This window comes from Giraffa tippelskirchi, chromosome 4 (genome assembly GCF_054371585.1).
Source record: "Giraffa tippelskirchi isolate mGirTip1 chromosome 4, T2T-mGirTip1v1.2.pri, whole genome shotgun sequence".
Taxonomy (NCBI): Eukaryota; Metazoa; Chordata; class Mammalia; order Artiodactyla; family Giraffidae; genus Giraffa; species Giraffa tippelskirchi.
This window is the reverse complement of record NC_137278.1, coordinates 166,539,894-166,684,072: the sequence shown is the minus strand read 5'-3', so window position 1 is coordinate 166,684,072 and position 144,179 is coordinate 166,539,894. Positions and strand designations below refer to the sequence as shown.

The 144,179-nt window shown below is 43.2% G+C and overlaps 2 long non-coding RNA genes across 2 annotated transcripts; one reads left to right on the top strand and one right to left on the bottom strand.

Moving 5' to 3' along the window:
* Positions 1–48,239: 48,239 nt before the first annotated feature.
* LOC145544877 (uncharacterized) lies at positions 48,240–78,377 on the bottom strand. Its single transcript, XR_014081683.1, has 7 exons — positions 78,322–78,377; positions 73,272–73,464; positions 58,826–58,969; positions 56,130–56,264; positions 55,102–55,261; positions 51,728–53,012; positions 48,240–50,528 (listed from the first exon to the last, which is right to left on the bottom strand). It is a non-coding gene; the product is annotated as an uncharacterized LOC145544877 (long non-coding RNA).
* A 140-nt stretch (positions 78,378–78,517) lies between these two features.
* Positions 78,518–105,923, top strand: LOC145544876 (uncharacterized). The gene is made up of 2 exons (XR_014081682.1): positions 78,518–78,600; positions 105,677–105,923. It is a non-coding gene; the product is annotated as an uncharacterized LOC145544876 (long non-coding RNA).
* Positions 105,924–144,179: the final 38,256 nt, after the last annotated feature.

Sequence of the window (144,179 nt, the reverse complement as noted above, 5' to 3'; positions counted from 1 at the left end):
CTGTTTACCCAGACACTATTCCATGAATCCACAGCTCACCCTTGTTTATTTTTCTTTCTTTTCCAATACTGCTCTGATTGGCATCTGAGGCACCTTACCACCTGGTTTCTCCTGTATCACCTCCCATCTTCGCCTTTTCACAGATCCTGCTGCTTCTATTCACGTCCTTGCAATTCGCCTCCATCACTGCTTTGTCTTGGCTACTGATTCTTTAAGGCTTAACTCACATGACTTTTCCTTTCTGAAGGCTTTTTCTGAGCTTTTCAGTCAACTTTTAATCATTTTTAAAAATTTTATTTATTTATTTTTGGCTGTTCTGGGTCTTGATTGGGCTCCCCTGGCCGCTCAGCGATAAAGAAACCACCTGCAATGCAGGAGATGTGGATTTGATCCCTGGGTGGGGACGATCTCCTGCAGAAGGGAATGGCAACCCATTCCAGTCTTCTTGCCAGGAAAATCGCATGGACAGAGGAGCCTGGCGGGCTGCAGTCCATGGGGTTGCAAGAGTCAGACACGACTGCGTGACTGAGCGCTGCACTGGGTCTTTGTGGTTGGATGTAGGCGTACTTTAGTTGCAGCGAACAGAGGCTACTCTTCCTTGCGGTGTGCGGGATTCTTGTGGTGGTGGCTTCCCTTGTTGAGGAGCACAGGCTCTAGAGCTCATGAGCTTCAGTATTTGTGGCTCATGGGCTTAGTTGCCCTGTAGCTTGTGGAATCTTCCTGGACTAGAGATCAAACTCATGTCCCCTGCATTGGCAGGTGGATTCTCAACCACTTTACCACCGGTTAAGTCCCTGATCATTATTTTTTTTTTTAATATATTTACTGAGGGCCTACTGTGTGCCAAGGGCTGTGATGGATACTGGAGAAAAAGTAGAGAGTAGGACAGATATGATCCCCGCTTGTGACCTAGTGCTGGGACTAGAAAAAGATAACATCTTCATATTTGTTAGATGAGAGCAGGGTAGAGTGGAAGTCCTTCCCCATTTTTGATGTTTCTTTCCATGGGGGAGAAATTCTTCTATAATTCCTGGCCCTTTGAATTTTTAAATTGGGGATAAGGAACTGGGAATGAGTATCTCCATCTCTTTTTCCTTATTTCTCGTGTATAATTCACTTTGTAGGGACACACATTCTGCCTGGATTCTCCAAACACTTGAGTTTGATGTGACCAGGCCCAGTGTGGGTCCAGGCGGGTTGAAGGTACTGAAAACCTAATGTGACTGGTAACTGATCAGATATGTAAATTGATCTCTTTCTGAGGTTTACTAAGAAAATGTCTACTTGCTCATAGCCTTAAAGTCACATTCTTTAATATCAGTACTAGTACTAGGCTGTTAAAAGTACTCAACAGTAGTATTAAAAGTAAGATTTTGAATAGAACACCTAGTTAATGCTCCTGAAGTGCCTTTCTCAAATCTTTTATGATATTAATTACATTGCTGCAATGATCCACTTATATACATCATCTCCTCCTCTGTTTTGGGTAAGCAGTTTGTACACTGGACAAAGAAGGTATCTGGCCTGAGGGATGAATGGGAGCTAAATCTGGCCAGTGCTTTGCTGGTCAGTAAATATGTCTTTACCTGGGGTCATATCAGTTCAGAAGATGAGGCGCCTTTTGGGAATTTGCACAAAACCTTGTCATGTGCCAGCAAAGCCTTATATCCTTGTATTTGATGAATGCACAAATGCATTCTCTTTAGATAGGCAACACCATTACCTCATCTGAATGTACTCATCCTTTTTTTTTTTTTTTTTTTATAAATTTATTTATTTTACTTGGGGGCTAATTACTTTACAATATTGTAATAGTTTTTGCCATACATTGACAAGAATCAGCCATGGGTTTACATGTGTTCCCCTTCCCGAACCCCCCACCCACCTCCCTCCCCCTCCCATCCCTCTGGATCATCCCACTGCCCCGGCCCCGAGCCCTTGTCACATGCATCGAACATGGAATGGTGCTCTGTTTCACATATGACAATACACATGTCTCAATGCCATTCTCCCAGAACGACCCACCCTCACCTTCTCCCTCAGAGTCCATAAAATTGTTCCATGCATCTGTGTCTCTCATTCTGTCCCGCATATAGGGTTATCGTTACCATCTTTCAGATTCCATATATATGCATTAGTATACTGTATTGTTGTTTTTCTTTCTGGCTTACTTCACTCTGTATAATGGGCTCCAGTTTCATCCATCTCAGTAGAACCGGATCAAATGTATTTTTTTTAATGGCTGAGTAATATTCCATTGTGTATATGTACCACAGCTTCCTTATCCATTCATCTGCTGATGGACATCTAGGTTGCTTCCATGTCCTGGCTATTGTAAACAGTGCTGCGATGAACATTGGGGTACACGCGTCTCTTTCAATTCTGGTTTCCTCGGTGTATATGCCCAGCAGTGGGATTGCTGGGTCATATGGCAGTTCTATTCCCAGTTTTTTAAGGAATCTCCACACTGTTCTCCATAGTGGCTGTACTAGTTTGCATTCCCACCAACAGTGTAAGAGGGTTCCCTTTTCTCCACACCCTCTCCAGCATTTATTGCTTGTAGACTTTTGGATAGCAGCCATTCTGACTGGTGTGAAATGATACCTCATTGTGGTTTTGATTTGCATTTCTCTAATAATGAGTGATGTTGAGCATCTTTTCATGTGTTTGTTAGCCATCTGTATGTCTTCTTTGGAGAAATGTCTGTTTAGTTCTTTGGCCCATTTTTTGATTGGGTCATTTATTTTTCGGGAATTCAGCTGCAGAAGTTGCTTGTATATTTTTGAGATTAATTGTTTGTCTGTTGCTTCATTTGCTATTATTTTCTCCCATTCTGAAGGCTGTCTTTTCACCTTGTTTATAGTTTCCTTTGTTGTGCAAAAGCTTTTAATTTTAATTAGGTCCCATTTGTTTATTTTTGCTTTTATTTCCAATATTCTGGGAGGTGGGTCATGGAGGATCCTGCTGTGATTTATGTCGGAGAGTGTTTTGCCTATGTTTTCCTCTAGGAGTTTTATTGTTTCTGGTCTTACGTTTAGATCTTTAATCCATTTTGAGTTTATTTTTGTGTACGGTGTTAGGAAGTGTTCTAGTTTCATTCTTTTACAAGTGGTTGACCAGTTTTCCCAGCACCACTTGTTAAAGAGGTTGTCTTTTCTCCATTGTATATTCTTGCCTCCTTTGTCGAAGATAAGGTGTCCATAAGTGCGTGGGTTTATCTCTGGGCTTTCTATTTTGTTCCATTGATCTATATTTCTATCTTTGTGCCAGTACCATACTGTCTTGATGACTGTGGCTTTGTAGTAGAGTCTGAAGTCAGGCAGGTTGATTCCTCCAGTTCCATTCTTCTTCCTCAAGATTGCTTTGGCTATTCGAGGTTTCTTATATTTCCATACAAATTGTGAGATGATTTGTTCTAGTTCTGTGAAAAATACCATTGGTAGCTTGATAGGGATTGCATTGAATCTGTAGATTGCTTTGGGTAGAATACTCATTTTCACTATATTAATAGTTTTGGAAGTTTTGGCCACAGCAATCAGAGCTGAAAAAGAAATAAAAGGAATACAGATAGGAAAAGAAGAAGTAAAACTCTCACTGTTTGCAGATGACATGATCCTCTACATAGAAAACCCTAAAGACTCTACTAGAAAATTACTAGAGTTGATCAATGAATATAGTAAAGTTGCAGGATATAAAATTAACACACAGAAATCCCTTGCATTCCTATACTCCAATAATGAGAAAACAGAAAGAGAAATTAAGGAAACAATACCATTCACCATTGCATCAAAAAGAATAAAATACTTAGGAATATATCTACCTAAAGAAACAAAAGACTTATATATAGAAAACTATAAAACACTGATGAAAGAAATCAAAGAGGACACAAACAGATGGAGAAATATACCGTGTTCATGGATTGGAAGAATTAATATAGTGTACTCATCCTTTAGGGAAGAATCACATCCATTTTTAACTCTTACAAAATACAAGAAGCCAACATATCACACAAGGCCCAGGCAGAATTGTGAAAGGTGAATATGTCTGCTTTACCAGGCTATTCCCTTAATTTTCATCATTATTATTATACGTATTATTACTGTTACATTTAAGAGTAATGGAAAAATCAATGCCTTTTAATTCAGGAAACCTAAAATCTCAACATTCATCTCCTTAATTCTGAATGAAAATCCTGTAGGTCTCAGTGGTTTGTGGTAAGGACAAAGCAATATGGTATATGTGAAAAGCAACATGCACCATAAATTCATATGGATGTTAAGAGTTATTCTCATCACTCCCTGAGTGCCTAAATTAGACTCAGAAGCATTTGCCAGCTTAATGAATGTGTAAGACTTGCTCTGACAATGTTGATTCTAATGATAACAACGTAACATGCTTATTTCTGGAAAACACCTAGAGCCATCTCTTTAAATTATTCATTTTCCAACAGGTTTTTATAGGTTTCGCAATGTTATTTGAAGGGGTCTAATCCTACCTGCTAAAGGGCATTCCGCTTAGCACCTGCATTTCTTACTCTGCACATGTGTTTCCTTCTCTTGCTGTTGCTTAGGAGTTGGTTAAAGGAATGATTTCAAACAGATTCTCCTTGTGGAAGCCATTCTGCTCATGAACGAGATCTCATACTTTTTCTCCCCATCTCACACTTTTTCTAACCAAATGTATTCTAGCAGAGAAGAAGCACCTTTCCAATTTCCATCTGTTTTAAAGTCCTATAAGAGTGTAAGCCTGATGAATTTGTAGAAAAAGGAAGAAAACCAGGGTTATCCCTGACTGGTCCAGTAGAAGGTAGAGTCATCGATGTCTTTGTACATCTCTGTAATCTCCCTGACTTTAATTCCCAAGAAATATATAGCAAAAGACAGAGTAGATGAGGTATGTAGTACAACCTCCAAGGCAAAAGTCAAAATAGAAAGACCAGAAAGCTTGATGGTTAAGGACATGGATACCAGGAGTGGTTGGAGGTATCCAACTGTTGGAATTACCCAGGCCTGGTTCAGATCTCAGCTCTATCACTCACTTCTTTGCATTAGCTTCAGTTTTCTTGTCAGTAAAATGTGGCTAATAGTCCTTGCTCCATAGCATTGGTGAAGGAGCAGATAAGAAATACACTCTTAGAATAATGTGTAAGAGTAAGCACACACTACCTGATTATAATGATTCCATAGTCGTAATTATTATATCAATAGTAATGTCTTGACATAGAGAACAGACTTGTGGTTGCCAAAGGGGAGGAGCTGTGGGGGAGGGAAGGAATAGCAATTTGGGATTAGCAGAGGCAAATTATTATAGAGGATGGATAAACAACAAGGTCCTACTGTATAGTACAGGGAACTATATTCAACATCCTCTGATAACTGTAATGGAAAAGAATATGAAAAAGAATATACATATATATACATAACTGAGTCACCTTGTTATACAGCAGAAATTAACACAACATTTCTTCAATAAAATAAAGTAGTAACATCTTGACTGTAAAATAAGTTAAATAAGCAGGGTGACAATATACAGCCTTGACATACTCCTTTTCCTATTTGGAGCCAATCTGTTGTTCCATGTCCAGTTCTAACTGTTGCTTCCTGACCTACATACAGGTTTCTCAAGAGGCAGGTCAGGTGGTCTGGTATTCCCATCTCTTTCAGAATTTTCCATAGTTTATTGTGATCCACACAGTCAAAGGCTTTGGCATAGTCAATAAAGCAGAAATAGATGTTTTTCTGGAGCCTCTTGATGAAAGTGAAAGAGGAGAGTGAAAAAGTTGGTTTAAAGCTCAACATTCAGAAAACTAAGATCATGGCATCTGGTCCCATCACTTCATGGCAAATAGATGGGGAAACAGTGGAAACAGTGGCTGACTTTATTTTTCTGGGCTCCAAAATCACTGCAGATGGTGACTGCAGCCATGAAATTAAAAGACGCTTACTCCTTGGAAGGAAAGTTATGACCAACCTAGACAGCATATTAAAAAGCAGAGACATCACTTCGCCAACAAAGGTCTGTCTAGTCAAGGCTATGGTTTTTCCAGTGGTCATATATGGATGTGAGAGTTGGACTATAAAGAAAGCTGAGCACCAAAGAATTGATGCTTTTGAACTGTGGTGTTGGAGAAGACTCTTGAGAATCCCCTGGACTGCAAGGAGATCCAACCAGTCCATCCTAAAGGAGATCAGTCCTGGATGTTCATTGGTAGGACTGCTGCTGAAGCTGAAACTCCAATATTTTGGCCACCTGATGTGAAGAACTGACTCATTTGAAAAGACCATGATGCTGGGAATGATTGAAGGTGGGAGGAGAAGGGGATGACAGAGGATGAGATGGTTGGATGGCATCACCGGCTCAATGGACATGAGTTTGAGTAAGCTCCAGGAGTTGGTGATGGACAGGGAAACCTGGCGTACTGCAATCCATGGGGTCGCAAAGAGTCGGACACGATGAGCAACTGAGCTGAACCGACTGAGGGCCATTTTGACATCTCTGTCTTATCATTTCTTTCTTTCTTCGAAGGTCATCTATAGTTGAGTTCTTTTTTGTGATGTGCTCTATGGTTATATGAATTAATTAATTAATTAATTGGATAGAAATGTATTGTGTATCTGCTCTGGTCAGCTCATAGTACTGGGTACTGCTTGTAATATAATAGAGAAATAAGATAGAGTCCCTAACTCTGTGAAGTTCCAATTTAGTGATGGAGATTAGATACCATGAGAAGTTAAATAGTAATTGTATAATGTTTTGCTGGACACAATAAATTCTTGAATGAAATGATGACCTTGAGAAGCATATCATGGTTAAAAAGCATGGACTTTATAGGCAGATGGATCTGTCTCCTGTCTTGGCTCTGTTCTATTTTGCCAAGTCACTTAATCTCTCAGAGTTGTGTCATCTTTAAAGTTGGGCAAGACATTGTGAATACTCACTGACAGAACACTGGTACATGCTTAGCACGGTTCGTGGCATAGAGAGGCTTGACTTTTAGCTATTATTATCAGAATTAATATTATCATTATCATTACATATTCACACAAACCCTCCCAGTCCTGTGTGTGAGTGTACATGCACATTTGTGTCCGCTGTGTTTGTGTGGTTAGACATTTCACTTGTCATTCATAATCCAATCTGATCAGAGAGATTCAGTCAACCATCCATTCATTGAATAAATATTCACTGAACACCTACTAGGTTCCAGGAACTGTCCTGGGAACTAGGGATACAGTGAGCAATCAACCCTGAAAGTCAAGGTCTCCATCCTCATGGAGTTTATCTTTTAATGGAGGAGCCAGAAGATACATATAACACACACACTATCATGTCAGGCGGTGATAAAATGAAGTGTTATGAAGATAGGGGGTTGAGCATCTTCTACCTTCCTTCGACACAAAGACGATTTTATTCCTGGACTTATCCCCTTGCATCCAAAGCAATTCATCTGCATGAGTATCACCAGTCTCCTATGAAGCACATGGGCTGATATGACTAGGAAAAGAGAGGCTGGGAGATAAAAGGGGAAACCTGAGAGAGGACTTGGCGATAACACTAGAAAAAAATAATTATGTGTGCTCAGATTTGATCTGGGTTGGTCAAAATGCATGGTGTGAATGGCTAGTGGCCAGCAGGCAACAGCTGCTTTTGCTGTCACTGGCCCCTTCAGTTAAAGGGGTAGATGTCTGGTCAGACTGATGTATTAAATGATTTAACATCCACCAGTATTCTTTATTTTACCATTATTTATGACTTGCTGAGTCCTGGCATTAAACTTTGGAAGAAATAAGGTGCAGGTGGAAGGCATGGCCTGGGGCTGGGGAGGTTGCAACATCAGGAAGGGACAAATCAAAGTGTTCCCAGTTGTCACTAAGCACGTGGGCTGAGAAGGTGGTGACACCTCCCGAGTGTGAGCCTGACTTGTCCCTCATTCCCTGGATTCCTCACACCTCCGACTCACCCCTGCTTCCTCTTCTTCCCCTGCCTCTTTCCAGGGATGTGTTTCAACCTGGCAGCCAGGCCTTCATGGAACAAATGAACCACGAATGCCAGACCCACCCAGATACCTCCAGGATTTAGCTTGTGAGCCCAAGCATCACATACTATGTTTATAAAAGTTGGGAAGAAAGAGAGCTGGGAGAGCAGAGTCCTGAGGGGGAAGCAGAGACCCACACACAGAGGCCATTTTACTCCCGTGAAGAGGAGCAGACGTTTCTTCTGTTGTACTTTCCTCACCTGGATGGGGCTGAGACTTGGGGGGGCCATTGCTGACTTCTCCCAGGGTTCGAGGTGGGGGGTCTGACAGGAGCCTGAGGTGGGAGGTGGGCCAGGGCTCTTCCTTCCCCAGTTTTAGTCATGTATAGGGTCCTGAGGAGACCACGCGCGGTTTACATTCCCTTCCAGGGATCCAATGGGGAAGAAGCTCTCTGATTGCCAAACGGCCTCACATTGGCTCCAGAAACCTCCACCTGGAAGGCCTTCCACGTTGACCTCAGCCCATCCCATGCTTGACCCCAACTTGCAGGCTCAGGGCAGCCTTTTAAACCTTTCCCTCCTCACTGCTTTGGACAGCACGTCCCCTCAGCCTCAGTCATCCCAGACTCAGCCTCATTCCCAGACAGACTCCTACGAGCGGCCTTGGAAGCTCAGCAAGACCCCCCTGAGTCGTCCTATGCTCCCGAAATGCCACAGACTAAACACTGAGTCACCACTCACTCGCTACTCTCCCTGAAGCTCTAGTTTCAGAGGGAGGACCCAAGGGTTTGACTGAGGGAAAAAGTTTCCCCCTTTTCTCGCTGGGTGGTTTTAAGGTGCGGCAAGATTGCTGGGAAAGTTGTGGGTGGGCCGAGGGCCAAGTACAATGTAGGTATCCCTGGGTCAGCATTTCGTCTGAGCATCAGCCCTGGCCTCTCCCTCCACCCCACCCCTCCAACTTCCACAGACAGCAGCCAGAGACAGAGGCTTATCATATGCCCACCACTTCAGGCTTCTGGAAGGGAACTTGGCAATAGTGCCACCTGATTCTGTCCACAGCCCTACAGGGAAGCCCAGGGAGGCTTTTCCTATTTTGCAGATGAAGAAACTGTGCTTCAAGAGAACAGAGGATTTGCAGCCTAGCTATGGCTAAAGAGTGCTGGAGCCGGGTCTCGGAGCCAGGTCTCCAGCCCAGTGCTCTCACCCCGGCAGGCGGCTGCAGGAAACAGCTGGAATGTGTAATGAGAAGAGGGACTGGGAAACTCAATGTTGGATGCTTAGGGAAAAAGAAAACTGACCTCCCACGGTGAAATGAGCGAGGCGTGGCTCACGGGCCAACTGGGCATTTGTTCAGTGGCCTATTCAATGACCCAAAGGCTGCACTTTTCCATGGGTGGGGAAGAGTAGGCAGAATCTGTTGGCTCCTAGCATCCTAACCTTGGAGCTGGACTCTGGGAACTTGCTTAGCTTACTCCTCAGGGGCTGGTCCACCCTGAGCAACCTGGTGAACCCAAATGCTTGGCATGGCTGTCTGAAGGTTTGGGATGATCTGTTTGTGGATGGGAGGGAGATCTGGTCATTTGTATCTTAGCAGGACAGTTCCAGGGTAATGACCTGTCACTGTGAAGGCATTTTCAAGAGCAGCCTACCAGAGGAATCCACACTGAGGTTGATGAGCAGCAAATTCTTGTCCAAACCATGCATCACTATTGCACATCAGCCTGTGTGCTGTTTCCCTTTTTCCTGCTCCATATCAATGGACCTCTTCATGGGTAAAAGGAGGATGGGATAGAGAATGAAAAGAAGGTAACAGAAGGACTTGAAAACAGAAAAACTTGAAAACTGGCTGACATACATCACTGTACCTCTTTAAAACACAAAACCCCAGATACTGGAGGATTCTCTTCTATCCTCATTTCCAATCTTAGGAAAGCCTTCCGTTAATAGCATTGACTTCCATACTCACTCCCATAAAGCCATTCCTCAGGAGAAGTTCTGAAAAGGAGAGTCTGACTCAGACAATGTTCTGAAATACTTTTGACCATGACCCACACATCAGGTAAATGTGACTGAAACAACTTTCACAATGCAATCTTTACCCTTACTTCCTGCAATGACTTCTATGTTCTATTCTGCTGCCATTTATATCACTAAAAATAAATACACGTTGACTCATTACTACATGATTGGAAAAGCTCTGTTATGGAAATCTTTGTTAATGGTCTCAACAGCATCTCATAAAATTGCTTCACTTATTCCTCCCACTGCCTGAACCCTGTGCTGGGCTCAGTCGCTTCAGTTGTGTCTGACTCTGTGTGACCCTATGGACTGTAGCCCACCAGGCTCCTCTGTCCATGAGATTTTCCAGGCAAGAATGCTGGAATGGGTTGCCACACCCTCCCCCAGAGGATCTTCCCAACGCAGGGATCTAACCGCATCTCCTGGGTCTCCTGTATTGCAGGCAGATTCTTTACCACTGAGCCACCAGGGAAGCCCGCCTGAACCCTGTAGACAATGCCAATTATGGCCAGTTGCTCACTCTGCCCACCTATGAGAATCAGGAAGGTAATGGGGAGCAAGGTTTCAAATCCTCAAATAGATTATTACCCCAAAAATGACTTTGCAATAACAAACCATGCGGCAAACTGGGGGAATAGCCAAAGACAAATGAGAATGACCGATCTACAAATGATCATTTATCCTGCTTCCTGGCCTTTGTTCATGCTGTTCCCTTCTCCTGAAACGTCTCTGGTTCCTCTGCCTCCATTCAAAGTCAACGGATCTCAAGGATCACCTCTTCCAGGAAGTCTTCCCTGACTGTCTTTCCCTACTGTGAGCTTTTGGGTAGTATCTGACTCTAACATTTATTTGATGTGTTGTCTTGCCTTGCCAGCTGATCTAATATAACATTAGTTAGTCATATTATGCTATAATAGTATAATATAACTAATTATACTATTATAGTATAATATGACTAACTTATTAACATTTTAGTTATATTTTGTGGTTGATCCCTTTTGAAGAGTCTGCCTAGCTTCATGTACTACCTAGAAACCATGTCTGTGAGATGGTCTCCTGCCTTCTGATCCCAGTATAATGAACTGAGGATGGGAGTGGGGGGCGGGCGCTGGCACTTCACCAAAGCTGGGCCAGTTAGAGCCTTTCCCTTGGAAGTTGCAACTAGAAATGATGGAGAGTGAGAGAGGAAGAGAGAGAGAGAAACAGGGACATGAAACTGCCTTTTTCCTAGAGCTTTTTTATTATCAGTTCTAGAATGAACTGAGGTTCCCCTGTACCCTTGTTCTTGGGCTCCATGACAGTGTATCTGTGTCTACATCTATATGTGTCTTTATATAATCTATTCCTAGGGTTACCAATGTCCTGTTTGCTGGCAGTCCTGGTTTATGCCTATTGCCAAACTTAATTATTTCTAGCGCTCATTCACTCTTACAATGCCTTGGTCTTGATGATCTAGTCACCTCAGCTCACACTAGCTCGCATTGGCTTCTGTCCCTATTGCACATTTACAATGTTGAGGCTCACAAAGCAAGTTCACATGCATCTGCTCATTCTCTTTCCAAACTCATGATTTTCCCCTCAGAACCGCCGCTCCCTCTGTGTGCCACCACTGGTCCCCTGTCATGTCACCCAGAGACCCTGGAATTAGCCTAGACCCTTCCTTCTACTTCAGCTCATATATCCCTTTGTTCATTTCTTAAAAAATAAAATTGAGTGCCCACCAAGGATCTTGCACTGTGTTTGTTGCTGGATAAATAGTGTGGCGAATGAATCAGAGGCTTGAATTTATACTCAAGCTCAAAGGACACCCACAAATATATAGTTTCAAGTTGTGATAGGTGTGGCAGAGGAAAAGAACTGGCTCTGGGAGAGAGAAGAATGGGATGGGTATGGAGCCAGCCCATTCGGTATCAGGGTCCCAGGACGGCCTCTCTGAGGAAGCAACATTAGAGCTCAGATCTAAAGGCTCAGAAGGAGCCTGTTAATGAAAGGATTTCAGTAGCAGGAGTTTAATCAAGTCTGTACATGTTAGGTTGATCACTCCAAAAATTATGTGGAAAGTGGATCTTAAAGGGCAAAAATGGAAGTTGGATTTCCTTCCCATTTAGGTCACAACAGATCACTGAATAGAGTTCCCTGTGCTATACAGTAGGTTCTCACTAGTTATCTATTTTATACATAGTATCAATAATACATATATATGTCAATCCCAATCCATCCCACCCACACAACATCCCCCTTGGGATCCATATGTTTGTTCTCTATCTCTGTGTCTCTATTTCTGCTTTGCAAATAAGATCCTCGAAACCATTTCTCTAGATTCCATGTATATGTATTAATATACAATATTTGCTTTTCTCTTTCTGACTTACTTCACCCTGTAAGTTGGGAGGCCAAATAAAAGGCTGTTTTAGTTGTTAAGATGAGAGTTGATGGTGGCTTATATGCAGAGCAGTGGAGATGTGTAAAAGTGGACAGGCTGGGGAGAGACTTTGAAGGTGAAAATCCACAGGGTTTGGCAGTGGATTGGAGGTGGTGGAAAGGAGGAGCTGGTGGTGAGGGAGAGAGGTGTCCACCAGTATGTGATTTCCGCATGAACCATTTACCGAGATGGGGAGGAGAAGGTGTGGGGAATGTTTGATGGTGGAGTTGGTGGATAGTTGAAGACATCAGTTGGAGATGACTGTGAAAATTCCAAATGGCTGTTCCAGCTGCATGGGTGTGTTCCGGGTCCTGGGCTCAGAGGAAGGGCCCTGGACTTGGTTTAATTGCCATCTTGAAATGTTTAATAATTTGATCTATGAACTTGAGTTCTATATGGGAAATTTGACTGGCCAATGGAGCAAATGTGTGAGCAGGAGAGACATGTCTAACATACTTGTCTGCCACCCCTTCATGTATAGTAGTATTTGTGATGCCCGGAGTACAAATTCCAGTGGACTCATCATGTGGAGGGTTTCAGTGAGATTCCAAATAAGTGCGCTTGTGCTCCTTATATGCGGGGGATGCATTCCAAGACCTCCAATGGATGTTTGAAACTGCAGATAGTACCAAACCCTGTATAGTTTTTCTCTAAACATACCTACCTCTGATAAAGTTTAATTTATAAAATAGGCAGAGTAAGAGATTAACCATAATAACTATTAATAAATTAGGAAAATTATAGCAATACACTACAATAAAGGTTTATGTGGATGCGGTCTCTCTCTCAAAATATCTTATGGCACAAATTTAATGCCTTTTCATCTTAAGCACCTGTTATGTGCTGTGGTCCTAACTTTGAGGTGCAATAGCAAAACCAGCACGGATTTCTTTTTCCTTTTTCACAACTTTGCAATAGAAGATTCATTCTTACCATAGATCTTAGGAACCTAGGCTTATGATTTTTTTCTTTCCTTATTAAGTTGAGAACCTTAAGGGCACACTTTCATGACTTCTCTTTGGCAAATCTGAACTGCCAGCATCACCACTCTTGCCCTTTGGGGGGCCATTATTAAGTACAATAAGGGTTACCTGAACACAGGCACTGTGTTAACCTGGCAGTTGATCTGATAACCTCAATGGCTACCATCTGACTAACTGACTAACAGGCAGGATATGCTGGATGAAGGGACGGTTCACGTGGCGGGTGGGATGGAGCAGGATGGTGTGAGATTTCATCACCCAACTTAGAACTGCACACAATTGAAAACTTATGGGTTATTTATTTCTGGAATTTTCCACGTAGTATTTTCTGACCTCAGCTGACCACAGGTTACTGAAACTATGGAAAGAGAAACCACAGACAAGAGGGGACCAGTGTACAAGGTAAGTGTGTTACATCTATGGTTGGCTAAGTAGGGACACTGGCCATCCCAAGAAGCCACACTTTTCATTTTAAACAGAAAGTTCTTAGAGCACAGAAAGAGGACAGTGGTATTCTAAGAAACAAACAACCAAGGAACCCTATCATACCCGTGTGTGTGTGCGTGCGTGCTGAGTTGCTTCAGTCAGTTCCGAATCTTTGCGACCCTGTGGACTGCAGCCTGCCAGGCTCTTCTGTCCTTGGGATTCTCCAAGCAAGAATACTGGAGTGGGTTGCTGTGCTCTCTTCCAGGGTATCTTCCCAACCTAGGGATTGAAACTGCTTCTTTTATGACTTCTGCATTGGCAGGTGGGTTCTTTTCCACTAGTGTCACCTGAGAAGCCCGTCAAGCCCTTACTTAGGCTGAAAATTAAGGGACTTCCCAGGTGGTACTAGTGGTAAAAGAACCCACCTGCTAATGCAGGAGACACAAGAGATTGGGGTTCGATTCCTGGGTCTGGAAGATCCCCTGCAAGAGGGCACGGCAACTGACTCCAGTATTCTTGCCTGTGGCCCAATGGGATGTCAGCAGTCAAGATGCAAGCAGAGGACTGGTGCATACTTGTGCTTGTTTTCATGGAACACGGCCTTCTGAGGATCGCTGAGCACAGTTCACAGTCAAGTCAGCAGGTGACTGTGGCTGCATGAGTGAGCCCAACTGCAATCAGCAGAACCACCTGGCCAACCCACAGAACTGTGGGCAATAAAATTACTGTTGCTTTAAATCACTAAGCTCTGGGGCAGTAGATAAACAATACAGTATCTTATTCATATTTGTTTCCCTAGAATCTACTATGTTACTGTTGTTTAGTTGCTAAGTCATGTCTGACTCTTTGTGACCCCATGGAGTGTTGACCACCAGGCTCCTCTGTCCATGGAATTTCCCAGGCAAAAATACTGGAGTGGGTTGCCATTTCTTTCTCCAGGGATCAAACCCATGTGTACTGGTTGGCAGGCAGATTCTTTACCACTGAGCCACCTGGGAAGCCAGAATCTACTATACTGCTTGGCATGTCAGCTCTCAATACATTTTTACTGTTATAAACTTTATTCTCCCAACAATCTGGTCAGGTAAGTATTACTATCATTTTCTATTTATTTTTAATTATAAGACTCACAGGAACAATTACTCATCCCAACCCCGAATGTTGGGGAGAATGCTCTGATTAACTTGTAGAAGATGTAATCAAGGTCTGGGAATACAGAGGAATGCATTGGGTCACCCCAGAAGACTTTGATCACCTCTATTATATGCCCCTTCTCTTAATAAAGAATTGATAGTATTTAGCATTTATTGAGTGCTTGCTATGTGCCAACTGCTAAGTGCTTTATGTATATTGCAGCATGTTTATCCTTGCAAAAATCATGTGAAGTGGGTATTATTAGCATCTTATTTTAGAAAAGAAGAAACTGAGGATCAAGAAGGAAATATGATTGGTTATTACAGCTGGTAAATGGCACAGCTAAACTCTAGACCTGGGTCTGTCTGACTCCTCACTCTTGTTCTTTTTTTTAAATTGCAGTATAGTTGGTTTACAGTGTTGTGTTAGTTTCAGGTGTACAGCAAAGTAATTCAGTTATACATATATATATATATATTTTTTCAGATTCTTTTCCCTTATATGCTATTACAAAATATCAAGTATAGTTCCCTGTGCTGTACAGTAGGCCCTTGTTATCTATTTTATATATAGTAATGTATCTCTGTTAATATCAAACTCCTAATTTATCACTCTTGCTCTTTGCCCTTTCACACCATGTGGAGTCAGAGTTCACAAGGGGTTTAGGTTCCAAAGTCAGTGCATGGAGCAACAGTCACACAGTGAGAAGTACTCTTGAAAATGTCGAAAGTCCCTTTTGAGGTTAAAGTGTATAATACTTTATTTAGTAATAGAGATGAGGAAATGCATGCAATATTTCAGGGCTGTTTCATGTTTAAGATATAATTTGCAAGAATCATACTGTGTCAGGGTCTGGCTAGATGCTCACAAATTCCACTTATTTTCTTTTGAGGCTCACAGAAAGACTCCATTTTCTAACTCTGTGCAGTTAAACTGGGGCCATGTACTGAGGTCTGGCCAATGAAATATGGACAGGCGTGATCTAACTCATCGATAGGGTTGCCCCTTCATTACTTCTGTCATCCTCTAGTCCAGAAATCAGCCATCCATGGCCTGTGAGCCTGTTTTTGTAAATAAATAATAGAACATAGTTGCACTCATTTGTTTATGTATTGCTCCTAGCTGCTTTCATTCTACAATAGCAGAGACGAGCAGTTGTGACAGAGACCATACGGCCTCTAAAACCTGTTTATCAAAGACTTGCTGACCCCTACTCTAGTCCCCTCTTGGTAGATGCTGTGATGAGCCACCCAGATCTCCCTTTAGCAATGAAAATTTTAGTTCCTCAGCTGCTCAAAGTTCTCCTGGAAGATGGTCCACATCTACACCCAATGACTGATAAACACAGAGGCTGAACAGCATAACCACCTTGCCCCAACCCAGGACAGCTCTGAAAGGCCACCAGCCCCTGAGTTCTCCGTTGGGGTGATGGAGACCTTTGGGAGACTGCATTACATCTCAGCCTGACCTTACATCCTTCTCTCCCTTCCATATGTATCATCCTAAGAGTGCTCTCTATTAAACATCCTGCACTCCCATCTCCACCTCAGAGTCCAACCTGCAACAGCTTCCACCCCCTTCTGTAAGGTTTCATATGGCAGCATCACCATTGGAAGATGCTGGATCCTTGACTCACTGCTAAGAGGACAGTCACCGAGGAACACCTCCGGACCCACCTCACACTGTGACTGTAAGTAAGCAGTTAGCCTCTGAAACTGGGTATTGTTCGTTTGTTACAGCAGCTCACTCTACTTATTCTGACAAGTATACTCAGCAAGGCAAGAAGTTCATGCAATGAGAGACCTGCAGGAGCTGAGATGTACTGTGGGAACCACCTGCTCACATTCACGACAGGGCGTCCGCCCTGGGAGAGGGATGGAAGGGTCAAGTCACTCACACCTATTGTCTTGTTTGCTTTTAGTTTCTTTTTTCCCTTTCTCTATTTGGCACATTGAGCAAAATTTTTTTAGTTAAATGTGGGTGTGATGTGATTGCACCTCCACCCCAGTTCAGGGCTCTACCCTCAAAGCATCTCTGAGCAGCTTGCATTCTGCAATGGTTGAAGAATGTAGCATGTGGATGACTGAGAGGTGGGTAAGTGGGGAATCAGATGAAGCCCAGATGTCAGCTGGTCTCTCTGAACCCTAGCCATCGGTTGGGACAGAATTCAGAGGAAGAGCCCCCTGTGGGGGGTTTGGGGGGGTTGGGGGGGGTGGGGGGGGTGGGTCCCAGGAGCTGAACATAAACAACCCTACTGCTGACTGCCCACCAGGTATGGCTGTACTTGTGTCCGCACCCTGGCTAGAGTGTCTGTAGAGGCAGCTGGAGACCGACGTGGTCTTTTGTCTCCCCTCTCTCTGAAGTCACCCTGGGACACAGGTGTGCGTACCCCACAGCCAGCCAACAGAGAAGATGAATCAGCGCGCCCTGAAAGACATGCCCCAGAGCAGTCTGACAGCTGAAACTTGTCTGAAGGCGCACGGTTTCCCTTCTGACCACAGCTAATGAAAATGTGTGGCTTGCCGGGAGAAGAATCTGTGTTATTCTTTAAAGGAACAATGCTAACCACAGATGTTCAGCATCTGGCATGTGGTAGGGGTTTCCCTGAATGAGGAGAATGTAACTGGACCAGCCCGTTCATAAGTTACCTTTGAGTCTAGGCATGTATTTGCCTACTTTCAGCCCTGGATTTGGTTCTCCAAAGATGTCTTTTGATCACTTGGCATTTTTATAATATGCACCCTCCCCTCATTTATCTTCTATGTCTCTTGATGAATATTTTGAGACACCCAAAGGCCTATATCTGTGCCTTTAGGTCTTTGCTCATGCCATCTCCATGCCTGTTTTGTCATCCTTTTTTTTTTAATGAATATTTAATTCGTTAGACCTCTATTCACTGCAATTAAGAGAAGCCAAATCCAACTTGCCTTACACTAAAAGCTAAATGTATTGGGGAACGTAACTTAAAATCCAGGACCATTTGACTTTGAAGTCAGGTATAGTGGAATCCAAGGGTTCAAGCAATATTTCCAGGACCTGATGTTAGTCTGTTTCTCTGTGTCTAGACTATGTTTCCTTCTACACTGGCTCCAGGTTCAGATAACCACTAAATGGGCTGGCCTTGGCAGTTCCAGTCTTATGTTCTATAGGTTAGTTATTCTATAGAAAGAGATTGCGTCTTTTCCAATAAGCCTGGGGATGGGGCTGATTAGACTATCTTAAGATATACACATATTCACTCATAAATTAATCCTTGTTGTTGTTCAGCTGCTCAGTTGTGTCTGACTCTTGGTGACCTCATGGACTGCAACACCAGGCTCCCCTGTCCCTCACTACCTCCCAGTGTTTGCTCAAACTCATGTCTATTGAGTCAGTGAAGGGGATGGGGTTCCCTTTATTTCTCAGGTGTGGGTGCCTTGCTCATCCTTAAGGCCAAAGAGAAAAGTCTTTCTCCAAAGGAAATCAAGATCCCATTATGAAAGGAAGGTTGAATGGATACAGGCCAGGGAGAATCAACAGACACACAATCCATAGCCTGCTTCTCAAACTCAAGTTCATTCTCAGACCTTTCTGTAACTCTGAGTGCCCCATGGAGGCTTTCCTGGTGACCCCAGTCTGCATTCCCCTTTCTTGTCATTTTAACACTTTGCAGTTGGTGATGGGATTATATATACCCCCTATGCTCCTCCCACGGGGTTGGAGGGTCTTCTTAGGTAATACAGGACATGTAGTAGGGTGCTGGTAGGATCTGGAGGCTAGAAATCACATTGTATTTCCTTTTCTTATTTGAAATCCAGTGAAATAAGAAGGAAACAAGGCAGCTTTGAACTGAGAAAAAAGTTTACAATGCTTAAGAAGCAGTTTGAAACAGTGAAGAAACAGGCCTCAGTGCCAAGGATTGAAGGCTAACTCTATCTGTGTGTATGAGTGCCCCTCCATCTCATGCTCCATAGCATCTGCCTCCATGTTCAGGTAGGATGTCAAGATTTGCCATGCTTTTGGGGCTCGCTGAGCACTTGTTAACTCTACATGAATCACTGAGCTCTCAGAGGCCATTGCTCTATGCCTTAAACCATATGTGGTGAGCATTTTGCTAAGCTCCTAATAATTACTTAACAGCTTTTCGTTCGGCTAAATTGTGAGGTAGATGCCAGTACGCCAGCTTGAGAGTCAAGAGGACTGGGTTGTAATCAAGGCTCTTGACCTTGTCCAAGCTAAGTAGCCATACCAAGAGAGCAGTGAATAGGATAATAGCTATTTTTGTCCAGGGATTCTAGTTCACAAAGCTTTCATTTTCTGTTCACTCACAGTGACCCTGTGAGATAACCCAATGCTATGAGGTAAGCTTCTCAAGGTTAAGTCTAAGACAACAACAACAACAAAAAAGCTGGTTATAGTCTAAATCTCCCTGGAAACTCCTACAAATCTTCCATAAAGTAGAGCTTAACAGGTTTTGTGATTGCAACCAAATCCAGTCATCCTTGTGAATTATGTGGGATGGATATAATAACATACTGTGTATTATTTAGTGAGTATACATATTCCAAAGTTCAATATTAAATTATCAATAATGACTTATATATTCAGTACAGCAAGGTTCTTAAAATAGCAAAGGGAAGAAGAATAGTTCCACATCTTCGGTTTTAGCATCAGTCTGTCGCACATGTGCACTGAGTGGATTTATCAAGCAGAACTTAAGGCCTATTTAGGTTGTTTTTATTTCTCTGCTTTTCACTATTAAGTGCAAATGGGCAGATTTTTGTAAACTAAATGTATGATGCACTTCCCCAGTCTTACTCAATTGAAAATGTGAACTATGGCTTTAGAACATGTCAGATATTGCATTGGATGCAGGAATTCAGTAGTGAATGAAATAGGTATGATTTTTAGCCTAATGGAATTAACAGTCTTTTGATTGTTTTATAGGTAAAGAAACTGAAGCTTTGGGAGGTGATTGCCAAATATTGCCCAGCTAGTCAAGAGCAGGCCTGGGATTTGAACCCGGGGTCTTCTGACTTTAACCCTGAGCTTTTTCCAATGACTCCCCATTGGTTTCCATGGCAACTGAAGTCCCTTCTAAAGCCAAAATCAGAATCCTGGAGTTCATTACAGAAGAAACAGGCCACTGGAACTGGCCACTTGGCTTGGCAGTTTGGATCTGGAACTGAGTTCGTATTTGGTGTTGAATTGTTCCCTCCAGAAATGGGTTGGGTTGGAATGGAATGGTAATGAGGGATCTATTTGCTCCAGAAGGCCCATTCCCTATCCTGCCCACCAACCATAATGGTTGGCCACCATCCTTAAGCCCCCTATTGATTACATAGAGTTGATTTTTCTTGATATCAGTGGATGAGCCAAGAGCATTTAGCATTGAGCTGTGCCCCACCCCCCCAAATTACTGCCTTCCAGATGAAATATGTCAGGCAGCTTTCCCTCGAGCCCCTTTTAAGGACAAAGAGACTGGTTCTGTGCTTGCATTTCCTTTGTTTGGTATCCAGTATGTGTATGTTCCTTTCCCATGTGTACCCCAAATGGCCTGAAAACCAGGGTGCCCTTCTTCACAAGTCCCAGACCCTCCAAGAGCCTCTCAGACTCCATCCTAGGAGGAGCCTTGAGGATGCTGCCAGTAAGCCCCATCCAAAGGCTGTGGTTTGCCCTGGCACTCAGTGTGCTGACCCAGCCCACCCCGGGGGTGACGGCGCCAGACCTAGGGCTCCTCCTAAACCGGGTGCTGCCATTTGGGTGAATTAAATAGCAATTTTCATATTGAAAATAGTGGTGACTCCACTCCCGTTCCCTAAGCCAGGGCAAATCTTCCTTCATCTGCTTAGTGTCATTAAGTGGACAACTTTAGTGAGCAGACACTCAAGTTAGAATTGACTCCTTTCTATCACTCCTGTCCAAAAGATAAAAATAAGGCATTTAGCCTGAGGAAAGTTGGCTTCTCAAGTAGACTTGCATGTTCATCCTTTGGAGAAATGTCACTAGTGGTGTTTTAATAATGCTTTATGTGCCTAGACACCAATAAGAAGAAGAACTTACTATTTACCCAAGCGACTGCTAGCCCCTTAATGATGGACTAAGTATCAGCTACTGGCAGGATATGTAGTGGGTAAGTGCTGTGTAATTACCAAGCAAATTCATCATTATTTCTGTCTTATAAACCAGAATATGTGTTAAATAATACTTTGGGGCCACTGAAAGTAATTACTGAGCACCATCTCTGTAAGAACATGTAATTATCCTACAGTCGCCCTGTGTTTACTAAGCAAATGTATGCAATTATTATCTACAGCCCAAACCCTGCCCTCGGAGCCACAAAAGTGCACCCGAGGGCAGGTCTGTGTTCAGAGTAGTTTTATCGTGTGCCTGGGGTCCTGAAGGATCAGGGCCTCCATTTCCTAAATTCCAGCTCTGCCCTCCTTCCTGGCCTCCAAAAAGCCACAAGCTAGACTTTGCAAAACAATTTGATGATGGTGTCTTCACCTCTCCCCACCCCAGCCCATCCCAGCTCCTGTTCTGGCCTCCCTGCTGTTTAGACCTTCCAGGCCCTTCCACTAGACCTGCTGGGACCTCAGCATCTAGCTGTGGAGGGCTCAGTTCAGCAGTTCCAGAACGCTCTTTCAGAGGCTCACCTCATATCAGGAGTTGTGCAGGGCTCTGAAGACATGGAGATCAATGAGACCTTGCCTTTGAGGGCCCAGGGGGAGAGGCAGACAAGTCTCAAAAAGGCTGTGTAGCCAGTATCAAGGTCAAGAGCATGGGTCCTGGCACCAGGCTGCCTGGCTTCAGATTTGATTTTTTGTGTATTTTTTAAATTAATTTTTATTGGACTATAGTTGGTTTGCAATGTTGTGTTAGTTTCTGTTGTATAACAAAGTGAATCAGTTATGCATGCTAAGTTACTTCAGTTGTGTCCAACTCTTTGAGACCCTATGGATGTAGTCCACCAGTCTCCTCTGTCCATGGGATTTTCCAGGCAAGAATACAGGAATAGGTTGCCATGCCCTCCTCCAGGGGATCTTCTTGACCCAGAGATTGAACCTGAGGCTCCTGCTTTGCCGGCAGATTCTCTACCACTGAGCCACCAGGGAAGCCCTTATACATATATCCATTCTTTTTAAGATTCTTTTCCCATGTAGGTCATTACAGAGTTTGAGTAGAGTTCCCTGTGCTGTACAATAGGTTCTTATTAGTTATCTCTTTTATACTGGCTTCAGATTTTCATTTGCAAAGTGAAGATCATCAGAGACCCTCCATTGAAAGAGCAATGTGGGATTTACAGGAGTGAAGTACTGAGACAAGTGCCTGGCACAACCAACAGAGGTTCTGGTTCTGTAGCAGCTGGCTATTATTTTAATGTGATGAACATGTGGATGGCTCAGCATTCATATGATACCATGAAACCAACCCTTCCCTGCTTCTGCCCAAGAGAAGCAACGTCTTCCTCCTTGAGCTCACGGGGCATCCCATCTGGATGTCTCTTCTGACAGCTAGAGCTTTCTACCAGGCTCTGTGTTAACTGGTGCTGATCTCTGACCTCCCTCACTGAGTTTATTGAGTCTGTAGTTTGGTTTTTATTCTTCTTTGTGTCCCTAACATCAAGCGCAGGGCCAGGAGTGCAGTGGGCATTCTTTACATGTTTGTTGAATGAATAGCAGTTACTCAATAAACACTTGTTAAAAAAAAAAAGAAAAAAGAGCCCTTCAAAGTCCTATTTGACCACGTGGCACATCAATGAGCCAAAACCACAGATTTTATTCTGTTTTCACTAATGTGGGTATGTGTGGGGGAGTTGGATTTTTGAAAGGATTGCAGAACGGATTTCTTTCCGACTCAGATGGGTGAACAAAAGACTAATTAATGAAAAACAAAGAAACAAAGGCCCTAAACTGTAGTCTCCTTTCTACGTACTTGGTATTGATGGGTTGACATTTGACTGTGAAGCTGGGTCTCCAAGCAGGACCCCAGCTCCTTTTCCAGCAGCCCCCAGCCCGAGCTGGCCCTGGATTGCTCCAGAGCTGAAAGCAGCACTGTTAACTGCTTTTGTTCAAGAGGTCCCCCAGCTGGTCCCGGGTCACCAAGCTTCACTGTTTACTTGTGTGTTCTTAAGCTGGGGCCCTTGGTATTAGCAAAAGATTAGATTTTTCTTTCTTCATCACCAACTGTTCTTCTCCCACCCTGTCCCCCACATCCTCTGGCTATTTCATTTCTTCCGTCTCAGAAGCTCTTTGAGTGAATGTTAATTAGATTGAACACAAGCTGGAAGGTCAATGGCCCTGCCTCTCTGTGAGGCAGCCTTTCTCTGGTGGATTTTTCAATTTGAGATAGGAACAATACCTAAATCAGTGTAGTTACCATTTCAAAGAACTTCCCCAGATGATCTGTCTTTTATTCTTACCAAGAAGACTAGGTGGCATAGCAGCTATTTCATTGTTCCCATTTTATAGATGAGAAAAGTAAGGCTCAGAGATAGTTCATGATTGGCCCATGATCTCAACCAAGAGATGGTAGAAGGGAACTCAAGGATACTTTTTCTGCTTCCTAACTCTAAGGTATCACGTTGTCTGTGATGATGTGAACGACACAGTGCAGGCGTGTTAACTTGCTTCAGTCATGTCCTGCTCTTTGCGACTCTATGGACTGTAGCCCTCCAGGCTCCTCTGTCCATGGGATTCTCCAAAGCAAGAATACTGGAGTGGGCTGCCATGCCCTCCTCAAGGAGATTTTCCCAACCTAGGGATTGAACCAGTGGCTCCTGTGGCTCCTGCATTGCAAGCAGATTCTTTACTGCTTGAGCCACCTGGGAAGCCCTGAAAGACGTAGTAAAGGCTGCCTAACGTGTATTAAGCTAAGGATGTTCACGATGAAATGTAGTTATGAGTGTGAGGAAATAACATTCATTGCCATTGCCTTTTAGAACTTTCTGGATGACAGAATCTGGTCATTTCTTGGTTTTGACAATAGGATACATGAGCATGAGTTGGAGGTCAGTAAGAAATATATTAACACAAAGACTATCTCAAAAATGATTCACCCCACCCCTGTCTAGTCCACTTAACTGAAGAACATTCCAAGCCCACTATGTGCTCATCTAAGTGGTTTGGGGTTACAGAGAGGAACCCCCAAATGTATGATTCTCATGCTCTTAAAAGAACTTTCAATCTCATTGGAGAAGAAAGATAAATAACACCTGGCAGAGAAGGTCATACCCCAGTAAGTTGTTTAGAAAACACTAAGGCACTTAGAAGGAAATGAGGTTTGAACTAGGCCTAGAAGGATGGTCAGTATTGGCACAGAGGTTAGCTAGTGAGAAGAAACTCAAGCTTATAGAGCCCTGTGTTTGTGTAGACTGTGGTAGAATAATGATTACAACCATATACAAATAATAAAAATTAACATTCATTAAGTGCTTCCTATGTATCAGGGCCTGTCCTTAGAGTTTTGCATAGATTCACTCATTTAATGAGCATGCTCACCCTATCTAGTAGATACTGTTATTGTCCCCTTAAAATGATAACATAGAGGCTCAGGAATGTTACCCAGGTAGTAAGTACTGGAACCTAGGAAATTGAACTCCAGAGCCTAAATTCTTATGTATTGTCTGATGTTTTGGAAAAAGCATCAGTGGTTCATGTAAACAAAGTCTTACTCTACACTAGAGAGCCTGAGCATTGCTCATTCAGGTACTAATTCTCTAAACATGATATTTGAGATAATCAGGGGCCCCATGGCCTGGTTTCTACCTGGTATCACAATCAGTATTTCTTGAAAGCTATAATCTCTCCTGGCATCCCTTTCCTTGGACAATATTAGATGACGCCCAATTCATAAATCTCCGCAATATTCCTTAAAATTTCTTTTTAAAACCATTCCATCACTTCAGTGTCTCCCAAACTTCACAGCTATCCCCAATCCTCTTTTGTTCTTCAATACTTGTTGCCTCTCTGCCCAAGCCTCTGCTAAAAGCCAAGCCCTGTGACTACTGACTCGTTCCTCCTTCTTCCCATCTTTTGGGGCCTGTGGTTTCTTTGTCTTCCTAATAGCTCTTTCTCCAATGTAAACACATGGGCTTCTGTTTCTTATATTCTTTGCCCCACTGACTATCTTGACCTGTGCAATCATTTATAGGAACTCAACTGGAAGAATTAAGATATCTCTTAGAAAAGATGAGCAAACTGTGACTCAGAAAAGAAAACAATTTGCACAAGTTTGCACAGCTAGGAGGTGGCAGAGCTAGGATTCATTAGATGAATCTCTTTGTCCAGCCTCATGCATGTCCAGCCACATGCCTCTGTGAGAGTCATTTGTTTGGAGGGTGGTGCTTGACTGGCTCACACTCTGCAGGCTGCTCTTGCACTCAGTTTAGGACCTGGGTCAGTGGTGTGTGATGTCTTCTAAGACATTATTATGAGAAAATGTGAGCTGAAGAATGGGGTTCTGAGTAGAGGCTGGGGATGGCAAGGGGACTGGCCCCTAGTTCTATCTTGTCTTTCTGGAACTCACACGCTCTTTACCTTGTGCTCTGGCTGACTACTAGTTATCCAACAACTCTCATCCTTCAAGGGCAGGCCAAGATCAACATCTTGGGGAGCTTTTCTGGCCCCTTCCCATTGCTATGCACCTTCATCCTGAGCTCCTGGCGTATCTGTGCTCACTGCTATTTTTGCCTCTGTCTCATGGCGTTTTGATCACCAACTTTCTTGTCTGCTCCTCCTGCTACATGGAGAGCTCCCCATAGACAGAGACCATGTCTTGTTTGTCTTTTCATCTCTAGCACCAAGGCAGTATCTGATGTGACAAGTCAGTTCTTAATGAATGTTGGTTGAATGAATGAATGAACACAAATCACTATAAGAAATTCTTCACTCTTGACTTGCTTTCTTCTCCTCCATCAAGGCTGTAAATGTCAGAGATGTGGGAAGGGAACAAGGGTCATTGTGTATTTTTGTGTGTATATGAGAGATTGTGTGTAGGGTGGATATATACCCATGTGTCCACCTAGATCAAGACACCATGAAGTCTCTTTCAGTCCAAGCTGATCTCTTTTCCTTCTGAACATTTACTGCTCATACCACCGTGAGCATACAACATATGGGAGATTCTATTTTTACTTCTTTATTATACTTCGTTTGGGGGAGGAGATGGCACAGTGGCACTTCCAAATAAATAATTGAAACAAAGTGTCCCAAGAAGGTCTTCTGGCTTTTGACCCATTTTGCTCATTCCTAATCTATCCTAATCTTACTAAATGTACTTGTTTGAACAAGTTTAAAGTTTGAAGGTTATCAATAAACAATCTATAGTAGAAATAGAAAAGAATTCAATTTGAGCCAAATTGAGGACTATAGCCCAAGAGACAGCCTCTCTGATACCTAACACTGAGGAACTAACTGCTCCAGAGAAGTATGATTTTCAGCACAGTTTTATGTCTTTTCAGAACAAAAAACATCAAACAAGTCAGGAATATATTCGTTTAAGTTTTCAAAAGCAAAAAAAAGACAACAGATCAGCATGTACATAGTGAGTCAGTATGGCCTTGGCACCTAGGAAAGGTGTCTAAGCATCAAAGGAGGACAAGCATTGGTGTCTCAAAAAGGGAAACATTTAATCTTTATTTAAAAGTGTGTATTCTTTACTTCTGGGCAATGTGCCCTTTTCTTTAATAATTAAAGCAGATGTACGTGTATGTTTGATAGGCCACAAACAGGATGTTTTAGTTAGCATCAAATTCAAGTTAGCTTATGTATAAGCCAGAATGACTTCCCCATACCACAATATGTGGAAATTCTTTTATCACTTCCATTTCAGCTCTGAGTTCTGGTTCTGGGATAGTTCCAGCTCACCTACACAGCACCGAATCCTCATGAAACACAAATATTCATCATATCCGAAAACCACAGATATTTTCTTTTGCTTCACATTTTGAGAAAGTCAGGTAAGATTCATCTTCACTCAGCCAACACATCTTTAACACCAACTGTGGGAAAAGATAAAGTAGGAGCACAAGAAAACAAAGTTTGTAGATTTTTCTTCTGTTAGAACTTGTCACCTTATATAAAAATGACTTGTTTGCAAGGATGGTTCTCCCTGTAGACTAAACTCCTTAGGCCCAGTGACAGTTGGGACTAGAAAGTATTTCTCTTTCATTTTTAAATCTCTAAAGTTCAGCATGGTATTCATGGAAGAGATGTAGCTTTGAGTGATATGATTTGATGCAAAAATGAATAGAACTGACCATAGAAGAAGTGATAATCACCAATTTCATCATCACCGTAAAATAAAGATAGGTTACTGAACTCTGATCTAATGCTCAGCACTATTTTAAATACCTTACGCATAGTAACCCTTGTGTATTCATTTTCTTTGGCTGCTGTAACAAATCACAACTTAATAGCATAAACCAACAGATTTATTATCTTAAATAATAAGATAAATCTGTAGATCAGAAGTCCAACAAGGCTCTCATTAAAATCAAGCTGCATATTGAACATGTATTGATTAAATAATCAGAAATTAATGATTTTTAGAAATTGTCACTTGAAACAAACACACAGTAGCTTCTTTATAATCTAAACTGTATCTTTCTTGAATTAGAGAGATTTCACATACAATGGATTACTAATAGACAAAAGAAAAATACATTATTGTACAGTTTCAGAAAACCAATGAAAAAGAGAAGATCCTGAAAACTTGCTACTATGGTCTGAATGTTTATGTCTCTCCAAAATTTATATGTTGATAACCTAACGGCAATGGTATTAAGGGTGGACTCTTTGAGAGGTGATCAGGTCATGAGGATGGAGTGCTCCTAATTGGAATTTTGACAAAAGGCCCCACAGAGCTCCCTTACCTTTTCCACCATGTGAAGATGCCACAGAGAAGCCTGCAACCCAGAAGAAGGCCTTCACCAGACCATGCTGGTACCCTGGCTCAGACTTTCAGCCTTCAGAATTGTGGGAAATAAATTTCTGTTGTTTTTAAGTTAAAAATAATCAAGGTGCAGGCAGAGTGGTGTTGCTTTCTAGAGGCCCTAGAGGAGAGTCCATTCCCTTGCATTTCTAGCTTCTAGAGAGGGCACCATTGGCTCATGGCCCATTCTTCTGTCTTCAAAACCAGCAGTGTTGCATTTCTTGGACTATTCTTCTGTAGTCACATCTCTGTCTGACTCTACTTTTCTTTCTCCTTCTTCCACTTTTAAGGACCCTTGTGATGACAGTGAAAGTGAAAGTCGCGCAGTCGTGTCTGACTCTTTGCAACCACATGGACTATACAGTTCACTGAATTCTCCAGGCCAGAATACTGGAATGGGTAGCTATTCCCTTCTCCAGGGGATCTTCCCTACCCTGGGTTCAAACACAGGTTTCCTGCATTGCAGGCTGATTCTTTACCAGCTGAGCCACCACAGAAACCCAAGAATACTGAAGCGGGTAGCCTTTCCTTTCTCCAGGGGGTCTTCCCAACCCAGGAATCGAACCAGGGTCTCCTGCATTGCAGGTGGATTCTTTACCAGCTGCGCTACCAGGGAAGTCCCTGTGATGGCATTAGTGGTAAAGAATCCACCTGCCAATCCAGGATTGGCAAGAGAGATGGATTCGATCCCTGGGTTGGGAAGATCCCCTGGAGAAGGGAATAGCTACCCACCCCAGGATTCTTGCCTGTAAAATCCTATGGACAGTAGTGTCTTGTGGGCTACAGCCCGTGGGGTTGCAAAGAGTCAGACATGACTGAGCACATACACCAGAGATGACATTAGGCCCACTGATTAATCTAGCCTTATTTCTCTATCTTAAAGTCAATTGATGAGCAACTTTCCATCTGAGAAGTTAATTCCCACTTGCCTGTAGCAACATACTCTCAGGCCCAGGGTTTAGCATGTGGTCATCTGTGGAGGCCATTTTTCTGCCTACCATGTCTTAAAAGTGGGTACTGTTATTGTCCCCATTCTACCAATGAGGAGACCAAGACACAGAGAGATAAAGTAACTTGCCAAGGTCACATAGTTGATTGGCAGTGAGATGCAATTAGATTCATTTCAGAGGCCAAGGTGGACCACACATATTCCTGAGCTGCTGCTTTGACCTGCCTGACTTCTCAAGAATGAGAAAGTTGAAGACAAAACAATCCACTTGCTGGGAGATGTTTCTCCTTTAAGAACAAACAATAATAATAAACCTTCCCATTCCTCAGCCTCACATGTCAAGAGTAGCTTTCAAAGGCAGCAACATTATTGTTTTCTCAGACACTTTTTCTTTGGGAAGAAAACTCTAACACAAAGTCTTAACCATGGGGGTCTGATGCAGGGTTATTGCAGATGGTGATGTTTCCTCTCCTGGCTGGAAACATGTGTGGCTTCCTATAACCCTCGTGATAAAATCCAGACTTCCCCCACATTCCAGAAGACCCTTCGAGACATGACTCCTGCTTCACCTCTTGGGCCTCAGTTTTCTCCTTCTTGGCAATGTAGAGCAGTGGTGCAAAGCTCAGACTTTAGATTCAGATCTCATCTCTATACCCTTCCTACTGTTTCACTTTGGGCAAGCTGTTGTTGAGGGGATACTCTTGGGTTTTCTGAATTGCAGACCCTCACCTGCACCCGTAGCTCAGACGGTAAAAAATCTGCCTGCAGTACTGGAGACCCAAGTTCGATCTCTGGGTCGGGAACATCCTCTGAAGAAGGGAATGGCTACCCACTCCAATATTCTTGCCTGGAGAATTCCAGGGATAGAGGAGCCAAGCGGGCTACAGTCAACGGGTCGCAAAGAGTTGGACATGATTCAGAGATTAACACTAACACTTCCCGCCACATAGAATTGGAAGCAACCGAGTGGTAGGCATTCATTTATCAGCTTTACTACTAATAAAGCTGAATGGGACTGGTAGGCAAAAATCAGTTTTCTGAAGTCTAGACATCTGGATTCATCTATGGGTAAATCTTACCCAGGTATTCAAAGCAGGTAGAGAGCTGCAGGTTTTCTCCTGTGGTTACCAGCTGGAGAGGCAGAGAATGCGTGTGTTGGGGTGGGTGTTGGGGTGGGGGTGGCTACTCTGAAAAAGTCAAGAATTGGAAGGGAATGAAGGACACGGACTCCAAGCTTTTCTCAGTCTCACTCATTAGACATGTCACACTGGGAGGAGGGAATGAAACGTGGAAGGACAGGTAGAAACTTCTCAGTCCTCTTGGGAGGCCTGGGGTGCCCGCTGGGTGCACAGGCAGAAAGCAGAGGAGAGGAGAGGGGAGGTGCCTCTCGATCTCATTTGAATCAGATCCTGCACTTTGTGTTCAGATAAACCAAGGGGGAGAGCCCAGAGTAGAGGCAGAGTAGAAACAGTTCTTTCCCAGTGGCCATCAGCTGCATCTGTGTGCATGCTTTCTACAAACTGTTCATCAAGTTCCAACTCCTTGATAGACATCCAGGGTATGTAAGGAAGAATAGACAGGAGCCTTTCTCTCAAGGAGCTCACAGTTTATTCAAGGAGAAAAATCGCAAACTAGAGTAGGTTGGTTCCAGTATTGGCCCACACCAGGGCTTGGCTGGAGCAGTGGGGAGGGGACTGCAACAGCTCTAGTTAGCCTGTGTTCTTTGAATTCCTACTTGGCCGCTTAGCTGCTCTGGAACTTGGGGCAAGTAACTTACACTACGGAAGCCCCAGTTTTGTCATTTGTAAGATGGAGATGATAATGGTAACTATGTCAGGTGACAATGCACAACAGCTTAGTGCAATGCTTGGCAGGTACCTAGGGCACTGTAAATACTACTTAATATTAGTATTGTAGTATTACTTAGTAGGAGTTCAAAGAGTGAACACTTGAGCTGAGTCATGAAGGATGAATGGGAGTTGGCTTTGTGGAAATGAGAAAGAAGTCAAGGCCAGCACATGGCACAGCTTCAGGGGCATCATTTTCACAGCAGTCTGTGTGAATGGCTCCTCCTGGAGTTGTGCGATTCAGTTTCCATGGCAGTAAAACACACAGTGGCCTTGGAGTAAGGATGTTTCCCCTGTAGGAGGAAGGAACTAAGGCCCCAGCAGGACTTGTCTTCTCCAGCCTGACTGTTGATGTCCTCCACACCCAACTGGCATCGTGGGGACAGAGATGCTTAAGGAATCACAGCAGTTACTGACAACAGACAGAGAAGAGCTTTGGATAATGTGACTTTGAGAGCTGCCTTTCATTGTGGAGACTGGGCACACCGGTCTGGACTTCAAGACCCAGCCTTGTCCTAAGGCAAGAATGCAGCCACTTTAATCTTATGCTATTGGTATGAAGCCTAATTTAAGACAGGTATGTGTAAAGATGGGCTTCCCAGGTGGTGCAAGTGGTAAAGAATCTGCCTGCCAAATGGTGGGTTCAATTCCTGGGTCAGGAAGATCCCCTGGAATAGGGAATGGCAATTCACTCCAGTATTCTCGCCTGGAAAATTACATGGACAGAGGAGCCTGGTGGCTACAATCTATGGGGTTGCAAAGAGTCAGACATGACTGAGTGTGCATGTGTGTTAAGACAGGTTGGACCTCCAGATGGTTCAAGAGGTGTCTCAGCATCTTGGTCTCTCCCTTACCAGGGCTGGGCCCAAGCACAGATCTTGACACTGCTCACTGCTCTGGTTACAGTGAGGACTAGGGCCTCTCTCCCCAACCCATGAGGCTGTATAAACGGAAATGTGGCAGGATTGGGGTTCACACCCTGCCTGCTGTGGCTGGCCCCACTGCCATTCGTAACTCCAGACTCTGGGCCTTAGCTGTTCAGATTCACCTCTTGCCTCACTGAACCTTTGTTTGATACCATTCTGCTTCTCTCTGACTCAGGCGATTTTGCTGGACTCAAGCTCCTGTCTCCTTTAAGAAAGCTGTCAGGTTTGAGCTGCTCACCATTAACCTATTTTTAAATCCTGGGGCCACCAATCTTAGTGCATGACCTTGAGCTATTTACTTAAACTGTCAAAGCTTCAGTTTCTTTGTGTGGAAAGTGGAGATAGTAGCGCTGACCTCATAGGAATGCTGTGAAGATAAATGAGATTTAATAATACAAAGTGCTTAGTGAATACATACAAAAATAGTTGCTTTCCTCATGTTGGGGTCCTGTGGGGGCACTGACAAATTCTTTCTGGATGTCTGCTCTGATGGCCCCTCCTGAATGTCTGCCTGCCCATTGCCGAGAATGGCTAAGCACCTATGACACGTAGGTGGTCACCTAGCAGCAGGGGCAAAGCCTCCTGTCCTTGCCTCATTCTACTGAGCCCTGAATACAGTAAAGCCCCCAAACCACTAGTATCATTGAATTTGGGTTGGAACAAGTTTTTTTCTTCACTTTTATTGATTTCCTCCAGAAACTTTTTTTTTTTCCTTAAAGTTCTCAAGTAATTCAGGAATAAAGAACTTGGTCCTAAGAGCTGAAAAGTATTTGCCACTATTTTTGCCTTAATCCCTGGGTGGTTGACTCAGAAGGTGGGGGTTTCAGCACCAGCCATTCCACTTCCTCCATCTTTGAACGGATGTTTAGGTCCATGCCAGTTTCCTGTAATTTACAACACCAGACATTAATTTTCCCAGATCCTATTGGTATGTCCAAGGGGAAAGTTGAGTTGAGCGGCTAGGACATCCATCTCTGGAGCAGATAGAAAGTAGTTCCAGAGACGAGGCACCGAGAGAACATCCCTCATTCTGACAGTCACAGTCATTCCCCAGGGCGCACTCCAGCCTGTCAGAGAGGGGTCTGAGAAGCATGGGAGAAGGCACCAACCTGTCTTTTTTGTTTAAACCCAGAACTTTAGTTTTCTTCAATAATATTGGTTTTGTAAAATGATACATGATGATGATTCAAACAAATCACAAGACAGAAAAATGCAAAGAAGCAAACTTAAAATGATGTCCGATCTCACGACTCAGAAATGACCGTTCGATCAACATTTGTGATCATAATTCTGTCCTCTCTCTCTCTCTGTACGGATAAAGAATAAATAGAACTGAATAGGAGTATTCTATGTGTGTCTTCAAAAACAAAAGTATCAAGTTAAACAATGTGCTACTTCATAGAAGTAAGGAGACTTAGGGGAATCACCGAAACCTCATATAAACATTTATTTACAACTATCTATAGTAATACACTTCTGAAAGAGCTCACGAAAAGCAGAAACATAAAGATTATATATATACACTAACAGTTTTGGGCTGCTATATTTTTTGAACATGTGCTTTAAATGTAGAAAAATCTGCAAGTCCCTATTAAGGCAACCTCAGAAATTAGAATTTTTGCACTTCATTTATACTCTGTCTCCCATTTGTTATATGATAATTTTATATTTTATTTTTAAATGGCAATTATTATAGCTCAATGGCTATAGCTTCATATTTTGATGTACTCATGTTCACCTTCTATTCTTTTAAAAACATTTTACACTCTGATTTTTCCTTTCCAGAGTTCTTTATTTTGATTCATCTTTTGCTTGACTGGATTTCATAAATGTCTGTTTTATTATTTTCAAAGAGCACATTAAGCTATATTCTCTATTTTTTTCTCCTTTTTTGGTATGTTCTAGACCATCCCCATGGAAAAGAAATGCAAAAAAGCAAAATGGCTGTCTGAGGAGGCCTTGCTAATAGCTGGGAAAAGAAGAGAAGCGAAAAGCAAAGGAGAAAAGGAAAGATATTCCCATCTGAATGCAGAGTTCCAAAGAATAGCAAGGAGAGATAAGAAAGCCTTCCTCAGAGATCAATGCAAAGAAATAGAGGAAAACAACAGAATGGGAAAGACTAGAGATCTCTTCAAGCAAATTAGAGATACCAAGGGAACATTTCATGCAAAGATGGGTTCAATAAAGGACAGAAATGGTATGGACCTAACAGAAGCAGAAGATATTAAGAAGAGGTGGCAAGAATACACAGAAGAACTGTACAAAAAAGATCTTCATGACCCAGATAATCACGATGGTGTGATCACTTACCTAGAGCCAGACATCCTGGAATGTGAAGTCAAGTGGGCCTTAGAAAGCATCACTACGAACAAAGCTAGTGGAGGTGATGGAATTCCAGTCGAGCTATTTCAAATCCTGAAAGATGCTGTTGTGAAAGTGCTGCACTCGATATGCCAGCAAATCTGGAAAACTCAGCAGTGGCCACAGGACTGGAAAAGGTCAGTTTTCATTCCAATCCCAAAGAAAGGCGATGCCAAAGAATGCTCAAACTACCGCACAACCGTACACATCTCACACGCTAGTAAAGTAATGCTCAAAATTCTCCAAGCCAGGCTTCAACAATACGTGAACCGTGAACTTCCAGATGTTCAAGCTGGTTTTAGAAAAGGCAGAGGAACCAGAGATCAAATTGCCAACATCCGCTGGATCATCGAAAAAGCAAGAGAATTCCAGAAAAACATCTATTTCTGCTTTATTGACTATGTCAAAGCCTTTGACTGTGTGGATCACAATAAACTGCAGAAAATTTTGAAAGAGATGGGAATACCAGACCATCTGACCTGTCTCTTGAGAAACCTGTATGCAGGTCAGAAAGCAACAGTTAGAACTGGACATGGAACAACAGACTGGTTCCAAATAGGAAAAGGAGTATGTCAAGGCTGTATATTGTCACCCTGCTTATTTAACTTATATGCAGAGTACATCATGAGAAATGCTGGGCTGGAAGAAACACAAGCTGGAATCAAGATTGCCAGGAGAAATATCAATAACCTCAGATATGCAGATGACACCACCCTTGTGGCAGAAAGTGAAGAAGAACTAAAGAGCCTCTTGATGAAAGTGAAAGAGGAGAGTGAAAAATTTGGCTTAAAGCTCAACGTTCAGAAAACTAAGATCATGGCATCTGGTCCCATCACTTCATGGGAAATAGATGGGGAAACAGTGGAAACAGTGTCAGACTTTATTTTTTGGGGCTCCAAAATCACTGCTGATGGTGATTGCAGCCATGAAATTAAAAGATGCTTACTCCTTGGAAGGAAGGTTATGACCAACCTAGATAGCGTATTTAAAAGCAGAGACATTACTTTGCCAACAAAGGTCCGTCTAGTCAAGGCTATGGTTTTTCCAGTGGTCATATATGGATGTGAGAGTTGGGCGGTGAAGAAAGCCAAGTGCTGAAGAATAGATGCTGAAGAATAGTTCAAAACTGTGGTGTTGGAGAAGACTCTTAAGAGTCCCTTGGACAGCAAGGAGATCCAACCAGTTCATCCTAAAGGAGATCAGTCCTGGTTGTTCATTGGAAGGACTAATGTTGAAGCTGAAACTCCAATAATTTGGCCACCTCATGTGAAGAGTTGACTCATTGGAAAAGACCTTAATTCTGAGAAGGATTGGGGGCAGGAGGAGAAGGGGACGACAGAGGATGAGATGGCTGGATGGCATCACCAGCTCGATGGACATGGGTTTGGGTAGATTCCGGGAGCTGGTGATGGACAGGGAGGCCTGGCGTGCTGCGATTCATGGGGTCGCAAAGAGTCGGACACGACTGAGCGACTGAAATGAACTGATGTTGGCTGTTGTTTTTGATTTTGAAAGACAGCTTCCTTGTGTGTAAAATTCTTGGGTCACCCTTTATTTCCTTGGAATTTATGACCTCTGTCTTATGCTGTTAAGATGTTTGATGCCAGTCTGAATTTTACCCTTGTAGGTAACTTGGTTTCTCTGCTTATGCATCCGTGGGATTGTGTGATAGTGAAATGAGGAATGGAAGGATATGTAGGTGGGGGTGGGGGTGGTGGGAAGACAGGTGAGCATTGCAGAAGTGGAGGTAGAGTGATAGAATGAGGGAAAGGAGCAGCTCTAAGGGAGACAGCATTTAACTTCCTTTTCTATAATTTTGCAACTCATTAGGTAGAAATAGAACCACTGCCAAAGAAGTTGTTCTGTAGGGAACAAGAGTTTTAATGAAACCCAAGGGTATGATTGCTTTACCTTGTACAGAAAATGGTATTCCTTTCCACAGCGTCTTTGCAAGAAGACGGTGAGAAGTGGTACACTTCCATAAGCAGTCACAAGGGCAACGTTACCATCTTTCATGTATAAAGAGTCAAGTTTCATTTTCCTTGCTAGCAGGAAGGCCCTCAGCCCAGATACCTCCAATTATTTTCTGTTTGACTTTGCAGACTATTAAGCAATGGATTTGGCCACAGGCTCACCCATCCTAATAATGTTTTTCTTGGACTAATATGACAAATCAGCTGGCAATTGCCGAGTAACCACATGATGACAACTTAGAGGAGGGGACACGAAGGGTCCAAGTGTGAGACGCATGACAGGAAGACACCAGAACGTGATGGAGACAATACTGAATCTGCAAAGCAGGCAAGGTACCCTTGCAGAGTGCCTGTAAATCATTCTGTTGGGATGTCTGACACAGATGGAGTCTCTGTGGCTCTAAAGAAACCACCACTGCTTTTGGAAGACGAGTGGAAAAAATGAGCGTTGGCGTTATAGACGCCTGCATCCGTTGAGGACTAATTGGTTGTCCTGGCTTCCATGGTGTCAGAAAGCCAAGCTCTATGATGATAGGCCAGAGGAAAAGAAAACATTATCAGCCTCAGTGCCCAGAAAACCACCATGCAAAAGAAGAGAGGGAAACATTTGAAAGCTGTCTTGTTTTGATTTTTTTCATCTTGAAAAGGGGAAGTTCTGATGGAACATACAATCTAAGTGGATCAAAGAGAACTCTCTTAAATGCTAATGAGAGCTACACTTGTAAATGTACACTCCCTGCCTTTCACTGTCTAAGCATGCTACACATACTTTATCTTATTGGATCCTAAGAACTCTAAGAGGCAAGGATGCTTATGATCTCTGATCCTGGTAACTACTAATCTCTTTGACCATAGAACTATCTCTAACTCTAGCAGTGGGGGTGGGGGGTGGGGGGTAAGATGACAACCAGAGAATTAGACCTTGGTCCGTGTTCTTTTTCTCCACTGATGTAGTCTTAGATCCCTGCTGAAAACTGAGGAACCAGCAGTATATTCTTCCGCTGTTGCTGAGTGGACATGCTCAGGACCCTGCCTCTAGGTCAGCTCCTTTTTTTCATAGTGATGGAGAAGGGTTCAGTTCAGTTGCTCAGTCGTGTCTGACTCTTTGCCACCCCATGAACTGCAGTACACCAGGCTTCCCTATCCATCACCAACTCCTGGAGCTTGCTCAAACTCATGTCCATCAAGTCGGTGATGCCATCCAACCATCTCATCCTCTGTTGTCCCCTTCTCCTCCTGCCTTCAATCTTTCCCAGCATCAGGGTCTTTTCCAATTAGTGAGTTCTTCGCATCAGGTGGCCAAAGTATTGGAGTTTCAGCTTCAACATCAGTCCTTCCAATGAATACTCAGGACTGATCTCCTTTAGGATGGACTGGTTGGATCTCCTTGCAGTACAAGGGACTCTCAAGAGTCTTCTCCAACACCACAGTTCAAAAGCATCAATTCTTCGGCACTCAGCTTTCTTTATAGTCCAACTCTTACATCCATATGTGACTACTGGAAAAACCATAGCTTTGACTAGAAGGACCTTTGTTGGCAAAGTAACATCTCTGTTTTTCTTCCAAGGAGCAAGTGTGTTTTAATTTCACGGCTGCAGTCACCATCTACAGTGATTTTTGGAGCCCAAGGAAGTAAAGTCTGTCACTGCTTACATTGTTTCCCCATCTATTTCCCATGAAGTGATGGGACCAGATGCCATGATCTTCGTTTTTTGAATGTTGAGTTTTAAGCCAGCTTTTTCACTCTCCTCTTTCACTTTCTTCAAGAGGACCTTTAGTTCTTCTTCACTTTCTGTCATAATGGTGTTGTCATTTGCATATCTGAGGTTATTGATATTTCTCCTGGCAATCTTGATTCCAGCTTGTGCTTCATCCAGCCCAGCATTTTGCAAGATGTACTCTGCATAAAAAGTTAAATAAGCAGGGTGACAATATACAGCCTTGACGTACTCCTTTCCCAATTTGGAACCAGTCTGGAACCAGTCCAGGTCCATGTTGAGTTCTAACTGTTGCTTCTTGATCTGCATACAGATTTCTCAGGAGGCAGGTCAGGTAGTCTGATATTCCCATCTCTTTCAGAATTTTCCACAGTTTCTTGTGATCCACACAGTCAAAGGCTTTGGCATAGTCAATAAAGCAGAAGTAGACGTTTTTCTGGAATTCTCTTGCTTTTTCGATGATCCAATGGATATTGGCAGTTTGATCTCTGGTTCCTCTGCTTTTTCTAAAACCAGCTTGAACATCTGGAAGTTCACAGTTCACATACTGTTGAAACTTGGCTTGGAGAATTTTGAGCATTACCTTGCTAGTGTGTGAGATGAGTGCAATTGTGCAGTAGTTTGAACATTCTTTGGCATTGCCTTTCTTTGAGATTGAAATGAAAACTGACCTTTTCCAGTCCTGGAGCCAGTGCTGAATTTTCCAAATTTTCTGGCATATTTAGTGCAGCACTTTAACAGCATCATCTTTTAGGATTTGTGAAAATCAAGTGTGGCAGCAGAAAGCGACCACTCTGATCTTCAGTCTCCCTCCATCCTCACCCCTGTGCACATACCTTACAATACTCTTTTCCCTTGTCAATTTGCTTCCTCTAATTCCTGCAATACCACCTCCTCAACAGCCTGGGACTTGGAAAACTCCAGGCCTTTGAGCAAGCCACAGTGCTTTCCCTATTTGCCCAGAGGAGGATGAAGAGCCCGGTCCTGGTGGTGACCTTGTCTCGGCCTTGGGAAAAACCACACTCAGGTGGCTCTTTCCAGTACTGCTGGTGGGCAGAAGAGGAAGGGCGGTCCTTTTATCTAAGGGATGAGTTTCAGAAGATGGAGGCACTGAGAGGTGAAAAGACCAGCCCAGCTGAACAAACTTAGAATGCGACAGAGCTGGCATCTGTACCCAGGCTCCGAATCCCAAGCTCCCAATGAAAGAATTGGGGGCAAATCGAAGAAGCTATTCCAGAAACAACCAGTAGTCATTTCCTTCAGATCTGTCTAAACCTGACATCTCTGCCAGCAAAGACAGGCCCAGACCTCTGACTTGTTGCTGTCACTCCTCCTGCTCCCACCCCACCCTCGTCTGCCTCACAATGACAAGTGGGGCTCAGACAGCGGCCTGGCTTCCATCTGTCCCCACTCCTCTCTATCCAGAGATCCCACTCCTGCTTCTCAACTCTCTTCCTTCCTCCCCTGAGCCCCATCAGTATTATCTCTTCTGGATGCAAAGTTGCCTTTGAAGTCAACCAGGAGATTTCATCTGGGGAAAAACATATGTCTGGAGAGGGCAGCGAGGGAAGAGGGGTGGGCAAGGGGCTCAGCGTCCTTCACCCTTTTCTCTCAAGTCTGACCGCTCATCTGGTGCAACCACAGTATCGAAGAGATCTGAGGCCAAGGATGGAGAGAGTGTCAGTTCCCAGGATGACATTAAACACTTGGAAAGCGACAAGAAATCGATTCATCCAGTGGCTTAAAAAATAAATAAATAAAACCAGCAGAAGCAGGGGAAAAAAAGCCCTGCCTTTTCCCCCAGTTTCCAAGGAGCCCTTTGATAATGCAATGACTCTAGGCTGTACACATTGGTCACATTATTTATCACTGGAGCATGAACATCCTAACCACATCCAAGGGCTTTCACTGGGCCCCTTAAAACATCCAGGACCACAGTGAAATGTGAATCGCCTCATGGAGGACTGGGAGCAGAGGAAAGCGGTCCTGGCCCCCAGCCTTCTCCCTTGAATCTGCAGGCCGCCCCAGGCCCCAGGAGGAACTTTCTCCTTTGTTCCCCCTCCCGGCATCTTGGGTTGCTCTGTCTGGCTGGGATAATGGAGTTGGTTTATGCATTGGATTTTTGGAACTTTTCTTTTTTTTGTTGTTGTTGCTTGCTCTCGAAAACTGTTGAGCCTGCTCCAGGAATGGAGTGCCCCTGCAGGTAATTTACTTTTCCCTATATACCTGGGAAATGTTTCTGTCTTGTCTTCTGGAGTCTTTAAAAGTATTACAAGGAACAGTGACATTGTATGGTATTGGTTGGGAGTGAGTTTAACAGAGTGAGGAAGGAACACTGCTCTTAGGGCAGTGGGTCTAGTCGAGTCTAGTCGCTCCTTCTCCCACTTTTCTCACTGTGTGATTCTGAGTCAGGTAATCTCTCTGGTTTCTGATGCTTCATGTGTAAAATGTAGGCTGTGATGGATGTTTAAGGACTGCTCCCCACCATCCCTCATTTCCCTTACCTACTGTATCCCCAGGTTCTTTATCCATGAGGTCTGGGTGAGGCTGACATCCCCTCTAGCTCCAATGATGGGGTCTAGCTTGGGCGAAATAGCAGGTGGGACTCTTTCTGCTTATGATTGGTTCAGAAATGGAAATTGATCTAAAACAGTCCACTCAGAGGGAACCTTAGGACTTTTGCTGGAAATGCTGAGACACAGACTGTTTCTACTGGATGTGAATACAGAATCATGTAGCTCTATGGACTGTTGCTGGTCATCTCTTGACACAGTGAGGGGAGAAACTGCTCAAGAATGGAACCAACATCAAAGAAAATGGACTGCTATTAAGAAAAAAATAAAAGGAAGAAAGAAATCAAGTCCTCATCTCAAAATATGAGTGCTGGATCAAGCTTTGCCTGATGCTTCACTCATCCCTAGGCCATTGAGTTATGTGAACTAATGAATTCCTTTTATTGTTTGAATTTGGTTTTCTAAAAGTTGATGATTTAGGATCAGTCTGAGTACCAAGGAATAGACGTTATTAGCTTAGAGTTTCTTCTAGAGGGGAAAAAAAAAACCTAAAAAAATTTTTTTTGGCTTCCTAGTTTGTTCTTGGAGCCATGTTAGGCAGGAGAGAGCAGTGATGAAGAGGCTTTAGTTCTATAATTAGACAAATTTGGTTCAGATCCTTCAAACCCCAAAGGTGAGTCAGACTCCAAACCTAAAGGTGAATAGGTCCAAGGCTTTTGAAGTGCTTTATCGTCTAAGCTGTGTATAAGACCTCGATTGTTCAGTTGAGGGATTTAGGTTTCACAATATCATGAAAGCTTTAGGTGTTTAGCTTAATACAAATCTCCTTATAGGGTGAGTAAATTTATATGCATTACCCTTGTCCTGGGAGAATGAATCCTTAAAGTGAAACCCAATACTAATCAGAAAGATAGCTGATTCATAGAAGCCCATGTAAGCCTCCTTATTTTGGCGCAATGGTTGGTAGGTTCTCTGAAAGCTGATCAGTACATTAATGTTCACAGGACCTGCTACTCTGCAAATCAGATGGAATCTCACTGTACCAGCTTCCCTGATACTCTGGGAAAAGAACTGGGCAACTACATCTTGCTGGGCAGTGGGAGTTAGATGTTTTTCTAAATCCGTTTTCTCTTTGGGGAATGAAGATTGGGGGTCTAATTAATTGTCAATAAACCATGGCAGTAAAAACAGATTTGGACTTTTTTTATTTCCTCAAGTATGTAGTATAGATGCCAAGATTCCCTCTCTCAACTCGGGACTTACACTACTGACAGATGTTGCTAGGCAGCTGAGTGCCCTCACTGAACATCAAATGTATCATCATGTTTCTCAAGAGAGTGAAAGCCACTGCTTGCTTCATATATATATATATATATATATATATATATATATATATATAATTGAATTAATTAATTAATTTATGGCTGTGATAGGTCTTTGTTGCTGCATGGGCTTTTTCTAGTTGCAGCAAGCTGGGGCTACTCTCTAGTTGTGGTGCACAGGCTTCTCATTGTGGTGGCGTCTCTGGTTGCAGACCATGGGCTCTAGCTGTCAGGGGCCTCAGTAGTTGTGTCTCCCAGGCTCTAGACAACAGGCTCAGGAGTTGTGGTACATGGGCTTAGTTGCTCCATGGCATGTGGGATCTTCCGGAATCAGGAATTGAACCCACGTCTCTTATACTGGCTGGCGGATTCTTTACCACTGAGCCCACCAGAGAAGCCTCTCTGCCTGTTTCTTTCACTGGCATTCTTTTGGTTGTACATGATAGAAAACACAGCCCATTGCAGTGTGTGGAGAAAGGGGAAATGGGTAGCTTTTGTAATGGAACCATATAGAGGAGGACACTCAGCCATGTCAGGAGTCAGGGTCTGCAGGATAGGGTAGCCAGACTCTGCTGTGTTCCTTAGCTGTGTTGCCTTCATTCCCAGATGGCTCCTACCTTCATAGTTGCAAGGAGCTGACTTCTCAGTGCTAAACTGCTCCTATCAGGACATATTTGAGAGGAGGAGTGTGGAAATGGGGTTCTAATAGTTTATGCTGAAGTTAGATTATGGGGCAAGAACAAAGCTTCAGTGGGCTCAGGGGCCATGGGTTAAGGACAATGATTTAGGTCAGTCTGCTCATGAACGAGGATCAGAGGCTCCCATAAAGACAAGGACTGGTCCATGGCCACTTTGAGCTGGAATCAACAGGTGTCCCTCCTTTCTTTCTCTGGACCTTCCAGATCCCTGATCTTCACACCAGGAGCCATTGATGTCCTGACCCCCATGCTGGCAGATCTGGTTTTATCCCAGTTCCTGAGCAAGCCTAAAAGGGCTAAGAGATACGTAAAATCTCAGAAAGAAGTCTTTGGATTTCAGTTGATTTAGCTTTCCTGGAATTCTTCTCTTCTTTATTTTGGTGACAGTAAACTTCTTTTCTCTGGGGACAATATTCCAATTAGTTCAGTTGAAATCAATTCTCTTTTACACGAGGTGGGCCTATGACCTTGGTCAACTAAAGTTTATATTCCTCTGGTCACAGTGATTGGTTCAGGGAAAGGATGTTACACAAGCCGAGGCAATCAAAGATCTTGCCAGGACTTTTTCTCCAGAGCTATTGAGAGAAAGATCTCGCATTTTCCTTCCTGCTACTCATAAATAGCGGTAAACTTGGAGTTGACAGTCACAGTGGCCAATTTTGCCACTGCAAGGAGGGAACCTGCTTGGTCATGAAGCCACCACAAAGGTGAGCAGAGGAGAGAGATGAGGGGTGAGGGAGAGGGATAGACTGGGATTCCTGAATATTTCACTATCTTGACTTTATTTTTTAAGTGATGTGACTTAATAAATTCCCTCCTGTGCTCATTCATATTGACTTGGGTGTCTGTCACTAGCAACCCTAAGAATCCTGGCTAGTTTGTCATGATTACCTGATGGTCCACACTGTGGCTCAGTGGCAACGTTGATGGCCACCATGGGCATTCATAGTTGGGCAGATGCAGGAAGCAGGACTGAAACATGTTACTGGAGGTGGGACTGATAAGCCAACATCCTCCCTGAGTTTCTTCTATTCAATAAAGCCAATCATCTAAGTTGGGTTTAAGGGCAGTATTAGTCTGTTTACCTGGAAAAGGAGGAAACTTGTTTGTGAGCATGGGAGAGGTGGCCCCTTTGAGAGAGGACACTCTTTGAGAGAGGAAACATCTTACGACAGGGGCAGGGTTAGAATTAGAGAGGTACAGTTTATTCGTCTAAACTCAGCCCCATTTTTTTAACTCATACACAGGCTGCTGTGTCTTGGAGAAACATTAGGAATGGAAGGGATGGCTTAACTTAAGGATAATCTATGGCATGTGTTTCCTATGGTGATTACGTTAGATAATGAAAACATTTATTGGATAAATATGGAATGACAGTAGGGTGGGTTACATGGTGGACTAAGAAACCTTCTGGGTTAGAACTCATCTTAGGTAAAGAGCAGAGGCACAGAGGTTTGTTTCAGGGGGCACAGAAGCATCATAAGACAGTGGGAACTCTTTCTGCAGCATATAATCACTGGCTGTCTCACTCAGCACTGAGAGACTCTTGACTATGTCCTCAGGAAATGAATGCTGAGAATAAAGTAGAAGGAGTTATTCCAAGAGATTCTGGCAATGCTGCCATCAAGGCTGCTATCTTGATGGCAGGGTATCTAGGGGTGGCTTTTATGCGTCACAGAGGTTGTGGCAACAGCAGGAGGTGAAGAGTAGTGGAAGACTTGTTCACAATCACATCTGAGATCTCTAGTGACTCCAGAAATGCTGGAGGGACTGTGGAAGGCGCAGAGTTCTAGCAAGTTCCCTCAAAGGATTAAAGTTAGAGAAACACTTGCTTCTCCTCTTCTGATCCTTATAATTAACTCTTGTGGTCTTGATGAGCTAGGCTTCAGCCTTTCTGCCAACCTTTTGGCCCTCCAGCTGGCCCCCCTGAAGCCTGAGGAATCCTCATCACTGGTGGATACTCGGGTTGTTCAAATCATGGAAGAAAGGCCTGGAGGGTGGTATCTTTGGTGATTAAGGTAGTGAAATGGGAGTGGTGGTGGAGAAATATTTTCAGATGTGACAACATTGGGTGTCCTCCGCCTCTCCACCATTCTGCTCTGGCACAGAACCACCCTTTGTCTTGTTCTTAGATCTGCAGAGCGATATGTCAAATGCCTAAACATGCCCAGCTTGGAAACATGTACGATTTATTGCCAACTGGGAAACCAAATTCCTTTAGAACGCCTGCATAGGTTATGATTCTGACCTCAGGCAATGGAGTAGTGATTAAGGAGATATTTGCCTACAAAACACAGATGACACTTCAATCTTTGGAATCTTTGATTCCCGAAACCAACCTGTTAAACTGAGATGGGGCTCATGCCTGTCTCTGAGATCATGGGCTGCAACATGCAAACCTGCCCCTCTGAAGGAGTCATAAATTAAAGCTGTTCCAGGGACAAGCTCATGCTCAGACTGAAACTCCTGGCTTTGGTGACATGAGGTTCACATTAACTATTTGGGCAGAGCTATAGGCTTTATGGGTTTCCCAGGTGGCACTAGTGGTAAAGAACCTGCCTGCCAATGCAGGAAACATAAGAGACATGGGTTCGACCCCTGGGTCAGGAAGATCCTCTGGAGGAACGAATGGCAACCCTCTCCATTATTTTTGTATGGAGAATCTCATGGACAGAGGAGCCTGGAGGGCCACAGCCCATGGGGTCTCAAAGAGTTGGACATGACTGAAGCAACTTAGCACACACACATGTGGGCTTTATATATGGTAACCACATTTTGACAAGCCACCTAGGGGGATCGGAGGACAGATACCAAGTGTGGAACCCTCCTAAACCATCTGGCATGTCTGATTGCCACAGGTATTGTCTAAGCCCTAACAGAAGCAGAAGATATTAAGAGGTGACAAGAATACACAGAAGAATTATACAAAGAAGATCTTCATGACCTGGATAATCATGATGGTTTGATCTCTCACCTAGAGCCAGACATCCTGGAATGCGAAGTCAAGTGGGCCTTAGGAAACATCACTGTGAACAAAGCTAGTGGAGATGATGGAATCTCAGTTGAGCTATTTCAAATCCTAAAAGATGATGCTGTGAAAGTGCTTTACCCAATATGCCAGCAAATTTAGAAAACTTAGCAGTGGCCACAGGACTGGAAAAGGTCAGTTTTCATTCCAATCCCAAAGAAAGGCGATGCCAAAGAATGTTCAAACTACTGCACAATTGCACTCATCTCACATGCTAGCAAAGTAATGCTCAAAATTCTCCAAGTCAGGCTTCAACAGTATGTGAACCGTGAACTTCCAGATGTTCAAGCTGGATTTAGAAAAGGCAGAGGAACCAGAGATAAATTGCCAACATCCGTTGGATCATCAAAAAAGCAAGAGAGTTCCAGAAAGACATCTACTTCTGCTTTATTGACTATGCCAAAGCCTTTGACTGTGTGGATCACAATAAACTGTGGAAAATTCTTCAAGAGATGGGAATACCAGACCACCTGACCTGCCTCCTGAGAAATCTGTATGCAGATCAAGAAGCAACAGTTAGAACAGCACATAGAACAACAGACTGGTTCCAAACAGGGAAAGGAGTACATCAGGGCTATATATTGTCACCCTGCTTATTTAACTTCTATGCAGAGTACACCAGGCGAAATGTTGGACTGGAAGAAGCACAAGCTGGAATCAAGATTGCTGGGGGAAATATCAATAATCTCAGATATGCAGATGACACCACCCTTATGGCAGAAAATGAAGAAGAACTAAAAGGCCTCTTGATGAAAGTGAAAAAGGAGAGTGAAAAAGTTGGTTTAAAATTCAACATTCAGAAAACTAAGATCATGGCATCCAGTCCCGTCACTTCATGGCAAATAGATGGGGAAACAGTGGAAACAGTGTCAGACTTTATTTTGGGGGGCTCTAAAATCACTGCAGGTGGTGACTGCAGCCATGAAATTAAAAGATGCTTGCTTCTTGAAAGAAAAGTTATGACCAACCTAGACAGCATATTAAAAAGCAGAGACATTACTTTGCCAACAAAGGTCTGTCTAGTCAAAGCTATGGTTTTTTCTAGTAGTCATGTATGGATGTGAGAGTTGAACTATAAAGAAAGCTGAGCACTAAAGAATTGATGCTTTTGAACTGTGGTGTTGGAGAAGACTCTTGAGAGTCCCTTGGACAACAAGGAGATACAACCAGTCTATCCTAAATGAAATCAGTCCCAAATATTCATTGGTAGGACTGATGTTGAAGCTGAAACTCCAATATTTTGGCCACCTGATGTGAAGAACTGACTCAGTTGAAAAGACCCTGAGGCTGGGAAAGATTGAAGGCAGAAGGAAAATGGGACAACAGAGGATGAGATGGTTGGATGGCATCACCAACTCAATGGATATGAGTTTGAGTAAACTCCAGGAGTTGATGATGGACAGGGAGGCCTGGTGTGCTGCAGTCCATGCGGTCACAAAGAGTCGGACATGACTGAGTGACTGAACTGAACTGAACTGATTGTCTGGAATGTTGTCCACATCTGATATTGAAATGGGAGTTGTCAAAGTGACATTGCTATTTGTTTCTGTGACCTGGCAAGAGCACAGGAGGTGACAATGCAGAGAGACATCTGATCTGAGTCTTATTCCATTCAATTAGAAGTTCCCAGAGATGGATTATATTTTTCCTCTCTCAACTGGAAGACCGAGGTAGGTTCAACATGCAAAAGCCACTCTTGTCCTTTAGGGCAGAGGGTTTATTTCGATACTTCTTCAAGGGCAGCAGTTTTGCGCAGTACCCAGCAAACAACAAGACTTCAATAAATGTCAGCTCATGTTATTAATATGGCACCTCACAGAGGCAAAGGCCCCTGTGGAGAAAATACCAGCACTGGAGTCTGAAACCTGGCTCTGAATTCAGGCTTCACCATTTTCTCACTGTGTGACCTAGGACAAATTACTTAACCATTCTGAGCTTCAGCTCTTCATTGTGTATTATGGTCATAATTCCAGGCTCCTGGAGAGTATACTTCCCTGAAAGAAGTGGTTAATTTGTACCCTACATAAGAGCCATGAAGAGGAGAAGGGTGTAGGGAAGAAACAAGAAGAAAAGTTATGTTTCATTGAACTTGATGGGTGGATCAACTTGATTGCATAGAATTTAAACTTACTTGTTTAAATTCTATAGTCTTTTCTGATGCAAATCCTCAGCTGGCAAATTAAGGATTTCTCTGCTTTAAACTTCCTATAGACTCTTATTCTCATCAACACATATTCTGATAAGTGGATTCCCTTTTGTTGTTTTGCCCTGGGCAGAGTGGTAGTGACAGGGAGGGGTTGGGTCAGGAAGTAGATTGGGATGGGATTTGCTCTTTGTGGGGTGGGCAGTGCTTCATTCTTTTGGATGAATTAAGTACATGGCTGTGCTAAGCCTGTGCAGAATTAAGAATACTTTCCTGTGCAGGATTAAGAATACTTTCCTTAGCAAGAGTGGTGTCTCTAAAAATGACCATGAAGCCAATGAGAAGAGAAGAGACAGTGGATTGTGTTTGGGAGGGCTGGGCGGGGTGGTGGTGGTGAGGAGACTCCCTCTACACGAATCCATTTTATAGCCAGTGGAGGAATAGTTCACATAGCAAATGGAGTCCCTGGATGTGTCCTTTAAGAATCCTGCTCCTTTTTATACTAATCCAAATTTACTTTTAGGAGTCTGTTTTCTCCCAGAGTTTCTAGTAACTGTTGGGAATTTGGGGAAAAAGAAATCTCATAAAGATTTCATATCAAATGCTCTATTCTGGTCCAGTGCCACCCACACCAGGAACAGCAGAGTGTGAGGGAAACAATGCTTAATTAGGAGTCAAGAGACCCAGATTCTCCTTCCAGCTCCATTAATTTGCTTTGCAATCTTGGGTACTTACTTTCCTTCTCAGGTCCTCAGTTTTCCCGTGTGTACTATGGAAAGATCTTCACCTAGACCATGTGATTAAAAGTAAAAAAAAAAATTATCTGTAAGGAACATAAAATGTTGTGGTCTGTGCAGAGGTTGGATAAGAATTTCCAGACACGAGGAAGAATGAAAGGAGAATAAAGTTTACTAGAGTGGGAGACACTGTTAGAACAATGGGCTGGCTCAAGGGAGAGTTGAACCTTTTTGCAGGATAACAGCCAATTTTTGTAGTCTCAAGACAGAGAAAATTCCTACAGGAATGATGGCATTAGATGATTGGTTAGCTTGCTCTAGGGTGGATGATAGGGTGGGTATTTTACATAATAAGGGATAAGGGAACTGGCTGGTTTAGATCTGGAGGCTCATGGCAATAGTTGCTATGGGGCTTGGTCAGTTCCAGAGATTTTTATCCTGTGACCTCGGTATATGGCTCCACATAAAGAAATTCCTCGAAATGAGTCCCATACAAAAAAAAAGGAAAAGCTGCCCTGTGTCCCTTAGACTGGGTCCCTGTTCAATCTCGATAAACTCCCAAATTTCAGATTGAAAATGAACACACTGAACTGCAGATTTCAAAGTGACAAAACCACACGACAGAGGCTCTTCAGCATCACGTTCAGGTCCGTCATTCCACGGACATTTGTCCTGTAAAGAGTCCAGGAGTTCAGAAGGTTTGGGGTGGAGGGTGGGGAATGTCTCTGAGGCTGGAGGTCAATGCCGAGTGGGCACAGGGAGCGGTGCCTCTCAATGCAGCAGGATCAGAATGCGGAGGGGCCCGGGCTGGCTGCTGTGGAGGAAGAGATAGGTCCTCAAGCTCTGGCTGCCTCTCGGCTGGGGGTGGCTGGGAAATGGTCAGCTGGCTTGGGCTCAGGACACAGCTAGGGCTTGCCCTGGCAGGGCCACTCAAGAATGATGCCTTTGGGAGGTCTTGAAGACCCTGTTCCTCTCCGCTCATGGACTCTGCACCTGGGCCATTTGAAACCAGCCAGGCAGCCTTTGGAGATAATTGGAAAAGGCTTCACCTTCTCTTCTGCTGGAATAAATGCCATGGCAGCACTTCCATTCGGCAGCCTGGGTGCACTTTTGTTCTGGTCCTTTGTTGAGTCCACCTGTGGGCTCTGGACAGCTCTAGTTCCCAAACCAGTCCTGGGAAGGGTGGAGAAGTGTTTCTCCCATCCAAGTAACCAGACCCAAGCCTGCTTAGCCTCCAAGATCTGAGATTGGGTGCGTTCAGGGTGGTATGGCTATAGACAAGAATACCATCTTGTTTCTCAAAATATGTTGTACAGAACACTGCTTCAATAGGAGATTAACACATGCTCTTTGAAAAATCATGGTCAAATACGTTTGGGAAGCACTGAACTAGAGTTAAGCAAACTTCTTCATTATGGAGCATCTCAGAGTTTTGAAACTTTAAGAGGCAGGCGTGTATGTGCGGGCCTTCTAAACTAATTTGTCTCAACACCACCTCACCCCGACCCCGCCCCAACTTTCTTGGCCCCTCTTGTTTTCATCCTGCATCTGTTCCATGGAACCTCTTTTGGGGACGGTTGGGACAGACCATTAATCAATAATCTCCACGCTCCTATTCAGCGATCTTAGAATTAACTCTAGTGAAGGACATGGCGGGTGACTCATGATCATTCCTTTGCTCAGCTTAACTAACAACTGTTGTTCTGCCAACAATTTTTGAGCATCACGATGTGTCAGTCCCTTGATTGGTGCTGAGATGACAGAAAAACGTGAGTTGCACATTTCCTGCCTTCCAGAGTTCATAACCTCCCAAAGCCCATCAAATAAGCAAATACGAGTTATAAACACAGCCTGACAGACTCTCAGCTGGGGATACTCACTTGGCCGGCTGGAGGGTCTCCAGCACTGAGTTCAGTGCCTGGGACCTAGGCGATGCTCCTATCAACTTAGATTGTCTTCAGCTGTGAGTAGCAAACAATTGTCAAATAGTAGTTTACACAAGCAAGAATGTTTTTTTCCTACTGTGGTAGACGAATGATGACCCTCAAAGATTTTTCCATCTGAATCCCTAGAACCTGTGAATATGTTCCCTTAAATGGCAAAAATGGACTTTGCAGTGGTGATTAAGGATCAAGAGGGGGAGATTATTCTGCGTTACCCTGAGGACCCTGGTGTATCCTCATGTGGCCTCTTAGACTCAGAAGGGTCCTTAAAGAGAGAGGCAGAGGAGTCTGGGAGAAGATGTGATGATGACCAAAGCAGATATTAGAATGAAGCACTGCAGGTGGAGGAAGCACCATGAGCTGTGGAACCCAGGTGGCCACCAGAAGCTACAAAAGGCAAGGAAGTGGATTCTTCCTTTGGTGCTAACAGAAGGAATCAATTTCACCAACTCCTTGACTTTAACTCCGTGAGATTAATTTTGAACTTCTGCCCTCCAGAACTAAAAGAAAATAAATTTGTGTTAAATCACTAAGCTTATAGTCATTTATCACAGCAACAATAGGAAACTAATACACCCATTTAATGAAATATCTGGAAGCAGGCAGCCCAAGGCGTGTGCAGCTGCTTCAGAAAGTCATCAAGGGTCTAGTCCCTTTAGCTCCTGGCTGCACCATCCTTACTGTCTGGCATTTTTCACCATGGCTGCAAGAAATCTCCAGGCATACTGCCCACATCTGAGGCAGGAAGGAGAAGAAAAAGCCAGAGAAAATGGAAAAAAATACCTTCTTGGAAGTCTTTTATTTCCATTTTAGGGAAGGAACCCTCCCTAGAACTATGTGCCTACTTCTTATTAGCCAGAACTTGGTCACACGGTGGCAAAGAAGACAGGGAAGGTGAGATTTTCAAACTGTGCGTATTGCTTTCCTGAACAAGCTGTGATTCAGGTGGTAAGAAGGCAAGGAAGGATATTGGAATGCAAGTATCTGCTACAAAGCTCTATAAACATCTGTTGGACTAAATGAACATTGAAAGAAGGGGAAACTGTAGACAAGTCGTAGCTCAATTAGCCCAGATGGGAAAAAGGGGGTATCTGAACAATGATGTGGGGATGGGTAGAATGGAGACCTTCAGAGGTATTTGGATCCACTGGGCTTGATTGAGTGGAAGGTTAGTGATGACTTATTTCTGACTCAGGGCTTCCCTGGTGTCTCAGCGGTAAAGAATCTGTCTGCCAATGCAGGAGACACAAGCTCAATCCCTGGGTCAGAAAGATACCCCAGAGAAGGAAATAGCAACGCAGTGCAGTATTCTTGCCTGGGAAGTCCTGTGGACAAAGGAGCCCAGCGGGCTACAGTCCATGGAGTCACAGAAAAGTTGGACACCACTAAGTGACTAAACAACAAAACAAATTTATGACTCAAATTGCTTAATGAATGTGGTGCAGTTTACCAGGACATGGAATGTAAGATGGGGAGAATCTCTAGATATGAGTTCAAGGTGTGTGTGGTCTAGGCCTGCTTCTCAAGGCTGTTTTGCTCAGAACCTGTGATGTGCCCAAGATGATCTCTTGGTACGCACACAGGGCCATACTCAGCTATCACTGAGTGATAGCTCTCTCTGCTTTTTGTCGTCATCCCTTTCCTGTCTCTCTACCTCTTATAATGATTCAGTCACAAGACCTTATCTCATTTCCCTCACCTGGCATCCTGGTCACTCCATCCAGAGTTGAGTCCCATCCTGAACCTATACATGTTCTAGACTATTCTATGGTTAAAACATCTTGACAGGGCTCTAGTTTCCTGCCAGTCTTCAGAATTGGGTGGGCGGAGGCAGGAGGGTAAGTTCTGACTCACTGACCCACTGGCAGAGGTCTTACTGCATCTGGTCGGTTTTAGGTTTCCTTTTTGCAGGGGAAGAGATGGAAGAGCCTGCATTTATGGTGCTTCTAGCACTTTAGCCACACCTGGAGTTCTCTGCTTCCACTGTGGGGTCCTAGCTGTGGAAAGGGCCCTGCTGGTACCCTTAGTTCTCTTCTAGAATTAGGACCAAGGATGTTGCCACTCTTTGGGTATGATGCTATAGCTGTGCATTTGGGGTTGGCATTTGGAGTTAAGTCTGTTTTGTTGCACTCGGATGAATGATTTGAGTCTTGCCCTGCCTGACAGAGATTGTGTTCACCAGTATCCATGTTTGCCCTGGACGTCTGGCTAAATGACATTTCCTGGCTTCCCCTGCAATTAGGCCTGGCTGTGTGACTGAACGCCACCAGGTGGTGGTAGAAATGAGGGGTGCCACTTCAGGCCCGGCCATAAAGCCCAGTGTAGGGGTTTTTCTCCCCCTCCAGGAGAGCTCCATCAGAGGACTGCACAGCCCTGGGGAATCATGGAGGCACAAGATGGAAGAGCCTGGGTCCCTGAATCACTGTGTGGAAGGACATCGGCTGAACAACTGCATTGAATTGCTATCTGACAGGTGATAAGCTTCTGTTGTGTTAACTACTGAGGATTTCGGGTTATTTATTATAGTATCTGCTGTCACTTACATGTAATGAATACAATCTGGCTTCCTTTCTTCTGCAAGGCAGTATAGCAGAATGGTTAAGAACATCTTACAGAAGGAGACTGAGTCTAAAATTCAGCTTGTACACTTACCAGCTGTGTGACCTGGGGCAGATTACATTCCTCTTCTGTACCCTACTTGTTCATCCTGAAAATGAGGACAATGACATGACCAACTGCATAGGGTTGTTATGTAGATGGAAGTGAAAACCTATGTTTGGGTCTGATGAATATCTGGCACATAGTAAATGCAATGTTCATGGGGTTCTCCCGAAGAATGATGCTTTCAAACTGTGGTGCTGGAGAAGATGCTTGAGGGTCCCTTGGACAGAAAGGAGATCAAACCAGACAATCCTGAAGGAAATCAACCCCAATATTCACTGGAAGGACTGATGCTGAAGCTGAAGCTCCAATACTTTGGCCACCTGTTGTAAAGAGCCGACTCATTAGAAAAGACCCTGATGCTGGGAAGGATTGAGGGCAGGAGGAGAAGGGAATGACAGAAGATGAGATGGTTGGATGGCATCACCAACTCAATGGACATGAGTTTGAGCAAACTCTGGGAGATTGTGAAAGATGGGGAAGTCTGGCATGCTGCAGTCCATGGGGTTGCAAAGAGTTGGACACAACTTGAACAATAACAACAACAACAACAAATGCAGTGTAAGAATTACCTCTCATTCTTTCTCATTGATTTCACATTTTTGGGATCTCAGGCCCCTTGGGAGGGGGTCAGCCAGAAGTTCGGTATTCATTCCATCCCTCCTGGATACCTCTCTTTTCTCAATAATCCCAGGGGTTATGGTCCCATTCACCCACACTAGCACTGAGCTGTGTTACCTTATCATGGGCTCTTCACATTTGTATTTGACTTTTACCTCTGTTTATGCTCTCTCCCCAGATAGACTGACAGCTCTTTGAAAGCAGGAACTCTGTGGGATAATTTTATTTATTCAGGAACAATAAACATAGCACTGAGGAGATGGTAAGCACTGACTCAACTTGTACTTTAAGAACCAGATATGTTCTTATCACAAAACAGTACTATGTCCATTCATCCTAACACTTCTACAGGACAGAGAGAAGCAACAACAAAAAACATGAAGTGCAGCCTCAACCCAGCATCACTTGCAGAGCACACAGCAGATTGTAATCGATTGTTTAGAAGCTTTTGGTGCTTCCGCAATACGTATACTTGATAATCCAAGCTAATATTTATCGACCATTAACGATTTTCCAAAGACTGTGCTGAAAGCCTTACTGAATCATCTCCTCTAACACTTGACAGTGCATGCTATTATTTCTCCCGCTTTGAAGATGAAAAAACAGCATCTAAAAACAGAGGTTTAATAATGCACTAAAAGTCACAAAACGAATAAGGCAAAGACCTGGCATTCAAACAGAGATCTGATCACATCAGCCATTTCCTGCACCATTCTTTCCCACACTGCGGCTCCTGAGTGGCCCCTGGCATCAGTGAAATTTGCCATGCCAGCTTTGTCAGAGTAGGCATCTAGCCATACTTGTATGCAGTGTCCCAGGACCCCGCCCCACCTGCTGGGAGCTGTAACTGAATCTTCAGATCCTGTGTGCCTGTGTGTGTGTGTATGTGTGCCAAGACAGATGTGAAGCCTTCAGTTGGACAGATTAGCATCTCAGACTCAAATCCGCCCCCGCATCTCATCTCAGACGCGTCCAATTCCCAGCTGCTCCTGGTGCTGAGGTGGGGCCGGCCGGGAGCCAGACGGTAGCTGGTGTCCGCCCATCGGGCATTGTCTGACACCTGTGTGGGATTAAGGGGTGAGCCTCTAGGCTCCAAAGGACGCTCCCTTAGCTGGGAATGACAAAGAAGTCAGTGAGCTATCAGAACTTCGAGCGAGGAAGAGAAATCTCACAGGCATTTCTGAGGCTCCTGGAGATCTGGGCTCAAAAAGGAATGCTGATGAAGGCAATGAGAGGTTGGGACCTAGTCTCCAAAGTTAAAGAACACATAAGCTAGGGGACTTCCCTGGTAGTCCAGTGGTTAAGAATCCTTAAGAATTCGCCTGCCAATGCAGGGGACACAGGTTCGATCCCTGGTCTGGGAAGATTCCACATGCTGCAGGGCAACTAAGCCCATGTCCCACAACCACTGAAGCTGGCTCGCCTAGAGCCTGTGCTCCACAAAAAGAGAAACCATCACAAAGAGAAAGCATGCACACCTCAACTAGAGAAAGTCTGAGAGTAGTAATGAAGACCTGGCACAGCCAAAAATAATTAACTAATTAATTCAAAAAAGAACACACAGCCTCCGAAAGCTGGGAGGCCTAGCTCATGTGGACACCTCCTACAGAGCCTTCTACTGTATTCAGGGCTGGCCCCCATTCGTGTCACAGATTCTTACAGGCTTTTGGGAGGATGATGACAATAATATGAGGGCCATATTTTCTGAGCTCTTACAAACACTCTGCCAAACACCCACCTACACCCATCACATGTCACATAGCATGCCAAAGAGGAAGGTTTTCTTGTCACCTTGCTTACACAAGAGGAAACTGAAGCAGAGGAAAGAATTGTCCATGCTCATAAAGCTCCATGGCTGTGAGGTCTAGGTTCCACCTCGAATTTCTCTGATCTTCCGTTAGCCTTGGCCCAGCTGCGCTGTGGGCAGATAGTCCGTTAACAGCAGCTCAGCCTGAGAGAAGGAACACAAGCTTCAGCATCACGCAGATGTGCATTCAAATCCTAGTCCCACCACACCCTAGCTGTGCTTCTCTAAGTCTCCTTAGTCTCCTCCAGCTTTGGCTTCTGATCTGTGAAATGGGACGGCAGTACCAACCTTCAAGAGTTGTGAAGACTAATGAAAGGATGCAGGAGACGTAGTATGTGCTTAGCAAGTGAGTGGTAGCTCTAAGTATGACTTTTCCCTAGGGCACCGACCTGTACAATCTAGTGTTCTGTCTTCTATTAATAGTCATGCACACATTGATTCATTCATCAAACAGTGACTGAGAAGTTACTACATCCTAGAAATCATGTTCTCTGCTGAGGATGCCCCCTGTGTACTGACTAGGTCTTTCCGTTAGGAAGTCTACATGTATCAGAAACCCAACTACAGAGGTTTAACCAAAGGAGGGGCTATTTTCCTCCCTCGACCCGAGGTTTGGAGATGGGGAGTGTGAAGCAGGGTGTGGAAGCTGCATTATTCCATCAGCGGCTCAGAATCTATCTTTTTTTCTCTGCCAGCTTTGATAAAGAATTTTCATCCTGTGGTTGTGAGAGAGTGGTTCTCCTCCCAGTTCTTTGGCTGCATCACAGGAAGAAAGAAGAAAGCAACCAGGAAAAGACACTTATTTACATCAGAAAAGCCAAACTGCCCTGGTTATCCTCAGCAGACTTCTGTTGATGGTCATTGGTCACCTCTAGCTGGCATCTCAGACAAAATCAGAATTCTGATAGGAAAGGAAATGCAAGCATAGCTGGTAGGAAGCAAGTTGCTGCCGTCACTAGCTTAGATGCTGTTGAGTAAGATTCTATTGAATCATAATAAGACTCTATGGGACTTCCCTGGTGGTCCAGAGGTTATGACTCCACCCATCCACTGCAGGGGGCATGGGTTCGATCCCTGGTCCTGGTTGGGGAACTAAAATCCTGCATGCCGAATGGTGAGACCAAGGAGCAACCATCATCATCATCATCTATTGAATAATGATAAGAATCATGGAGTAAATGACTTCGATACTTTAAAGCAAGCCTGAGCATTTTGCCAACATCTTTTGGTATGTTTTGATACTGTACATCATCTCCCTAGATTTTCACCCAAACCAGGTACAAGAGGTAGGTACTCACTTCCTACTCAGCACTTCCCACAGGTAGAGAGGACTCTGGGAAAGCCAGGGCTTTGGCCTTGGCCAAATGTATCCTCCAGAGTAGGTGGGTGAGGGCTAGCCCTGTCTCCTGCCTTCATTTCCTAGTCTCAGCTATTATACGGCTGAAAAACCAGGGTGTTGGGAAAGGAAGGAGGGGGTGGCTGGAGGAATGTGATGGGCTATGTGGATCACAGGGAGGTATGTAGACCCTTGTGGAGAATGAGTGAGACCATGAGCTTTGGAGCTTGACTGCCCAACTTCGATTCATGGCTCTGTCACTGTTTATGTGATTTTGGTAAGTTCATGACCTCTAAAGTACAGATAAGAGCAGTGGGAATCTAAATAAGTCAAGGCATGAACAGATCCTGGGATAAAGCAAGCATACTATGAATATTACTTATTACTTTATCAAGGAGTGTGAATTATTTCCTAAAGACAATTGTAGGGCAGGGGTTGGCAAACTATGACCAGAGGGCCAAATCTGACCTGAAACTTGTTTTTGTAAATAAAGTTTTATTGGAATATATTCATGACCATTCATTTATATATAGACTAGGACTGATTTTGGAGAAGGCAATGGCACCCCACTCCAGTACTCTTGCCTGGAAAATCCCATGGACAGAGGAGCCTGGTAGGCTACAGTCCATGGGGTCGCTAAGAGTTGGATACGACTGAGCGACTTAACTTTCACTTTTCACTTTCATGCATTGGAGAAGGATGGCAGTATTAAGTTGTAACAACAGAGACTATATGTCCTGCAAAGCCTATCATATCATAGTAATCTGGTCCTTTGCAAATGAAGTTTACTGAGCCCTGTTACAGTGAAACATGCAATGCTAGCTTTACGTTTGCATTCAAAGAGATGAAGAGTCAAAATTCAGCCTTTCTGCTCACCACTTTTGGGAAATTGGTTGAGTGACAGCTTTTTAAAATATCATTTTACTTCAACTGCAAAATCAGGAATGGTAATGCCTCTTTCAAGGGAGGTTGTAAGGATTAGATATAGTAGAGATGAACCACCTTGCCCTCAGCAGGTACTCAATAAATAGAACCTGTCACTTTCCTTATTGTTAAAGGATTTTAAGCAAAGATTGGTATGATTGGATGTGCATTTAAAAAAACATCTTGGAGGTTGTATTAGTTGGCTAGGGCTACTGTAATAAGGTACCATACACTGGGCAGATTAAATAACAGAAACTTATCTCAAAGTCTGGAGGTTGGGAGTCTGAGATTAAGGTGTCAGTGGGGTTGGTTCCTGCTGAGGATATGGGAGAGGATCTGCTCTGTACCTTTCCCTAGCTTCCTAGTGATTGTCTGGTAGTCTTTGGTGTTCTTTGGCTTATAGAAACATCACTGCCTCTCTGCTTGCATCTTCACATGGCCTTCTCCCTGTGTGTGTCTCTGGCTCTGTGTCCAAGTTGCCTTCTTTTCAGGAGAATGCAGTCATATTGAATTAGGACCTGCCTTAATGACTCATCTTAACTTGATCATCTACAAAGTCCTTATTTTCCAAATAAGGCCACATATATAACTCCTTGGTGGAGAAGGAAATGGCAACCCACTCCAGTATTCTTGCCTGGAGAATTCCATGGACAGAGGACCCTGGCGGCTACAGTCCATGAGGTCGCAAGAGTCAGACAAGACTTAGTGACTAAACCACCATCACCACAAGTCCTTGGGGATGTTTAGGACTTCAACCTGTTTTGAGAAGCCATAATCCAGTTCAACAGAGTATGTGAAAGGTTATTTTGGTGTTAGCAAAATGAGTGGTTTTGCCAACCATGAGGAGGCTCTTCAGATGACCAAGTAAATCAGAGGTGGATGACCAAGTAAGTCAGAGGTTCTTTGGATTACCAATTAAGTCAGGCAAGTTTTCTGACTTACTTGGTCATCAAAGTAACCATGAATTGAGTGGAAAAGCTTCAGGAATTAGGATTGAGAAAGAACTTGGTGGCTAAATATGGAGGAGAGAAGGAAGAGTTGAGAATGATATTAAGACTTCTTGCTTGGCCAAAGGTTGAGTAGTTGAGGACAGTGTTGAAATTGGGAGGAGGTACTTGTATGGAGAGGGTAAAGGATGGTGAGTTTGTTAAATAGGAGAGTGGTTCTATGGAGATCAGAAGAGGGAATTTCAGTGAAAAGAGAAAAAGGGAAAAGAAAACAACATGGATTGAACACGCCGTGTGCCCCATGTCATTCTGGGGTAACACATGGTAACTTATTGAGGGGTGGCGGGACTAATATTTCTTGATGGTGAGATTAAGTCACCCAGAGCTAGAGTGGACAGGCTTTGGGGAGCACTGGATGTTGGGAGACTGGCTGGACATTGTCTGACATCACGGCCCTGAACTTCTCTTTAATAACCATATTTAGGCATTAACCCTACTTGCCTCTCAACAAATGTCATTCTGCTCTTGTCAGGAACTGCCTCATTCCTGCCCCAGTGCTTCCTGTTCTGCCAGGTGATCACACCTGCTGGAATCAGGCCAACCCCACATGTTGATTGAAGTCTTCCTGGCTAGGAACACTTTTTTCTTAAAAAAAAAAAAAAAAAAACCTATCTCTTATTTGTCAGTGTCCCTATTTGTATAAGTCCAGATTAAATGAGACAAAGTGAATCAGTTATACATATACATATATCCACTCTTTGCAAGATTCTTTTCCCACATAGGTCTTGACAGAGTATTGAGAAGAGTTCCCTGTACAGCAGAAACTAACACAGCATTGTAAATCAACATTGTAAAACTATACTCCAAAAACCTTTAGAAACAAAATAAATTGATAGTTCATCAAAAAAAAAAAAAAAAAGATTAAATGAGACAATGCAGGCCAAGCCTGAGCACAAACCTGGGCATGTTATAAGCAATGACTGCATATTATCTCTTCTTTTTGTTATTTTCTTATTGCTATTTCTGGTGCCTGTGTCTGTCCTCTTTGCTCTGGGTACTTCTTCCACACTACTGTTGGAATGATCTTCCCTAAAATTCGAATCTGACTCAGGGACTTTTCTGCTTCTGTTTGCTCTCCAATGCCCAAGGAAGAAGATTCAGTGAGCTTAGCTTGGTAACCACCTCTCTCTCCAATCTCATTAGAAGAAACAGAAAATATTAGTCACTCAGTCATGTCCAACTCTTTGCGACCCCATAGACTATAGCCCGCCAGGCTCCTCTGTTTGTGGGATTCCCCAGGCAAGAATACTAGAGTGAGTTGCCATTTCCTTCTCCAGGGGATCTCTCCGACTCAGGGACTGAATCCGGGTCCCCTGCATTGCAGGCGGATTCTTTACCATCTGAACCAACAGGGAAGTCCATTACCTAGATGCATCTCCTCAGACTCTGCTCTACCCCTAACAGAACATCTGACGGCTCTTGGCTAGATCGAGTCTTGTCATCTCTCTGCATCCCCTCTTATGGTCACTCCTCTGTTTTCATACCTGGGAAATTCTCAGATATTCTTCAAGACTCAGACCAACTATGTCCCATCAACCCTCAAGGTCACCTTCAGATATTCTCAGGCAGAGTGATATTCTCCACTTTCTATGGTTCACAGTTCTTTGTCCCCATCACTGAGATAGCACTAGCCACATGCCAATGTAATACTCTGGTTATTCATCTGAAACCAGCAACTTGGGTGCAGGATAGACGTTTCTTCGCTTGGCAAGTCTTTAAGATTCTTTGTGATTGATGCAGGTGTATGTGGCTGTCCTTTTTGTTGTGAATTCTTCTGTTCAGTCTTACTTTCATTTATTTATTCATAAGGTATGGGTATCACTGATAAATAAAAGAAACACATGATCTGTCCCCATGAGGTCCATAACCTAATCTCTTATCCATCTCTCACATGATTCAACAACAAAAACGATATTCCATTTTTGCTTTTGGGAGTTTGTATTATCAAAACAATGGTTTTCCCATTCACTTTTCCAAACGTGAAACTATAATATTGAATTTATTTTTTCTCTTCACTTATATGCTCTTATTGAAGTTTTAATTTTTTAAAAAGCAAAGTCAAGTATGTATCTATAATCTAAAAATCTAAACAAACTTCTGTCCCACTCTTTCCCACCTGAGTGCCAATCCTTAATTTTTTTTTTTTTTTAGCTATTTCATATTATTTTTCTAAGTGTTGTGTTTATGTTGCTATTCTTGACATCACTTTAGATACTGCCTTTGTTGTTGCTGTTGTTGTTCATTTGATAAGTCATGTCCAACTCTTTGTGACCCCACTAACCACAGCACTCCAGGTCTCCTGTCCCTCACCATCTCCTGGAGTTTGCTCAAATCCATGTCCATTGAGTCAGTGATACCATTTGACCATCTCATCCTCTGTCTTCCCCTTCTCCTCTTGTTCTCAATCTTTCCCACCATTAGGGTCTTTTCCATTGAATTGGCTCATCTTATCTAGTGGCCAAAGTTTTGGAGCTTCAGCATCAGTCCTTCCAATGGATACCTGGGTTGATTTTCTTTAGAATTGACTGGTTTGATCTCCTTGCTATCCAAAAGACTCTCAGTCTTCTTCACCATCACAATTCAAAAACATTAATTCTTCAGCACTCAGCCTTCTTTATGGTCCAACTCTCACCTTAACTTTCTATTAAGGAAGGTGAAAATTTAGCATTCTTATTCCATCCTAGGGCTTCCCTTGTAGCTCAGTCAGTAAAGAATCTGCCTGCAGAGCAGGAGACCCAGGTTCAATACTTGGTTTGGGAAGATCCCCTGGAGAAGGAAATGGCAACCCACTCCAGTATCCTTGCCTGGAAAATCTTATGGACAGAGGAGCCTACAGTCCATGGGGTCTCGAAGAGTCAGGCACGACTGATAGACTAACATTCCATCTTATGCCTTCATTTTCCCTTGCTCCTTCCTCTTGAGAGACTTGTAGGATAATGTGGGCTAACTCAGCGAGTACTCAGTATTTACACGTTTGCCAGACATTAAGCTCAACTCCAAATCCACCTTCTGCTACTCTTCTCTGTGACGCTGGTGCTGGGACTTCATTAATTTTCTCCTCTACTAGGAACTTCACAGAGAAGACTGGAAGACCAAAGGAAGGAAGAATTTCTCATTTCTTCCTGTTCCTGTCAAAGTCACCCTGGCACTTGGTTTTAGCCTCTACCTTCTTTTAGCCTCAGGCCTATGTATCCTTTCAGAGCTCTAGTACGAGCTAGCACAACCTCTTTTCCCAACTCTGTGGAGGGCTTCTTCCAATCTTGCTTTGTAAGCCCAACCTCTTGACTACTTAGTTGTCCAGCACTATTTACTAAAATGTACATTTTTTTTTTTTGCAGCAAATGACTTGAAAGGCCACTTTTATCATATGCAGAATTTCAAAAGTAGTTAGGTCTATTTCTGGATTTTCAGTCTTATTCCATTGGTCTGTCAGTTCATGTGTCAATCTTGTATTTGTTTGTCTTTTTTTAAAAATCATACTGGCTTTATAGCATGTTTCATCATCTGGTAGGGTTAGTCTCCCTTGTTATTTTCCTTTTTTAGTGTTCCCTGGCTCTTCCTCCATGTTTGTTTTTCCATGTGAACTTTCCTAGTCCTACAGGTATGGATGATTCTGATAAGATTAGTAATGAAGAATCTGAGTCATTCTGACTCTTCTGAGTCATTCTGCCACACTCCTGCTATAAGTGGCACACAATAGAAGTCCCTCCTTGTGATGAAAGCTACTTATCAATGGATTCACACAGCTGGTGATCTATGCTGCCCTATTCCACTGTTCAGGTCTATGCCATACAACTCACCAATGCAATGATAGCTTCAGCAAAGCATGACTTTTAACAAGAAATCACAGCCCTTTGACAAAGAAAGGTGCCAATAATTTTAAATGGCTACTGGAATCCCAAAACAAACAGGGTAAACCTTTAGCTTAAAAAATAATCACATTCAGGTTCAAGGAGCAAGTTACGTACTAGCAGAACTTATTGCCCTCGAAAGGAAAGTCACACTGTGGGTTAAAACCTAACAATGCTAGAAAAAAAAATGAAATGAATAAAATGGTAGGAAGAGATACAGGAGGAGAAATGGAAATGTTCCACTTTCAAAACATTTGATTAATCATTGTATGGACGACACCTCATATGATGATGCAGAGGATTGTCTCATAAACTGAGAAACAATAGTTTTTCTATCTAAGCTGATGAGTGAACAGAGTTCACCAGTAGATGTCCTGATGTGGGATTTGTAAGTGATGGTGAATTTCAGGAAAACTTTTTCTGCTACCAAAAATGGTTGTCTGAAGCAACTGAAAAATCATCTATATTTAATGTTTTATTTATCTTTGCATCTAGAAACACAAAGTCTGTCTTGGAGCAACTGCATTGGTGGCTGTATTGATGGAGAATCACTAGCAGTTGGCCTCATGAGATGTTTCTTCATACAGAAACTTGGTGACTTTGCAGAGGGATTCTTCCCAATAGGAGTTTGAGCTGAAAAGTGAATGGCAGGGGTCCTTTCAGGAAAATTGTTGGGCAAATTTGCTAAGATTTTTGAAAGTGAAAGGTAGGCTGCAAAAATCAGCCTACCTTGGGAACAGATCTTCTCTGTGAGGGCTTTGGAACAATGTTTTGACTTCAAGACCGAGATTCTTAAGAAATAATGTTGCAAGAGCAACTTCTGACATGTGTCCCCTGATGCTTAGGTTTGTGAAAGAGGAAATCTAGCAACCCACTCCAGTGTTCTTGCCTGGAGAATCCCAGGGACGGGGGAGCCTGGTGGGCTGCTGTCTGTGGGGTCGCACAGAGTCGGACACGACTGAAGCGACTTAGCAGTAGCAGCAGCAGCTTGCAAGGCTTATCATCAACCAACTGGAAGAGCTTTGGGACCAAGCAGGAGTCTTTCCCCTCCCTTTTGACACCTGTGTCTGCCAGCATGAGGGATCCTTTCTCTGAATCTTCTGCTCTGTAGGAGAATTTGACTTTGGAGAAGAGGAACGACTATGTGAGGGGCAGTCAGACAGTACGTTCTTAATGAGGTTTACGGACCTGCCCCTCACAAGACTGTGAAGAGGAGAATCCAGCTTTGCACAGGAAATCAAGGGCCATTTTTGTGCAGCTTTCTGCTTTGTACATGTATGAGCAAGCTTTGCCATGTTTAACATGCAACCAAGAACCCAGACAGAAATGAACTCACTTTGGTTAGAAGATCTGTATGTACTGATCTCAGGTTTGATCAAGAATTGAGTATTCATGCAGTAAGAAAATTATTTTATTTTAAACATATTTTTATGCATGTGCTCAGTTGCTCAGTTGTGTCCAACTCTTTTTGACCCTTTGGATTGTAACCCCCTAGGTTCCTCTGTCCATGAGATTTTTCAGGCAGGAGTACTGGAGTGGGTTGCCATTTCCTCGTCCAGGGGATCTTCCTGATCCAGGAATTGAACCCGTGTCTCCTGAGCCTGTCTCCTGCATTGTGGGAGGATTCTTTACCATGGAATCACCAGGGAAGCCACGGGCCTTTAAAATCAAGAAACCAACAGACATCTATAGTTATGTTGGAACAGCTAGGCCTATAGTTAAGTTTAATATTAACAAGAGCATGTTTTTTCAAGGTCTTGTATAAATTATCTTAGGCTATATTTTTATTCATATTGCTTTGGTTTCTGATTTCAGTGGCTTTACTATTGAACAGCATCAATACATTTTCATGTTTTAAATAGCCTGTAAAAACATACAAACTTTATTTAGATTAAATATATCAAACCTATCTTTAGGAAAATTAAATTCTGTTTTATCTTAAGCCAATTAACTAGCTGTGTTCTCCTTATAAGTTTTTAAAAGGTATGAAAAGAAAGGGTTCCCATGTGGCATTAGTGATAAAGAATCCACCAGCCAATGAAGGAAGTGCAAGAGATGCAGGTTTGATCCCTGGGTCAGGAAGATTCCCTGGAAAAGGAAATGGCAACCCACTCTAGTATTCTTGCCTGGAGAGTTCCATGGACAGAGGAGCCTGGTGGACTATAGTCCGTGGAGATGCAAAGAGTTGGACATGACTGAGCACATGAAAAGAAAAGATATCTTTTAAGTAATGGTGAATGTTATTAGCTAATTTTTTCAACAAAGTTTGACTTAAAAGTAATTTTGGGTTTTAAATAAGGGAAAAAAGTATTCTTGCATATGCCATACACCACGTATCAGATCTCATTAGCATCCTGTACGGTAGAAATGTATTGTAAGCTCTTTTTGCACAAATTAAAAAGGATTAAATAGAAAGTTAAAGAAAGATGAGTCTAGAGACTGCCTGGTTCAGGTTCACCAGTGACCCACTCTGTGTCTCCTGTCCTGGGTATCTGATGAGGTAGGGGACCCTAGCGCCTAAGGCTCCTGTTACGTGGATGTTCAGTCAGCCCCATTTTTAGCCTAGATTCACTTCCCACCTCCTGTACTAACTCCTTCTCCTCTTCCTGAGAATTTCCAGGGCTTCCCATCTTGAATTAGCTTGCCTCTCATTGGCTGCTGCCTCTGCTGTACTTGGTCTTCATAATTCAGCCTGGGTGGGTAGAGAATCCCCACCCAGGACCGGAAGATGTACCATCACTCAGTGGCTCTCTCTTATTGGGCCACTGCTAGCCTTTAGCTCTCTCCTCAAGCTCTTCCTGTTGCTTCTTTTCTCAGACTTCGCCCTCTCTCAGCTTCCTAGCTTCATACCACCCCTTTCCCATCCCAGCCGATGTCCTTTCTTTTATTTCTGGAGTGCCTTATCTTATTTGAAGATGAGCCAGGTCCCTTCCACCCCTGAGTCCTTATTTGCCTCCTGTCCCATTGTGAGCCTTGGGTAAGTTATATTAGTAGACACTGACTCACAACCCAACCCAACACATGAACACAATCACTAGAGCCACTTAAGAGGGAAGATAGGAATGCACTGGGGGCTTCCCAGGTAGCCCTAGTGATAAAGAACCTGCCAGCCAATGCAAGAGATGTAAGAGATGCAGGTTCGATCCCTGGGTTGGAAAGATCCCTTGGAGGAGGGCATGGCAACCCACTCCAGTATTCTTGCCTGGAGAATCCTATGGACAGAGGAGTCTAGGGGGCTACAATCCACAGGGCCACACAGTCAGACACGACTGAAGTGACTTAGCAAGCACGCAGGAATTCACTGATTCCAGATGGTGTGGCTCATCTAATCAGGATGACTCCCTTTAGGTGGTGGTAGAGATGGTAGCAGATTGACCAGTCGCTAGTTCCTCATACAGATTATTCATACCTTCCCATACCTCTACGAAGTGAGTGTTCTCCATTTTGCAGAAGAGGAAATGGAAGCTCAGAGGTTTTGGTTGACTTGCCTCAGGTCACAGTAGGCAGAGCCAAAGCTGGAAGGGAAGTGTGCCTGATGCCCAAGCCCATGTTTCACACTGCCTGTTGCTTTTTAAGAAACTTTTTATTTTATATTGAATATAGCCAATTAACAATGTTGTGATAGTTTCAGGTGTACAGGGAGGGACTCAGCCATACATAGACATGTTTCCATTCTCTCCCGAACTCCCCTCCCATCCACGCTGCCACACATTGAGCAGAGAACATTAAGCAGAGTTCTCTGTGCTACGCAGTAGGTCCTTGTTGGTTATCCATTTTAACTTCTACACGTGTAGCAATGTGTACCTGTCCATCCCAAATTCCCTAACTATCCCTTTCCCTCAGCAACCATAAATTCCTTCTCTAAGTCTGTGAGTCTCTGATTTTTAGCTCTTTTCTGAGCCATTTCAAGAGAGAAGAGAGATATTTTTGCCCACCTGTCTATTTTGTTTCTGAACAACTATTTCTACTTAGGGTTTCTGAACATTGCCAGCAATTTCTGTTTCCAAATGTACTGAGTTGAATCATTCCTTTGTAGATGCAGTGTGTTGGCTCATGCATGGATTGGTTGCCAGTTCACTCATCTCTGCCAAACCCTTCCCTGGTATCCAATAAGCAAGAGCTGCCAGTGTTTGTAATGTACACGGACCTAATTAGTAGCTTTAATCAATCAGTACATCGGTGCTTTCCCTCTTCTGCACACGGGACTACCAAACGTGCTCATAGCATGCTTCTCGGTGATGCATGGCAGTGCTGCTTACTGAGGTGGAACCCAGCTGGAGCTCCTCTTCTGCACACCTGCCCAGGTCACGTGGTCCATGGATTCTGGCTGGGATGTTTGTGTTGGTCAGAGGAGCCCAGACATTCTCTTTGTTATCCTCTGGATCATGTGATTCTAGAGTGTTTGTCTCAGATAATGTGTTCTGGTTTCAAAGGGGAAAGGTCTCAGGCTAATTGGTGGAATTCTCAAGCCAAACATTGTACTAGCTGTTTTCACATGCATTATCTCATCTAATTCTTACAGTGATCCAAGAGAGAGGCAGCATCAGGTTATTTATTCATTCATGTTCATTCGTCAATGGATAACATGGAAAGCACAGTATGTTCTGGGTCTGTATGAGGTTGGCAAATGCTGTGGGTACATGGGCAAGTAAGGAAGGGATAGATTCTGTCCTTGAACATGTAGTTCCAGGAAATCACAAACATTGAAACAAATAATTACAAGTACAGTATGTGTTGTGATCCCAACAACTGTGGTCAGTGTTACCGTTGCAGTCTACAGGCTCTTACTCTGCTTAAAAGAGCTCAGGCACTCTGAATCCTATTACCTGCATTTTTCAATCATTTCCTTAATATCCTATGAGGTCTGCAATAGCAAAATCCTAGTTTCTCTTGAGGCAAAGAAACTGAGGGAGTTAAGTAACTTGTTCAAGTTCCCATTAACAGAGTTGTTTTGAGGGTTAAAGAAGTAATTTGGAGTGAGGATGACAGACAATGCAGGAAGGGGCCAGACTCCCTGGTTTCACATTCAAACTGTACTTTTTATTAGCTGCTTCATCTGGGAGCAATCACTTCATCTCATTGGGTCTCATTTACTCCATCTGTAAAATGGGGATAATAGTAGTGCCTACTCATGGTTATTATTCACATGTTGCAGACGAGGAAACTGAAGCAGAGCTATTAAGTCAGGGACTCAAAGTCAGTGGAAAAACCAGGACTCAGCCCAAGTCAATCTACTTGCAAACTTATGATTTTGCTGTCATTGCTACCAAGATTTACAAAAGTCAGATATTTTCCAGGCAACCTAAAACATCAAGTTGATTCCTGGACCCCTTACGATGGTGTCAAACAGGGTAAAATGCCAAAGTATGTACAATCCTTTTTGAGAGGTGACCTTGGGTCTCCATCTGTTGATATCTGACTCTGGATACGTTTCCAGAGCCTATTCTAAGAGCACCACTTTTGAGAATAGATTATTTAAGAGGAATGTGCTTAAATATAAGCCCTATATGTAAAAGTGATTTGGCAAGGAGAAAAAATGGACTGGTTCAATGCAGAGAAGGCTTGCAACACTGTGTGCATGTGTGACTGGGTGTTTGTGGAGGGAGCGTCTCTTTGGGAGAAATGGGACCCCATTTCTGCCAGAAATAAAAGAAGAAGGAGCAACTCTATGCAAGGGGAGCCCTGCTGAGAAGGGCCACACCTCCATTGAAGGTGTCTGTCTGGAGTAACCTATGTTCAGAGGTGGGCTTGCCCAAAGCACTTGTTCTCAGAGGTTGTCTGTATGCAGGAAGCCTGGTGTTTCTTCTGGGACCTGCACACGCAGGTGTGCACACACATTCTGGCTGGTTCTGGCTCACAGGCTGTCAGCACACTGCCTGCCTTTGTTACTGCGACAGCTGATAACCCCCATTAACATCTCCCTACAGATCCTGGCAGCCTCACAAACAGTCCTCACCTCTGGGCAGATCATTCCAGAACAGTCCTCCACCCTTTCTCCCCCCACTACCATTTTATTAGGACCAAGCATGTTTTTCCTTTTACCTCCCACATACATCTTCTTGCCAGGCCTCTTGTTTTTCTCCTGTGCAGGTTTATAAAGAGGATCAAGGAAAACCTCTATCCTCACCAAGTCCTGTGAAGGGGACTCGCTTCTAAGAGACATCTCATGTTTTGTATTCCTGTCCACCCCTCTCCTACTCTGTACCTCATGGATTACAAATGTAAACCCGTTGTATACGTGTCTTTTACCCAGTCACCAAATTTGGGTTTTTCTTCCTCCTGCATCTCTCAGAATTATCCATTTCTCTTCACCTCTGTCAGCACACCCTGACTCGTACCATCATAGCATTTTGCCAGGACTTTGTCAATAACCTCTGAAACCTTCCCCCTGGTCTCCCTGCCTTTTCCCTTTCTTCACTCAAATCCACTCCCTACAGTGATCTTTCTAAAATGCAAATCTGATCCTCTAAGTACCATGTTACAAGTGTAAGTTTTTAAACACTCCCCCGGTACATCCAGGACTGAAGAGTGGATCTGGGTCATGGTGGATGCTCAGTAGAAATTTCTGGAATTAAATAGAGCTACATCTTCATGTTAATCCAGATGAAATATCCATTCAGAGGACTAAAAAACGGCCTTGTGATCTTTATTCTTTTTCTAGTTCTCACCTTTATACTCAACTGAAGTCCTTTCTTTTACTTTAGAGACACTTTTCCCCATAATTTTGTGTTCAGGGACTTCAGGGGGTTCTTATGAGAAAAAAGTCATTTCATATTCCAATGAGAAATGGAATGGGGCTTCCCTGGTGGCTCAGTGGTAAAGAATCTGCCTGCCAGTGAAAGAGATATGGGTTTAATCCCTGATCTGGGAAAGATCCCACATGCCATGGAGCAACTAAGGCTTACCCTGCACCACAACTACTGAGCCTGTGCTCTAAAGCCCAGGAGCTGCAACTACTGAAGCCCACATACCCTAGAGCCCATGCTCTACAGCAAGAGAAGCCACCGCAATGGGAAGCCCACACACCGCAACTGGTGAGTGGTCCCTGCTCTGTACAACTAGAGAAAGGCCTGCACGGCAATGAAGACCCAGGGCAGCCAAAAATAAATAAATAAGTAAATAAATAATTTTTTTAAAAAAGAAATGGAATGGTAGAACTGGTAGGGATATTTGAAACCATGCTTTTAGTTTCAACACGTTCTATGACATGTTTTAGTCCCTGATAATTTTACTCACAGGCAAATGTTTATAAGATTCAAGCAGCTACGTCAGCTTGCATCAATACGGAGACCGAATCTCAACAAAGGCCACAGTTTTCCACATGCGAATGAGGACAACATACATGAAAACACAAAGGACAATTCTGAGTTTAATTTCTTGGGATAGCTTCCTCATGAGACATCTTGGAGATCAACTAATGTGACACATAAGAAATGAGACACTAGTGTGGAGAAAGGACGTGAGTGGCCCTAGGTTACAAGGACAGAGGATGACAGAGCAAGGATTAGCAATCTTATCTTCTAGTTCACAGAGCATGAGCACACAGCCCTCAGAGTCACCCCCATTGAACGATAATCTTTACTCCCTGAGATGAAGTCCTCACCTGGGTGATAATGGAGCTGGAGGGGAAGAATCCGGTACTCTTGTGTGAGAGTTGAGAGATCTCAAATTGAGAGATCTACAGGCAAGATTCAGAGCACAGTGAAAGAGACATCTCCCAAAGGAACAGACTAGAGGTTGTTCCAAGAGTCTGAATAACACAGACCTGAGGCAGAAAACATATGCTACTGAAAAATGAATGTCTTTTGGAACTAATGCAAATGTTGGATTTATTCCCTCTTTTTTTTTTAATTGGAGTATAATTACTTTACAATGTTGTGTTGGTTTCTGCTGTACAACAAGGTGAATCAGCTGTAATGTAGACCCATTTCCCCTCCCTCTTGGACCTCCCTTCCACCACACTCCTCAACCCACCCTTCTAGGTCATCACAGAGCACAGAGCTGAGCTCCCTGCGCTGTATAGCAGGTTCCCATAAGCTGTCTATTTTACCCATGTTAGTGTATATATGTCAATCCCAATCGCCCAATTCATCCCACCCTCCCCTTCTCCCTCCGTGTCCACATGTGCATTCTCTACGTCTGCATCTCTATTCCTGCCCAGCAAATAGGTTCATCTGCACTAGTTTTGAAGATTCCACATACATGCATTAATATACAATATTTGTTTTTCTCTTTCTGACTTACTTCACTCTTCACTCTGTATGACAGACTCCAGGTCCATCCACATCGCTATAATTTGCCTCCTGATTGAAGGGAAATGCCTTACTGTGACAGTTGAATCATTTCTGCTGCTGCAGTGATGGAATCACATAGGCAGTAGGATGGAAGGGACAAAGCTTACAGTGTGCTGGTGAATGCTATCGTGCCCAGCTTTGAATCATGGAAGCACATAACTCTGATGATAACATAATTCACTTGAAGCATTTGTTTATGGCTCTTTATCTTCTGGAATGCTAAGTAAATCACAGGGACTTATTTTCACTAAATGTAACTCAGTGTAAATAAGTTTTTCACCTTGTGGTTTTCGTTTGGGCTGTTTAAATTGGACCAATTTCATTATTGACTTTTGTCCTTTTTCTGTACATAGTTCCATTAATTTCCCCAAAGACATTTTTCTTGATGTCTTGCCTTCCTAAGCTTTGTTGGAGTGGGGGAAGGTAAAGGAGTTGTTGACACATCACAGAAATTTTGAGTTTTTTCGGTTTGGCCAGTTCATCAGTAAATTTATTTTTTCCTTACTAGATCAATATTTTCCTCATTTTTTTCTTCTAGGATGTAGGTGTGGAAATAATCTTTGGGCCTCTAGATGTGTTCAATGACAATATGAAGTTGTACCAAGGAACCTTTTATACTTTCAATATACATTCACTCTGTAAATATTTTGAACAATGAACTACATAGCATTGTTACTATGTATTCATATAATACTTATCCCATGAGGGGCTTCCCAGGTGGTTTGATAGTAAAGAATCAGCCTGCCAATGCAGGAGTCACAGGAGATGCAGGTTCGATCCCTGGGTCCGGAAGATCCCCTGAAGGAGGAAACGGCAACCCACTCCAGTGTTCTTGCCTGGAGGATCCCATGGACAGAGGGATCTGGTGGCCTACAGTCCATAGCATTGCAAAGAGTCAAACACAACTTAGAGAATGAGCACGTTAAGATCCCATGCTGCTGCTGCTGCTGCTGCTAAGTCGCTTCAGTCGTGTCCGACTCTGTGCGACCCCATAGACGGCAGCCCACCAGGCTCCGCCGTCCCTGGGATTCTCCAGGCAAGAACACTGGAGTGGGTTGCCATTTCCTTCTCCAATGCATGAGAGTGAAAAGTGAGAGTGAAGTCGCTCAGTCGTGTCCGACTCTTAGCGACCCCGTGGACTGCAGCCTACCAGGCTCCTCTGTCCACGGGATTTTCCAGGCAAGAGTACTGGAGTGGGGTGCCATTGTCTTCTCCGTAAGATCCCATGAGGGGTTCTTTAAAAAGTGATTTCCTGGTCAAATATGTTTGATACTTGTCTGAGAAGATCACAACACACCTGAACTTAATGTAAACTTTGAGACGTCTCAGAGTAAAGAAATTAGTTTAATTTCTTGTTGGCTGTCAATCTTGTCCTTAGACATGCTGTGTTGTTGGCTATCTCCAGATATCCTTGAATGTCAGGCCTTTCTGGCTTCCAGCCCAGACTTACTGATCATTTCTGGAGCTCTATTTACATGGTTTCCAAAGTTAAGCGCTGCCTCCTGACCTCTGCCATCCCATTGCTACTAGGAAACTCCTACCATCCGCTCAGCCTCCAGAGGACATCCATGACTGAGCGTCTGAACAATGCTTCTGTTCTCCTGATTAACACAGCCCTGTCACCTTGGTAAACAGAATGTTCTCTGGGCTTTCCTAGAGGGAGAGATAGCTTATCTCTTATCCCAGTCTTATCCCAAGGACCCACTCTAGTACACCTGCTTTCGTGGACTTTTTGATCTCTTCTTCCACAATCTAGACAGTCGATCTAGTTTCAGCATCATTTATTACTAACAGTTGCTTCTTCATGTTTCCAACATATACCTCCACAGAATATCAGACTAGCCCCCAGGCCAGTTATTTAAACAACAATCAGCATATCCCAACAATCACTGGGGATTTATGTTGTAGAGAGTACCCAGATCCTGACAAACTCTCCCTTAACCAACTTTCCATGTTGTTCTCCTTGACCCAATACCTTCCTTGACCCATTTCTGGCATTTCTCCCAGTTCCTACCGGCTCCTTTATCCACATTTGATGTTGAGTTGGTGTGAAGTCCCTCCTCTAGGCCCAGCACTTCCTCAGCTGATTCAAGCTGAGGTTTGTCCATAAGAATGGGCTGGTGGCCAGGAGGGAATGTAGGTCTAGATCCTGAGAGGGGTGAGCATTGCCTCCTTTGAGGCTTATGTGCCATCATCAAGTGAGGCTGGGTGGGGAGAGAAGGCTCTAAGGAGGGGCTGCGGCTCACTCCTGCAAGGTGCAGAGGTTCAAGGACAACTGGTAGCTCAAGATTCTCCAGCACATCTCCCCAGACACCCTCATCCCAGCCTTAGCATCCCACCTCTCTGTTGGGGAAGAACTTCTTAGAAGACTTTCTAAAACTTAGAATTCAAACTTCTCTGAAGTTCTACTGCTCTTACAAATAAGTTTGAGCCTGGTGTTTGGCCCCAGTTGGTTCTTTGGGTTACAGGATAAATACTGTCAAGTTTGAATTTCAAACTTTGCTTTGAATTGATGAACCATTAATCTGAACCTATGATGTTCTTTCTTCAGTGTATAAAGGGCACTCAGAAACAACTACCCAATTTCACTATCTCAAAAATTACTGTTTCCCTTATATCTTTCCCTTGTGGAGGTATTTTACATGTTAGTGCATCTTCTTACACCGGTATTCTATCAAAGTTCAGGGGAAATCTTAGCATTTACTGGTTACACTATGCCGAGGACCACAAATTTCCACTGACCAGCAGAGGTTGGAGGCGGGGGTGCTCATCACCAGCTGCAATGAGGCGGGGAATTCAACTCCAGAACCCTAAGAGGTAGCTTCCTAGGATAACCCTAAGTAATAACTGCCTTATGTTCGGCTTGTTCAAAACAGAGCCTAAGATGAAGATGCTTTTACAAGTGGTTTACTGAGGCAGCTCTCTTTGGAGAAATCTGTAAGAAAAAGAGAGAAGAAACTTTGCAAAGATACAGGTTCATCTGAAACCTAGCCTCTGTTGAATCCCATGGGGAGCTCTATAGCATGAAACATGCTACAGAGGTAGGTTAACGAACAGAGTTCATTTTGCCTGACACCCAGCAAGGCAAAAAGCTGAGATGCTGGTTTGCAGCAAAGAGGAACTTATTCACAAGGCACCCAGGCAAGGAGACGGAAGAATGAGTCTCAATTCTGCCTCCCCAAAGGCAAAGGACTGGGGGCATTTATGGGATAGCAAATAAAGAAGCAGCATGGTCTGAGGTGTGGGGAATGTGGAGAAAGAGAGGCACAGTAATCGTTATTCTGTGCAGGTGTAACTAAACTAGAGTTCTCTGCAGGTGCCCAGTTGAAAGGTCCATGGTCCTATCCAGTCTTTACCAGCTCAGCTCAAACTAGATGCCGCTGACTCCAAGTTCCCGGTAAACATCTTATTGTTTAGGTTACCTGCTGCTTGAAGGACATGTGAGTCTTTGTAGCAACAATTAAAACAACCTTGATTAGTGAAAGCAGATGAAATGGACTTGACTAATTTTGGGAGAAATAACAATCTCAGATACGCAGATGATACCACCCTAATGGCAAGAAGTGAAGAGGAACAAAAGAGCCTCCTGATGATGGTGAAAGAAGAGAGTGAAAAAGCTGGCTTAAAACTCAACAGTCAAAAAACTAAGATTCTGGCATCCGGCCTCATCACTTCATGGCAAATAGAAGGGAAAAAAGTGGAAACAGTGACAGATTTTCTTTTGTAGGGCTCCAAAATCACTGTGGACGGTGGCTGCAGCCATGAAATTAAAAGATGCTTGCTCCTTGGAAGGAAAATTATGACAATCCTAGAGAGCTTATTGAAAAGTAGAGACATCACTTTGCCAACAAGGTCCATATTCAAAGTCATGGGTTTTCCAGTAATCATGTAGAGATATGAGAGTTGAATTATGAAGGCTAGGCACTGAAAAATTGATGCTTTTGAATTGTGTTGCTGGAGAGGACTCTTGAGAGTCCCTTGGACTGCAAGGAGATCATACCAGTCAATCCTAAAGGAAATTAATTCTGAATATTCCATTGGAAGTATGCTGAAGCTCCAATACTCTTGTCACCTGATGTGAAGAGCTGACTCATTGGTAAAGACCCTGATGCTGGGAAAGATGGAGGGCAGGAGAAGAGGGTGACAGAGGATGAGATGGTTAGATAGTATCACCAATTCAATGGACATGAATTTAAGCAAACTCTGAGAGATAGTGAAGAACAGGGAATCCTGGTGTGCTGCAGTCCATGGGGGTCACAAAGAGTTGAACATAACCTAGCAACCGAACAACAGTAATTACCCATGTTGTCAGTTATCTCATCTTGAATAAGGTAGGATGAGATTTTTATGCCAGAATAAGATACTAATTACCTCCAAGTGACCCTTTGGGAAGGAGGGGAAAATCTCTCCGAAATCTCTATGCAAGAAGCCTCTCCTAGGGCTAAAGGAAATTTCTTTTCTGGTAAAGGGTACAGTTGTTTGTTGTTAGTAGCCAGGAGTCAGATCATCTAGGGGATGGATGCACCATCCCTGGAAAGGAGATCTGAGAGTGGGAGGCAGGAACAGCATCTACTATAGCAACGATCTTGTTGGCATCTTATGGAACTAGGGTTCTCTGAAATACATTTTAGGAAACTTTATGGCATATGCCAGGTACTGGAGGGGAATGGCATGAACAGATAATTGCAATGCATCAGCTTCATCCAACATTTATTTATTATGGCCTACCAGGGACAATGGCTCAGTGGTAAAGAATCCATCTGCCAATGAAGGAGACCAAGTATCATACCCCTGGTTCGAGATGATCCCCTGGGGAAGGAAATAGCAACCCGCTCTAGTATTCTTGCCTGGGAAATCCCAGAGACTGAGGAGCCTAGTGGGCTATACAGTCCATGGGGTCATAAAGAGTAGGACACAACTTATCAACTGAACAACAACACCAACCAGGTCACAGGTGGGCGAAGTTTAGGGGAACAAAACCCTCTTGAGCAGAATACATAATTTAAGGGTCTTCAATTTCTAGGTGACCTTGGAAGCTATAATCCTATATGAGATCACTAAGGGAGGGGTGAAGAAGAGAAGGAGTAAAACCTGAGACTTGGGGAATGAAAAAGGTCCAATACAAGAGACTAGGAAGAAGCAACCAACAAAATGAAAGCAAAACCAGGGATGCCTGTTGCTCTGGAAGCCAGGTGAAGACACTGTGTCAAAGATGAGGTCATGGTTAGATGCAAGTCAAGTAAGATAAAGACCGAGAATTTACCACTGGGTTTAGGATCATGGAGGTGATTGATAACCTTGACTAATCTAAGTTTTGACCGCTAAAATGGAAAATTATTTCAGATTTTGTTATCCTCTGGAATATCTCCCAACTTTTCTCTGAAAAATGGCCCAATGTTTCCAAAAGTGTGTCAATGTTTAGCTTGTTGATTCTCAGTCAGACCACAAGGGCAGGGATATTATTCATCTCAGTATCTCTGGATCTCTAACACAATGCTTGGTACACCATAGATGTTCAGAAAATATTCGACATATAAATGAAATGGTATGTTGTTCAGTACTGGACTCTCCTCCGCGTCCTCTTTCTTTTCCTTATTGTTCTTCTGTCTACTGTCATCTGTTTTTTAAATTTCTATGATTTCTAAGATTTGATCTTTCATAGATCCCCATTTTTGATAAAATGAACAATGAGAGATAAGAAAAACACACAACAACAATAATAACAGTAATCATTCCCTGGGGGTTGATTGTGTGCCTGGCATCAGACCAAACATTTCACAAATGTAACCTTCACAATAAGCTGTGAGGCAGACAGTATTGTTCCAATGTTACTGTTTTATAGCTTAAAAGAATTGATACTCATGGAGGTTAAGCAACATGCTAGGATCTTTAGAGTAGTGATTGCCATGTGTTCACTGAAGCCCATATGCTTTTCCTTCTTTGCACACAGCTCAATACGTTCCTGTCTCTGTGCAATCAGGTGTGGCCACATGACTAAGTCCACATGTAAAGTGGGCACCATGATAAGCCCCTCTTCCAGGCTTGACCTATAACAACCTTACATGCAGAATCCTCTCTTTTTCAACATACAGAAGCTAAATAGAGCAATCTGTGAGACCTGGTGAAGCCACAAGAGAAAAGGAAACTGGACTCCTACTCTGCCAAGTCAGATCATTGACATGAAGCTCTGCAGGGATAGGAAGTCAACTAATTTTGTTAAGCATTGAGATTTTGGAATTTGTTTGTTACTGCGGCTAGGATTACTTGCCTTAAATGGTTAAACAACTGGTAAGTCTGAAGGCTTATTTTATCGGGGGTGGGGGGCGCAAAATTGGAGGTCACTGGAGCAGGGAACATCAGGCGTGAATCATAAACACTGTCAAAGACAAGGACTTAAGTGACTTCACAATGCTTGCTGTGTGCTGAGATCTCTAATCTTCTCTTTGACCACAGAATGTGCCAAGAGCTCTCCTTTCCAGGCCAGAGCTGGGTGGAGTCTTCTCTGGAGACTCTAACCTCCAGCCAAGAAGAAAGACTGAAAGATACCAACAAAGGGGATTTCCTAACACATGGTTTGGTTGAGTCAATGCTGACAGGCTCTACTTCTTGGCTGGGAGCATCCAATCAGGTTTTTTGTTTCCCAACTTTTATTCATAATAAGCAACAAGGATTATCAGACATCGGAAAAGGCTCTCACATGAAATACAGAGGCCACAATAAATAAACAGGAAATGCAATGGAGAGGAAATATAGACTCAAGGGAAATGAAATGCCAAAATATCTTTCATTAATGTTCCTAAGAGAGACAAGATAGCCCAGGAATGAAATGAGGAAAACATGTTCTAAAAGAGAAGAAAATGAGTTTTTAGTAATTAAAAACACGAGGACAGATAAAAATCTCATCAGTATTGAAAGATAAATTGGAAGAAATATCACAAAAGCTTGAGCAAAAAGACAAAGAAATAAAAATAGAAAAGAAATTATACCAATATTAGAGGACAGGTCCAAAAGGAATTTCAGAAAAATGAAATCTGAAAAAAAGCCCAGAGGAAGAGTGGAACTAGTGCATATAATCATTTAAGAGAATTTCCCAGTATTGAAGGACATGGATTGATTGATCAAAAGTATCACCAAAGTTCACAGGGGATGGAATGAAAAATTCACATAAAAGTTTATCAGGAAATTTTTGATTAGTGGAGACATAAAAAAATTCTATGAGTTTATGGAGAGAAAAAGAGACTTCCCTGGTGGCTCAGAAGGTAAAGCGTCGGCCTACAATGCGGGAGACTCGGGTTCAAGCCCTGGGTTGGGAAGATCCTCTGGAGAAGGAAATGGCAACCCACTCCAGTACTCTTGCCTGGAAAAGCCCATGGACGGAGGAGTGTTGTAGGCTACAGTCCATGGGGTCACAAAGAGTCAGACACGACTGAGTGACTTCACTTTCACTTTATGGAAAGAAAAAAACAGATTAGATCAGAAAAACTTCAGATTTTTCAACAGGAGAACTTCCCCAAATTCTAAAGCCTTTTCGAACCTATGGACTGTAGCCTGCCAGGTGCCTCTGTTCATGGGATTCTCCAGGCAAGAATACTGGAGTGGGTTGCTGTGCTCTCCTCCAGGGGATCTTCCCAACCCAGGGACCGAACCAAGGACTGCGTCTTTTATGTCTCCTGCATTGGGAGGCAGGTTCTTTACCACTAGCACCACCTGGGAAACCCAAATAACATTTAACTAACAATTATACACCTACCCAAATCATTCATTATAATTTGAGGGGGTGTGTGTTACTCACTCAGCTGTGTCTCCGACTCTTTGCGCCCCCATAGACAGTGGCCCGCCAGGCTCCTCAGTCCATGAGATTTCCCAGGCAAGAATACTGAGTGGGTTGTCATAATTGAGGCATAAATGAGGCATTTATGACATATTATGGCATAAATGACATAATGTCATTTTCACATATTTAAGGTCTCAAAATGGTCTAAAAAATCCACTAAAGGATATACTTCAACAAAATGAAAGAAAAATCAAGAATGAGAAGATGTGGATACAGCAGTGCCAAAAGAAGAGAGAGGTGAGGGGAATTCCTGGAAGGATGGTGAAGGTCCATCCCATAATGGCAGCTGTGTCTACACATGACAGGCAACCCACCAGATCTGAGCAGAGACAGACCCACAGAGTGCTGTCAATACCAAATCCCCCACTAACCCGAGGACAGAACACCTGGGAGAGTGCCCTGGGCTCTGGACTAGACCTGTCTTCTCTTGACCATACACTGAGTGACCCCCTGCTTTCTGCTCCATGCCTGGATGCTTGGATAAGCTGAGAACACTCATGCCACCCACAGAAGCATTCTGCTTTGACCTATCTTTTGAGCTGGATGCATACTGTGCCATTCACAGCTCCCCACTCTCTCCAACTCTGTCCCTTCCCCATGTCTAGTTCTTGGTCCATACTTGTGTTGCCAGACAAACTGTCATGTTCTAAGTGAGCTCTGTGTTTTGAGAACTCACTTGTGACCTTGCCCAGTCGCTTCTCCCAAAGGGACTCTTGTACAATCTCAGGGAGGCTGGAGCCAGATCACAATCATCCCCTGGAGACTCAGTTCAGCCTGTCTCCTCCTGTGGGTCTCCATCCAGCAGGGACACATGCAGGTGTGTGCTGCTGCCCGATTTCCAAAACTAAATGTATTATTTGGATCTTCATGCATAGGGGAGCCTACATTCATGCTTAATTGCTCAGTCATGTCCAACTCTTGCAACTCCATGGACTATAGCCTGCCAGGCTTCTCTGTCCAGGGGATTTTTCAGGCAAGAATACTGGAGTGGGCTGCCATTTCCTCCTCCAGGGAATCTTCCCCACCCAGTGACTGAACCCACAATTACTGTGTCTCCTACATTGTAGGCGGATTCTTTACTCACTGAACCATCAGGGAAACACTGAGCCATCAGAAAGCACAGGTGAGAGACCCACCAAAAAAAAAAAAAAAAAAACACAACCCTGGGGAATTATTAACACAGAAGGTAGGATAGTAGCTACTTCTAGATGGGGGTGAAGGGAGAAGCATGTGACTGGGAAGGGACCCATTGGGTATGTAAGGGACCAGTGATGCTCTCCTTAGTAACTGGATAGTAGTACATGAATACTAAATTATTATCATTTAAATGATTCTGTATGTATGATCCATTTCACAATTTTCAAAAGGAACAGTTGAACCAAGCACTTGTCTGTGTTCATTCCAACACAGATGAGCTCTGATTTTATGAGGCTGAGTAGAATCAATGGACAGAATGAATTCAATGGTACAATTCATCGCAGTCTATGAGCTGGCTCTTGGAGGGGACAGCACTGGTTGGTATGAATGTCTACAGTCCTAGAGGCAAGGCTGGTGATCTGCTGATGAAAAACAGGGGTCAGAGAAAACCCTGTGAGGCTGGATCATAAACTGCTTTCATCCTTGCATTGCTTCCCCTTTACCTGGTCTATTCTCAGCAGAATATCCCTAAAGGTGTTTTAAGAACTTAAGTTGGATTGTTTCACTCATCTGCTCAAAACTCTACAAAGAATCCTCCTGTCTTACAGAGTAAAATACAGAAGGAAGCCTATGTGATCTGGCCCCATGTCACCTCCATGACCTCCTCCTCAGATATTCCCTCTTCCTCCTGTTCTGCCTTAGACACTCTAATCTGCTACGCTTTCACAAAGAGGCCAGGCTTGCCTGCCTCTGCCCCAGGGCCTTGGCATGTGCCAGCTTCCTCTGCCTGGTAAGCTCTGCCTACTGAAACCCCCAGGGTTTGTCTTCTCATTTCCCACAGGTTCCTACTGAAATGTCACTTTATGAGGTCTCCCCTGAATTAAAAAAAATTTCATTGTTTGTGAAATTTCAACTTTTATTCTGACATTCTTGTCCCATTATATTTTCTTATTGCATATATTTTGAGGTTCCTTTTTTTGTTACCTTTCTCCCTCTTGCTTTCCCCTTCCCACTAAAACATAAGTTCCATGTTAGTTAGTGTTAGTCAGTCAGTCGTGTCCAACTCTGTGACCCTACGGACTGTAGACCACCAGGCTCCTCTGTCCAAGGAATTTCCCAAGTGAGAATACTGGAGTGGGTTGCCATTCCCTTCTCCAGGGGATCTTCCCAACCCAGGGATAGAATCCAGGTCTCCTGCATTGCAGGCAGATTCTTTACCATCTGAGCCACCAACCATGAAGCTAGGGTTTTTGTCTGCTTTTTCACTACAATAGCCTTGATACATAGAAGGAGCAACAAGGCAACACTTAAAGTTGTCCTCTGGCCCTGCCTGATTCCAGGACACCATTTTCTGGTCTATAGCGTTTCCTTACATGAGGTAATTAATGGTATGGCTCAACAGTGGATGTCAATAAAGCATCTTCACCCTAAACAGCATGTAGATGCCATGGCTTATTATTACTAATTCTTTTAAAAATAATATTTATTTATTTGGCAGCTCCAGGTCTTAGTTGTGGCATGCAAGACCTTAACTGCAGCATGTGGTATCTAGTTCCCTGACCAGGAATCAAACCCAGGCCTCCTGCATCAGAAGCACAGTGTTCTAGCCACTGGACCATCAAGGAAGTCTCAAGCCTTATTATTATGATTAGAAAGACACAAAAGGGTCTCTGAGAGGCCTGAGAATGGCTCAACCTTCCAGGCTTCAGTGGTACCTTCTAGATTGCCTGAGCTGTCCTGCTGGCGTGTTTTGAGGCTTCTCAGACATAATTTAGCCAATTACTTGACACGCATACTCTTATTATCTTATAACGCTTTCATCGAGCTACAACTTATGACAGTTCAGGACAAGCCTAAGTGAAGACAGAGGTTTGTTCTCTAGGTGGAGTGTGTCCCAGCTGATAGCAGAGCAAACACCAAAGACTACTCGGGGCTTAACGGGAATTATCCCTTCTATTTGAGTTGAAAGGCTTTGTTGATTCTAAATAAGAAAAATTCAAAGACTCCCTCCAGCCCAAAGATTGAATTTGTTCAAATGCCCCATTAGGGATGGAGAAGCTGGCCTGACTCTTCAGAAGGTAAATGCAAGATGAGAGTGAAAACTTCCTCAACAGGCAAAGGGAAAATTCATGACCTTCAAAACTCTTTGAATACACCAATAGATTTACAGTGTACACAGCAGAGACTTTAGTTATGAAGGAGGGGAAAACATACCCACAAAACTTCCTCCACTTAAAGGTATTCAGCTGGAGCAATAATTTATAAAGCCATAAATAAAAGATTTGGACAGAAGCATTATGGTTTCTTGGCAATAAAGCAGGTCTGACAATCTTTGCTAAAGGAAATGATCTGGGCTCTTGTCACAATCCTTACATTTGCATACTGTTTTGCATTTTACAAGACACACATTCTCATTCTCCATTGGTTCACATTTCCAGGAATTCTGGCAAAGGGACAAGTCAGGAAATATGGTCTCTACGTTTACCACTGAAGAAACAAGTGCTCAAAGAAATTAAGAAATGATTTGCTAAGTATCATTTGTACAGAGCTGTCCAACTTTCCCAGAGAAGGCAATGGCACCCCACTCCAGTACTCTTGCCTGGAAAATCCCATGGACGGAAGAGCCTGGTGGGCTGCCATCTATGGGGTCGCACAGAGTTGGACACGACTGAAGTGACTTAGCAGCAGCAGCAGCAGCAGTCCAACTTTCCATGATGATGGGAATAGTCTATATTTGTGAGTCCATGCTAAGTCACCTCAGTTGTGTCTGACTCTTTGCGACCCTATGGATTATAGCCTGCCAGGCTCCTCTGTCCATGCAATTCTCTAGGCTATTCCCTCGAGTGGGTAGCCATTCCCTTCTCCAGGGGACCTTCCCAACAAAGGGATCAAACCCAGGTCTTCTGAATTGCATGCAGATTCTTTATCATCTGAGCCATCAGGTAAGCCCCTACATTGTCTAGTGTGGTAGATACTGGCCACAGGGACTATCGGGCAGTTGAAATGTGGCTAGTGTGACTAAGGAACTAAATTTTTAATTTTTAAAACCTTTATATTAACTTTAATTTTAATAGCCTTTTGTGGCTAGTGGCTACCATGTTGGACAACCCAAGAATGAGTGACTCAGTTTAAACTCTAATCAAGAATGACTAAATTTATGGCCATAGCTTCCTAGTTTGGGCAAATTTGAATTAATGATACAAATGGATGTGAAATTTGTCAAGAATGCTGTAGCTTTAGGAAAGAGTAAAGTGGAATCAGTTCCAGAGGTCTACCTGGGCTTAGACCTGCTGCTGCTGTTCAGGTAGGCAAATGTCTGCAGCCTGGCTTTTTAGAGTAAAGCGCGGGATGAAATCTGGTTGCCATTACACTTGCCATATGATCTCTTTGTGGCTTCCATCTTAGGAACACAAGAAAAGGCTTGTTTCCCAACATGTGCTAGGATGATAAGCACCTATTTAATCTCTGTCACTGTGGAGAACAGAGTATCTCCTTTGAAGTGAGAAAAGTTGCCTTGTGAATTTGAGCCATTCTCTTGGGATAGGGTGGGGGTGGAATGGGTAGAGTTAGGCCAGGACTCATGTTTCCCAGCAAAGTCTCAGATCTGAGAATGTGTTCATATTCTACACTACAGAGGAGGGAATAAGGGGGAGAAAGGGGGGAACTCGAACTTAGAGGGAGCCAGTTGTTCATTTGTTTCTACGACTGCATTATGAGTTTGGAATTATTACTATAAATCAGGGTTTCTTGACCTCAGCACTATTGATATTTTGGAGTCTTTTTTTGTTGTTGTTGTTAATCTTTTCTACGGGAGGCTGTCCTTTGCATTGCAGGCTGCTTAGCTACTTCTCTGGCCAGAACCCCATCCCCCAGTTGTGACAGATGTCTCCAGACATTGGCAAATATCCCCTGGATGTATCCAGGTTGAGACCACCATTTGAGTCACCTTCCATGGATCTACTCAATCTCACAGAGCTAGTATTTTTCTTGGAGTATTTGAACACTCAGGTTCTTTTTTTTACTTCCCTTCCAAAGCCCATTGTTATTGTGTTATACTGTTTTTAACTTTTGGTGGAGTTTGGGAAAAGGCATTAAAGAAAATTAAAACCAGAAAGAGAGTGAGAGCCGTTAATGTCCTTCCCTTCTTTTCCTAATCCAATAATCATAGTGTTTCAAATACAGCCCAGTATAGAGAATGCATTCAATAAATATTTTCTAGACTGTGAACATGAATGAATAAAGCTCAAAATATCACCTTTCATTTGGGGACATTGAATGAGCCAGATATTAGATGCTCAAGGGTCAGATAGAAAGGTTTGTGGGAATTTGAACTGCAAAAATTCTATGGGTGGTAGCGGTTTAGTCGCTAAGTTTCCGATTTTTGAGACCCCCATGGACTGTAGCCCACGAGGCTCCCCATCCATGGAACTCTCTAGGCAAGAATACTGGAGTGGGTTGCCATTTCCTTCTCCAGGGGATCTTCCAGATCCAGGGATTGAAACCATGTCTCCTGCACTGCAAGCAGATTCTTTACTACTGAGCCCCAGGGAAGCCCCTAAAAGTTCTATGAAGGGAATCCACATTAGAGTCTTTGAAAGATATTCTAGAATCAGGATCCCAGAGATCAGTTACAAAGGCAAAAGTTCAGTGGTAGGTATCCCGTGGCTAATAGCATGAACTTGGAATCAGACAAACCTAGTTTGGATTCTGGCCTTTTTGTTTGTTTCCTATGTGACCATTAAGCTTTTTATAATCATCAAGAAAAGTTAGATCTAAAGGTAGAGAATCAGAAAAGAAAAGAGGAGGAGCTGGAGCAGGTCAGGAACATAAGAGGAGGCTAAGGATGATTGCTCTTGTGAGATTGATGAGGGCAGGAAAGCTGTACTGCTGAAAGATGCAAAACTGCAAGGAGTAATTTTAATCTGCTGTTGTTTCAGGGCAGGTTCCCCAGAACCAGACCCAGAAGCATGACAACTTATGCACGAGTAATTTCTTGAGTGTGCTCCTAGAAGCATCAGGAAAAGGATTGAGGAAAGTAGATCAGAGAAGAGAAAGCAGTTGATCAAGGGGATGGTTTCAGGCAAAGTTCTAGTCTCAGTCTGATCCTTCAGGGAATTCTGCAGTAGAAATGACATCTTGAGATTTGGCCTTACCTGGAGGCAAGGGAGCTGGGCTTTCCTATCCCAGCCCATCAGCCACTGGCTAGAGAGCCTGCCTTCAGAGGATTTAAACCCCTGGGAACTTCTAGCTGTCTGTATATAGGGACGTTGGCCCAATGGTTCAAGACTATTTCCTTGTAGAAAGTCGTAAATAAAAGCAGTTAGAAGTAAAGCACACAGAAACCAATAATAAATGTACAAAACCAGCATAAAACAGATCTGAAAGAAGCTGGGTATAGACCTGACAGTGTCTGCTCCAGGTCAGTTGAGTTGCTACTTGATCAGCATAATTAATGGGGCTTCCAAGGTGGTGCTAGTGGTAAAGAACCTGCCTGTCAACGCGGGAGACAAACATGGGTTAGATCTCTGGACCGGGAAGATCCCCTGGAGGAGGGCATGGCAACCCACTCCAGTATTCTTGCCCGGAGAATTCTCATGGACAGAGGAGCCTGGTGGGCTATGGTCCATAGAGTTGTAAAGAATTAGACACAACTGAAGCGACTTAACAGGCAACACGCAACATAATTATTAGCCTAGTAAGTGACTGTTACGTTGTTGAGAACAAAGGAACTTGGATGTATCAGGGCTGATTGGGAAGGCAGGATTGAGGTACAGAGCAGGGCTTTGCAAGTGCTGAGATCTGGGTCCTCAACTGTCTTAAGGTATTCCTGACTTGCTCCAGCTTCTGGTCCTCAGAGCTTTGCACTCTTGGACTCTCAACTCCCTTTAATGAATCCAAGATAACTGCCTTTCTGGGCCTGGGCATGGGCAGACCAGGCTGGCTAAAAGACCCAGGGCTCAAGAGATGGATGGTTCATAGATTGGCTCTAGGTCTTTAGGTTTGTCATCTAATGATCCCATGGTGGCTTTTGGAGTAGGACAGGCTTGTCATCGAGCCTGGCTTAGTTACTTATCTCTGGAACCTTGAACAAATCACCTGACTTCTCAATTTCCTCATCAACCAAGCTCACTTGGTTAGAGGCTGTCAACTAGACAACAGGGCTGTCAGTCAGACAACAAGACATGAGCTACTGTATGTAAAGCCCAAAGTAGGTGAACAACAACAACAAAAATATTTGCTTTCTTCTTCCATACAAATATCTGTTGTTCTGTAGGCATTTGAGTTGTTTAGGGCAAGTATAGGGGCTAGGGTTAAAAAAGAGAGAGGAACCCACATTTTGGGCTTACTTTTAGGAATTAAATTTGTAATCATAGTAGCCAGATTCATAAGAAACCACCATACTTTCTAGGTAAGTATAGCTTATATAATTAGCAGCACCACAGGCCAAGCTGGCCACAACTGCTGACCCATTGCAAAGCGTGCCATGTGGTCAGTAGCTCAGAAACTAGGGCAGGAGGGAGGATAGGGCATCTGGGTCTCTCCTGGGCTTTACCTTCCACGACTGGCAAGGGCAGCTCAGTGTTCTGGAGATTCATATCCAAATGTGTTGGATTTTTATCCAAAGCCAGAACTGGATATCAGCCACAGTTAATATCAGAGAGATTAACTGTTCCGTTAGGAAAGGTGGCCGTTAATTAAACCCCAGAAACTGTCAGGATGAATTACAAGAGGGGTGTATGGCTCTTGCTCTTAAAGGAGACGGAGGGAGACAGAATCAGTTTCCAATGAACTCTCTGTAGAGCATGTCCTATGTCCTATTTGCCCTGGTTTAGACAAGGTTTATTATTTTTTCTGGAAAAGTTTTTGTTTGCAAAGTCCATAATAGCAAGACAATTTATGATTGGTTCAGCTATGAAGGTGATCCTGAAGCCAATGGGTTCATTGCTTGGTGTTTTGAAAAATCATATATAAGAAAATCAATATTTTTGCTAAATAATCCTCTTCTCCAAGTATCTGATTTATACACAACACTTAACTTTCAGTGAGAAGCTAGCAACAAAGGCGAACCTGTGGCCCAGTGCAGAAGACACCACAGCCATATCAGTCTCTGTAGGTGGCAAAGTTGGTATCATGAGGTCCTTGGTTGGGAGGTGTTGTTTTTATTAAAAATACTTCAGTCAGTCTCCTGAGGCTCCTGAAGAGCCTCAGGAAGAGTCTGAGATTCTGCAGGATGAACTAGCTTCTTCTAGGGCATAGCCTATCAGTCAGGGGTTGGCCATTTTTTCCTATAAGGGCCAGACAGCAAATATTTTAGGTGCAGATGTAACATGGTCTTTGCCATACTATTTGCCACTATTCAACTCTGATGTAGTGCACAAAAGCAGCCGCAGACAATAGTAAATGAATGAGCGTGTCTATGTTCCAATAAAACTCTGTTTAAAACAGGTGGTGGCCTGATTTGTCCTGTGGCCCTCGTTTGCCAACATCAGTGTGCATCGCTCAGTCAGCTGACTCTTCGCAACCCTATGGACTGTAGCCTGCCAGCTCCTCTGTCCATGGGATTCTCCAGGCAAGAATACTGGAGTAGGTTGCCATTTCCTTTTCCAAAGGATCTTCCTGATCCATGGATCAAACCTGCATCTCCTGCATTGGCAGGTGGATTCTTTACCACTGAGCCATCAGGGAAGCCACTTGCCAATTTCTACTATAGAGCATATATTGGAAGAGCAGTTATAAACCAATGACATTTATTGAAACAAAATTTTTATTGAGTTAGAAGTCAACATTTTTACAGACTTCAACAGCAATGTAATTATCACAACACTAACATTTTAAATTTACTCTTTTTAAATAGTAAAATAAATACTTTTATTACTGACAAATGGGAAAACACAAAACATAGAAATATAAAAATACCTATAATGTGCTGTGGTAGACTAATTGGGTTGACTAATCCAATTATCTATCCACCCCCTTCTTCCTTGCCACTCTCTATTATAGTGGTTAGAAAGCGAACATTCTTACTCTCCCAGTTTCTTTACTGCTAAGAATAGTCATAGGGCTCATAAATGTCCAACGAAATGTAGAGGAAAATCTGTATGGAAGTTTTAGGGGTGTTGAAGGCCTCCAAGTTAGATTTTCCTTGACTGATATAATGAAAAAGCCATTTCAAGAAATTTTTCTTAGTCTCCCTCTTCTTCCTGCTTTGAATATGGATATGATGTCTGGAGCTACAGCAGCTTAATTGTCACCTAGAGGTGAGAAGCCATCAGACTAAGTCTAGCTAAGAGGAAAAACAGAAGGATCCTGGATCTATAGTGATATTACTAAACTGAAGCACATTGCCCTGGTTTGTCTGTAACATTTCAATTGTTGTCATATGAAATAAAAACAAAATTCTATTTATTCAAGCTATCAATAGCTGGCTTTTTGTGAAATGCAGTCAAATATATCCCTAACTGATTTTCCATGGAATTACTAAAATCTTGCAAGGCAGCTTACTTTGGGAAATGCTAGTCCAAAGCTTTCTTTGTGTATGATATCCAGTGTGTATGTGTGTGTTAGTCACTTAGTTGTGTCTGACTCTTTGTGACCCCATGGGCTATAGCCCACCAGGCTTCTCTGTCCATGGGATTCTCCAGGTAAGAATACTGGAGTGGACTGCCATTTCCCAGATCTAAACATAATATTCAATGTGTGGGTAGGGTTCTTTGGTTTTGAAAACTATAAAATGGATATTTATTTAATGTTTTATTTTTAACCTGAAATAAATCTTCCCATTCCTTTGCAGTGTATAGTTTTTAGTTGTAATTATGCAAACAGAATGGGGCCTTAACATTTTGAATACACCTTGGAAGTAGATACTTAAGAAAATTATATTACTTTTCTACACTGTGGGGAAAGTTGATTCTCCTATTAAAAGAGGGGCATCCACTTGCAGTTGTGCTGCACGTCCCTTGCTTGAGGGAAACTGAGGCTCAGAGAAATGGCTGAGGTGTCCGCCTTGAGCATTACAACTCGGGCAGCAGGACAGTGGCCCCACTGTGTCCTGAGGCGAGACCATTTCTGACTCCTTCTGGACAGGTAACTCAGGCCAAGTTGTGTCATCCAAGCAGATTTCAGAGATGCCTCTCCTCCCCAGAGCAAAGGCTACTAGATACCAGACTGCTATTTGTTACTTTCTCTGTTCACTTCCAGAGCCATTCCACACTCTCTAAAACACCCCCTTTCAAAAGCAATGATGAGAATGCGTATTTGGAATCTGTAATTGTGGCTTTACTGAACTGCATTTAAAGCATAATATCTAACAACAAAGGCCATTCACAGATGCCAGATTGCAACCCCCCAAAGGGTCAAGGGTCAGGGAGGCCTCCAGAGGCTAACCTCTGGTTGCATGCATGCCTTTGCTAGACAGCCGAAGTCATCTTAAATATTTTTAAATGTAAAAAGAAACTTTTAAAGGCAAATATTCAACTGAAAATGTGAAATTCTGAAGCCCTTTTCCTTATCCATGACCTCATTTGAAAACTAAGGTAACTGGGAGTTTTGTTTTATTTTGGTGAAGTTCGTTTTGGAGTTTTGGATGAGATTATCTTCTCTATGTTAGGCTGGTAGGAATATTCATGTATTTCCTGAATTTTTAGGACAGAAGATGGCAAACTACAATGCATGGGCCAATGCTGGTTCACTGTCTTTTATTTTCATAAATTAAACTTAATTGCAGTACAGCTATTCCCACTCATTTATGTGTTTTCTATGGCTGCTTTTAGGCTACAAACGCAGAACCAGTTAAGACAGAGATCTTATGATCTGCAAGTCCTAAAATATTTACTCTGTGACCCCTTACAGATAAAGCTTGCTGGCTCTTGGTTTAGAAGAACAAGAATGAAAACTTCCTGTGACTTCCCTGGTGTTCCAGTGGTTGGTTAAGAATCTTCCTTGCAATGCAGAGGATGTGAGTTCAACCCCTGGTAAGGGAACTAAGGTCCCACATATGTGGAACAACTAAACCTGTGAGCCACAACTAGAGAATCAGTGTGCTGCAACTATCCCACATGATGCAATGGAGATCCCAAGTGCTGCAACTAAGACTTGATGCAACCAAATACATAAATAAATAAAATATATTTTAAAAAAATTTTTAAAAAGAATGAAAACTTCCTGCAAACTCACAAAAGGTGGTTGTGTGGAGTGTAGTTGTTAGTACAACTACACTCATTGAAGGCAGGAAGAGAAGGGTTCAACAGAGGACAAGATGGCTGGATGGCATCATCAATTCAATGGAAGTGAGTTTGAGCAGGAGACGGTGAAAACAGGGAAGCCTGGCATGCTGCAGTCCATGGGGTCACAAAGAGTTGGACATGACTGAGTGACTGAACAAGTTATTAGTAAGTGCTCAATAAATACTTATTGAAAGAGCAAATAAGGGAGAAAACATGAAAAAACCTAAGTTTTTACTTCCCGATGCACTGTGAACTTAGTGCCTTTTGGGCAAGGGGTGCCTGTATAACAGAGGATGATCCACCTGTTATTGAGAACTGACCTTAGGAAATCTTCGGCATGTTATGATCAGGATGTGGTTTGGGTTTTGCAATAACCTGGAATGTAGGTATTATCATTGCCTGGGCTTGGTGATGACTCATTTTCTTATGTTTGGAGGCTGTTTGATTTCATTTTAGAACTCTAATTCAGTTTCAGATGGTTGAGGTTGCTGGCCATCATATTATCTGATAAATAATACAGAGTTAAGAAACTGTCTATGTAGCAATTATTTTTTGATTTATACAAAAGTTTAAAAAGTAGTGTAGTTCCTACCTACCCTTCATTCAGCTTCCCGTAAGGTTAACACCTGAAGTCCATAGCACAATAATCAAAACCAAGAAATTAATACCGAAGTCGTTAACTAAAATATAGATCTAACTCAAATTTGACCAATTTTCCCAGAATTCTCCTTTAGGATAGCATCCAGGATCCCATATGGCATTTAGTTATCATGTCTCATTTGTCTCCTTTAGTCTGTGACGATCTTCGTTTTTCCCTTATCCTTCATGACTTGACCCCTTTGAAGACTACTGATCAATTATTTCGGAGAAGGCGATGGCACCCCACTCCAGTACTCTTGCCTGGAAAATCCCATGGGCGGAGGAGCCTGGTAGGCTGCAGTCCATGGGGTCGCTAAGAGTCGGACACGACTGAGAGACTTCACTTTCACTTTTCACTTTCATGCATTGGAGAAGGAAATGGCAACCCACTCCAGTATTCTTGCCTCAAGAATCCTAGGGACAGTGGAGCCTGATGGGCTGCTGTCTGTGGGGTCGCGCAGAGTCGGACACAACTGAAGCGACTTAGCAGCAGCAGATCAATTATTTTTTTGACTGTCTCTCAATTTGTGTTGATATTTTCTCAATTTGTGCTTGATATTCTCTCATAATTAAACTGAAATGATTAATTTTGGTGAGAATCTCACAGAAGTAACGTGCCTTTCTCACTGTATCACTTCAGGTAGTACAAGATGTCAACATGTCCTATAGACTGGTGATGCTAACCTTCATCAGATGATTAAGGTGGTGCCTGCAGGCTTCTCCAGTTAAAGATATGCTGATACCTAGGTGCAATTAGATATTTTACCCACTGGGATTGTTCTAAGTAACCGCTTACATCCAAATTCAATTCTATCTATCATCTTGAGCAGGATACTTTTCTTTTTAATTTATTCATGATTCTTAATCTCCAGGTTATGCTTACCCATAAAAATTCTTGCAAGCTGTTGCCATTTTTATTTTGAACCTGACTGTAGTTAGGAAGATACACTTTCTGTTTTTGACATCTTATGTTTCCTCTTATCTTATGATCCAAAAAAAGAAGAAAAAAATTTCCTTGTAATCCACCAGTATCTGCACATATCCTACTTTTCTGTTGCAGTGGGGAAAAAAAATCTTTTCACTTATAGAAGGTCAGCTCCTCACCTATGTGTTGGATCCCAGACCTTCTCATTTCACCAGCTTTAAATAATGATGGTGGATCCTTAGGATGGAAAACCATGCTGCTGCTGCTGCTGCTGCTGCTGCTAAGTCGCTTCAGTCATGTCCGATTCTGTGCGACCCCATAGACAGCAGCCCATCAGGCTCCGCTGTCCCTGGGATTCCCCAGGCAAGAATACTGGAGTGGGTTGCTGTTTCCTTCTCCAGTGCATGAAAGGGACACATGAAAGTGAAGTCGCTCAATCGTGTCCGACTCTTAGCGACCCCATGGGCTGTAGCCTACCAGGCTCCTCCATCCATGGGATTTTCCAGGCAAGAGTACTGGAGTGGGGTGCCATTGCCTTCTCCGGGAAAACCATGCAGGTGGTAAATATTCAATTGGAAACTATTGACATGGGAAAATCTTCACAATGTATTACTGCATAGTTACCATTTCCAATGCTCTTCATTCCCTTGTGTACATCCACATTTCCATCTGGTATCATTTTTCTTTCATCTGAAAAAGAACTCCCTTTAATACTTTTTAGAGTTTAGCTCTGTTGGTGATGAATTCTTTCATCTTTTATATATCCCCAAAAGTTTTTATTTTGCCTTTTAAAAACATCTTTCTTGAGATGTTATTCATACACCACAAACTTTACTCAGATAGAGTGCATTATCTAACAGTGTTTAGCATAGTCACAGAGCTGTGCAGCCATAGACATAACCTAATTTCATATTTTTCTCACCCCTAGAAAAGAACCTGTAGTCATTAGCAGTCACTCTGAATTCCCCCCAACCTTGACCCTCTCAGCCTTAGACAAGTATTCTACTTTTTAGTGCTGTATAGTTGCTTATTCTGGATACTTTATATAAATGAATCATACAATATATGATCTTTTGTAACATGCTTCTTTTACTCAGCATATGGGAGGCCCATACATATATAATGTCTTCTTAAGTCAATCATCTGTTGATGGACATTTAGGTTGTTTCCATGTATTGGCTACTATAAACAGTGCTGCTATGAACTCTGGAATGCATCTATCTTTTCAAGTTAGTATTTTCATCTTTTTGGGATATATGCTTGGGAGTGGGATTGCTAGATCATATGGTAGCTCTATTTTTAGTTTTTTAAGGAACCTCCATACTATTTTGCACAGTAACTGCATTAATTTACATTCCCACTAAGAGTATAGAAGGGTTTCCTTTTCTCCCTACCCACTCTAGCATTTGTTATTTGTAGACTTTTTAATGATGGTCATTCTGACCCGTGTGATGTGGTACCTTGTGGTTTTCATTTGCATTTCTCTAGTAATTAGCAGTGTTGAGTGACTTTTCATGTGCCTGTTGGCCATCAGTATGTCTTCTTTTTTTTTTTTGTATGTCTTTTTAGAGAAATCCTTTTTTAGTTCTTTTGCCCATTTTTGATTGGATTTATTTTTTTGATACCGAATTGTATGAGCTGTTTTTATATTTTGGAAATTAACCCCTGGTGGCTGCTCCTCTGGCTACTTTATATATTTTATCTTTTTTAGTGGTTTTGAGAAATTTGATTATGATATACCTTGATGTATTTTTTCATATTTCTTATATTTGGAATTAATTGAACTTCTTGGCTCTGTGGATTTATAGTCTTCAAGAAATTAAAAAAAAAATTTTGAGTATTATTTCTTTAAATGATTTTTCTGTCCTAACTCCTCCTCAATTTGTTGATTATTCTTATTATGTGTCAAATATTTCTCCCTCTGCAAGCCTGTAAATCTTTGATTGGATACCAAATATTGTGAATTTTACCTTCTTAGTTGCTGGCTATTTTTAGATTCCTATAAATATTCTTGATCTTTCTTCTGAGACATAGTTAAGTTACTTGGAAATAGTCTGATCCTTTTAGATCTTCCTTTTAAGCACATGAAATGGGACCAGGGCAACACTTAGTCTAGGGCTTCCTGCTCTGTCCACCAGTCCTGAGGCAAGACCTTTTCAAGCATTCTACTCTGTGCCCTGTGGTGTATGAAGTTTCCCAGTTTGACTCTTCCCTGTCTGTGTGAATGCTGTATGCTGTTCCCTGTCATCCTTTTGGGTTGCTCTTTTCCTAGGCTCAGTCTTCTCACCTGCGCCCACTGATCAGGTGTCTGCTGAACGCTTAAGGAGAGTCCCCTGCAGATCTCTGGAGTTCTCTTTCTGTGCATCTATCTCTCCTGAAGAACTCTGCCCTGTCCTAGCTCCCTCTGTCTTCCTGGACTCTCAGCTCTGTGTCTTCAACTCAGGAAATTCACTGGGTATTGCCTGGGTTTCCCTTCCCTACCCCATAGCCTGGGAGCTCTTTCAAAACAGACACTAGGAAAATCATTGACTTTCCATCTGGTCTTCATCACTTGGTGCCCACTGTCTTCAAAAGCATTGTTTCATATATTTTGTCAGCGATTTCAGTTGTCTTGACTGAAGGGTGAATCTAAGTTCCTGTAACTCCATCTTGGCTGGAAGTAAAAATCCTCCATCACAGAGTTTTAAAGCCAGAAGAAAACCTCAGGTCATTTAGTTAATTCTTCTTTTTATGGCTGACAGCACTGAGGCTCCACAGATTCCTGTGGCCTAGATTAGAAAGATCCCTGAATTTGGTTGAGATGCCTATTCTCCTCTTGCTTCTGTTATTAACTACTTGTATGCTCTTAAGTAATTTGCACAAGAAAGAAAGGATTGCTCCTTCTGCTCCTTCCCTGGCTTGACCTCCTTTGTCACCTCAGGAGTAACTGAAAACAGTTTTACCAAAGGCCATTGACTTTAATGTATCAGAAATAAGTTCCTCCCAGGTCATAGCTCAGAACTGATTAGAAATATGAGGGTAGCTCCGCTGATGTTGCCTGACTAAGAAATGGCCATTGATAGACAAAAGGGAATGACAAAAATCATAGTTTAGTGGGATCCTTGAGTGTAGAGCTGAGAGCCCTCTAGACCTCACTCAAGTGCTTAATAAAGCAATGAAGTGCACAACAGTTATTAAAAATTTCCATCCAAACAGTATTTTAACAGTAATTTGAGCTCTCTAAAAAGTGTCCTTAAATTGAGGCTTGTAGATATCAGGACTGTTGGGTAGGACTTCCCTGGCAGTCCAGTGGTTAAGAACTTGCCTTGCAATGAACAGTAAGTGGGTTCGATCCCTGGTAGAGCACTAAAATCCCACATGCCGTGGAACAACAAAGCCCATGTACCACAACTACCGAAGTCCACATACTCTGGAACCTGCATGCAATGATGAAAGATACTTCACGATGCAATGAAAGTTCCTGAGTGCCACAAATAAGACTGGACAAAGCCAAATAAATAAATGTGTTCAGTAGCTAAGTCGTGCCCGACTCTTTGCGACCCCCACTGACAACAGACAGCCAGGCTCCTCTGTCCTTGGGATTTCCTGGGCAAAAATACTGGAGCGGGTTGCCATTTCCTTCTCCAGGGGATTTTCCCAATTCAGAGGTCAAACCTGCATCTCCTGCTTTGGCAGGCAGATTCTTTACCACTGAGCCACGAGGGAAGCCCTTAATAAATAAATAAATATATTTTTTAAAAAGAACTGTTCGGTGATAGGATAGTTGTATATGTTTATGTCTAGCCATGATGTTCAACAACAGCTCCTCAGAGTCTCCTAGAGAGCTCCCTGTGTACATACATCTTTGCTTAGTTGCTCTCTGACACCTGAACACCTGTGTGTTCTCTTGAGAGCATTTATCACAACCTGAGATTGTCTTGCTGACCTCTTTCTTCTTGCCAACTATATCTATTCCCACCCTTATCCCCACCATTTGGGTATGAGCTTCAACAGGCACAGGCCTCCCTCACTGCTGGGTTTAGCACTTCACCCAGGGCCTGGCATAGAGTGGGGTCTCACTGAGGATTCCCTGAATTGATGAATGAAAGAGTGACGCTCCTATAGGAATTCAGTATCACTAGGATGGCTTCCTCGGTGGCTCAGATGGTAAAGAGTCCGCCTGCAATGCAGGAGTCCTGGGTTTGATCCCTGGGTTGCAAAGATCCCCTGGAGGAGGGTATGGCAACTCGCTCCAGTATTCTTGCCTGGAGAATCCCCATGGACAGAGGAGCCTGGTGGGCTACAGTCCATGAGGTCGCAAAAGGTAAGACATGACTGAGCCACTGAGCACAGCACAGGATGGAGCAAAACAGCAGGAAACTGAACTCCACAATCAATTCCATCCACAGTTCTGCTGTGAGCTGTGTTCATTTGTTTATGACTGAGCACTGTCTCCACTGGAGGTTCTGGGCCATGCTCTAGACCTTGGACAAGCTACTCACATGGCCTGGGGCTTATTTTCTTCCCCTGCCAATGGAGACAATGAGATCTACCTCACAAGGCAGTAATGTATGGAAAACACACACAGCAGCACTCTACATCCATGTAAGAGCCTGTTGACTAAGTGTTTTTACATAACTTAATCTTGAATTTCTAATCCTTGTAGAAGAATCTTTATGACCTCAGTCTGGGAAGACTTACATGTCTTCTTATATTTATTATGGAAGTCTCTCTGTTGATATACCCAACTATAGTGATTTTTCTTTATCCTTTGTTCTTTTTTACCTAAGCCTTTTGGATTTCCTCAGGGAATGATAAGATGTCTTCATCCTCTCTTGTCACCTCTCTCTGAGATTTACAAGTGTAGGAGGACTGTTTGGAAGTTGGCCACTGGGGAGGAAAAGAAGAGAAAGGAAAAGTTGGTGTTTACATGTTGCCTTGGTTACAGGCATCCCCTCCCTTCTGATGAGGGCCTGCCCTCCCAGAAAGCCTGGTTTTAATTTCCCCTTTGAAATGGGGATGGGGCCTCATTGCCAATTTAAATTTCACTGGTCAGCTGTTTGGCAGATTCTTGCCCACCCCCTCCCCCCCGCCCCAGGCCTTTTCTTTTGGGGAAGCCACTCACTGTCCCTTCTGCAACCGTGTCTCCTTGGTGTAAGTTTTGATTTGGGTTAGGATGAATGGCCTTATTACTGCTGCTTCCTGATCACCCTAAAAGAACCACTCTGGCCACGATGGTGGGGCTGGGTGGGGTGTCACCCCAAGAGATATGAATGTGATGAAACTCTGTTCTACCCAATGAAATATTCTGTGATTTAATGGATACATCACACAGCTGAATGTGTTGCTAAACTACTTAGAGGTGAAAGATGAACTCGTGGGAGGGAAAGAGCAGACACATGTGTAGAAAAGGTCTGAGAGCCAGGCTTCACATTGGAGTGACACAATCTGGTTGGTTGTGTGCATCTGGGCAGTCTTCATTGGTCAGATGGAGTTAACTGTCCAGGTTCTGTCCATAAAGGTGTCAACAACTCCTTATGGGGCAGTGTGCCAAGAATAGGTTTTGTGGGCCAAGGTGAGTAGGTAGAGGGGGACCCAGAAGGATGTGAATATGCAATTATCAAACTAAAGAGAAGAAAAGAATGTAGCAGCCAAGAGTTAGAACAGGGCATCAAAAGCTAGGGGAAAAGTGAGCTATAAATTGAACTAAAAGGACTCAGGAAGAATTATAGCTAAGGGAGAGAATGAGTGTTTGGTAATGAACAGGGTGAGGAAAAAGGATTTAAGGAAAAGATGTAGGTTGGAGAGGCTGGTATTCAAGAATCTGAGATCACAGATGCTAGACACCCACTAGGGCATGTCTTGGATAGAATCCCAGAGAAATCATTTTTAGGTGTATAGGGTGGGGGACACATGGCTTCTTCATTCTGAGAATTCAGGTCAGATGATGGTATTGTGAAGATGATATTAATATATGTGACAATGCCTTGTAAACTGTAAAGCAGTTCAAATGTTAGTGATTATTGATGTTTACTCTGTGATGATAACAAACATGTTCATCTTTCCCCTTCCAAGGCCCCTGGGAGGATCTTTCCCTGCCAGCTGGCCTCAGTCAAATCGCCTCCATCCATCAGAGAGGTTCTTGCAGTGGAACCCACAAAGAGAAAGAGCCAGCCCCTCCAACCTTCTCCTCCCATGGTCTCCTTTGCCCTTATACAAAATTGGAAGAGGCTGGGGAGGAATGGCTTTTTCTAGGCCAAGAAACTGTCCTATTGAGCCTTTCCTCCAGAGCAGTGGGACTCTCCTCATCCTACATCCCCATAACCAAAAGGCCTTTGAAGAATTCTTCCAAGAACAAAGCAATTTCCTGGAAAATGATTCTCTATCTTCTTGTTAGAGATACAGGCAGCTGGCAACTCAATAGCAGCCTCCCCTGCTGAAAAGAAAATCATAAAGTTCTGCACTCTCATATGCATGCAAAGTGTCAGGCACGGTTAGCAGTGATAATAAGGTGAAGATATTTGGGCCCAGAGCAGTTGAGCAACTTGTCCAAGGTCACACAGCAAATACAAGGCAGAACTAGGTTTAGAAGTCAGGGTGTGGACTTTGGATCCCATTCTCTTTCTTTGCCTCTTGAAAGTGAAAATGTTAGCTGCTCAGTTGTGTCCAACTCTTTGTGACCCCATGGATGACAGCCCACCAGACTCCTCTGTCCATGGAATTCTCCAAGCAAGAATACTGGAGTGGGTTGCCATTCCATTCTTCAGGGGATCTTTCTGACCCAGGGATCAAACCTAGGTCTCCTACATTGCAGGGAGATTCTTTACCATCTGGGCCATTTGCCTCTTATGGAATGTTATCTCAACAACCCTCACGTCCTCACCCTATTTCTGGAAGAAAGGATATGTCCTTTGAGAACCATACTATTCAGTATTAAAGAAAGCATTTTAAGACTGGGACATGTTGTGAACAGTGTTAAACATTCTTGAACTTTAGATCTGGTCATCTTGGCCTCCTCTCTTTGATGGTAAGTTAAACAGCAGGCCCATAATAATAGACTCTGCATGTCTTAATAGAGAATAAAAGCTGGGCATTTTGCATGTGCACAGGAAATTCTTTTAAAATAACTGAATATTAGGAGTTTATTTTTTATTCTTTAAATAAGAAGTTGATTTATCTTCCAAAGTTCTCCTCCAGTGCTCTCCTTAAACGGTGTATTTTTCAGATGGCTGTAATGTTAATGTCTGTTCAACCAGAACATGTAAGTCACACAACCCCATATTCACCCAGATGATCAAATCATCATCTTCTTCCCTCTACGTCACTGCAGGACCCTCTTCTCCTGGTTCTTTTCTATGTCTATGTCCATGTCCTTCAAGCTATGCTTCAGTAGTATGTACATCGTGAATTTCCAGATGTACAAGCTGGGTTTTGAAGAGGTAGAGGAACCAGAGAGCAAATTGCCAACGTTCATTAGATCATGGAGAAAGCAAGGGAGTTCCAGAAAAACATGACTGCAGATCACAACAATTGTGGAAAATTCTTAGAGATGAGAATACCAGATCACCTTACCTGTCTCTTGAGAAATCTGTCTTAGAACTGAACATGGAACAAATGACTGGTTCAAAATTGGGAAAGGAGTACAAGACTGTAGGTTGTCACCCTGCTTATTTAATGTCTATGCAGAGTACATCATGCAAAGGGCTAGGCTGGATGAATCACAAGCTGGAATCAAGATTGCCAGGAAAAACAGCAAAAACCTCAGATATGTAGATGATACCACTCTAATGGCAGAAAGTGAAGAGCAACTAAAGGGCCTGTTGATAAGAGTGAAAGAGAGAGTAGAAAAGCTGGCTTGAAGCTCAGTGTTAAAAAAAGAAGATCATGGTATCCAATCCTGTCACTTCACAGCAAATAGAAGAGGGGAAAAGTGGAAACAGTGACAGATTTTATTTTCCTGGGCTTCAAAATCACTGCAGACGGTAACTGCAACCATGAAATTAAAAGATGTTTGCTCCTTGGAAGGAAAACTATGACAAATCTAGACAGTGTATTAAATAGCAGAGACATTGTTTTGCTGACAAAGGTCCGTGTAGTTAAAGCTATTGTCTTTCCAGTAGTCATGTATGGACGTGAGAGGTGGACAATAGAAAAGGCTGAGCACCAAAGAATTGATGCCTTTGAACTGTGGTACTGGAAAAGACTCTTGAGAGTCCCCTGGACTGCAAGGACATCAAACCAGTCAATCCTGAAGGAAATCAACACTGAATGTTCATTGGAAGGACTAATGTCAAAGCTGAAGTGCCGATACTTCGGCCACCTGATTCAAAGAGCTGCCTCACTGGAAAAGACCCTGATCCTGGGAAAGATTGAAGGCAGGAGGAGAAGGGGACGACAGAGGATGAGATGATTGGATGGCATCACTGACTCGATAGACATGAGTTTGAGCAAGCTCCAGGAAATGGTGATGGACAGGGAAGCCTGGTGTGCTGCAGTCCATGGGGTCACAAAGAGTCAGACACAACTTAGTGACTGAACAACAACAACAACAACACATGAGGAATAGAGAGTTTAACTTGCTTGCGAAAATGATACAGAACATGGCAATGGGGATTTGTATCTAGAACTTTCTGTCTCCCAGATTTTCCAGTACACCCTCACGATGCCTTTAAGGTACCCCGATTCCAGCTGATGACTGTGAGCTCTTTGGGCAGCCCACGAGGCTTGACTCTGTGATGTGTGACTCATTCGGTCCCTCATGCCAGTGCTCAAACCTGTGAGATGTACGGATTCCTTAAGTATGTTGTGATTAAGGGTGAAGGCATTCTCTTTTATTAAAAGATTCATGTTGAGGCTTGACAGAAAACAGCAAAATTCTGTAAAGCAATTATCCTTCAATAAAAAATTAATTAATTAAAACAAAGAAATCATTCTCTTCCAAGAATAACTTATATATTGAGATTTAACTCAGGTTTCACTAAGAGACTTCAGTCTTCACAGTCCTGCATGCACATATGTTTTGGGATCAGGGAGAAAGGACAGAATTGTCTAAGATACAGCTGCCTTCTTCATTTTCATGGATAAAGCACATGTTTAATTTGATTGTAGTTGACATTTGTGATGCCATTCTTTTTTTCAAAAAATTACAATATTCTGTTAGTTCAAGGGCTTCCTTGGTGGCTCAGATGGTAAAAAATCCACCTGCAATGCAGGAGACCTGGGTTCAACCCCTGGGTCAGGAAGATACCCTGGAGAAGGAAATGGCAACCCACTCCAGTATTCTTGCCTGGAGAATTCCATGGAGAGAGAAGCCTGGTGGGCTATACTCCATGGGGTTGCAAAGAGTTGGACATGACTGAGGTGTACAGTGAAGTAATTCAGATGTGTGTATATGTGTATATATATATGTATGTATATATATATATATATATATACACATATATATAGAGAGTATATGATATAGTATATATGTTCCTTTTCAGATTCTTTTCCATTATAGGTTATTACAAGATATTGACTATATTTCCCTGTGCTATATAGTAGTTTGTTATTTATCTATTTTATTTATAGTAGTGTGTATCTGTTAATCCTGAATTCCTAATTTATCCTTCCTCCTCCCCTTTTCTCCTTTGATAATCATAATTTTGTTTCCTATGACTGTGAATCTCTCTCTGTTTTGTAAATAAGTTCATTTTTGTAATATTTTAGATTCCACATACAAATGATATTGTATGGTATTTGTCTCTCTCTGTCTGACTTCACTTAGTATGATAATCTCTAGGCCCATTCATATTGCTCCAAATGGCATTATTTCACTTCTTTTCATGGCTGAGTAGCATTCCTTTGTATAAATATACCACACCTTCTTTACCCATTCATCTGTCCATGGACATTCAGGTGCTTTCATGTCTTTAGCTGTCTCCATCATAGAACTTATGATCTGACTGAGGGTATAAAAATGACACTGAGACACAGGTGTGTACTGAGCTCTGTGTTACTAATAAGATGCTGTAGAAGCTTACAGAAGGGATGCTGGAGCTCCTGGACAGAACCCTTGGGGGATGAGGACTTTACAAGACATGTAGAATCTGCATGTAAGCAAGATATTTCACTAAACAGGGACAAAAAAGTTTGAAGAGGAAGCCAGTGCAAAAAATGTGCTTGGTAGGAGAGAGAGGGGAACTGGCATTTCCTGAGACATGAGAAGCTAAGCCCTCAATATACATTATTTCAATGACTCCTCAAATTAGCCTTGTGAAATTGGTGGGATTAGCCCCATTTTACAGATGAAGAAACTGAGATGTAGAGAGGTTGTCATTTGTTTTAGACCATACAGCTTTTGAGTGGTAGAGAGGGGTTCAAACTCAGTCTTGGCTGGTGCCCAAACTCATGTTCTCCCTACACTGCCAGAACTTTATAGGATTTCCAGCCTCCCTGGGAACAAAGATCTACATAGGCAGTTTGATTCCTGGGATGGCTAATTGTATATCTGCTTGACTGAGCCACAGGGTGCTCAGTTATTTGTAAAACATGACTGGGGGGGTTGTCTCTGAGGGTGTTTCCAAATAAGATTAACATTTGAACAGGTAGATGGAGTCAAGCAGAGGTAGGTAGGTCTCACCCAATCAACTGAATAAACAAAAGGCTGAGAAGGGAGTGATCACTGTCTGTCTTTGGACTCGGATTGAAATTTATATCATCAGTGCTTCTGGTTGTCAGAGTTTTGGACTTGGACTTGGAAAGCACACCATTCACTCTCTGGGGTCTCCAGCCCAGTGCTTGCACACGTTGGGAAATCTGGCTTCCATAACCATGTGAACCAATTCTTTCTAACCTCTCTTCCTCTCTCTTCAGCCTGGTTCTATTTCTCCAGGAAACTCAGAAGATGAAGCCTTTCTGATCTCATGTCAAAAGATATCTCTGCTTTTGATGAGGCTGCTTGGTAAAGGGACAGCTGCTGAGCTGGGACCTCTGGCAGGACAGGTCAGAGGTCTGGGCCCTAAGGGTTAATCGTGACGGACAAGACCATGGCCTGGTTTGGCCAACTCAGCCCAGCAGAAGACAGAGGTAGGGCCTGGAAGCAGAAGCCGGAGCCTGAGGATGTGTGTTTAGGAGGGTGAGTGAAGCTGGTGCTGCCAGAGAATATAGCTAACCTCTCAGAAGCCTGGGGTGGGCACAGTCAGTTTGATTTCACCAACTATGTGACAGGCAGGTACTGTGCCGGGGGTGGAGATACCGCAGTGATTTAAACACAAGGCTGGCTGTCATCAGGCTCATAATTTAGTTTTCAATGATGGGCAAAGAGATCATTTCAATACAGTTTTACATGGGCTTCTAGTCCTTTGGCCGTCCAGCTTCTGCACTCAGTCCCTGTTTATTTGGCTTTGACTTCGGAAGATTGCCTATTGCTGAGTGCCTCTGCTGAGTGCCTCTTCTGCGTGGTCTCTGGCATCTGGCTAGGTCTGTGTGATCCATGATCCTGTGACCTTGCAGGTTACAGCGTGTCTACTCAGTAGAATAGTCAGTCATATGATCAAGCCGTGTCACTTGATTTATCGTTCATTCCTGAAGATGCATTTTTGAAGAGAGGACCACAAGGCAGATATAGCCTGAAGAGAAAATTCTTCTTATGTTCTTGACATATTGAAATTCTATTAGTCTCTTGGAGCAAAGAGGATACTTGTTATTGCAAAACACTGTAATAACTAATGACGGCAATAAAAGCTATTAATTTTAAATATAAAACAGTTATCAGGCTTTTCAAATAGTAAAGAGACAGTGTGATGCTCATATAGATATTTTAAAGGGAGTGGGTTAGCAAGATAACTTTAAAAACAAGTTAATAGCCTTTTTGAGCCAACAAATGTTTATAAAGTTTGAATAATAATACATGACTGAATTTAGAGATAACAGAGATTAGATTAGAACGCTAATGCTTGTAGATTTGGTATGCTAGTAATTGTAAAGGCTACTTAAATACACTTTAAGAATTAGATAGACTTTTTTTGATATTTATTTCCCATTTAGGCCATGAGTCTTCTCAGAAAAAGGTTTGTTCAGAATACTTCACCTCAGGACTTCCCTGGTGGTACACTGTATAAACATATGCTTGCCGATACAGGGGAAATGGGTTCAATCCCTGATCTGGGAAGATTCCACATGCCATGGGGTGACTAAGTCCATGTGCCACGACTACTAAGCCCCCACTCTAGGGCCTGTGAGCCACAACTACTGAGCCCGCATGCTGCAACTGCTGATCCCTGTGCACCTAGAGCCTGTGCTCTGAGACCAGAGAAGCCTCCCCAATAAGCCCATGCACTGCGACTAGGGAGCAACCCCCCTCACCATAACTAGAGAAAATCCACGCACAGCAATGAAAGTCAGAACAGCCAAAAACAAAAAACCCCTAAAAATATAAAGAATGCTTCATCTCTTCTGAGGATGAAATTAAAAAATAGAAATGCAAATTCACTTCCTCAAAGAAGAAAAAAATTCTAAAATCATGTGAAATGACATCTCTGATAAATTCTCTTCAACTTACATTTGAAAGATATACAAAATGAGAAGAAAATAGGAGCGTGCAGGATGCTCAAACTTCATTTTTATTCTAGTGGGTCGAACTGTTAAAAACAAAACAAAACAGACTTTATAAAAGTCCATCTTAGCTTTGAGGCAGCAGCAGCTTCGTTGTGGTTAGTTCCTGTGCGGCCAGGAGAGTAAGGGTGGGGAGAGAATAACCAGCCTCACCTGGCACTGACATCCATGCCAGCAGCTCCACAACTGGCACCACCAGCCAGGAAGAGCCTTGCTCCTCGACTGCTGCAGGGGACCGTGACTGCCGGAGAGGATGGTGCTGAAAAATTATTGGGCCAGTACTCCAATGTCAAAAAATGTAAAATTCAGTTGTTAACATTTTAAATAAAATTTTAATAAGTCAATTTTATGGTGGATCGAATTTTGGATTCATGCTGACGCCTACTATGTACCCCCTTGGACCCTTCTGGCCTCACCCATCTTGTTCTAGTAACTTTGTGGCCTCAGCTCTGAGAAGTCCCCAGCTTCCTGTAGGGGCCCCTGATGGTGCTCAGGGTCAGGTCCACACACGAGCCTCCCCACTCTTGCCTGGGCTTCCCTATTGGCACCAAGAGAGTTCACTGGATGCCCCGCTTGAGTAATGAGGAATCCCAGTGAGACACTGCCCCATAAGGAGGGCACTGACCAACAGATGATGGGCACTGCTGAATAAATTCTTCCCCTTTTCCTTTACCACAGAGAGTCCTGAGACTCGGTGCATGTGGTTCTCAGAATGGTCCCACAAAACCCCACAGGCAGTTGCACTTATGGCCAGTTCAAGAATGCATGTCCTCCTTGGCTCTCCCTCTGTGGTAGTTTTTTGTTTGCTGTTATTGGAGTTTAATTGCTTTACAATGTTGTTAGTTTCTGCTGTACAATGAAGTGAATCAGCCATATGTATACATACATCCCCTCCCTCTTGAGCCTCCATTCCACCCCCCATCCCCATCCCATCTAGGTCATTAAAGTGCACTGAGCTGAGCTCCCTGTGCTAAACAGCAGCTTCCCGCTAGCTATCTATTTTACACATTTTAGTGTATATATGTTAATCCTAATTTCTCAATTCATTTCACCCTCTGTGTCCACGTGTCCATTCTCTACATCCGCATCTCTATTCCTGCCCTGCAAATAGGTTCATCTGTACCATTTTTCCTAGATTCCACATATAGGCATTAATATACGATATTTGTTTTTCCTCTTTCTGACTTCACTCTATTTGAGACTCTAGGTCCATTCACATGGTGAGTTGACAAAGTCTTTGGTATGCCTCCCCTCAACAAGTAGGGTTTTATTCCCTCTACTTGAATGTGGGAGGATTCAGTACCTGCTTCCAGGGAACAGAATTCAGCAGAAGACCTGGAATGCCATTCAGAAGATTAGGGTATAAGAGACTATGGCTTCCTTCTTGGCTTGGCTGGCTGTTTTTGACTGAATTTTGTTTCCGCCCCTGCCTTCTCAATTCATATGTGGAAGCCTTAACCCCCAGTTCCTCAGACAATGACTGTACCTGGAGACAAGGTCTTTAAAGAGGTGACAAAGTTCAGTGAGGCCCTTAGGGTAGGGTAGGTCCAATAGGACCTGTGTCGTCCTTATAGGAAGAGGAATAAAATAGGGACTTGCATACACAGAGAAAAAGCCATGGGGACCCAGCAAGAAGCTGACCATCTGCAAGGCAAGGACAGAGGCCTCAGGGGAAACCACCCCTGCTGACACCTGGACTGGAACCTCTAGCCTCCAGAACTGTGAGAAGAAGCTTCTTCTATTGTTGAAGCTTCCCAGTCTGGAGGACTTTGTCATGGCAACCCAGGCACACTGAGATGCAATCTTTCTCTTTCAGATCACTGACTCTGGGGGAAACCAGCTGCCGGGTCATGTGAGCAGCCCCATGAAGGGCGCAGGACGAGAGGAACTGAAGTCTCCTGACAGCAGACACGTGGGTGGGCTTGCAGGAATCAGAGCCCCAGCTGACAGCATGATAGCCTGCGAGAGATCCTGGACCAGAACTAACTACTTACACCTCCCAGGAATTCCTGACCCTTATAGAGTGTGTGCAGTAACAATTTCTGTCATTTTGAACCGCTAAACTTAGGGTCATTTGTTCCTCAGTGGTAGAAAACGAATGCCCCCTCCTTCTCTGCCTCGTTGCCTTGGTCTTCACCCCTGCATCCAGGGATGGTCCCATGGAACAGCATCTTTCCGAGGGGCCCTCTGCCCCAGGCCTTGATTTCTGGAAAGAGAAACTAAGATAATCCAAAATTTTATTCCATGGCCATAGTCGGCCCTGACACTTGGCTCTGGCTGAATATTGTCTTTTGATCAAACAAGTCAACAGAAAATCAACCCTGAATATTCAATGGAAGGACCACTGCTGAAGCTGGAGCTCCAATACTTTGGCCACCTAACGTGAAGAGCCAACTCACTGGAAAAGACCCTGATGCTGGGAAAGACTGAAGGCAGGAGGAGAAGGGGATGACAAAGGATGAGACGGTTGGATGGCATCACTGACTCGATGGACATGAACTTGAGCAAACTCCAGGAGATAGTGAAGGACAGGGAAGCCTGGTGTGTTGCAGTCCATGGGGTTGCAAAGAATCAGACATGACTAAGTGACTGAACAACAATAGCATTTGGCCACTGGGGTCAAAATGTGGATTCAGCCCACCTCTAAATCATTTCATGAATCAACATTTAAAAATCAAGCACCAACCCTGGGCAGGAACTGTGATAGGCTTGAGAAAACACCTCTTCTCCTTGTGGAGCACCCAGGACTTGGGGAACAACCTTGAAACCAATATGTCTGACCCATCAGGGTGGTCCCTGCAACTCCAGCCAAGCCCCTGGAGTGTGTGTCTGGTAAAGCCTCTCCTGGAGGCCCAGACTCCTTCCTTCCAGTCTCTTTCATGAAAGGGCCACTCGTGACACTCAAGACCTCAGTTCCCTGAGCAAGCAGCTCTGGGGCCTGTGTCTTCCCCTCCCTTCTTTTAATAAGGATGTGCTGAAAGCAGCTCTTTGGGAGACCAGATAGAACAGTGGAGCTAAGACTTAGGAGTCAGGCTGCCCGGGGGCAAATCATGGCCTCTACTCACTAGCTATGCTACTTAGGTGAGGTAAGAAACCTCTAGGTCCCCATCTGTGGGGATCTCAGATGGGGGAGAGTTATTGCAAGCATGGATGCCATTCACATATTGATGGTGCTCAAGAGAAAACCTGGTGTATAACAAACATGGGCAACTGTTCTGGGCTAGGCACCAGGGAGGGAGCCAAACAAGACGAATTCACATCCCTAAGAAGCTAGCAAACATGAGGGCACTCAAGGAAACAGGCCCATCTGTTCCCAGGCTACAGAAATGTACCTGGGCCTGGCTGGAATGCAGTGCAAGCTGCTGAATGAATAAATGACGAAGGTCTAGGAACCTGTTGTGATAGACTAAATAATAGTCCCCAACCATGTCCCCATTCAAATCCTCAGAACCTGAGAATATCACTTTTCATACTAAAAGGGACTTTGCAGATGTGATCAAGTTAAGGATCTGGAGATGGGAGATTATTCTAGATTATCTATGCAGGTCTAACATAATCACACGGGTTGTTATTAGAGGGAAGCAGGAGGGTCAGAGTTGGAGGAGATGTGATGATGGAAGAAGAGGCTGGAGAGATGCTACCCAGAGCTGAGGACTGCAGGTGACCTCTGGAAGCTGGAAAATGCAAGGCATGGATTCTCCCCTGGAGCCTCCAGAAGGAACCAGCCCCGGCCTATAAGGCTGATCTTGGATTTCTGGCCTCCAGGACTGTTAAGAGTAACTTGTGTTGTTTTAAACCACTAATTTGCAGTAATTTGTTTGCAGCAACAAGAGAACCAATACCAGCTTCAAATGCTTAGGGGACTGGGTGATGAGGGGCCCCAGCAGGTTCTCCTCACAAGGGGGTAAGAGCTGCTAGACTTCTCGGTGATGTCCAGCCAGGTGCAAGCTCAATACACTTAAGCAAGAGCCAAGGTTTTAGGGGGTGAGGGCTCCCCTGCGTCCACGAGCAAAGGTCCTCCAGGGGAGGAGATGTAGCATCTCCCACTGAGGCCATCCCAGGAATGGCCTGGAGCACAGTCCTGAGACACACAGATGCCCAGAGCAGGGCTGTCTATTTCCAGAGAACCTGAGGGTTGGGTCACCCTGTGAAGTACAGAAAGCTCCATGAGGGAGGCACAGAACAGTAACAGGATGGCAGTGCTCCACGGCCGGCGTACCCAAGAGCAGGTCCACATAGCCCCAGAGTCTTACTAGAGGAGGCAAGGTCCTCAACTACATGGTTCATGCAGAACAGAACTTTTACAGACAGGCAGGGAAGACCTCAGTCTCTGTTGGGGGGAGGAGACCTAATATTTGATGCTGGCTGTTGCTCACTGCCCATGTGACATCAGGCTAATCCCATGACCTCTCCAAGCCTCAGTTTCCTCATCTGTGAAATGGGAATGGTAAAAGTAATAATAATAATAACTACATACAGTGATTGAGCACTCACTACATGATAAGACTGTTCTATGAACATCCTCACTACTATTTTACTGAGATTCTATGTAAGGACAATCCTTTGGGGTGGGTTCTAGTTTTGTCCACATTTTAAGGATAGTAGGGCTTATCTTAGAGGGCTGAGGTAGGAGGATTCAATGAATCAAAAATTTGAAAACTCTCACTGGCCTAAAGGAAATCAACCCTGAATATCCATTGGAAGGACTGATGCTGAGGCTGAAGCTCCAATACTTTGGCCACCTGATGCAAAGAGCTGACTCACTGGAAAAGACCCTGATTCTGGGAAAGATGGAGGGCAGGAGAAGGGAGTGACAGAGGACAAGATGGTTGGGTGGCATCTTCGACTCAATGGACATGAGTTTGAGCAAACCAGGAGATAGTGAAGGGCAGGGAAGCCTGTTGTGCTGCAGTTTATGGGATCGCAAAGAGCTGGAAATGACTTACAAGCTGAACAACAACAATGTTAGAATCCATCCATCTCTTGCTCTCTCTCTACCCGCCCTCCATTCTTCCTCTTATTTCCCTTCCCCACCATGAGCTGACCTCAGCCAGATTCTCCTGTTTGTGTGAGGAGGGGAGTTTGAGCCCATCCATCAGACTGCGAGCTGCCTGACACTTTGCAACCTCACTTCGCCCCTTGTTTGCCCGGCTCAGGGCTGGGCACAAGGTGGCTGGAGCCAGAGTGGCAGGTCTGGGCTGCACTTTAGGAGAAGCCAACACGGCCCCTGAAGCTCTTTCTCAGATGTGCCTGCTTTTTGCCCCTTGGATTGACCCATAAAATCCAAAGGCTCTTCTAAACGACAAAGGTAGGGATCAGATTTGTTTTTCCTCCCAAGCGCGGCAAATGGCTTTTCAGTGTGTCTGTCCCTGGTGCCAGGGCCGTCCAGACCGCGTGGCTGTGGCTGAGACTACGGAAGCCGGATTGGAGCCGGCGGCTGTGCGCTCTGCCAATGCTGCTGCTCACCCCTCGGAGGAGCCCGGCCACCTCTCAGGAATGCCTCTCTCGGAGCATCGTGTGGTTCCAAGGACCTGAATCACGGTGCCTTTTGACGCCGCAGCAGCCGAGCCCTTCCTGCAAGTAACACCAGGCGAACTGTCGACTGGAGCCACTGTGATGGGCTGGTAAGCTTTCCCGGCGCCAAAGAATATTGACTTCTTAGAGGAGTCTCAGCGTTAGCTAGTCTCCCCTGAATGGGACCAGATGCAGCCCCAGCGGCCCCATCCTTCAGGGTCAGGAGGATTGCCTTCACCTTCCAGTCTCAGGTTACACTCTGAGCATCTGTCTCCCCAAGATTCTGGGTGAGAACCTTTTCAACCTGAATCCTGACCAGTTGACAAGCCGTGGACTGTCACCCCTGATGGATAGGATGGTGGGAGAAAAGCCACCACTTCATTAAGGGCACAGGTTAACTGGGGGTGATTGATTTTCCATCCCTCTGAGAAGGCCTACACATCCTTTGTATAAACATGAGTTTGACAGTGAAAACTGTTTTCCCTTCTTCTGTTGAAGGCAGCAGACAGGGTAAATATTGACAAATGAACAGGTTTACTTTCCCAAGAGGCCCAAGGCAGGTACCTGGGGCCGAGGAGAAATGCTTTGGTTGAGTCATCTAGCAACAGAAGGAAACCGTCTCTTTGGGCCCCATCTTTGATGTGGTCTTTGGCAGGACCTGGGCTTTATGAGGCTGAGGTGGTGAGTTGGAACTTTTGTAAGGCAGGGGCACTCCATCCTGACCGGGCAGTGAGATTGTCAGGGCCTTGACCCCACCCCACCCCATCCACCCACCCAACCTCCCAGGGACTCTGATGCCAGAGATCTAAGGCAGAGCTCCGGCTTCCCTTGTGTGTTTACAAAGCTCCCAGTAGCTTTGATGTCAGCCAAGGTGGTGAGCTTCTCTTAAGAGAAAAATGTCTGAGCTTAGCATGACCCTTGATCCCCAGTCATCTCCCAAATACGCTGGACAGTCTGGACGATGCAAAGATATACCTTTAGCAAAAGCTTTCAAAGTGTGCAACCTGGACATTGCTGGGAAGAAAACCTCACCAGGTCCAAAGGCAGAAGCCCAAGCTGACTTCCAGAGACCCTTAGAATCAACTTCAAATCCTGCCAGGCCCCACCTGGGCTGCCTATGCCTCTGATGATCCATCTTCCCCTCTCCCTGTTTCACCCAACTTGAGGCTCACTGCCCCACCAGCTCCTTCCTCCCAGGGTCCCTCTGTATACACTGTCCCTCACCTAAACTCTTATCCTGCTCTCCTGTAAGACCTTCTCTGAACACCAACCCCTCCCCACCAAGGTGCACCCAGTTGCTCTCTCTTCTCACCCTCTCCATTTCCTTCAGTTCAGTTCAGTTCAGTCGCTCAGTCATGTCTGACTCTTTGCGACCCCATGGACCACAGCACACCAGGCCTCCCTGTCCATCACCACCTCCCGGAGTTTACCCAAACTCATGTGCATTGAGTTGGTGATGCCGTCCAACCATCTCGTCCTCTGTCGTCCCCTTCTCCTCCTGCCTCCAATCTTTCCCAGCATCAGGGTTTTTTCCAGTGGGTCAGCTCTTCTCATCAGGTGGCCAAAGTATTGGAGTTTCAGCTTCAACATCAGTCCTTCCAATGAACACCCAGGACTGATCTCCTTTAAGAAGGACTGGTTGGATCTCCTTGCAGTCCAAGGGACTCTCAAGAGTCTTCTCCAATACCACAGTTCAAAAGCATCAATTCTTCAGTGCTCAGCTTTCTTTATAGTCCAACTCTCACATCCATACATAACTACTGGAAAAACCATAGACTTGACTAGATGGACCTTTGTTGGCAAAGTGATGTCTCTGCTTTTTAATATGCTGTCTAAGTTGGTCATAACTTTCCTTCCAAGGTGTAAGCATCTTTTAATTTCATGATTGCAATCACCATCTGCAGTGATCCATTTCCTTATTTACGAATGTTATTGTCTTTTGGTTTGACATTTGTCTTCATTATCAGACTGTAGATTCCACGGGAGCAGGGACATTGTTTCTCCCATCACCACTGCATCCTCAGAGCCCAGCACTGTCCTTGGTACATACTAGGTGCTCATCCTAAAGGAAATAAACCCTAAATATTCATTGGAAGGATGGATGCTGAAGCTGAAGCTCCAATACTTTGGCCATCTGATGCAAAGAGCTGACCCACTGGAAAAGACCCTAGTGCTGGGAAAGATTGAGGACAGTAGGAGAAGGGGACCACAGAGGATGAGGTGGTTGGATGGCATCACTGACTCATTGGACATGCATTTGAGCAAGCTCTGGGAGGCAGTGAGAGATAAGGAAGCCTGGTGTGCTACAGTTCACGGAGTTGCAAAGAGTCTGACATGACTGAGTGGTTGAACAACAGGAATTGTGGGCTTGTTCGGTGGCTGAACGGATCTATGAAGTTTTGTCTGAAAGCAAAGAGTTACAAAGTCAAGATCTTCCTTGTTGATACTGGGATCTGAAGACTGGCTCTCTTCCCATTTTACTTCTTAGGACCCAGGAGAGGAGCAATTCAGTTTACAGAACTAGTGTAAATCACTAGACTCAAAGCTCATTTCCATTAATGGGCTAATGAGCAATGTGATGTTCCCTGTTAACGCCTGTTACTTCTTGGGTCAAAGGTGCTCATCATGGCTGAGCTGCTCACGCCCGCCATCTGCCCTCAGGAGACCTTCAGATATGGCAGCCCGATGCTGCAAGAGTGAAAGCTGCTTTTCTAAGAAGGACACATTAGGGTCCCGAACAACGAGGCAACATTCCTTTCCTCCTTAGTAAATGGCCCTCAGCGTCTCTTGGCATCTTCCGCCTGTAGTCAGCTCTCTCCAGCTTCACTCCAGACTGCCATCCCCCTCCCCTCACTCAGGCAATATTCCTGCTTCTTTTCTCAGGGAAAATCTCAGGCTACTGGGAAAAACTCCCTCAAGGCTGTTTCCCTTTTCTCCTGTCCATCAGATGCATCTTCCTTGGCATCTATCCCTTCTCTACCCTGCAGTCCCTCAGATCATGTCTTGTGCTTGAGATGGGCACTGGATCTGGACAGAAGGTTTGAGGCCTGGAAGAAGCTGTACCCCAAAGGGCATGCTGCAACAGTTCCATCGCCTTTAGCAGCCTCAGTCTTCCAAATGACCTTCACAGGGGACCAGGGGCTCTTGCCAGGCAGGAGTCACCATGGACCATCAATTCCTCCTCCGTACACCCTCACCACTAAGTCTCACAGAATAAAGATGAAGTCAGGTTCACCTTCAAGGTCATTTGAATCAAATTTTAGCATCTCTTCTCAACCCGACACACACACACACACACACACACACACATACATGCACAGACTTGGCTGGACTGGAAAAAAATCAGTGGGCAAAAAAGGGGGAGAGTTCATTCTAAGATTTAAAACTTAAAAAGACACATCCAGTTAACACTTCGTGAAAATATTTTTTATGTTTTTTTTAATTTTATTAATATTTGGCTGCACGGGGTCTTTGTTGGGGCACACGGGCTCTTCACTGCTGTGCATAGGCTTTCTCTAGTTGTGGTTTGCAGGCTTCTCATTGCAGTGGCTTCTCTTGTTGCAGAGCACAGGCTCTAGGCACGCAGGCTTCGGTAGTTGTGGCACGTGGGGTAAATAGTTGTGGCACACGGGCTTAGTTGCCCAGAGGTATGTGGAATCTTCCCATAAGTAGGCATTGAACCTGTGTTCTTTGGATTGGCAGGCAGATTCTTAACCACTGTACCACCAGGGAAGTCCTAGTAATGTTTTTGAATTGCACAATTAGTAGCATGGGGAGGCAGGAAAGACAGAATGACAAGGGACTTGGAATCAAACCTGATTTGTGCACCTCTGTTTACTATACCTTGTTAAGTCTATACCTTTGATCCCTAGTGGTATAGTCTGAAAGCTAGGAATAATTCCTAATTTTCTGAAGATTAAATGATATTCTCAAAGCAAACATTTCTGGTACAAAGTAAAAACATAGAATAACATAATTAATGTTGATTGAGTACTTACTATGTGCCAGAAATGTCAAGTGTTTTGCCTTTATTAACTCAGTCAATCTTCAGGACAACTTTGTGGATTTGATTCCTCTTTACAGGTGTGGAAACTGAGGCACAGAGAGGTGATAGAACGTGAGAGCACGTTTGTGCAGAGTTGGACCAAATCTCCAGGACTTGTGTCCAGAGTTGGACCTCCCCTGCCATTTACACAGCCTCTCTGTTGGGAAAGACAGCTCTGCTTATGCTTCAGTTAAGGTTCTTTTCCTGCACTGAAGTGAGGGGAAAGATGAAAATTTAACTTCAAATCCTCAGCATGAAACAGACAAGTTTAGAAAGCAGGGGGGTCTGTTCCAAGTTTGCAAAAAGAAGTTGAGCACATCATGCTTTTCTTTTTTTTTTTTTTTTTCATTATCTGGGAATTTCCTTTTCAGGCTATGTTTTTTTTTTTTTTTTATAAATTTATTTATTTTAGTTGGGGGCTAATTACTTTACAATATTGTAATAGTTTTTGCCATACATTGACATGAATCAGCCATGGGTTTACATGTGTTCCCCTTCCCGGACCCCCCACCCACCTCCCTCCCCATCCCATCCTTCTGGATCATCCCATTGCCCCGGCCCTGAGCCCTTGTCACATGCATCGAACATGGAATGGTGCTCTGTTTCACATATGACAATACACATGTCTCAATGCCATTCTCCCAGAACGTCCCACCCTCACCTTCTCCCTCAGAGTCCATAAAATTGTTCCATGCATCTGTGTCTCTTATTCTGTCTCGCATATAGGGTTATCGTTACCATCTTTCAAATTCCATATATATGCATTAGTATACTGTATTGTTGTTTTTCTTTCTGGCTTACTTCACTCTGTATAATGGGCTCCAGTTTCATCCATCTCAGTAGAACCGATTCAAATGTATTTTTTTTAATGGCTGAGTAATATTCCATTGTGTATATGTACCACAGCTTCCTTATCCATTCGTCTGCTGATGGACATCTAGGTTGCTTCCATGTCCTGGCTATTGTAAACAGTGCTGCGATGAACATTGGGGTACACGCGTCTCTTTCAATTCTGGTTTCCTCGGTGTATATGCCCAGCAGTGGGATTGCTGGGTCATATGGCAGTTCTATTCCCAGTTTTTTAAGGAATCTCCACACTGTTCTCCATAGTGGCTGTACTAGTTTGCATTCCCACCAACAGTGTAAGAGGGTTCCCTTTTCTCCACACCCTCTCCAGCATTTATTGCTTGTAGACTTTTGGATAGCAGCCATTCTGACTGGTGTGAAATGATACCTCATTGTGGTTTTGATTTGCATTTCTCTAATAATGAGTGATGTTGAGCATCTTTTCATGTGTTTGTTAGCCATCTGTATGTCTTCTTTGGAGAAATGTCTGTTTAGTTCTTTGGCCCATTTTTTGATCGGGTCGTTTATTTTTCGGGAATACAGCTGCAGAAGTTGCTTGTATATTTTTGAGATTAATTGTTTGTCTGTTGCTTCATTTGCTATTATTTTCTCCCATTCTGAAGGCTGTCTTTTCACCTTGTTTATAGTTTCCTTTGTTGTGCAAAAGCTTTTAATTTTAATTAGGTCCCATTTGTTTATTTTTGCTTTTATTTCCAATATTCTGGGAGGTGGGTCATGGAGGATCCTGCTGTGATTTATGTCGGAGAGTGTTTTGCCTATGTTTTCCTCTAGGAGTTTTATTGTTTCTGGTCTTACGTTTAGATCTTTAATCCATTTTGAGTTTATTTTTGTGTACGGTGTTAGGAAGTGTTCTAGTTTCATTCTTTTACAAGTGGTTGACCAGTTTTCCCAGCACCACTTGTTAAAGAGATTGTCTTTTCTCCATTGTATATTCTTGCCTCCTTTGTCGAAGATAAGGTGTCCATATGTGCGTGGGTTTATCTCTGGGCTTTCTATTTTGTTCCATTGATCTATATTTCTATCTTTGTGCCAATACCATACTGTCTTGATGACTGTGGCTTTGTAGTAGAGCCTGAAGTCAGGCAGGTTGATTCCTCCAGTTCCATTCTTCTTCCTCAAGATTGCTTTGGCTATTCGAGGTTTCTTATATTTCCATACAAATTGTGAGATGATTTGTTCTAGTTCTGTGAAAAATACCATTGGTAGCTTGATAGGGATTGCATTGAATCTGTAGATTGCTTTGGGTAGAATACTCATTTTCACTATATTAATTCTTCCAATCCATGAACACGGTATATTTCTCCATCTGTTTGTGTCCTCTTTGATTTCTTTCATCAGTGTTTTATAGTTTTCTATATATAAGTCTTTTGTTTCTTTAGGTAGATATATTCCTAAGTATTTTATTCTTTTTGATGCAGTGGTGAATGGTATTGTTTCCTTAATTTCTCTTTCTGTTTTCTCAATATTGGAGTATAGGAATGCAAGGGATTTCTGTGTGTTAATTTTATATCCTGCAACTTTACTATATTCATTGATCAACTCTAGTAATTTTCTAGTAGAGTCTTTAGGGTTTTCTATGTAGAGGATCATGTCATCTGCAAACAGTGAGAGTTTTACTTCTTCTTTTCCTATCTGTATTCCTTTTATTTCTTTTTCAGCTCTGATTGCTGTGGCCAAAACTTCCAAAACTATGTTGAATAGTAGTGGTGAAAGTGGGCATCCTTGCCTTGTTCCTGACTTTAGGGGAAATGCTTTCAATTTTTCACCATTGAGGATAATGTTTGCTGTGGGTTTGTCATATATAGCTTTTATTATGTTGAGATATGTTCCTTCTATTCCTGCTTTCTGGAGGGTTTTAATCATAAATGGATGCTGAATTTTGTCAAAGGCTTTTTCTGCATCTATTGAGATAACCATATGGTTTTTTTCTTTCAATTTGTTAATGTGGTGTATTACATTGATTGATTTGCGGATGTTAAAAAAACCTTGCATTCCTGGGATAAAGCCCACTTGGTCATGATGTATGATCTTTTTAATATGATGTTGGATTCTGTTTGCTAGAATTTTATTAAGGATTTTTGCATCTATGTTCATCAGTGATATTGGCCTGTAGTTTTCCTTTTTTGTGACATCTTTGTCTGGTTTTGGAATTAGGGTGATGGTGGCCTCGTAGAATGAGTTTGGAAGTTTACCATCTTCTGCAATTTTCTGGAAGAGTTTGAGTAGGATAGGTGTTAGCTCTTCTCTAAATTTTTGGTAGAATTCCGCTGTGAAGCCGTCTGGTCCTGGGCTTTTGTTTGCTGGAAGATTTCTGATTACAGTTTCGATTTCCGTGCTTGTGATGGGTCTGTTAAGATCTTCTATTTCTTCCTGGTTCAGTTTTGGAAAGTTATACTTTTCTAAGAATTTGTCCATTTCTTCCAAGTTGTCCATTTTATTGGCATATAGCTGTTGGTAGTATTCTCTTATGATCCTTTGTATTTCTGTGGAGTCTGTTGTGATCTCTCCATTTTCATTTCTAATTTTGTTGATCTGATTCTTCTCCCTTTGTTTCTTGATGAGTCTGGCTAATGGCTTATCAATTTTGTTTATCTTCTCGAAAAACCAGCTTTTAGTTTTGTTGATTTTTGCTATGGTCTCTTTTGTTTCTTTTGCATTTATTTCTGCCCTAATTTTTAAGATTTCTTTCCTTCTACTGACCCTGGGGTTTTTCATTTCTTCCTTCTCTAGTTGCTTTAGGTGTAGAGTTAGTTGATTTATTTGATTTTTTTCTTGTTTCTTGAGGTACGCCTGTATTGCTATGAACCTTCCCCTTAGTATTGCTTTTACAGTGTCCCATAGGTTTTGGGTTGTTGTGCTTTCATTTTCATTCGTTTCTATGCATAATTTTATTTCTTTTTTGATTTCTTCTGTGATTTGTTGGTTATTCAGAAGCGTGTTGTTTAGCCTCCATATGTTGGAACTTGTAATAGTTTTTTTCCTGTAATTGAGGTCTAATCTTACTGCATTGTGGTCAGAGAAGATGGCTGGGATGATTTCAATTTTTTTGAATTTACCAAGGCTAGATTTATGGCCCAGGATGTGATCTATCCTGGAGAAAGTTCCATGTGCACTTGAGAAAAAGGTAAAATTGATTGTTTTGGGGTGGAAAGTCCTGTAAATATCAATTAAATCTAATTTGTCTATTGTATCATTTAAAGTTTGTGTTTCCTTGTTAATTTTCTGTTTAGTTGATCTATCCATATGCGTGAGTGGAGTATTAAAGTCTCCCACTATTATTGTGTTATTGTTAATTTCCCCTTTCATACTTGTTAGTATTTGCCTTATATATTGTGGTGCTCCTATGTTGGGTGCATATATATTTATGATTGTTACGTCTTCTTCTTGAATTGATCCTTTGATCTTTATGTAGTGTCCTTCTTTGTCCCTTTTCACATCCTTTATTTTAAAGTCTATTTTATCTGAAATGAGTATTGCGACTCCTGCTTTCTTTTGGTCTCCGTTTGCATGGAATATGTTTTTCCATCCTTTCACTTTCAGCCTGTGTGTGTCCCTAGTTTTGAGGTGGGTCTCTTGTAGACAGCATATATAGGGGTCTTGTTTTTGTATCCATTCAGCAACCCTTTGTCTTTTGGTTGGGGCATTCAACCCATTTACATTTAAGGTAATTATTGATAAGTATGATCCCGTTGCCATTTACTTTGTTGTTTTGAGTTCGTGTTGAAACATCCTTTCTGTGTTTCCTGTTTAGAGAAGATCCTTTAGCATTTGCTGGAGAGCTGGTTTGGTGGTGCTGAATTCCCTCAGCTCTTGCTTGTCTGTAAAGCTTTTGAATTCTCCTTCATATCTGAATGAGATCCTTGCTGGGTACAGTAATCTGGGTTGTAGATTATTCTCTTTCATTACTTTAAGTATGTCCTGCCATTCCCTTCTAGCCTGAAGGGTTTCTATTGAAAGATCAGCTGTTATCCTTATGGGGATCCCCTTGTGTGTTATTTGTTGTTTTTCCCTTGCTGCTTTTAATATTTGTTCTTTGTGTTTGATCTTTGTTAATTTGATTAATATGTGTCTTGGGGTGTTTCGCCTTGGGTTTATCCTGTTTGGAACTCTCTGGGTTTCTTGGACTTCTGTGACTATTTCTTTCCTCAATTTAGGGAAATTCTCAACTATTATCTCCTCGAGTATTTTTTCATGGCCTTTCCTTTTATCTTCTTCTTCTGGGACTCCTATGATTCGAATGTTGGGGCGTTTCATATTGTCCCAGAGGTCCCGGAGGTTTTCCTCATTTCTTTTGATTCTTTTTTCTTTTTTCCTCTCTGCTTCGTTTATTTCCATCATTCTATCTTCTACCTCACTTATCCTATCTTCTGCCTCCGTTATTCTACTGTTGGTTCCCTCCAGAGTGTCTTTTATCTCCTTTATTTCATTATTCATTCTATATTGATTCCTTTTTATTTCTTCTAAGTCCTTGATAAACATTTCTTGCATCTTCTCAATCTTTGTCTCCAGGCTATTTATCTGTAACTCCATTTTGCTTTCAAGATTTTGGATCATTTTTATTATCCCTATTCTAAATTCTTTTTCAGATAGATTCCCTATCTCCTCCTCTTTTGTTTGGCTTTGTGGGCATTTCTCATTTTCCTTTACTTGCTGAGTATTTCTCTGCCTTTTCATCTTGTTTAGATTGCTGTGTTAGGCGTGGCCCTTCTGTATTCTGGTAGTATGAAGTTCCTCTTTGTTGTGGAGGTCCCTCACTGAGGTTGGGGTTGGACAGGTGGCTTGTCAAGGTTTCCTGGTTGGGGGAGCTTGTGTCGGTGTTCTGGTGGGTGGAGCTGGATTTCTGCTCTCTCTTTTGAAGATAATGCATTTTGCCATAAGAGAAGCAGAAAATGTCTGAATCACAAGGGCTGTTCTTTGTTACATAAGTTATCATTCGCACTCTGACAAACCAAAAAAATCCCCTCTGTTGGAACCGTCATGGGAACTCCTACCTGTGCAGGGCAGCTCACTGTCCTTGTGTATCCTTGTCCTTTTGATAAGGGATTGCTCCTGGCTGACAGTGCCTTCTGCACTCATGATCTGCACCTGGAAGGTGCCTTTCTCATCAGCAAATGGCTAGAAGCTCAGACTTACATGAGTCAGCCTTTCCAAACACTTACGCATGCATGCTCAGTAGCTCAATCATGTTTGACTCTTTTTGACCCCATGGACTGTAGCTTACCGGGTTCCTCTGTCTGTGGGATTTCCCAGACAAGCATACTGGAGTAGTTTGCCATTTCCTTCTCCAGGGGATAGTCCTGACCCAGAGATCGAACCCACATCTCTTATGTCGCCTGCATTGGCAGTCAGATTCTTTTTTGCTGTGCCACCTGGGAAGCCCTCCAAACACTTGTAGCTCTAGGTATTTCCATTCGTGCTCTCTTCAGTGGGTAGTTGCTGCAAGTGCTTTTGTCCAGGAATGACATTTTGAGGCGGGCAACAGAGATGGAATCAGTTTAGTGTTTTCTTAGCTTAGTGTTTTTATTTTCTGTTATTTATTGTCGTATCCATGTGTTAACTATGACAATGTGGAGGTTTTTAGCATCTAGTTGATAACTCAAAGAAAGAATGTCTGCTTCCCCTTCCTGCTTCCAGTCACTGATGCCTCTGACACTATGCTTCAACTATGAACTAAGTCCTGACTCCAAAAGGTTTGAGTTGCATTATTTCATTCATTTCCTCATCTATCCATCATTCATCTATCCTATCTAAACATCCACCCATCCCTATCTATTTATCCATCTATCCATCCATTCATCCATCTAACATCCATCATCCATCTACCCATTCGTCCATCACCCATACATTATAAACAGTTTTGAGCATCTATTTTGAGCCAATCCAACTCTAAGTACTGGAGAGTCAGCAGTAATTCAGACACTCAGCTGTCTCCAAGGGGCCGCTATGTTACATCTACCACCTTTTAGATTGTACTTGCTCATGCATCATCTCCATGCTTCCCATACTATGCTTACTCACCAGCTGGATAAATTTTGCCACATTCACTTTTAATTTGTACTATTACTATAATATTTTCTTCAAGTAGCCTAACCTAAATAAACTTATTTAAAATAATATAGATAAATTAGACTTATTTCAAATAGATGCATTTTGAAAGGAAGATTTATATCATTGCTAACATTATGCACTTGATATAAGTTGTGTATACTTATAAATAATTAAAATAAGTACTTATAATATATACCCATGTACTACTGAAAACCATCCCAGGTCCCACCACTGGTAACTACACCACATTGAAGAACTGAATTATTTAGTATTTCTCCTGCAAAGTCACTCTGAAATAATTATGATCCTCAGCTCCAGATGCAAATTCTCAAATGAAGTGATTCTCTTAAGTAGAAACTATTGATAAGAGTTGGAACTAAGACCAAAAGTCAGGTCTTCAAGCTCCAAAATCCAAGAGCCCAGAAACTGAGGCATATTAAAGATCGCTACGTTAATTGATTCAGTTGCCACTAATATTTAAAAATGAAATAGACTATATAGAGTCATAGTTATATATATGACTGATTTGCATTGTTGTATGGCAGAAACCAACACAACATTGTAAGGCTATTTTCCTCCAATTAAAAAGTAAACTGAAAAAAGAATATAATAGAGTATATCATGCTTCACGAGTGTAAGTGTGGTTTTATGAAACTTGATCATGATATAAAATTTGTATCTTACCATGAGGCTTATGGCCAAACATGTCTGAAAACTACATCTCTGCTTTGCCAGGCTGTTTGAACACTGGACTGCCTTGTTGGGACTGCTGGCTGGCAGGGACCATGGCACCATGAAACTCCAACGGTTGCCATTCATATCATCACCCATCTCTCTCACTGACTCATAGTATAACAAAAATTTTGTTGGAACAAATTCATGCCCCTTTGTTTATGGATTTTCTATGACAGCTTTTGTGCTACAGATCAGATAGCCAGATTTAGCAAATAAAAATACACACTGTCTTGTATTTTATCTTGCCACCCTGGCTATAATGACAAAGGTGAGTAGTTGTGACAGAGACTAGATTGTTCACAAGATCAAAAATATTGTTTGGTTCATTGCAGAAAACGTCTGCCCATCCCTGACCTGTATGAAGGGCACCCTTGAAATTGTGCAGTGCCTGAATCATGCAGCAGTACATGGTTGTATGTACCTATGGTTGGCTGAAAGCTTCTTGAAAGTTACGTTTCATTCCATCTTCTTGTTTTTCCATTGCATTTCAGTGTTTGCTTCTCTTCATGACTCTGAAGCAAGGCTGAGTGAACAGAAAGAGCTGAGCTTTCCTTCCTAGGAGCTTGCCTGCTGATATCTCAGAACTGCTCTTTATCCCTGCTCTGGGCTGCCCTCAACACCACTGCTACTCTTCCCAAGCCTCTGGCCCCTTAAGACATAGATGAATGAAGGCCTTTGGACCCTTTCTGTAATAAACCCTGAGTGACACCCTTAAATAGGGGGGTGTGGTATGAGAATAATGTGAGAAACTGAAATTCTCCCAGTGCTGGGGGCCCAGCCCAATTTTGGACGGTGAATCATGGCCTCAGCCAAGATGTTCTCATTGAAATCTCTGTTGACCTCCTTGGAGGAGTGAGTCAATGTTATTGCCTGCAAAAATAGGCAGCTTCTCAGCCTCCTTTTCCTCCGTGGCCCTGCCTCACTCCCTGTGGTCTGATCTTGCTCATCCTTCCATCTCATTGTCCATCTTCTTCCTGAACCTCATCACAATTACTAGAGATATGAGCCTACCTCAGTATAAGAACTGGAATGACAGAGATGATAGCTCACCCCTTACCATTTTAATTTTCTTATTATTTCTTTTACTATATACTTTTGAGTTCAGAACATACCTGGAATGACACATTTAACCCTGAGGCTTTATGTCCAGGTGAACGTCAGCAGCTAGAATGGTCTAGAAGAAAGTCAGAAGTAAGACCAAATGCCTGGACATTGTTTTTCGAGTAAATTGGGGTTAATAGAGCATTAATGTTGGATGGAATCTCTATTTATCTTCAGATACAAGTCCTTCATTTTATATTTGAGACCTGGACATGTATAGTAAGGCCACCCAAATTTGTGGTCAAGGGCTTTTTTCAGATCATAGTGAAAAAAGTGGCCACATGGTGCCCTAAGAAGTTGGATGTGATGATAATTAGTTTTTCCACGTCTCCATGGGATGAAACTAATAAGCTTTCTGTGTTTCCCTTTCCTAGAATTATCTTTGTCTTTGTCACCATTGTCATCCTCAACATGATGTGGTTTTCGCAATAACATTTATCTAGTGCTCACTGTGGACCAGCCACTGGGATAAGCACTTGACATGTTTTATCTTATTTAAACATCACAACAACGCTATGGGGTAAGTATTAGCATCCTCATTTTTAGAGGTGGAAACTGAGGCATTGAAAAGTTGAGTCACATAACTAGTAATATTGAACTAGCCCTTGACCACAAATTTGTGTATAACATACTACACACTATACCACCTCACAAAAATCTTTAATTTCTAATAATTCTGCAGAAGAAAGAAAACCACAATTTATGTTTCACAATTCATGTAGCTGATCTCATGTCTTTCTGACAGACGTTTCACATTTCAGAATGTTACAAAATGCTTTCTTTTCTGGGATATCAGGCCATAACCTTGGATCTTGGAAGGCAACTGGCCCCTCCCGAAGCAGCCCCCTAAAGTCATAGCTAATTCTTGTTCTCAGTCTAATTATGTTTTCACAAAAGAATAAGCTTCCCTTACTTATTCTAGAGGAAAGAAGACTCAGGAACAATTCAAGAGTCATTAGAAAAAATCAATGACTCTCAAGGAAAAGTAAATAGAATTGTCCTAGTTAGTGCCAGAGTAATCCTAAGATTGGGGCAATCTTAAGTCTTGTTTTGTCAGCAGAGTTTCAATTTACTCCTATTATCCTGGTGTAATCATTGGTAGTGCCTCATTTTAGTCTTAAACATGAACCTGGGTTTGGGCAATGAATAACATAGACATTCTACATTAAGACCAGAAAGAAAAGAGCTACAAGGGGATACGTTTCTGTTCATTACTAGGAAGGAATTTCCATGAAATATAGGGGGAAAAAACCCAAGATAAGCAATAAGTTTGCCAAGTTAGGGAGTGAGTTTCCTATTACTGGAGGTGTTAAAACAGAAGACTCACGGCAATTTGTTGAGGATGATGGAAAGCAAGTAAGCATCAGTGGATGACCTTGGAAGTCCCTTCTGACTCAGAGTCAGGGGACAGCAGAATCCATGGTGCCTGAGCTGTGGGAGGAGCATGTGTCACACCCACACCCACACGGATGAAGCTGGAAACAGCACGGCCCGTCCTTCTCCTTGGGTGGAAGGCCATCCCATGGCCAGCAAATGCAAGTTGTTTTCCCAGAACTGTAGAACTGGAGGAGGCTCAAGGGATTTGAGATTTGGCTCTTAACATCACACCTGGGTCTTGTGGCCTCTGCTGAACAGGACAGTCAAATCTCCACTATACGAGTGCACTGGATGAGCTTCCTTTGCTGGGGGCCAGAGACACATCGGGCTCCCACCCATCTTGGCGAAAAGTGCATAAAGTTTCGACCACCACTCTGTTCCCCACACCTTCCATCCCCAGGACATTGGGCAAATGTCCATTTGATATTTGGTGGAGTCTGACCCCTGCTCACACAGTGTATCTCAGAGCTGTGCAAAGCGTTAGGGAGTTCCCCAGCATTCTTCAGGAGAGTTATCACTTTCAGCCCTGCCCTCCTCTCTCTTCCCTTACATAGAGACTAAGGCACTGGCCACAGGGAATTTCCCCAAGGTCACACACTGCATTGGCTGCAGGGCCAGGGATCCGAATTCAAGATGTCCCAAGGGAAGGCCAATTGCAGTATCTTACATATTTCCAAGTGGATCCAGAGGAAGCAGAAAAACACTGTGCTAATCCCTAGGCTAGGACACTTTCACAATTTATCCTTATAGAAATAGATTCAGAGAAACATGAGGAAGCCACTGGCAGCAAGAAGCAAGGTTCTTTAGGGTCTGGCATTTCAGGAGCTAGATATTCAGTGCCTGTGCGTTCCCATCAGGTTTCCATAGCAGACCTTGTGGCAGACTCATGCATGCCCAAATCCAGGTTACTCTAAGGTTTTGTAACTATGTTCCTGTTGCTAGCAAAGTAGATGACTTGCTCAGACAAAGGGAAACAGTGGTCTGCTTCCTCACATCTCTATCCCAGTCTTCACCACAGGGGACACTGTCACATGCTCTAGGCCAGGGTCCCTTGTCCTAGGTTCTTGGTTTGGCTGACAACATTCTGCTCAACACAATGTTGTCACCTGGGGAGGACCACTCCGCGTGTGAGATATGCTGATTGATTTCGGCTGAGGAACCTGGTGGCAAGCTTTGAAGGGCGTGCATGCATGCTCGGTTGGGAAGTCGTGCCCGACTCTGAGACCTCCTGAACTCTAGCTGTCAGGCTCCTCTGTCCATGGGATTTCCCAAGCAAGAATACTGGAGCAGGTTTCCATTTCCTCCTCCAGGGGATCTTACCAACCCAGAGATCAAACCCACATTTCCTGTGTCTCTTCCACTGGCAGGCAGATTCTTTACCAGTGTGCCATCAGGGAAGCCCAAACTTTGGAGGGACTAGTAGCCAATTTGTTTGTGACATCAAGATGCCTTGTAAGTTTCTTCTATGTTGGAAATGAAGGAGCTAAATCCATGTGCTCAGTGGGGTCATGCTCTCTCACAATTGCGTTTGCCCCAGCAATACTCATTCCCGGCCCCCAAGGTTAGGGCATGGGTCCGCCACCTCCTGTGACAGACCACAGCTAGCAGAGGGTGGTCCCGGGTCCAAGGGGGCTTCCTGGGCCCTCCCTCCTGGGCCCCCTTCTCTGGCCTTTCCCATCCCTCAGGCTGGGACACTTTTTGCTGTTGCAGAATTGAAGCTATTGGTCCCCTTGGCTGCACCAACTGGGGAAAGAATGTGAAACAGGTAGTGTCAGACTGCAAGTTCAGTTTTTGGATGAGAGTGGGAGTGATGATCTGATTCTGTCTGATAATCACATGTTGCTCAATCTAATGGACATGTTTTAGTCCCCCTTTGATTGAACCTCAAAACAATATTCACAGTATTCAACACTTGCTCTATGTGCCCTTGGACAAAAAGTTATTTAACCTTTTTAAGCCTTGACTCTCTAATCTGTAAAATGGGAGTAAAAGTAGTCTACCTCTTAGGATCACTGTGAAGATTCAAGAAAATCATACAAGGTGTTGAGCAGAGTACTTGGCACATGGTGAGTGCTCAGCACTGTTGGCTGTTGTTGTGAATATAAATTCATCTCTCCTTTTTGGAAACACTTTCTATCTTGGGGTGCAAGTATTAGAAACCTCCATCCATGGTGGTTTAAATAATAAAGGGAGTTTATCAGTCCCTCCAACTAAAGTCATAGGTGGCACGATAAGGTTTAGAAAATGCCTACATCAGTGGCTCAGCACTGGCACCAAAGCTTATCTTTCATTTCTACTCCCTGGCAACCCACTCCAGTATTCTTGCCTGGAGAATCCCCATGGGCAGAGGAGCCTGGTGGGCTGCAGTCCATAGGGTTGCAAACAGTCAGACACGATCGAGCGACCAAGTACACACACCCTCTGTGGTCTTCTCTCCACTCTAAAGCTAGTCACCTCCTTGAACCAAAGAGCTCCTGGAGACCATAGCCATCCAGTAAGAAGAGGAACTTCTCTCAGAAGTTCTCTTGTAAGAACAATTGAGTTTCTCCTCCAGAAGCTTCCAGCAACGGCCTCCTGAATCACACAAACTTGGACTGGATTCTGTGCCCTGAACCAATGATTCTAGCCAGAGAGACATGAGAGGGGATGGTTGGCTTCAGCCAATCTGGGTCCAGCCAGTTGGACATGAGTGAGATGAATAGCCAACATAAAATTATTCCTAATGTTATTAGGAGGAAGGAAAAATGAATCTCTTATGGCCAAAACCAGGCAATATCCAGTACTCTTGGTTTACAGATGACTGTACCTGCCGGTTTCCTCCTGAATCCTTCTTTATTTATTCATTCTTCCCTTCTCATTCAAGAGTGTGATTCTTGAAGGGAGGGTCCATGCCTTATTCATCTCTTGGTCCTCAGCTCCTAACATAGACACTGCATGCCAAGTCACTTCAGTCGTGGCTGACTCTTTGCGACCCCATGGACCATAGCCTGGCAGGCTCCGCTGTTCATGGGATTCTCCAGGTAAGAATACTGGAGTGGGTTGCCATGCCCTCCTCCAGGGGATCTTCCCAACCCAGGGATGGAACTCACATCTCTTACATCTTCTGCATCAGCAGGCGGGTTCTTTTCTGCAGTGTCACCTGGGAAGCCCAATAGACTCTGACATTTGATAAGTGTACATCAAATGCATCAAAAAAAAAAAATAAAACTCAATGAGGAATACTTCCTTCTTGCTTAATGGAAAAATCTATCCCCATAGCAGCAGGAATGGAATCCCTGCTAGAGAATAGGAATCAATCTGTCTCTATAAATTCCAAACCCAACGCCCGGGATTTCCACCCAACAGATGCTTTTTGCATTGTGAAACACCCAGGCATGTGGGCTGTCTGAATTCACGTGTTTGCTTCATCCTTCATCACTCCATTTCCTGAGAAGAAGTGAGAGCCTGCGGGGGCCCTTGTGCTTAGCTGCACATGTTTTCTGTTTCATGTTTCAGCCAATAAAGGAGAGGACTCTCCCCAGGCCACTTAACATGTATTACAGATGATTCCTTGGACAAATGGTCTCTTCTTCTTCCTCTGGAAACCCAGAGCCTGAATGATCTGCAGACCTGATAAGGAGGGAGAGCTGGGCTTAGAACACCCAGAGGCTGGAGATAAAGAATCTTTCATTTACCTGTGTGACTTGGAGATACACAGCCTGACCTCATATACATCACAGTCTCGCAGCACAGTTGGGTCTACCTTGGGGTGGATAAAGTTGCCCACCTGGAGAAGCTAACATCTGGATGGTCACACCCATGGAAGTATGCTGGGATCAGTTGGGACGGGGGCATTGGGTCATTCCTTTTCTTCATACCCCTTTCATTTTACTTTTAAAAATGTCAGCTCTTTCTGAAAATGAGCAAGGGGCAATTTTAGCAGGGTTGGAAGGGAAAATTGCTTCTGAGTGCCATTTCATCTTCCAGACTCATCATTACCAGCCAAAGTCATATGAAATTAAACTGAGGCTTGGCTGTCCACAGCAACAAGCAGAAATCTAAGACTATAATACATAAAACACAACCTCTAACAGAGAGAAAAATCTGTGCAAAGCCACAGAGCTCAGAAATAGCATTTGGTTCTTCTGCAAAACTACTGCTTTTTCCCCATGCCAGATCAAACCCTAGAGAAAACTGACTGCATTCTTGCTACTGCCCCTTCACATGGAAAAAGAAGGGAACTGAGAAATACAGAAAGTGAACTTGATGTTCTAAGAATGGAAAATACAAAGGTTGAAAATTTGGGTGGGGAAATGTTATATGTAGAAGGGAAGAACTTAAAATGACAGTGACACCCGGCTGGCCTGGCAAGCTGACTTATCTCAAGAGACACTTGCTTCCTGCAAACTGGCCATATTTTGCCCTAGGAATTCTTTACTTCATTCTAAAATAGAACTTGTAAAGAGAAGTTGGAAGTCACTTTTATGTGGTTGTTTTCTAAAAATCTCCTCTCTCCGACAGATGAATCTCAAACACATTGCTCTAAGCAGCAAAAGGTTCAAAATTTATTGCATGTTTATGCAAACTTCCAAACCTTCAGTAAACTGGAGCTATCCAAGAACAGTTTGTCTGCTCAGTGGAATTTCAGCATTTCCATTTCTGCTTAATTTTGGAGCCAAAAGTCAGGGATGTTATAGCATCAATAAGGTCACATCATGTTGGAACCCATGTCTTATTAGAGAAAAACCATTTTGGAGAGAAAGATGGGCTTTCTAGTATTGTAAAACTTGAGGAGGTGGAGTTGGACTTCAGAAATAATGTCTAGAAATTGTTCAATGGCTATTTGAATATATCGATCAGTCAGAACCTGTGTTAGTGGTTTGATGACATAACAAATGTAAATCACTTAGCACAGCGTCTGGCAAATAATAGGAATTCAATAACTACCAGGTACTATTTTTATAAAACAATTATTTCTGCATTGACTGAAAATACATGTGGTCCATAAGCATTCTCATTTAACAGATGCTATTAATTTTTCCATTTTTGTATCATGTCTTTAGTCTCTGGCTCATTTAGTAGTTTAACTCTTCATTTGATTGCCCAGGTTGGTGATAATGACTCTACTAATTGCAATTCTTACGATTGTTCTAGGTAGGTAGGTAAATATTATGAGGGACAGAGGATGAAATAAAACATGGTCATTCACAAAAGAATTAAAATGTGAAAAAACTCATTCTCCCTTGGAATCAGTGAAATGCAAATTAAAACATGAACTGCTTTTTGCTTACCAACACTTTGAGGATTTAAAATGGTATTTTTTAATGTTCTCAAGCACCACTAAGAAAAGTATAATTTAACATAATTGAATTTTTGACAAGCGACTTTTTGTTCAGTCATGAAATTGTATCCGACGCTTTGCAACTCCATGGACTGCAGCACACCGGGCTTCCCCGTCCTTCACTATCTCTTGGAGTTTGCTCAAACTTATGTCCATAGGGTCGATGATGTAGTCCAACCAATCTCATCCTCTGTCTCCCCCTTCTGCTGCCTTCAATCTTTCATCAGGGTCTTTTCCAATGAGTCAGCTCTTCACCGACAAGCAATGTGACAGTCTAAATGAAGTGCCATAAAGCCATTTCTATCTGTTGATGCACTTTTAAGAATTTATCTAGAACCTCTAGGAGGGAAATTGAGCACAGTGAAATATTGAAGTACAACATGTCAACTGCCATGTATATCTTTCAGGATCCTGTCAGGAAGCAGCATGCTTAAACAGAGTCATTTGAGGGCAGTTTAATCAAAGAGCATAATAAAACAAAACAAAACACACAAAAAAACAACTACTTACAAAGTGTGGGCAGGGTGTGATAACAGCATGAGGGGTGGTGCAGGACTGTGGGGAAGAACCTGGAGAGGGAGGCTTCTTGCAGAGGGCCCCCGGGTGGCCACCCCCGAGGAATACACTGCCCACCCTTATCCTTTTCCCCACTTCCAGTCTCCTGCCCACACCTCCCATTCTGAGTCCAAGCAAAGTCAATGGCAACACAGCCCTTTGACAAAGTCCATATGGGCCAGGCTGGCCAGTGGCTCTGCAGAGACAAACGAGAAATGCGCAGCACACTTTGTTATTAAGAGAAAGAATAAAAATGAAAGATAGTGTGAATGTCCAACAATTGGGAAATGAGTCAATAAAGTGGGGTATGTTTTGCTGTGGATGTTACACGGCCATTTAAAAGAACATTTTTGGAGAAACAGTAACATAGGAAACAATCTAAAATCAACTGAAGGAAAGCAAGGTAGAAAATTATATATGATTCCAAATATGAAACAAAAAAAACATACATGATACACTGAAAAAAAGACTAGAGGGAACATACCCAAACTTAAACCGTGGCTATTTCTGTTTGAGGGAATTAGAAATTTTCATCTTCTTTTTTGAGTTATCCGAATTTTCCAAAATTTACATATGAAAATGAAAGTCTCTCAGTCGTGTCCGACTCTTTGAGACCTCCATGGACCATAACCCACCAGGCTCCTCTGTCCATGGAATTCTTCAGGCAAGAATACTGGAGTGGGTTGCCATTTCCTTCTCCAGGGGATCTTCCTGAGCCAGGGATTAAACCCAGGTCTTCTGCATTGTAGGCAGACTCCTTATTGTCTGAGCCACCAGGGAAGTCCTAAAATTTACATGAATATATATTATTTATAACCTGAAAAACATTATTTAAAGGAACTGGTCTTTTGCCTTCTGTGGCTTATAGTCTAGTGGGATAGAAAGATTAATCTCTAATGAATTACAGGCAGATGCAATAAAGGAACAAAGGGATAATTCACTGATTTCAGTGGGCAGGCAGAATCAGGGAAACTTCCTAGAGGGGTGGCATTTAAACTGGGCCTTGAGTGCGTGTGTGCTAAGTCACTTCAGTTGTGTCTAATTCTTTGTGACCCCATGGACTGTAGCCCATTGTGTCCAATTCTTTGTGACCCTATGGACTGTAGTCCACCAGTATCCTCTGTCCATGGAATTCTCCAGGCAAGGATACTGGAAAGGGCTGTGATGCATGCCCTCCTCTACAGGATCTTCCTAACCTAGGGATCGAACCTGAGTCTCTTATGTCTCCTGCATTGGCAGGTAGGTTCTTTACCACTAGCACCACCTGGGAAGCGGATGGGCCTTGAGAGATGAAATCTATTTTGACAGGTTAAAAAAATGCCAGAGGATCACCCAGGTGTGTGAATAATGAGAACCATATGTTGAGAGCTCTGGAGGATGTGAAATATCCAGATTACAACAGTAGATGGATGATTCTAGAGCAATACGTTGACAAAATCAGAGGAACTTTTATAACATATAGACTTCTATGTCCCTCTCTGGATCTACTGAATTGGCAGCTCTGCTGGGAGCCCAGGACAAATATTTTGAAATCACTTCTAGGTGATTCTAAGGCATGGCCATGGCTTAGAACCACAGTGGAAAAAGGATATGAAAGTATGGTAGACCCTTGTGCAGTGGCTACCAAGAAATCTCTAGCCATCTTCCTCCCCAAGGGGAAAAGGGTCCAGCAGCCACCTTATCAGATGTGACCCTGCCCCATGACTAAAAATGTCTAGGCTGGGATGACCTGCCTTTGGTGCTAATGTGTAGGTGTAGATGTTGACTTTGCCATGGACAACTTCCACCTGCTCGGGGACCTGTTAGCAAAGGAAAGGAAGTCTCGCAGGAGGAATGAAGCTAATGTAAGGAGAAGAGAAGGGATGGGAAACAGAGCACCCTGCTACCTTTCAGTCCTTGATTCCAGTACTCTCTGAATCCCACTGGATCGTTGGCCTTGAGTTTACTGAGATATCCTTTGCCCTTATCATGTGTGTGTGCTTTCACTTCAGTCGTGTCCAACTCTTTGTGACGCTGTGGACTGTAGCCCACCAGGCTCCTCTGTCCTTGGGATTTTCCTGGCAGGAATACTGGAGTGGGTTGCCATGCCTTCCTCCAGGAGATCTTCCTGACCTAGGGATCAAACCTGCATCTCTTTCATCTCCTAAATTGGCAGGTGAGTTCTGTACCACTAGTGCCACTTGGGAAGCCCTTGCCCTTATTATAGAGCCCAGTGTTTAATGTTGGCCTGACTGGAGCTGACCTCGGTTATCTGCAGAGATCAGCAGAGTGAGCCTTCTCTCCCAATACAGTAACACCGCATGGTGCCAGGTCCCAGCCGGAGTCCAGGGAGTGTGGCTGTGCTATTATCTTAACTAGCTGGGACAGTTTCCCCTGAACTGTTTTTCTCAGAACAATAGATTTTGTGGAGTTAATGGGTGTTGCAGCACAAGCAAACAAACACATACAGAATGGAGCTATCCTCAGTCAAGTAGATTGGGACATCTCTGGATTAACATAGTTAAACTGGTTTCTCAACACAATGTACACCTTAAACTTACACCATGTATAAGTCAATTACATTTCAAGAAAGATAGATGGGGCACTGTCAGGCTTAAATGATAAACAAATCACCAGGAGAAAAACTTTTTTAAAAAATTATTTACTTTTATTAGTTTTGGTTGAGCTAGGTCTTCATTGTGACATGTGGGTTTTCTCCAGTTGTGGAGAGTAGGAGCTACTCTCTAGTTGTGGCAGGCTTGGGCTTCTCAGTGCGATGGTTTCTCTTGTTGTGGAGCATGGGCTCTAGAGCACATGGGCTTCTGTTGCAGCTTGCAGGCTCTAGAGTATGGGATCGTGGGTTGTGGTACACCAGCTTAGTTGCTCTGTGGCATGTGGAATCTTCCTGGGGCAGGGAGCAAACCCATGTCCCCTGCATTGGGGGATTCTTATACAGTGCATTCTTATACAGTGTATCACCAGGAAGGTCCCAAACTGATTTCTTTACTAGAAAACTTCTCAGAACCTTAACATGCTCTTGTGTGTTATGAATTTCCTACAGGGATTGATTATAGGATTCAGTGTTCCCTAAATTTATTTGACTGGGGTACCCTTTTTTTCTGAAAGCATGTTTCAGCACTGATGTTTGGCCCATGAAAGCTAACTCCTTCTAATCATTTCTTCATTCAGTAAACATTTACTAGAGTAGCAAAAATATGAATCATTTCTCAAAACGGCATGTTATGATGAGGGCATACTAGCTTCCAGGAACTGTGTGTGCACATGTGTATATTTGTGCCTGTGTGTGTGTGTGTGTGTGTATTCATGTTCACACACATATGTGTACATGGGTATGCACGTGCATATATGCCTGGAGGTACGTGTTAAGAGAGGAATAAAACAAAGGAGAGCAAAACAGAAAGAGGGATAGGTCCTCGGCTTTGATGCTCACATACAGGCTTCCAGATGCCCATAAACAGATAGCATCTCCATCTGCAAATGGAATTACATTCTGTTGAGTGGACTCAGGCTGGTTACTTGGATTAATTTAGACTTCAATGAAAAGAAATCTCCAAATCGTTTATCCTCCATCCATCAAATGAAGTAGGCTGCCACGGCAGACTGTGCTTATGCTCAAACCCATTTTTAATTTGTGAAAGTAACTGGCCTTTCCTGTAATCACTTTCATTTTTTTTCTAAAAAAACGTTGCTCAAAAGAAGTTTCCCATATTAATGATGATAATGCTTTTCTCAGAGAAAGAGATTTATTGATCATCCGTTGAAAGCCACTACTAGGCTGAGCATTACAAATGCTTAATCTTATTGAATTCTTTCAGCACCCTTGTAAGATTGCCACTTCACTTTTTCCTTTTTACAGGTGAGATAGCTCTGTGAAGGTAAAGACCTTGGGTCTGCTTTATCATTTAGAACTTCATCTATAGTTGGCCTCTGTAACATAGTTATGAATGAAAGAATATGTGAATGACTAAACAGTCTAAGATCTGATTCAGAATCAACCAGCTTGTCAGTGTCTAAAACCATATGTAAATAAAGATCTGTCTGATTTTAAAGGCCCAGCTTGTTTCTTCCTCATCATTTTAGAAATGTACATAATGCTTTTATATCTATCATGATCTAATTTCATAATCCAGTGTGGGGCGAGGCCACACATATAATCTCATATCCTAAATGAGGACACTGAGGCTCAGAAAAATCAAGAAATGTGTCCAAAATCACTTAGGTGATGTTAGGAGGAAGATTCAAGAACCAATCCCAGGTTTTCTGACTCCCATCCCAGTGCTGTTGCAGCTCCATCAGAGATGTTTTGAAATTAGCTGAAGATTTCCCTGGAAGTGTGTGGTACCCAAGCTGATGCTCACATAGAAGATGCCACCCTATCCTCTCCTTAGACTCTAGTGGTCAGCTTTCACTGTCCTGGGTAACATCCATGCTGGTGGGATGTTTCCCTGTGCCCTCCATCGGAAGTGGCCTGCCCTGAGCTGGCACCAGGAGATGGCTGCTTGAGAGGATCTATTGCTCAGCCTTGACTCTGAATTCTCTATTTCACCCTTGATTTCTATCAGGACCCCCACATCCAGAAACACCACCCCCTCCTGGCCATTTACAACCTGAAGTCCCCAAGTTGCAAACCCCCTTCCTCCTGAGGAACAGGCAATTCTGTTGAGACCATGCTCTGTTTTCTGATGAAAAGTGACTTTGGCAGAAGGTTCTCCATCAGTCTCCACCATAAACACAGATGTGCACGTTTCTCTGGAATACTCTCTGCCCTCCTTCATTGCCCTTCATAAGGGCTGGGATCTTTCCTCTCTGGGACACAGAGGGCCAGGCTCAGGCTGTAAGTTCTTGATTTCCCTAGCTGATCTCTGGAATGAAATGGGTTACCTTTTTCCTTTTATTCTTTCTGTTTTCATGTTTCCCTTTGTTCCAAACTCATAATGTTTCTCTCAGCTTCTGTCTTCATGATGCCAACATGACCACGTGAAAAATGAATAATGCTCAGAAAATCCCGGGCCACTCATTTCTCAACATGAGGCCAAGGAACTGGTCCTACTCAGCTCTTTCCTCTTTCCTAAATGGAACAGTTATCAAGGCACCTTGGGAAGACCGATTTGGAGACTGCTAGGAGGATTTAGACAGACAAAGGTTATTCATCTATAACACATTTCCCTCTTCCGCTCTTTTGCTTTAGATTCTTGGCATCTCTAGCTTAGATAATTTGGATAAGAGGTTGTTATGGACTGATTGCATACCCCACAGGGCTTCCCAGGTGGCACCAGTGGTAAAGAACCCGCCTGCCAATGCAGGAGATGCAAGAGGTATGTATTCGGTCCCTGGGTTGGAAAGATCCCCTGGAAGAGGATATGGCAACCCACTCCTGTATTCTTGCCTAGAGAAGGCCAGGGACAGAGGAGCCTGGCGGGCTATAGTCCATGGGATTGGGCAGAGTCAGACACGGCTGAGCGACTGAGCATACAAGTACAAAATCCATATGTCGAAGTCTTAACCCCTAGTACTTGAGAATGTGACTGTATTTGGAGATAGGACCTTTAAAGAGGTAATTAAAATGAGATCATATGGGTGGACCTAAACTAGTGTAACTAGTGTCCTCGTAAGAAAGAAATTAGGACACAGACATGCACAGAGGGATGACCACGTGAGGACATGGGCAGAAGATGGCCATCTGCAAGCCACAGAGAGATGCCTCAGGGGAAGTAAACTCAGTTGACCCATTGATTTCTGACTTCCAGTTTCCAGAACTGTAAGAAAATATATTTCTATTGTTTATGCCATCCATGAGGTATTCTGTTACAGCAGCCCCAGCACACTAACAGATTTTAGTACAAAGAAGTAGAGTGATGCTGTATAACAAATGCCTAAAAATGTAGAAGTGAATTTGGGCCTGGGGGATGGGTCGAGATTGGAAGAGTTTTGAGATTCATGTTAGAAAAAGCCTAGATCACCTTGAAAAAGCTGTTGGTCATCTAATCTAACACAGTGCTTAATAATTTCAAAAAAACCACCTGACATGGAAAAGAAGAAACAGTGGGATTATGCTAAAGTCCCAGGCATTGTGTTAGATATCTGACATAACTGCTCACATATGTTTCATAATAATTCTGCAAATTGGTTATATGTGTAAACATTAGTGCTTATATAAATATGAATAAAATATAATTTATATAAATAACTATATTAACTAATATCACCATTTTCTATCTAACAACACAATGATAAGTGATAATAACCACAAACATATTATTCAGCTTTCACTGTATGCTGGACCCTGTTTTAAGGTTCTTTGCCTAGATTTTTACAATAGTCCTATGAAGCAGGTACCACTGGATGGTAAATGATAAAATAACATAAGAGTTAAGAACACAGGCCTTGGAGCCAGACTGGGTTCAAATTGCAGTTCTCCCATTTCATTGCTGTGTGGCCTTGGGTAAGTTCCTTACTCTCTCTGAGCATCAGTTCCTCATCTATAATATGAGAAATGGTTGTATGATAATAGTTCCTATGCCATATAGTTATTGGGCATATGAATGAAGAATAGGTACTTAGGCTACAACCTGGCCAAATATGTGTCAACAATTATTATCCTTATTTTAAATATGGGAAAATTGAGGCTCGGAGAAATGAATTTACTGAGTTGGTAGTGTGAAAGCTTTTTTAATGAAAGTTTTATTCTGTACACTCCTCTCTTTACATATTAAATTACCTTAATTATTATACATACTAATTACAATTAATCTTGGCTAATTCGTCATTTTTTCAAAATAAACTTCAAATTCCTTAAAATGGCCCATCTTTCTAGCCTCAAATCCTAACGTTCTCCTTGTCCACCTCTGCTACAAACACCCCAACAACACATGTGCTTTCATAACTGTGACTTTGTACAGACTGTTTCTGCCTGGAGTGTAGTTCCCTCTATCCTCAGTTATAACAGTGAGTAAGAAATATTCAGTGCCTGCAAAGCAGACAAGGGAGACAGACAAGCAGGCCTCATGGGCAGTGTGATAAAGACAGTGACAAAGGGAGCAGATGAGGAGTATCTTGTGGGGCTGGGATGTGGGTGAAGTCCATGAAACTGACTTTCCCTTCCCTAGTTCTTTCTCTGCGTCCATGAGATCAATGACCACACCACCAGAGAACATTTACTTGACGCTCTCTGATGTTGTTTTTCCCTTCAATTACATGGTAGATCCATAGGAAGAGAAAATTTCCCTTTTGTGAATATGGAAGCCTGTGTTGTTTCACTCTAAAGATGATGAACTATCTCTAGACTTAGAGAGCCTTGGGACACTATACACTTACGGCCTCATGGGAAGACGGAGGCAGATGCCTAACGAGACTGGGTCAATCTTGAGTCTCCCATTTGCCCCAAGAGAGATATTCACTCTAAGAAGGAAGTAGTAAAATTGGACAAGTGAAATGGAGGGTGTGGCAGATTGATTTCAAAAATGGCCTTGATCTGCCATTCCTCCTCTAGCCGTGCCCCTTGTTTGCAAACACAGATCCCTGGTGATTCAGACGGTAAAGAATCTGCCTGCAATGGAGGAGACCCAGGTTCAATCGCTGGGTCAGGAAATACCCGGGGGAAGGGAATGGCTACCCACTCCAGTATTCTTGCCTAAAGAATTTCACAGACAGAGGAGCCTGGAGGGCAACAGTCCATGGGGTCACAAAGAGACACAACTGAGCAACTAACACTTTTACTTGTTTGCAATGGCTTTGCAGCTTCTCCCAGCGGGACTCTGCACTGGCCTGGGAACTTGCTTTGGGCAACAAAGCAAGTGAGAGTAACAGTGTTCCAGTTCCAAGCCTACGTCTCAGGAGCCCTTAAACACTTTTGCTGTCTCTTGAATCCATCCCACTGGCATGTGAACAAGATTGGGCTAGCCTAGCAGAGGAAACTGACGAGAGGTCCATGGAGGAGAGGCCATTCATCCCAAGCGGAGGCCGTCCTAGACCAGCCTAGAGCCAATCAACCTCCACACATGAGAGGGCCCTGCAAAGATCGGCAGAACTGATCCACAAATGCATGGGTGATCCCAGGCAAGACCAGAAGAAGCACCCACAAGGATGCACACAACCACAAAAGATGCACACACTTGTGAACAGTGGCAAAATCACCGTGTACTGGAGAAAATTGCTAAACAATATTATTAAGGAGATAGATAACTGACACAGAGGGAAAGGGGAACCTAATTTTCAGTGGGAACATTTGACAAATGATTAAAGTAGAATAGAAAAAGTTGTTTTGTTCATAGATTTAGGGACACTGTTTTGCTCTGATATAAAGGAGCTCACTTATCAGGCATGCCTTAGGATGAAATTTGAAGTTGGGCTTCTCTCAAGATATTAAAAGTCCAGATTTTGTGTTGCATGATGCAACCAGATTTTCCAATTTTCCCTCACTGATGTAGTTTAATAACATACAACTTCCCTGAGAGCTCAGCTGGTAAAGAATTCACCTGCAATGCAGGAGACCTGCAATGCAGGTTTGATTCCTGGATGGGAAGATCTCCTGGAGAAGGGATAGGCTACCCACTGCAGTATTCTTGGGCTTCCCTGGTGGTACAGCTGATAAAGAACCCATCTGCAATGCAGGAGACATGGGTTGGATCCCTGGATTGGGAAGATCCCTGGGAGAAGGGAACGGTTACCCCCTTCAGTATTCTGGCCTGGAAAATTCCATGGACTGTATAGTCCATGGGGTCACAAAGAGTCATACATGACTGAGTGACTTTCATTTTCACTTTCTATTTGATAGTCCCATCATTTCATGGCAAATAGTAGGGGGAAAATTGGAAGCCGTGACAGATTTTATATTCTTGGGCTACAAAATCACTGCAGATGATGACTGCAACCATGAAACTAAAAGACGCTTACTCCTTGGAAGAAAATTTATGACAAACCTAGACAGTGTATTAAAAAGCAGAGACATCACTTTGCCAACAAATGTCCATATAGTCAAAATTATGGTTTTTCCAACAGTCATGTATGGATGTGAGAGTTGGACCATAATGAAGGCTGAGGGTCAAAAAATTGATGCTTTTGAGTTGTAGGTGCTAGAGAAGATTCCTGAGAGTCCCTTGGACAGCAAGGAGATAAAACCAGTCAACCCTAAAGAAAATCAACCCTGAATATTCATTGGAAGGACTGATGCTGAAGCTCCGATACTTCAGTCACCTGATGCGAAGAACTGACTCATTGAAAAAGAACCTGATGCTAGGAAAAATTGAAGGCAGGAGGAGAAGGGGGCGACAGAGCATGAGATGGTGGGATGACATCATTGACTCAAAGGACATTAGTTTGAGGAAACTCCAGGAGATGGTGAAGGACAGGGCAGCCTGGCGTGCTGCAGTCCATGGGGTCACAAAGAATCAGACACGACTGAACAACAATAACAATGTCCCCTGTAGCCTTATCTCCCCAAGTGTAATGGCTGCAGGTACCCACACAACCATGAAAGGCTGGGTTCAGTATTCTAGAAGCACAGTGCAGATGCCTTCCATTCTGGAGCTGCTTTCAGGAGCCTCTTTCTGCAGTGAGGACTCTGCATGCTTGGACTGGTGGGTTGTACTTATAGGGACCAGAAAGAAAGTCAGCTGGCAGCCTGCAGTACCTGGTACCAGAAGGAAAAGGACATTCTTCTGAGCTGCCAAGTCACACCTGAGGCCCATCAGCTCCTCCCAGACATCTGCCCGGGGTGGGATCCAGGCTTCTCTTTGCCCCATGAGTTGGGAATGGGAAAGAGAGGTGGTGGGACCCACTGGATCACACTGTTCAACATGGAGATCTTTTACTTACTCCCAAGCTCTGCTCCCAGTCCCACCAGCTGCAGCACTTACTGACTCCAAATTTGGGGTCTCAGATGTGTCCCCTGGAAGATGGTTCTTATGCCCTCAAGGCTGCCCACCCTTGGTAGCATATTCTGGGCCATGAGTACTTCTGTCTTGGCTTCATTTACTAACACACCTCCGTCAAATTGATGAGAAACTCTTGTTTCTAGAGAATTCTTTTCTTTACTGGAGGGTTTATTCGGTGAGTTCTCTGGAGGATGAAAATGTGTATGCCTTCTACCACCTTGAACAAGAAGCTGTCCCTCTGGTGTTGGAAGATGTTTGCCAATGTTCTCTGTCCATACCAGCCCCACCTCCCTGCTCTTACAAGTCAAACACCAGATGCTGGTTTTGCAGGGAGCCATTGCCAACCCTAAATGACAGGTGTTTATTTTTAACAGTTTCCCCAGTTGACATGCCATAGAGTGAATATCTCTTTGGAAAATGGTAAGTGAGTAAAATAAAGATGTAATGAGTACCATCAACTCAGTGTCCATGGGTGCCTCTAATGTCCCAGGAACTGCTGTGGATCTTTTCATCGATGCCATCTTGGTTAATTTTCACACAATCCAGAGAGGATATACCTGTCAGCTCCAATTCCTAGGTGAGGAAAGGGGAGCTTAGGAAGGGTTTAAGAGGTTAAGAACAGGGTGGCATAGCCAGGGTGGTAAGATGGGGACTAGAAACTGAGTTTTCTTTCTATAAGATTGATGCTCTACCCACCATCAGATTACTTTGTTACTTCTTTCTCTTCTCAAAATATCATTAAAAATATTGAACACTATCTAATAGTAACATTTATCTAGCACTCACCATGTAGTGGTCCCTTGATTTTATTAACTGTACACATAATATAATCTTTACTATCATATTATCATCCCCATATAACAGATGAAAATCATGGAGGCACAGAGGTTGAGTAACTTTCCATAGATGACACACACAGTCTAGAGCTTGACTCTGAACCAAGGCACTGTGTCTTCAGAGCCCTGCTCTTAACCATGTACATGATGTATTTTGTTACAAACAGTAATAAGCAAACCACTCACACCTGGCTTATTAATAAAGACCAGCTAACCAGTGAACCTCTAATAGGTAAGTGCTTTATAATTTTACTCCATGATTCAGAATAGTAAGTGTAATCAGCTAATGAGTGCTTCCTAGGGATCTGATAAATGTTATTCCCCATTCCCTGTCTTCTATAGGTGAGGCAGAGATTCCTTCATCTCTTTATTCCAACAGCACTTAGTGAACGTGCTCAAAGAAAATGCAGCGGAAACCGTCATTAGGTGGATGGACCCTGTGCAATCAGAATCCTTTGCAAAACGTTCACATGATGTGAGGCTCCAGTCCCACTACAGACGGTGATCTCTGTAAATCACCCATAATTCATGCAGGGATGCGTTGAATGGTTCACATTAGGCCAGACATCTAAATCGGCGTGTCTAAGGAGATTTGAGTAAATTGGAGATTTATCAAAAATGTTGGAAAAATGACAAACATGAATGTAGTTGGGTCTGTTTTTCCCCAGTCATCATTGGCCCAGTGATTCCTGGTTTTCCTTTGACTCATAAAGTGTATTCAAGGGACAACAAAGTAGGGAGCCACCAAAGCTGAGCCAGCGGTAGGAAGAGGAAGTTCTCCTGACATGAAGTGGAGAGTAATGGAGGCCCAGACGGTGCTGTTGGAGTACCTTCCTGCCTGTGTCCTGCCCCTTCTCTCCACACCACTGAAAAATCCCTTTGCCTGTTGTGTCATTTCCTGGTGGCCATCAGGTAGCGTTAAACTAGAATTTAATATTTCCCTGGTGGCTCAACCGGGAAAGAATCTGCCTGAAACGCAGGATACTTGGGTTTGATCCCTGGGTCAGGAAGATCCCCTAGAGAAGGGAAAAGCTACCTGCTCCAGTTCTGGAAAATCCCATGGACAGAGGAGCCTGGTGGGCTACAGTTCATGGGATCCCAAAGAGGCAGACACAACTGAGTGACTAACACTTGGTTCACCCAGAGCCAGACACACTCCTTCTTCCCTTGTGTGTCTTAGTGAGTCATTCTAGCCATGAGTTGTCCTGGGTTGGGGTTTGTTGTCACCACACTCTCTGTGCACCTGCAGAAGGTGCTGATGCCTGAGGCTTAAATGCAGGGTCAGGAGGATGAAGGGTGTCATCTCTCCCTGGGTCTGCGCACACAGCTCTCCCAAACTCACACACCAGCACACATTGGCTTTTAAGAATCTATTGCCATCTTAATAATATGCTAACTGATATTGGTAAGTTAGAGGCATACAGGAGCTGACAGCAGCTCAACCATAGTAGTTTTGAGCCAAAAAAAAAAAAAAAAACTAATTAAGGTAGTATCAGTAGTATTGAATTATAACCCAAAGTATAAGAAGAATCCATAAGTCCATACTGATAGGAATAAATGAATGAATGAATGAATAAGTAAATAGGAGAATAGACAGATCTATGCAGAAGAATCCCAAGTGGTTCATGTACATATTCCATCCTCAAGGTGATGCAACATAGCACCTCTCCTTAGGTGCAGGCTTCATATAGTGGCTTTCTGCTAAGAGTGCAGTATAGAAAAAGGAAGAAAGAGTAACTTTACAGTGGAGAAGCCTGACAGACACCACCTCAAGCCAAGGGTCAAGGTTATTATCAGCATTGATAACTGATATTGATAGTATGTAACCTTTTCTTTAAATTTTTTAAAATTTTGTATTGGGGTATAGCACAGTAAGAATGTTGGGATAGTTTCAGGTGAATAGCAAAAAGGCTCAGCCATACATATATCTGTTCTCCCCCAAACCCCGCTCCCATCCAGGCTGCCACATTACACTGAGCAGAGTTGAAGTGCTATACAATAAGACCTTCTTGGTTATCCACTTTAAACATAGCAGTGTACACATGGGTGTGATGAGAATAGCATTTTACCTCTGTGGTCTTCTGTCCCCAAACCATAACCCCAAACTAATCAAGAGAAAAATGCCAGACAAGTCCCAAGTGAGGGACAGTCTACAAATATTTGACCAGAACTCCTCAAAATGGATAAGGTCATCAGAAACAAAGACTGAGAAATCATCTCACCCAACAGGTACCTAAGGAGACAGGATGACTAAACGTAATGTGGATCCTGGAACAGAAAGAGGACTTTAGGTAAAAACTAAGGGAATCTGAGCTACCGTATGGACTTCAGATAAAAATGCATTCATATTGGGTCATTTATTGTGAAGAACGTACCATACTCATGTAAGATATTAAAGATAAAGGAAACTGGGTGGGACATATATGGAAGCTTTCTGTGATATCCTCAAAATAGGGTTGTTTTTCTTAACCTAAAACTCTTCTAAAAGAAAAAATTCTGTTAAAAAAGAATAGATTGGAACATATTGACATTTACTGCAGTTGGTAAGGATAATTGTTGTTTCATGAAAATTTTGTTTCCCTTAACCATAAATATATATGTAGATGCACCCTAGGTTTTGTAAAATCCTTTTCTTACAGAGGATTGGGTAAGCAAACTTTGAAAAACATTGGATTAGAGGATTTCTGTTCTCTCTAATATTTCTTTAAAATTATTCACTTCAAGTTGTTTAGTGAGAAGTTTCACTGAGTTGGTAACATTTAACCAGTGTTGAATCACCACGTCCAGAGAACCATGCTTGGTGCTATAGGGCATACCACAGATGAACAAGGCACCGGGTTCCCTCTGCTAGAGACGGAAGCAGAGAAACAAATTCAGGGTCACGTGAAAGGCCATGAACTAGAGGTTGATGAAAGCACAGAGGACAAAGGAGTCAGAGTTGACTCAGAGGGTTATGAAAAGCTGACTAGGGGCTGATATTTGCGCTAGACTTAAACAGAAGTAAGAACCACTAATGCTTGCTCAGAGCTTCCTATGTTGCCAGAGTTTCTGTGAGAATATTTCACAGATCACCTGCTTTTATCTCCAAACATCTGGCTAGTTATACCGTACTTTACAGACGAGGAGACTGAAGTTAAAGAGGTGAGGGAATTGCCCGGAATGCCCGGCCAGGGAGTGGTGGTTGCGATCTGTACCTTGGAGTTGCTACCCGCCCTGTACCGCCCAGGTCTAGTGTCCTCTAGAGTCTGATTAGGATTCCTACTCCCTCAGAAAGGTGTCTATCTCGTTGTTTTTGCTTCCACAGCCCCTCTTCCTTCTTCCTTTTCAAAACACTCCTACATAACTTTCAGAACCCAGTTCAGTGGCTGCCTCCTTCCTCTATCTGTTCTTCATGCCCATCTTTCCCAGGAGAATTCATGGTTCCCTTGCTTGTATTCAAGCCTTGGTTGGACAGTCTATCTCCCCTGCTTCCACCCAAGCCACTCCACTCAAATCACAGCCAGTCATCTTTCTCTTTGAGTTTCTGCCTCCCAGCAGAGCATCTGGTACACTGTAGTTGCCCAATAAGTGAGAAGAATTTTAGGATTTCCATGAACAAATAAGGAGAGACAGAAATCCCAAGCTGAGAGTAACACAAGTAAAAAAAAAGATGTGGCAAAATGAGAGTGTGGAATGGTCTGGAAGGGATGGGATGGAAGGTACCCAGATGCATGTGATGGGAGAGATGGCAAATGATGCCAGTCTGGGGCTGGATCATGCAGAACTGGGATGCTCTGCCCAGAAGCTAGGGCTTTATTTGTGTAGAACATGGTGCAACATGGAGGGATTTCAGAATCGAGGGACAAGATTTGAATTGAGCGACACTCTTTATTTTAGTTAATTTTCTCATCTGGAAGAAGCTGAAAGACAAGAGGAAATATGAAAATGAATATTTATCATGTACCTATTATATTTCAGGCACTGACCTAAAACATTTACATAAATCTCATTCATTCTCATGATAACCGAATATACCAGCTATTTCCCCTTGTTTAGAGAAGATAAAGCTC